The 144,179-nt window shown below is 36.0% G+C and overlaps 1 protein-coding gene across 1 annotated transcript; it reads right to left on the bottom strand.

Moving 5' to 3' along the window:
* Positions 1-31,466: 31,466 nt before the first annotated feature.
* On the bottom strand, positions 31,467-118,394 carry CHSY1 (chondroitin sulfate synthase 1). Its single transcript, XM_044665408.1, has 3 exons — positions 118,015-118,394; positions 104,493-104,988; positions 31,467-33,068 (listed from the first exon to the last, which is right to left on the bottom strand). The coding sequence occupies exons 1-3, from the start codon at positions 118,392-118,394 to the stop codon at positions 31,476-31,478; spliced, it is 2,469 nt and encodes an 822-aa protein (XP_044521343.1). The 3' UTR covers positions 31,467-31,475.
* Positions 118,395-144,179: the final 25,785 nt, after the last annotated feature.

Genomic DNA, 144,179 nt, shown 5'->3' with positions numbered 1-144,179 from the left:
GTCCCAGCAACATGTTTCATGTTCTTTCTGGGGTTTTCCATAAAATCATAGAATTTCGTAGCTAGAAGGGGACCTACAAAGCATTGGGTTCAACTTATAGCTGAATAAGATTCGATCTAATTCAATTCATTGAGTATTTACTAATTACCTATTTGTGCAAGGTACTATGCTAAGTACTGGGATTTCACAGACCAAAAAGAAAGTTTCTGCTCTCTATAAACTTCTATTCTACTGAGGGAGATATAACTTCTGAACTAATAAATAAATCCAAAGTACATGCAAAGTCATTTCAAAAGGAAAGTACTATAATAAGGAAAAAGACTTGTACAAAAATATTTATAGCCGCACTCTTTGAAGTGGCAAAAATTGGAAAATGAGGGGATGCCCTTTAATTGGGGAATGGCTGAACAAATTGTGGTATCTATGGGTGATGGAATACTATTGTGCTGAAAGGAATAAAGAACTGGAGGAATTCCATGTGAACTGGAAAGACCTCCAGGAATTGATTCAGAGTGAAAGGAGCATAACCAGGAGAACCTTATATACAGAGATGGATTACCTGTGGTATAATCAAATGTAATGGCCTTCTGTACTAGCAGCAATGCAATAATCCAGGACAATTTTGAGAGATTTATGAGAAAGAACGCTAGTCACATCCAGAGAAAGAACTGTGGAGGTAGAAACACAGAAGAAAAACAACTTGATCACATGGGTAGAAGGGGACATGACTGGGGATGTAGACTCTAAATGATTATCCTAATGCAAATATTGATAATATGAAAATAGGTCTTGATCAATGACACATGTAAAACCCAGTGGAATTGCTTGTTGGCTAAAGGAGGGGCTGGGGGGTGGAGGGGAGGGAAAGAACATGAATCATGTAACCATGGAAAAATATTCTAAATCAATTAAATGAAATAAAATTTTTCAAAAAAAAAAGGAGAGTACTAACAAGGCTGGGGAAACCAGAGAGGGATCTCAAATAAATTTCAAGCCGGATACTTGAAGGAATCTAGAAACTCTAAGGGGAAAGAGGACAGAAAGAAGTGTGTTTTAGGAATGTGTTTTTGCAAAGAAAGGAAGAGAGAAGGTAGAATATTATATATAGGGAAGAGCAGGAAAGGCAGCTTGGTGGAAACATAGTATAAGGAAGAGTAATGTGAAATAAGGAAGGGACTGGAACTAGATTGTATAGGATCTCACATGCTAAAGAGAGAAATTTGTGTTTTTTACCTGAGACATTTGGGAGGCATTAAAAACTCTTTAGTAAAGGTGGTCAGATCTGTTTCTGAGACATATTGGGGCAGAGTAGATTGAGATGAGAGAAAATGGAAGTAAGGAGACCAATTGGATTGTTACTATGGAAACCCAGGCAAGAGGTGATGAGGGTCTGAATCATGAACGTGGCTATCTCAATTGAGAAGATTTATTTCTAATAGAATTGTATCATTTCTATTTCTAAGTAATGCTCTGTATAATTTTCTAATTGGGGCTTAGTCTGCTTTTCAAGCCTTTTTCTTCATTCCTTAGTTCCTGGCAATCCAAGGAATGATCTCACATAAAAGCAGCTTTAAAATTGGGATGCTTGAGTTTGAGATTGTGAACTAGTCTCAGCCAAATCTGTCTGGCAAAGCTGCCAGGCAACGTTCTTGGGGCCCCCATTGAAATGAATTGGACAAGGTCACTCTTAACCAGGCATAACTTGATTTCTTTATCTAGATGTTGGGATCCTAGGCTCAAGTATGTGATTTTCCATCATCATGAAAGAATTAAAAAGGAATTATAAATTATTAAGGCCACTACCTCATTAGGTATTCACCAATTAGAGATATTGTGGGGAAGGTTGAATAATAAGCTTCCAAAATTGTATTTAATGACTCAAAATGCTAAATGAATTTGTCTGATCACAAAGAGAGATAGCTGAATAATAATTAATTTATTAGTTATTGCTAGCCTGATCAATAAATTAATTTTCTTACCCCGAACACAGTCTCTCATCAATTTTATTTTGTTACACAATGGATGTAGAGTAGGGACAGGAACCGAGATTTCATTTCTATAAGATACCTGGTGGTAGACACTCCTCTATCAATGCATATCAGCAGCTTTCCAGCAATTTATAATCTTAGACAGTTGCCTAGACAACTGAGAGGTTGAATGTCTTGCCCTGGGTTACATAGCCAGTATGTGTCACGGGTAGGACAGGAGTTCAAATCTTCCTGGGGCCAAGGCCAGCTCTGTAACTTCCCGACATGCTGCTTCATAGAAGCATGAAACATGGCATCTTCTGGAATATGTATGGAGAGTGGAAGTGAAACATGAAGGATGAGTCTTAAGTTTTGACCCTGACTGATAAGAAGGACATGGTGCTCTCAAAAGAAACTGGAAAGTTAAGAAGAGGGGTGGGTTTAGAGAAGAAGGGGAACAGAAGGGAATATGCATTTATGTAGGATCTACTATGTGCCAGGCCCTGTTTACTAAGTATTTGTTTATTGCCTCATTTGACAGATAATGAGTTCTGTTTGGGGCATGTAGTGTTGGAGATGATTAACAGGCTGTTAGTGGAGAAGGATGAGAGCTCAGGAGAGAGAGATAAGATCGAATAAATGACTCTCAGAAGCACCTGCATAGAGATAGATATGACAACATTTCTAAGAAGTGTTTGGTGTTCAGTCACCCAATCTCTTTACTTAAAAACCTCTTTCAAATGTTGGAGTCATCTTTCACATCAGTGTATTTATGGTTTTATTTTGGGGTTTTAGATATGTATGAGTGTGCTCTTACAACAATGAATGATATGGAAGTGTGTTTTGTATGGCAATAAAAATAAAATTAAAATAAAAACCTTCTTTCAAGCCTGTCTATTCTGATTTTAGAAAGCACTAATTGTTGAGTTTTTCTTTACACAAAGACCAAATGCCTCTCTGTATGTATTCCTCTTAGTTCTGTCCTCCAGTGGGTGAGGGTAGGCTGGAGATGGTAGCAAAATAAATGTAATTCCTCTTTTATATAACAGTGCTTCCAGAAGCCTCCTACTTCACTGAGAAGATTAACCCATCTAAAGGATGCTCTCTCAACTCCCTTATTCTAATCTTCAAAACATCTTAGTATCATCATCTTCTATATCTGATTGCAGAGGAAGGGATATCCATGCTCCCCAAATAAAATGAATTACTTTACTTGTCTCATTTTTCTCATCCCCTCTTGCCTCTTCCAACAATTTTCTACCACTGTCACCCCTCTATCTTATTTTTCTTCAATCTCTCTTTCTTCTCTCTGCTGGCTGTCTTCTTATCTGACATAAGTACTCTCCAACCATAAAAATTATTTACCTTGATCCTCTCCTTCAACTTTACCCAACTTATCTCTCTCCCTCTTAATCACTGAATTTCTTATAAAAGATATCATTAGCTCTTTGACTGCTTTCTTGGTTTGATTCAGTTTGTCAGTATTTGGTAAGAGACTGTGTTTGGACCTTCTCCACTCTGAGGCTAAAATAAGACTCAGTAAAATGGGTCTTGGTCCTTTGCTTTTGCATTTGTTCTTTTCTCATCTGCATGAAGAGATCAGAGACTATGACCATGTGAGTTTTGCCCTGGCATACAGTTTTACAGCTAGCTCAGGACCTATGCCCTGAGGAAAAAGGATTGATTTAAGTCTGTAGAGATACAAGTAATATGTAAGATAAGTTTTTGTGGGCTAACCTGGAAACTTCCCTATCATTTATATAACTCTGGGAAAATGCATTCTGAGTTTCAAACAATCCGTTTACTAGATAACTTTTGCACTCCAGTTTGTGTGTAATCTTGGTGGCTATGTATATTTAAAAATTCCCTCCCTTTATGATTTTACTCCTGTTTACTTGAGCATTTAAATGTGTATCTTGAGCACACAGCAGATAGTACATTGTTCCTTTCCCAGGGAAGCTCACTGAAGGCTTTTAATATGGTCTTTCTCCAGCATACTAACTTATTCTAGTGTTACATGCAAAGCCTCTGCTTTCTTTCAACAGGAAAGGAAGAAACTATGAGCTTGGGTGTTATTACTCATTTTGGCGGTTTCCTTTTAAATGCATATGCATACACACACCCCTGATTTATTGCTGTAAAGGTTATTTGGGCATTCTCCAAGAGAAGGAGTCTACTGATTCCACTCAATTCTTTACCCAGAAGTTGGAGGGGCTAATTAGATCAGCTCCAACATGTCCAGAATTACGGATTGCTCCCACTACATTTCACAATTACTTAGAAGAGAGGAACTAATTAGTTCTTTTAGATGCCAGACATGGAGTGGAATAAAAGATGTGTGTTTTCAGAAATGAAGGAGAACACTGTCAACAATGGATAAGGAAAGGGGGGAGGGTGGGAATATCTTTCTTCTCTCACATAGCTCTTTCAAAAGAAAAAACTCACCTGAGTCAGGCAGAGGTAAAGTCTGATATAATCACCAAGTCGCACCCTCCTGTTTTGCTGTCAGGTACTTGTCACCCACAAGCCCCCTTTCTACCCTTTCTTCAAATGCAAACACAGCATAGTCTCAAACATCCAAGCAGATCCAGATCAGGCAGGATCCAAACATACAAAAATCCAGACAATCTAGACACTGATCTCAGAATTCTTTCTATGAGGCAGAGAAGCAGTGGGGAGACATGCCCCACAGTGAGTGCTCTTCAGCAAGGTGACAACACGAGCATGCAGATGAGAGGGACTGATGAGAAAACTTGTAATTGTACCTGTAGGCAAGTGAGCTTGTAATGTAGTAAAACTATACATTGAAATTTGGATAGGTAAGTGCTAGATAAACTGGGCTACACTGTAACAACATTATGTGGTAAATCACTATAATTCATATAAATATGTGGTTCTTTGGAAAGATCAGAGGCAGCTAGATGGCTCATGGGACAGAGCATGGGACTTGAAGTCAATTCAGTTTATTTATTCAGTGCTTACAAAGTACCAGTCACCATGATAAGCACTAAGAATTCAAAGAGGTGAAATACCAGTCCCTGACCTCAAAAAGCTTATAATCCAATGAGGGAAGACATACACAAAAGGAAGCTAGACAGAGGTAGCACCAGCAATCCCTGGCAAGGGGACATAATGTTTTGTGGAATCAACACCATGCAGAGCTGTTCATAGAAAATGGAGAGTTCTGAGCCTTTTATCAAGGAAAGCTTTGGAAGAAATACCTGAATTCAAATCCTGATTCAGACACTAGCTCTGAAACTGGGTGAATCACTTAATCTCTGCTAGCTTCAGTTTCCTCATCTGCAAAAAATAAAGTAATAATAATAGCACTTAACTCACTTTTTCATTATCTGTCCCCCATGTTTAGAATATTTTTTCCTCGTCTCTTCTGTTTCTTTGCTTCCTTGGCCTTCTTCAAGACTCCATTCAAATTCTGCCTTGTCTAAGAGACTTTTCCCAAGATCCTTTCCCTCTACTGCTAGTGCCTTCCCTTTGAGATTGATTACCTTCCTTTTACATTGTTTATATCTTGTATATTTCTTGTATGTACTTAACTATTTTCATATTGTGCTCTATTAGGATGTGAGCTCAATGAAGTAATGCAATGTTTTTGGATATCTTTAAACTTTTTTTGTATCCCCTTTGCTTGGCACAGTGGCTGGCACATAATAACAGTCTGACAGGTTGGAAGCTTGGGTGTCTGGAAGGATGTAGTGCCTTTAACAGTATCAGGGAAGTAAGGAAGAAGAGACGGATAGGAGGAGAAGATAATGAGTACAGTTTTGAACATCTTGAGTTTAGATGTCTATAGGACATTCAGTTTGAGATTTCAGATTGGCAGCTGGAGATTGAAGATCAAGAGACAGGTTAGAGCTAATTAAATATATTTGAGAATTATCAACATTTTTCATTAGTTACTTGGCTGTGTTGTTTCCTATTGACTGAAGGTCCTATTTCCAGCTATCAGTTAAGGCATATTGTCATTCAGAGTTCCCAGCTGCAAGCCCTCTCTAAGAATCTAGTGATTTGCACTGATTGACATGGATTGAATGTGGTGACTATTTTCTGAGTTATAGGATTGAAGATGTTAGAACTAGAAGAGTCCACAGAGCAATTTCTTCATTTCAGACTGGGAAATTAAAGCCAAGAGAGGTTAAATAACTCTCCAGTGTCACAAAGTCACTAGTTTTCTGCTAAAAACATCACTCATAATGAAGTCAAAGTCAGTCAATGAGCATTTATTAAACTTACTATATACTAAGTGCTAAGCTCTGGAGATATAAAGAAAGGAAAACACATAGTCCCTGATCTCAACAAACTCACATCCCTAATAAGGGAAACAGAATATAACAGCACTTATGAGAATACAAGACATGGAAAATGTAAATGGGAGGTCATCTCAGAGGAAAGGCACTAGAATGGCATGGTGGGCAGAGGGGATGAGACTAGGAAAGATCTCTTGCAAATGATGGGATTTAAGCTGAGTCTTGAAGGAAACCAGGGAAGCTAAGAAGTAAAGTTGAGGGTAGAGAGCATCCCAGGTATGGAGAGAAATAAGTAGAATTCTTACATCAAAAACAATATTTCCACTAGAAATCTGGAATGTCCTCCAGGTCTTCTTCCCCTGCACTTTTGAGCCCCTATTTTTTCTTCCCTTAATATAATTGAACATTGAACTGAATTTGCTAAATGTTTACAATATATACAAGGTGTAAATGTAAGAATTAAAATTTAGTTATTATATCTATATATTAAAAATATGTGGCTGCCAGGAATCAACAATTCAGGTTGATTCCGTAATTAAATCAGACCCAAGTCAGCATCGGGTTGAGGAGTTTATTTACAATCAGGAAGGTAAAGTAGGGATAAAGAGAAGAGGGAGGTTAGAAGTCTAAATAAATGAAAGCTGTAAGCCACAAGGCCCAACAGCCAGATAGGCAGAGTTTAGAATTGGCCCAGCTAGGTAAAAAAGGTGCTAGGCAAAGAATTCAATTTTTCATTCAGCAGCCATGAATTAAGCACCTGTGCCAGGCATTGTGCATACAAGTATGCCTTGAGTGTATAAAGATAAACCAGGAATGATTTTGAGTAGTATTCTAGGATAGGGACTGGCTTGCCCAAGGCATTGTACCAGAGCAACAAGAGGTTGTGGGTTCAAAACAGAGGGACCTGACCTTGTGTAAGGATCCAGAACAGGTGCCAACTGGCAGCTGTTATTTACTACCCATTACTGGGACACAGATCCAAAGTGAATTGACAAGGAGACCTCTGCCTAGGGTAGCAGCCTAGGTCAATGAGTGGTCATGGGCTCTAGGGTATATGCTGACTAAGGAGCAATTATAGAAGCCATCAATAGCTATATGTCTCTGATCCTGGGAGTAGAGAAGGTCTCAGATCTAGCCTCTTGCCCAGTCTGATGCCTGCAGTGGAATAATCAGGATAGGAAGTAAATTGGCAGGTCTGTAGCTCTGAACCTGAGAGTTGACTCACAGTGGTTGAGTCCAGCAACAAAGGGTCTACTGGAGTTCCAACATGAGCTAATCCATAGTTATGTTGCTCAGATCCAAACCTCGGTCAGGAACTTACAGAGCTCAGCAATCAATCAATAAACATTTATTAAGGGGGCAGCTGGGTATCTCAGTGGGTTGAGAGTCAGGCCTTGAGATGGGAGGTCCTAGGTTCAATCCGGCCGCAGACACTTCCCAGCTGTGTGACCCTGGGCAAGTCACTTGACCCCCCCATTGCCCACCCTTACCACTCTTCTACATATGAGCCAATACATAGAAGTTAAGGGTTTAAAAAAAAATAAAAAAATAAACATTTATTAAGCACCTATCATGGGCCAGGCACAGATACCAAAAAAGGCAAAAGATAGTCCCTGAACTTAAGGACCTTACAGCCTAATTGGGGAGACAACATACAAACAAATCTATGCAAAGCAAGCCATATACGGATAAATAGGAGATAATTAAAAGAAGTTACTAGAATTAAGAGGGAATGGGGAAAGCTTTCCTATAGAAAGTAAAATTTTGGTGGGGACTTGATGCCAGAGAAGTCAGTAGGCAGAGGTGAGGGAAGAGCATTCTGTGTATGGTAATTAAGCCAGAGAGTGTGCTTGGAGCCAAAGATGGACTGTTTTATTTATGGAATGGCCAGGAAGTCAGCAACACTGGATCAAAGAGTATATGTTGGGGGAGTAAAGTGAAGAAAATTGGAGAGGTAGGAGAGGGATAGGTTATGAAGGGCTTTGGCTGCCAAAACATTTTGTATTTGCTACTTGAGGCAACAGGAAGTCACTAGAGTTTATTAAGTAAGGGAGAGACTTGATCAGACCTGCATTTTAGGAATATAAATTTTGTGGCTCATTTGGAATGGGGAGAGACTTAAAGTAGGCAGAGACTTACCAGTGGGCTATTGTAGTCATCTAGATATGAAGTGATGAAGGTCTGCACTAGAGAGGTGGCAGTGTCAAAGAAGAGAAGGGGGACATATTTGAGAGTTATTGCAAAGGTAAAATTGGCAAGCCCTGGATATTGGAGGGGAAGGAGGGAGGTGTGTGGTAGGAGAAAATGAAGAGTCCTGAAGAATTGGGAAGATGGTGTCACCCTCTATAGTAATAGGGAAGGTGGGGAGGACTTAAGGGGAAAGACAATGAGTTTCATTTTGGTTATGTTGAGTTTAAGATGTCTACTGGATGTCCAGATAGAGATGTCTGAAAAACAGTTGGAGATGCAAGATTTGAGGTCAGCAGAGAGATTGGGGCAGGAAAGGTAGCTCTGAGAATCATCAGCATAGAAATGATAACTAAATCCATGGGAGCTGATGAGATTCACCCAATAAAGCAGTATAGAAGGACAAGAGAAGAGATCCCAGAACAGAACTCTGAGGGACCACCTGTGGTTAGAGGGCATGAACTGGAAGAGAATCCAGTATAGTAGAAAGAACAGTGGAAGGGAGCCCCAAATCTTGGATTCAAGTCCAAGCTCTGCCACTTATTTGCTGTGTGACTGGGTAACTAGCACCTCCCTCCTAGGATTTCTATAATGATAAAATGGGATAAAATGTGTAAGGTGCTTTGTAAACCTTAGAGTTCTTTGTAAATGCTAATGATAATTATTATTGGGGAATTTAGGAGATCATTATGAATAGAGCAAAGAGTTCATGCAGGGGAATAATAGGAAGTAAAGCAGATTATGGTTAGTTTATGGAGGGCCTTGAATAACGAGTTAAGGGATTTAGACTTTCACTTATGGACAATGAGGTAACCCAACATTTTAGAACTGGCAGATGGTATTATTATTAATCAAACAATAATCAAAAAGCACTTATTAAGTGTGTCTATGATATACCAGGCACTGGACTAAATGCTGGGGATACAAAGATAAGGAAAACTAGTCCTTGTCAAGGAGCTTACATTCTGACTGGAAAGATGGAATGCACATGTATGGGTTCACCCAAAACCTATACAGATCAAATACATGATAACCCAGGCAAAGAGAGGAAGCATCTATCAATGTGAAGATGTGGCATTTTGACACAGTGTCGTGCAAGGATGGATTTTGAACTTTTGTGATTCAAATGGAACAGTGTAGGTCAGTGATAGGCAACCTTTTGAGCTTGATGCGTCAAAAATCGCCAAAAAACCGAACATAACTCAGGTGGTGTGTCACTTTGAGAAAAAAAAACATAATTTCATGATACTTAGTTTAAATAACAAAATGTATAATTGTAATATATAACTGTATTTAATAAACCAAAATAGGTAAATTAATATAGGTAGAATTGTCATCTATAGTGCACAGAGTGTCTACACTACACTACAGAAAATGTTTCATCTTTAGCATGTAGCCCCATACTTCTCTGTATGCAGCCACATGTCATCAAAAATGGTTATGCGTGGAGCATGCCATAGATTTGCCATCACCAGTGTAGTTGGATGTGGTGGGGAATTAGTTCAGTAGTGGGAGGACAATCCCCAGAGACATCAGGAATCTTTTAAAAACTAGCCTCAAGACTATTCTTCCCCAAAAGTCAATTACCTCTCAAAGAAAGAACCTTCAACTTCATCATGGGGGAAATTTTCCTTCCTTTCCGGTTTGTTCATGGCATGCCATTTGCGTCTTCTTTGATCAGTTGGCCTAGGTGTTTTGTGTAACATGTGTAAACATAAAAGCAATGCTTTCTTCCACTGGAGGAGACCAGTGACTAGTCCCTGGCTTTTGGCCAGATCTTAATCCAAGCTTTAGAATGGCCTGGCTTCCAAATCTGAATAACAGCCACTATGACTATGGATGGAACAGAAGGGAAGAGGGGTTGACTCTGGGGACAAAGGCATTTACATAGTGCCTCTGACTTAAGCCTCCAGTGGTTCAGGCAGCCAAACAATGCCTGGGAGGGAAATGTGAAACTCTCCTTGGGAACCGACATGGCACAAACCTCCCTGACCTTTCCCTCCTGCCAAAGTCTCCCAGAGAGCAGATGATCACTTATCATTCTGGAAGAACAAACCCTGTAGTGAACAGGGAGCCACTGACCTGCAGAAAGCTCGCTGCCTCCTCAGAAGCCATTTCCTTTGCAATTGGGAGCGGGAACTCCACTTTCTTATCCCCAAATACTGTAGCATCTGTAGGAGAAAGAGAGACATGTGTTTGGCCTCTGAGGCAAACCTTTTGCCAGGCAAGATAAAGTGATGCATTTCTTAAGGCGATCTCTTTTCGTCCTCTGAACACATTCCAGCATTAAAGAACAAGGTCTATACAGAATAATAAATAGGTGTTGGAACAATCACGACCTAAGTGCCAGCTCCCTCCTGCCTTTAAACCTGGCAGGGCTGGGAACTGAATTGCCTTATTTGACTATGGAATAGGCAAAGCACAAAAAGGAAGAGGGAAAGTATCCCTGAGAACACCCCATGAGCTTGTGTTTGATGTGAAAAAAAAGTCTGCGATAAGAGGAACAGTTGTGTTTTTACTGGTGAGTGCTTGGGTCTCGCTGCCAACAGAACTACCACCGGTAATAATATTTTCAAAATGTTAACATTTGAGCACCAAGCACTGAATTATGACCTCTTCTCTATTCCCCAAAGGCCAATCCTAACCCTAATGCCTCCTCATGCACCAGTTTTCACTTGACAGACTTGTCTATGGGGCAGCTAAAAGCCACAGTGGAGTGCCAGCCTGGAGTCAGGAAGATCTAAGGTCAAATGTGATTGCAGACTGACTAACTGCAACTTTGGATGAATCACTTACCCCTGTTTGCCTCCGTTTCCTTATTTGTAAAATGAACTGAAGATGGAAATAGCAGACCACTCCAGTATTTTGCCAAGAAGATGTCAAATGAAGAGTCAGACGTGACTAAAAGCATTCAGCAACAACAGGTTCTCTAGAGTGAATTTTTAATCCTAAACCATCTCTTCTACATCTTGCAGTCATATTCACCTAGCTGGTTTGTGCTCAGGAAAAGCAAACCAAAAGCTAAATCTAACCCTAGCCATATAAAATGTAAGTAGGTCAATCTTTTGTGTACATACATAAATATGTATCTGGGACAGAAACTATATGAAACAATACATTTTAGATTATTTGTTCATTGTTTTCAATTATCCATGCCACTATGTGCTTTAATGAAGGTGAATGACTAAGTTGATACCATTTCATGGTCTTGAATTACTGCTGAAAATTGACTTGAGGAAATAGTTCTTTGACTGTGCTTTACTGGATTCTTCCCAAGCCAAGAGTATCCTTTCCCATTAGGAGAGAGAACATATGGTGGAAAGAGCACTAGCTTTATTTCAGAGCACGGGGTTCAAATTCCAGCTCTGCTGCCTAGTACATTTGCTATTTAACCTTGGACAGCTAGTGGTACACTAGTGGTTAGAGCACTGGGCATCTGTTCTCAAACAGTTATTAGCAAATCACTTAGCCTGTTTGCCTTAGTTTCTTCAAGTGTAAAATGGCATTGTTGTGAGGATCAAATGATATAATAATAGCTAGCATTTATGTAGCATCTACTGTATATTAAACATTGTGCTAAATATTGTCTTTTGGTCTTCACAACAACTCTGGGAGATAAGTGCTATTATCATCTTCATTTTATAATTAAGGAAACTGATGCCCAGGTTAGATTGAAGTCAGATTTTGAGAGCCTTTAAATATCAAATATTAAAAAAAATTATCTCTGAAACAATAGAGAAGTGCTGAAGATTCTTCAGCAGAGAAGTGGCATAACTAGATCTGTGCGTAAGGAATATTGATTTGACAGCTACATAGACAATAATAAGCTCTTAATAAATGCTGGTGCCTTTTTCCCTTTTCTGAATCTCAGTTTCCTCATCTGTAAAATGGGGTGGCTAGACTAGACACCCTCTAAGGTCCCTTCTTGACTCTCACTCTACAGTCCCATGAAATGTCTGTCAGAGGACAGAGAAGACATTGAGAAGGAATCAAGAGCAGAGGTCAGGGGCTTAGAGACTTAGGTCTAGCTCCTGATATTGTCTCTCGGTACTAATGTATAGGATCACTTTGGGCAACCTTTTTTTTTTTTTTTAAATTTTTTAAACCCTTAACTTCTGTGTATTGACTTACAGGTGGAAGAGTGGTAAGGGTGGGCAATGGGGGTCAAGTGACTTGCCCAGGGTCACACAGCTGGGAAGTGGTTGAGGCCGGGTTTGAACCTAGGACCTCCCGTCTCTAGGCCTGGCTCTCAATCCACTGAGCTACCCAGCTGCCCGCAACCTTTTTTTAAAAACCCTTACCTTATGTCTTAGAATCAATATGCAGTATTGATCCTAAAGCAGAAGAGTAGTAAGGACTAGGCTCTCACTCCACTGAGCTACCCAGGTGCCCCCATTTTTTTTTTTAAATTTTTTAAACCCTTAACTTCTGTGTATTGACTTACAGGTGGAAGAGTGGTAAGGGTAGGCAATGGGGGTCAAGTGACTTGCCCAGGGTCACACAGCTGGGAAGTGGTTGAGGCCGGGTTTGAACCTAGGACCTCCCGTCTCTAGGCCTGGCTCTCAATCCACTGAGCTACCCAGCTGCCCGCAACCTTTTTTTAAAAACCCTTACCTTATGTCTTAGAATCAATATGCAGTATTGATCCTAAAGCAGAAGAGTAGTAAGGACTAGGCAATGGAGGTTAAATGACTTTCCCAGGGTCACACAGCTAGGAAGTGTCTGAGGCCAGATTTTGGGCAACCTTCTTGAACTTCACCTGACTGTTCTTCACTGAGTCTCCCACAGTGCTACTCACATCTATTTGAATGTTTCCTACTGCTATTCCCTGCTACCAATCCTGAAGGAGAAAGAATTCAAAGTTTTCCTCCCATGATTTGTAGAGGATTTGCTTTAAGTTTTAATAACACCCATGAAGTTCATAGTTGGCAACAGAGATAAGGCAGAAATCCCTCCTTACATCATTATGCTCACATCATTAACTATAACTCATTTCTTCCATTGGAGAGCATTCCTACACTCTACCAAAAGCTAACTGTGACTTGCCTATGCCAAGGTGATGAGCTAAATGAAAGGAAGTATAGGTATCACTCAGCAATTTGTTTCTGGTTCAGCATTTTGTTTAGGTGGCTAGTATTTAGGGAAGAGAGAGCAAGTCTGCACTAAGTCCTTTCTCCATTGCAGTTATTTCTTTTCTCCTCTGTTCTTATCTTGATCTCCATTCTCTGTGTGCCCCCAGCACTGAGTTTGGCCAGCATAGAACTGTAATAACTGCCTCTCAGCCAACTTGGCCAGAGGACAAGGGAAGTGGAGCTCCTTTGGGCTTTATGTTCCAACATACTTCTTCCACCCCCTGCAGAGAAACACTGGAGTGAATGAGCTAGGGATGCAATCTTAGGGTCCTTTTTCTCCAGGTTGAAAAAAAGTGTTTGAGAGGAAAAGGAAATCCTAAAATGTAAAAACCACTTTTCAATCACTTTTTCAATCTCTCTTTTAAACATACTGGCAAATACTAATTGGTGTTCTGTCACACACCAAGTATCCATTGCTTCTCACTTGAAAGCATTTTTCTCTCTAAGCTGAAGGACACTGAATACCAGGACCCATATAGATGCTCATCTATTTTCTCCTCCTGTCCTCATCTTGTCTTCTTTAGAATGAAAATTAGGGCAAAAGGAAGGTTTTTGAAGGCAAATTTCCACAGTGTGATTTGATGTCATCAGACTCTTCTATGTTAATTTATCCTTGTTTCAAAGCATCTTTGTTGGAATGGCTTTGGTACTATGGAGAAAATGGATGAACCCTACTAGTGCAAATTTGGGAGAAATATGTTCCCCTCAGATAAAGTAACCTCTGAAACCAAGAACTATGAGGTGTGTACATTAATGGTGATAATAGGATAAATAAGAAAGATTCACCTTTTAAAAGGATTTCTACCATACTAATCAGACTACCAAAGAATTATTTTATGGAGATAGAAAAAACACTATCCAAAATCATCTGGAAGAAAAGATCAAGAATATCAGGGGAATTAATGAAAACAATATGAAGAAAGGTAGTCTGGAAGTTTCTGATTTCAAACTATATTACAAAATGGTAATTATGAAAATAATCTGGTACTGGCTAAGAAATAGAGTAGTAGATCAGTGAAATAGATTAGGAATAAAATACAAAGTAATAAATGATCAAAGGAATCAGGTGTTTGATAAGCCCAAAGATCCAAGCTTTTCAGGTAAGAACTCAATATTTGAAAAACATTGCTAGAATAACTGAAAAACAGTTGAGCAGAAATTATGTATAGACTGACATTTCATATATTAAGATAAAGTCAAAATAGATAAATGATTAGACATAAAGGGAGATTTCCTAAGTAAATTAGGGGATCATAAAAAATGTGCCTGTTAGATGTATGGATAAGGGAGGAGTTTACGGGCAAACAAGAGACAGAGAGCATCACAATATGTAAAATTAACAATTTTAATTACATGAAACTAAAAGGCTTTTGCACAAGCAAAACTAATGTAGCCAAAGCCAGAAAGAAAATAGAAAACTGGAGGAAATTTTTACAGCAAGTTTTTTTCTGTTAAAAGTCTCATTTATTAAATATATAGGGAACTGAGTCAAATTTATGAAAATAAGAGTTATTCTCCAGTTGATAAGTAGTCAAAGGATATAAACAGGTGATTTTCAGAAGAAATCAAAGCGAGCAATAGTTACATAAAAAAAATACTTTAAATCACTACTGATTAGAGAAATTCAAATTAAAACAACTCTGAGACACCAACTCAAACCTATCAAATTGGCTGCCTTGATAGGAAAAGAAAATGTCAAATGCTAGAAGAGATGTGGAAAAATTGGGACACTAATGTACTGTTGGTGGAATTGTGAACTAGTCCAACCATTCTGGAGAACAACTTGGAATTATATCTGAAAGGTTATAAAACTGTGCATACTCTTTGATGCAGCAATACCACTTCTGGGTCTATATCCCAAAGAGAACAAAGAAAAAGGAAAAGGACTATTTGTATAAAAATATTGATAGCAGCTCATTTGTGGTAACAAAAAATTGGAAATCAAGGGAATGTCCATCAATCAGGGAATGACTAAACAAGTTGTGGTAAATGATTGTGATGAAACATTATTTTTTCATAAAAAATGACAAGTAGTGTAGTTTCAGAAAAACCTGGGAAAACTTATGAACTGATATAAAGTAAAGTGAACAGAACTTTATACACAGGAAGAGCTTATTGTAAGGACAATCAACTGTGAAAGACAGCTACTCTTAATCAAGATAATGACCCAAGACAGTTCCAAAGGACCCATGATGAAAAATGCTATCCACTTCAAAAGAGAGAATTGATGAATTCTGAGGGCAGATTGAAGCATACTTAAGAAAAACTCTTTTGTTTTATTTTGTTAATGTTTTCTTTTGCAACATGGCAAATATGGAAATATCTTTTACATGACTTCACAGGTTGAAGAATATAAAATCACTTGCCTTCTCAAGGAGGGGTAGGTGAGAGGGAGAGAATTGGAACTCAAAAATTTGTAAATGATTGTTTAAAAAATTACATGTGATTGGGAAACATTTAACAAAATAAACAAAAGTAATATTTTTCAAAAAAAAAAAGAAAAAGAGGCTTCTATCATTTTAGAGATTTCCCCACAGCATGGAGAATTTTACTAAGATTAACCTCTGAGAAATAAATTTACTATGGATACAAGCTTGTTTTTAGCAACTCCTATGCAATACTTCCCCATTTTCTTTTCTTTTCTTTTTTTTTATGAATGTTGCTGATTGGCTGTGTACTCTAGATGAACCCCTAAAGCTATAACAACCCAATTTGTACCATAAAAAGCCAGAGCTACAACTAGCCCAAATGACCTTCTTTAGAACACAAATAAATTTTTTTTTCCATCTGGCTACTTACTTTTTGGTCCCTGGTTCTATCTCATGGTGATCAAGATTCTCTGTGGACTCTCATGAAACCCAGATTGAGAAACTCCCACAATAGTCCTTCAATGTGCTTCAATTCAACAATAAATAATCCCCTATACAGCAAACCCTATTCTGGTTTGGAGATGGTTGGGGATTCAAAGATAAAATAAAATAAAATAAAATAAAATAAGATAAGATAAGATAAGATAAAATAAGATAAAATAAAATAAAATAAAGTAAGATAAAATAAAATAAACACAGTCCCTGGCCTCAAAGAGCTTAAATTGCTAAGGATCTAAAGGATTAAAAATTTTTTTTCCCAGCCAGAACTGATGGGCACAAAAATAACCTTTAATACAGATTTAATTTCGGAGAAATTAGCCATATGTCATACAAAATCACAGCTGGAAGAACAAGAATCCTAACAGAATCAATTATAAGGACAGCTGAGCAAATATGAGTCTGCATCAGTGTGTAAATGAATCAATTCGCCTTTTCCTACTCTGGCAAAGAAATGGACTACTGCAATGCATTCTAGCATGTCTTTTGTATGCTAATGTTGACCAGAACAGGATGGACAAAAGAAAAGGAAGGAAAAATCCTCTTTCTGCCTTCAGATTCATACACAATATTGCCAATAACAGTCACAACACTTGCATAGAAAGTTGGAGGAACTTAAGCTTATGTGCTTATTAAATTAGCATTATAGTTGTTACTGACACCTTCCAGATCCACACTCTGGATTTCTAATTGATCTCAATTGAAGAGTGAAATTATTATCCTTTAGAAAACAAGAACACCGCTTTTTCAGACATAGAAAAGTTCCTCCCTTACTTGGCAGTCTGACCCTATTCACTATCTGAATTTTAAAATTCTGGCCAGAGAAAGATGGTTTTAGAGTCAGGAAGACCTGGGTTGGATGGATAAATGAAAAAGGCTTGCCAGGTGCCAACCACTGTGTTTGTTTTGTTTTTGTTTAATTAACTTTGGGGGAAGCTTAACAAAGGAAAGTTATTTATTTTTCATTATTTATATTAATCAATTAATTAATTATGAATATTTTCCCATGGTTATATGATTTATGTTCTTTCCTATCTCTCTTCCCTCCCCACTCCTGGAGCTGACAAGCAATTTCACTGGATTATACATGTATCATTGTTCAAAACCTATTTCCATATTATTAATATTTGCAATAGAGTGGTCATTCAAAGTCCAAATCCCCAGTCATATGCCCATTGAACTGTGTGATCAATTATATGTTTTTTTTCTGCGTTTCTGCTCCCACAGTTTTTTCTCTGGATGTGGATAGCATTCTTTCTCATAAGTGCCTCAGAATTGTCCTGGGTCATTACATTGCTGCTGGTAGAAAAGTCTGTTACATTCAATTGTGCCACAGTGTGTCAGTGCCTGTGTACAATGTTCTCCTGCAACCACTATGTTGAATATTGGGATACAAATACAAAAGTAAAAACAGTCCCTGCCTTAAGGGAACTTTTCCTGTAATAGGACACAACACACACAGGGGAGCAGTGGCTAGGGACATCCCCATTCAGGAACAACAAAAGAGGTGATTTGATCAGAGTTCAATGTTCCAGAACAGGAGTGAGGATGGGGAGTGTTAAACTGTTGGTAGAGAGGTTGTGGAGGAGGTGATTTGAGAATGGGGTTCAAATCTTGCCTCTGACACAAATTGGCTATATAATCTTGGACAATTCATTTAAATTCTCAGTGCTACAAGCAACTCTCTAAAACTATAAGTTGTAGAAAAGCTTCTGGTCAGGGCAGCTAGGTGGTACAGTGGATGGAGGGTCAGTCCTGAAGTCAGGAAGACCTGGGCTCAAATCCAGCCTCAGATACTTATTAGCTGTGTGATCCTGGGTGAGCCACTTAACCCCATTTGCCTACCCTTTGCCCTTTTGTTCTAGAATTGTTACTAGTGCAGAAAGTAAGGGTTTAAAAGAAAAAGAAAAGGAAAGGAAAAGCTGCTGCTTTGCCTTGGTAGAGGAATTTCCTTATTGAGATGTCCTATAATTACAGAATCATTAAAAAAGTCCCACTTTTTTGTTGCCCATTCACATACCCTTCTAGTTCTTTGACCATCATCTGACGGGCAGTCTTGGGTTTACAAGTCCTGCTGAATTATAGCAATGCCAGTATAGTGATCATTCTCTGGAGGAACCTACAGTGCAAGACAAGGACAGAGAGAAATGCTTCTGCTGACACAATAGGGAGAGCGAACTGTCAATGACCTTCTGCACAATGTTGGGCATTCTGGGAATATCTAAATATTTGATTAAAAAGAAGTAGGGGAACAAGGGATTCATGATGAAAATGCTATCCACAGTCAAAGAAGGAACTGTTGGAGTCTGAGTTTGCCATCTTCCATTTTATTTCCTTCATGAGACTTTTATTTTGTGCCATATGTGTCTTCTATTACATGAGAAATATGGAAATATGTATAACTGGTATAACCTCTATCAGACTACTTACTGCCTTGGTGGGGTGAGAAAAGCAGAATAATAAAATGTCAGAAAACTATCAAAAAATGTTTTCTACATGAAACTGAAAAGAAATTAAAAACAAATTTTAAGAAAAGTAGAGAAATGAAGCCCAATCATCAACAAAAAGAAAAAGAACCATTTGATATCTGAGGATCATCCCAGCCAGCTCAAGGACACTTACATAATGTATACATTCTTTGTGTGTCCAAATGGCAGTGTGATTTATGAGCATATTCTTATGGAATGTGACTCTATATTGCCTCATTTCATGTACAGTCATGCAGGCACATTATAACTCCATGACCCCCATGGAGAATTCCTTACCACCCTGAATAGGACTTCATTTTGGTTAGCTCATAATGAATAATGGTCCTCTATTTGGCCTATATCCTTAATATTCTTGAATTACAGAGTTTGCTGGCTAATAGGAAATTTTTGTATTTTGGATGCCTGTTTTTTGAGTTGTACAAGAAAATTCCCCACAATCTACGTGTGACCTATCCACCGAACTATTTTTCTGTATTTTACTAGCTATAAGCAAAAGGCTAAAAGCTTTTTTTTATTTCTAAGAGCTTCCAACTTTACCATATATTCAGATACAGAATATGGCAAAAAGTCAGTAAAATAGAATAAAACACACACTGTTCAAATATAGTTCTGCTTTGAATGATTGTTTGGTATGAGATTTGTATCATGGAACATATTGGCCTCATTCCTGAATGAGAAATGTTGAAATATGCATTATTTTAAAGCTTGTTTTATTGTCTTAAGATGCAATCCAAAAATTATATTCAAGTAGGCAACTGTGCTGTGGGACGATAGAGTAAGGAGAGAATGTGTGGAAAAAGGAGATTAATATGATCTTATTGCACAAACATTTGAACGTTGCACGATTGTATTTAGTTAAAAACTGGGCTCTGGAGAGCAACATTTAACCCAATTGTCCTCCTCCCCAACTGTTAGCAATAATTTTGCTGCAACAAATTAAACATTATAAAAGATGAAACATTTTCAGTTCATTAGTACAGTCCACTGATGATGGAAAGGAATAGGAAGAAAGTGAAAAATAAAGTCTAGTCATACCAATCTTTGCCCACCAATGTAAATAAACATTTTGCAATTAAATAAAATGCTTGGAGTCAGATCTGGGTTCTAGTTCCTGGCTGTGTCATATATTAGCCATGTGCACTTGGACAACTAATCTCTCTAGCCTACTGTCTCAAATGAAAAATGAGAAGGTTGCTAATCTTTAAGGTTCTTTTCAGATTCTGGTTCTTTGCAAATGCCACTCCACCCCATTCCCTCAAGCCTTGGAATTATATAAAATACACATTTATGTATAATGTACAATATAATCAAAGTAGAAGGAAACACAGGAGATGGAGTATGCTGGACCATATTCCAATAAGAACAACCTGAGTTCAAATCCTGCCTCAGACACTAGCTATATGACCCTGGGCAAGTAAGTCACTTAACCTCTACTGGCTTCAATTTCTCACCTTTAAAATGAAGATGATATAGTACTTGCCTCACAGGGTTGTGTGGCATGGAAGGAGGAATTGAATGAAATAATATTTTCAGATTGTTTTATAGACCTATGTATATGTAGGTACTATGTAAATGCTAGCTATTATTATCTGAGAGAGGACCTTGACCTTGCTTTCTGGATACACTACCTGAAGAGGTAGAAATATTCTGCACTAGCTACCTAGGAACATCTAGAACCTCAGATTTGCCTCTAGGAACACTTTGGAGCCCAGATGCTTCCCATGTGGGGAAGGGCCAAACTCAGGCAAAATCATAAACTATATACGTAGTTTCATGTATCATATATTCAAAATCATAGGATCATATATCTAGAGCTTAAAGAGGCTTGAGGGGGAATTAGTTCAACCTCTCACTTTAAAGATAAAGAATCCAGTCTTGGTCCTTGCCTTGCTACATGCTTCCTATATGACCTTGGGCATGTCACTCAACCTCCTTAGTCTCAGTTTATTTATCTATGGAAAGATGAGATTGGATGAATGTCTCTATATGTTTAATCCTAGAATCATGTCTTAAAGAGCAATATATTCAGAGATCTGGGTTCAGTTCCTGACTCTGCTATTTCTAACAAATCACTTAAAACACTTTGCTCATCAAATTTCATCATCTGAAAAATGAGGACTTTGTTCCAGAGAGCTAATGATGCAACCAGAAGAGTGGAACACTACGGTAGCTGGTTGAGATGTGCATTTTGGACACGGCCAGTGTGTGGATTTGTTTTGTTATGCTTGGCTAAGCTTATTTGTTACAAGGCAGAGGTTTGTTTGTCCATTGAAAGCATGAAATTTGGAAGGTGACTAGTTCTAGGGAATGAAAGAAAAAGAAAGAAAAAGAAAAAAGAGGAAGGAGAAAAAGAAACGAAAGAAAAGGGAAGGAAGGGAGGAAGGAAAGATGGATAAAAGGAAGGAAGGGAAAAAGGAAGGAAGGAAAGATGGATAAAAGGGAGGAAGAAAGGAAGGATGAATAGAAGGAAGGAAGAATAGAAGGAAGGATGGAAGGAAGAAAGAATGAATGAAGGAAGGAAGGAGGGAAGGTCATTATAACATTTAAAAACTCAAATGAGAACAGAGGTTCAGAAGGAGACTGATAAGCAGGGCAGTTTTGAAAATAACATGCAGGAGGAAACAATTTCAAACTCCTTGAAGGACCAATTTTCAAGATATTTCAAAAAGGAGTTGATACTAAGCAATCAGAAAGTCATGGATAATATGAATACCAAAAAAAAAAAAAAGTTAATGGAGAAGACAGCATTAACTACCAACTCACATGCCAACTTTTTGATCTCTATAAAATCTTTATTATAATTATCTCAAATGTATTAAAAACACTGGTGAAAATATGAGGAAAGAGGTGAACTTTTGCAAAATGATTTCTGTATCAGACAGTTTGTTCACACTCAAACAATTTACCAAAAAGTGCAAAGAATAAAAGATCCCATTGCATCTGTTGATGGTTAAAGGGCATTTTACTTGTTTAGTAGGGCAAACGGTAGTCTTAAAGGTTCTTAATATAAAGTTTATATATTTTAGGGCAACACCATACAACATTCCCTAAGTGATGAAATTATGGACACTTTTGCTTTATAACCTTCTATAAATTTTTTAAGACATACAACCAGGCAATATATACTGGGGAGTTATGGTGTTTTCCTGTTGTGGAAGTTGTTTTGTACAGTCAAAGGGAAATGGACTACCTACAGATATCTTTCAAATGTTCTTGTTTCCTAATAATATTGTACTGATTTTATCAGGCCCTAGAGTACTATAGGATCCTCTCAATCAAATCCTGACTGCTCAAAAGAGACCAGTGAAACAATTCATAAAAGGAAAAAATAACAAATACGTCAAGAATGCTCAGACTATATCAGATGGTTCAATGGAAAATCCATTTAGTTAAATTCATCAATAAATTTAACTTGGGCAGTCACTGTAGGAGGATAATGAACTGGTTTTAGAGTTAAGTAGGAGGAAAAGAATGGGCTAGACTGCATTGAGAAAATTGTGCAGAACTGTCTCCTTCCCAGAACAAAACCTCATCTTTTTAGCATAGTTATTATTCTGGTAATGTCATATGGCTGTGAATTACTGAGCACCACAATCTCGAAAAATAAAAATAAAAATTATGGGTGTCTCCAAAGGCAATGGAGAGATAGATGCATGATGGAAAATATGAGCAATGATAACTTGCATACAAGAATGCATAAAAATTATTAGAGAAAATATATCATCAGGAAAGAAGATGGCCTATGATGAAACTGAAGGATAATAGGTAAAAAATTTGTGTTGCATTTTGCAAGCTATGAAAGGCAAAAGACCTAGAGAAATATGTAGCTTCTCTGTGGAGTATTTGTGGGAAGGCATAAACAAGAATCATACAGAAGAAAAAACACATATAGAAAAGTCTGTGATCTGTGCCAGGAGTGTCCTCACTGGAAAGATCACAAATCTACCAAAATATTGAAGTATATGTGAAAATACTATGCTAGGGATGAGTAGGATTTCTAAGGCTGGTGGTGACAGATAAGTAAGCTGAATGGAGGATTCCTTGCATACCCATTTCTTATAAAAATGAGCTTACTACAGTATTCATTTATTTCAAAGTATAACTTTTCACTTAAAAATCGGAATTTAATGACACATTCATCTGCTTAAGAAACAGTTTAATATTACTGCAGATCTATGCATTTGTGGAAATGTGTTAACCGAAGAACTCCAAGTGAGGATTAGGATGTACAGTATAACTATCATTTTGTGCTCAATACATGTTCCTATTACTACTCTGCAGAGGTAGTACCATGGAATGCTAATTTTTCCTCATTATTAAACACATAAAAAAGCTTTGTCTGCAAGACAGAGGTTGTCAAATAGAGCTGCCTAAATATAATCTGGTCCTGAGCATGTGGTAGTGCAAATAGCTGCTTCAAAAGCAAGCCTTAGGGAAAGTATCTTTTTTTAACCCAGATGGCATCACTTTGTACAGAAGACCCTCCTCACCCAATCTATTTTATAAATAAGATGGCGAGTGACTCCTAAGAGAAATCTCTAACAATTGGTTAACAAAGTGACATTTTCCTGCCTATTTATCTACCTTAATTTTTTGAAGGCAGTTATTGAATTCTGGATTCCAAATGAGCCTTAATATTTAAGCAATGATTTACCACCACCAAAACAAACTAAATTTGTCATTTTCTACTGTATTCAGTATATCTCCACTTTTTTCTCTTGATTTGTTTTTATTTAGCAACAAACTTTCAGCATTTTCAAACTATATTTTATTTGCTCTATCATAACATAACATTAGTCATTATAATATGATAACACAGGTCATGCCAACACCTACTTAATTATGAAATTGTCTGAACTTGGTTTCTCCTTTCAGATAAAAAAGAACACCGAGACCTGTTTCCAGTGAAAAGTGCCTGAATTTGGATCTCTTAACTATTAAGAAAACATGTTGGGGCAGTGAGGTGCCTCAGTGGATAGAGGGCCAGGCCTAGAGATAGGAAGTCTTGGGTTTAAATATGGTCTCAGACACTTTCTAGCTATGTGACCCTGGGCAAGTCACTTAACCTTAATCCTGTCTGCTCTTTTGCCCTGGAACCAATAATTAGTCTTGATCCTAAGATGGAAGGTAAGGGTTCAAAAATATGTATGCATATGAATTGGAAATATTCTGATTTCTCCTTGTATCCACTGCATAGACAACAAAGATCCTTTGAGAACAGACTAGGTTAGTATCTTCCTCTGGGTTCTTACCCTCTTGGCCATTGTCTTCACCAGCAACACAAAGATCTAAAAAGGACGCTCCTGAATCCTTGAAGGAAAAGAGAATGTCCTATAGAATGAATGAAACAAGTCCCCCAGATCATCCCCTATTGATTAGCTCTAAGTTCTTTCTCTGATTATATTTCTGCCTAATGCTTAGTAGGTAACTATATCTAATATTCAGTAGTAAATTCATCTTACAACACAGATTATGGGAAAATAAAAAGGTTACCATGTTTTCCTTCCCTTATACAGAATGGAGTTAGTTGTCATGGAAAATAATGATCAAATGAAGACAGAGTGGATCAATATGAATGGATTACAGCCTGAGGGGGAGTTAAGTTGTGACTATACGCTAGCTGACAAGGTAAGATTATTGGAGGAAGGTATTTGACTTCTCTGCTACTAATAACCACTTAAAAGTTTCCTAATACCATAGGTTTTAAATAGTTACAGGCAAAAATGGATCATTATCCACACAGAAAGAGGGAATATTCATATTGAAGAGAGAACTTCCCTTAAGTGTTGTTGTACAATGGAAAGAACACTAGATTTGGTATTAAAGTACCTGGGTTCAAAATCTGGTTATGCTATTTACTAACTGGGTCACTTTTGGCTTCCTCGTCTGTCAAATGAACTAGAAAAGGAAAGGGCAACCCACTTCAGTTATCTTTGCCAAGAAAACCCCAAAAGAAGTCATGATGTCAGACACAACTGCAAAATGACTGAACAAAAGATTAACATAACCTGAAGTGTCACTTTGCCTCTGAAAAGAACTTATATACCTACAGAAAGTCTACATGGATTTTCATACACACACACATATGCCAAGAACCAGAATCTATTCTGACATTAAAGAGAGAGTTCTTCCCTTTCTAACATCCCATCACCTATCTTCTACATCTCATTCACAATTGCTTCTTAGTATTTTCTGAACTCCAGAATGGCAATCCCTTAATGTTGATTTAACATATCTGTAATTCCATGATTCGCAATTAAACTGGACTTCAAAAGTCTTCCCTCCAATTCTTTCTCTGTGGTTCTTCACAAGATTAAGTGCTTGCAGAGTGGGACCGCAGAAGTATATGTACCTCATTCTTACATAGTCCCATCTGCCTAGAATTGCTTCTTTTCATCCACTGTATTATCAATGTATCCATTTGCTTTTCTCTTTTGCTTTATACTGACTGAAATATTGTGATAAATCAATTTGTAGAGTTCTTTTTCAAAGATCTGATGTAACTGAAATTCTCTGAATGAATTCTCATCTTTTTACTTGAAGGTATTTACCTAAATTGTCTATGGGACAGAAAATGTCTCACTAAAATGCTTTGGAATACATTGTCATATGTAATCAAGATAAATATTCAAGGATTCAATCTGACAACAGAATTACCAAATGTCAAATTATCTTGATTCCACCACTAATTTCAGGATTTAGGATAAAGGTTCTGTTGTCGACCTCAAAATAGTAATGTGTTTACTCTTATGTGAACTGACAGAAGTGGCTAATTCCTAGTTCTAGACTGACATGTTATTAAGCACACAGGGCATAATTTAGATTTTTTAATGAGCTTTTGATTTTGGCTTAAGAGGTGAACTCTTGTCAAGAAGAAAAAAATGTCAACCAAGAAAGACCCAACCATTGTTCAGAGTTAATGAATTTCTGAATCACTCTGGATTTAGCTAAAAATTATTTCCCCTAAAGTAAACTTGTATGAAGCAGCAGCTCAGTTTACAATATTCAACCAGTTTCAATACCCAAGGTTAATTAGTTATAAACAATCTACAAATGAATAAGTAGGTGATCTAAAAGAATCCCAAATTTAATTTTGATGATGAACTTTCTTACCAGAGAAATAATTCCAAGATAAATCAATTTTACTTTAATTAGATTCCAAAGTGACAAATTTTCAGTACTAAATAATATGTTCAATTTACTTATTTAAAATTAGTTAAGAAAAACAAATGATTTGTGAGAGGCAGCATGGGGTAGTGAACTTAGAAGACAAATTTTAGAGTAAGACCTGGGTATTGTCTTTGAGACAGTGTGACCCTGGGTCGGTCACTTAGCCCCTCAGTGCTCCCAGGCAACTCTCTTAACACTAAGTTACCAAGAGCTGCATTGATGTAGGAGTTTCTACACAGATAAGATCACAGATTTGGAAGGAAAAAGGGGCAATATCCATTTTAAAGGAGATGTAGCTAAAATGTTAAAACAAAAAACTATGGGGATTAAGTTAGGAAATGATGAACCTGACAATTGCAATAATTAACTTTCAATTTAATGGAATACTTTTAATACCAAATAACAGATGTTTGTTTATATTGTTTTATTGCATTAATTACATGCAACCCCTAATTTGCTTTGAATGTGTACTTTCATTTATCATACAGATAATGAAAAACCCCATCCTCCCTCACCCCCAACAAATATCAAACAATCCTTTCAAAAAATTGTTAAGCAGTTAACAGAGGGCACATAGTGAAGCACTTTTCTACTGCTAGTCATGCAAAATGATTTAATTGATTTAATCTAATTTACTACATAGCAATGTGAGGTTACGTCAATAAAAAAATATTTCAGACTAAGTAGATTTTCTTTAAGCAACATTTGTAACTCCAGCAAAAAGGAAACTTTTTTTCTGTGGGTACTAAGCAAAGCAGGGTAATTTTTTTGAGTAAAGAAAATACAATCCACTTTGTGTCATTACTTTTTACATTTTAGCATGACTTCCAAAATTTTAGCACATTACCTACTTTACCAATCTTTGATGCTAATTATCAATTTATAACAGTAAATATAGTTTAATTCCCCAGGGTCATATTTAATAAAGTTAGAGGGTGCATTACATTTCCAGTTAGGTTTAAAAAAGTATATAAGGGCATCTTAGTAGTTCTGAATGTGTATAAAAACTCAACTCAATGACAACTAGCCATTAGCAATCAGCCTTGTGAAAAGGCAGTACCAGTAAGACCCAAGACTTTGCTCCTTCAATTTTCCTTTGGATGGAATTCTTGTTTCATGAGTGACAGGATCCAAACTTCTGGGATGTTTGGAAACATTGGTTCAGTCCTTAAAAACATCCTAAGGAGAAATGGTTTTCCTGAGGGAATGGTGAAAGAATCTTAAAACCCATTTCCTTTACTGACATGCACATTTTATTCAAGGGGGACAAAAAGGGATTGGCTACATAGAGGAAAGACCAAAATTTCTCTATTATCTCATCAAGAATGCAAAAATAAGGAAAAACTGATGCATCGCACATCACATGTGAATGTGCATAGTAATATGAGGGGGAAAAAGTAGTGTGATCAGATAAATACACAGTAAAACTAGGGATAATAGTATCCAAGAAACATCTTACTAATGATGAAAATACTAGAAATATCTACTTCCTTATCTGTTATTCAGAGAGAAATAGTATTTCTGTGCATTACTACTCTGTCTTAGCCATGTGGATTGGAAGGTTTGGTGAGATGTGGTAAGAAAGTCAGGCAGGAAAAAGGTTTAAGATAGACTTTGCTTATTTATATATTTGAAAAGGATTTGTCAGCTTGGTTGATAAATGAGTGATTTGATTAAGCCAGGGAAAGAAAAAATTTCTATTATTTTGATCTAGGATTTTTTCCTAGTTTTAAAATTTTATACTGCCTCAAGGCACATTGAGTAATTTTCATCTTTTCTTCTTTTCCCAATTTTGAACTCTCTAACACCTTTCACACCCTATAAGCCATCCTTCACAGCGGTTTGCTAAGGCACAGGTCTGGAGAGAGGTATATTTCATTATCTTTTCTCCTGGACCTTAACTTTTTTTTTCAATCACTGTTCTCTAAAACACTAAGTTAAAGGAACATATTTTCCACAGATCCACTGGCTGCTTTCACAGGGAAGATTACCATACATATGTAAGATTTAGGGTGACTAAGTCTTTTTCTGGGCTTAAGTGTTGATCTTGGCCCTCTGCAAGAGAGAAAAAAAACTCAAATTACTTGAAAAGGGATCATGTCCACAGGAAATAATAGCTTAGAAATGCCTGCCTGGAATTTGCATACTACAAAGTATATGATTTCATCTTCTATTCTGTAAAAATGACACTACTACACATCCAATCACATTTCCATAGGAACACAGGAGCTTAAGAGTCAGAAAGATTAGTTATCAAATCTAATCCTCTCATTTAACAAAGAAACTGAAAAGAACAGAGGGAAAGGGACTGGCTTAAGGTCATAACCTCTTTACTCCCAATAAAGTGTTGGCCATGGCTTTGTACCACTTGTGAAACTCATACCCTGCCCAATTCCAGATAGAACATCACCTAAAACTCTTTAAAGAAATCATTGCTTTACCTTCACTAGAAGAATTATTTAACAGGGGCTAGTCAGGAAACAAAGGAAAGTGACAATATAATTGGGGATCTGAAGCTCAGAAAAGCCCTCCTTGTTCCCTTCTACAATCAGTTTTGCAGAGTTGGGAGATGCCAAGGAGCCCATTATAGTAGCTACCTGAGAAGTGGTTTAGGGCTGATTTGCTAGGTAGAGGCCTCCTAGGCTATCCTGTGGCACAGATGTTAGTAAACTGTGGTCCAGATTTGAAGGCAAAAAACCACATCACCTGCGGTCCTGGTCAGGTGCCTCTATAATTATTCTTGTCTATCCTGAGAAGCAGTAAAATTAGAAAGTACTAATTCTTGTATTTGATGAGGATAACAACTGATAACAACAGCAATTCCCTAAATGTTATCTTAATGTACTGAAACAATTTATACTTGAGATCAAAGGTATCAAATACACTGCCCCCCATCCCCAGCTGCTGAACCAGATTAAAATGTAACTGGGAAAATATTTAACAAGATACATACAAATACAATGGAATAGAGATAATATTATGTGGTTTTCTAAGTCAATATGCAGCATACAGAGGGGTTAGTGGTCCTGTTTCAATATGAGTTTGATACCACTTCAGGAGGATACGATTTCTAGAGGTCACAGGGAACAAATCTCAGGTGTATCTTTCCTAAATTAAATGAATTTTCAATCTGTGTTAAAATCTTTCCTTTAGACTCATGTGTGCAAGAGAAGTGCACATTAACTGAGTTTATATGAGGATAATTTTATCTTGTAGTTTTCACGTAAGGAAGATCAAGTTTATAGAAACCTCAAACACAAGTTATCAAGATGAATGAGTCTCAGTCCTTACCTAGACTGGCAAAGCTTAATATCACAAATTATTAATCAGTTTTAAAAAGAACAAAATATAACTGTCCTACTTTTTAAAAATCTCATTTCCTTTAAGCTCTATAACTTATTATGAAGAGGAAGGGAAGTGGGGAATTAAACTACTTTGTCAGAATGAATAACAATAAGTAGTTCTTTTTATTCATTAAAGGTTTTTTTAATCTGTTCTTTCTCCTGGAAAGGCTAAAATTTGCCATGAGAAGACTGCCAATTATATTGAATTATAGCAATTCCTATTGAAAGTACAATATCATTATCTTGGGACTTGACAGTAATTATGCTGTAAATACCTATTTTGGGAGTTTAATACTATACCACAAAAGTTTACTGAGTCCTGGCACCAAAGGTCTCACTGTGTATGTTATTTTATTATTGGATTATATATGCCAACAATATGTAATTTATCTTACAGTTCTATCCTAAAACTCTCAAGAACACAGAGTTAACTAGATAGTATAGGGAAGAGACAAAGGGGAGAGTTCATTCCATGAATAAATGCATGGATAAGTACTTATAAATTATTTTCACACAAAAACTATAGCTCAAAGAACCATTTTATCATTGGTCAGTCTTAAAATAAGTAGGCTGGTTATCCCTCCTCCTCCTCTCCAAACATAGTAACATTCTTTAGTTAAACTAGGAATAATGAGACTAAATGGTGCTAAAAAGTAAAATAAAAAAATATTGTTCACTAATTTGTTTTTTCAATCTGAGCAATCAGCTATTTACACATAGATAGGTAGGTCTCAAATGATGAATTAAAATGGCAATTCTATCACTATCTGAACTCTAGATTTCCTTTCATTAAGGCACATTCAACCTGTAATTTAAAAATAAATTTCAGTTTTCTGATTCAATCATATACAGATTCATTTGATTTGTTTTCCTTTAATGTGTGAGCACCAAAAATATCCAAAATCACTTAATTTGTAAAATGGAAAGACTACAAATTATATATGGGAAGAAAAAAAAAACTTTCCAAAAGAACTCTTTGGAGATCAGTTTACTGTAGCAAAGAAGACATACACTAACAGTGATTTTTTAAAAACTCCTAATACACACAAATATTAATGACTAACAGGCATTCAAAAACAGGACAGGAACCTATGTCATGGTTATTAAATAAATTAAAAGGTATATCAGATACAGAAAAATAAAGCCGTTTTCAAAGAATGAAATAATCATCTTCAACATAACACAAATGGGATAAAGTGAATGCAATTAGAAATACAGAACACTGTATATTTTTCCCCCAATGTCTTCATTAGGGAGGGAATTTTTTAAAAGTTTACTTACATACTTTAGATTTGCAACAATAATTCTGCTTTGCCAGACTAAATATTAACATATTGCCTTTTAGCTTTAAAGTAAAGGACCAGGAAAGGAGAAATACTAAATTCTCCTTGGAATATGATTCATATCCATTTAGGACTTAATGCCAAACAAATCACTATGAATAACCATATAACATATTGTGCTTTTCCCACTTCCCCTTCCCCAAAAGTTACATGATCACAACAAACAAAATTACAGTTTGGGTGAAATAACTTTTGAAAGTAATTTTGAAGATAATGATACAACTACTGTCATACTTCCTTGTTTTATAAACTTGAACATGTAATGGCTTTTTTTTTTTAAATAAAAATCTTTTTGAGAAAGAAAAAAGGTAGAATCTGTGCAATGTTAACAGTCACAACAGAACATTTACCAAAGGTACAGTGTTTTGTTACAATAATACTTTGCATTAATGTTCATGTTCTCTACTATAGAACCATAGCAAAGAAGTCTGGAATGAAAAGTTAAAAAAAAAAAAAAGTCTTTTGTTCATCATAGTTCTACTTCAAGTCACAATTATGCAGGATTGCTACATAATAATGTTCAACAAGATGTGTTCAAAGGCAAATATTGATCACATTTTTGTTCAAAAAGCTCAATCTCTAAGGAGTTCTTTGTAAGAAAATCACTTCTAAAATATATCCTTGTGTGGACTTCAAAAATGACCTATCATATTAAAATTTTTAAAAATAAATTAGGTAATTAAAAAAAGAGTCATCCAGCAGAGCTGGATATCAGGCTGTCCTTACTGAGCCATTATTATTGCTGCTTTTCCCATAACTTGGGTCATTTTTTTCTAGCCATAATTCAGCCAGCTGCTGCGTAGATCCATATGTTGATGCTTTAGACCCTAAGCACATTTTGTACTGTTTGGGATCAAGATTAGGATCACAAAAGACAGGATGGTGAACATGGACTACTCCAACTTCTTGGCTTCTAAAAGTCTTCAAACCAGCTTGAACCACTTTGTTGAAAAGGTCTACATCCTCAAGTCCCCAACCTTGAATAGAAACATCAAAGCCACCTACTCTAACAAGATCTCCCTTATAAATACAAGTAATGCCAAACCCATAGTTTCTCCAGAAGCCAGTTTTTTGAGTGAAGGCAAAATGGTTGTCACTGGGAACTGTCCCACTATAAACAATCTTTGGATCATACTGGCTGAAGATAATTGGAAAATATATTTGTTGGCCCAAAACCGTATTTGCTCGACATCGTTGTAGGAATTCTGTAGTAAACACCAAGTCAACATCACAGAAGAAGAGCAAAGATTCATTATTAAACTGAGAAGATCCAACTTCAAGAGCTAGAGCTCTTGAGAATTCTCCAGAAACTGGCAAAATCTGCATATCAGCTTTAGGATATTTAACACGATAATCTTTCATCAATTCTACTTGTTTTGTTTTGTCAGGATTAGAGTCAGAATTGAAAAGCAGGACAACAAGCTTGACACTTTGATTTGGAATGAGACAAGTCTTTTCAAAATTCCCCATAAATCTCACAAACATATCAAATCGTCCAGACAAAGGAATCAAGATATTTATCTTGGTATCTTTGGGTTCTTTGTTCTCATTTTTTGATCCAGGAAGCTGAAAAGGAACAAACATCTTCAGGGAATTTGAGAGAAAAGATAAGGATCCAGATTCTTGGTTAATTTTGTTGGCCAATTCTTTGGCATCCATTTCTTCATGCTCCATAAACTGGATCTTGCTGAAGGTCTGCTGCAAGTAGGCATGCCTTCTCACAGGAACAGTCATTTTTTTCCCTTTATGTTTTTTGTACAGAAGTAGAAGGTCGAGAATGTATTCAGCTCCATACATAGGATTGACTCTACGATAACCATACTGTATTTCCTTGAAATCAATAATGCGGCCCCTGGTCTTAGCATTTGCATTAATCATTTCCATTACTTGCATAACAATGTCTTCCAAAGCTTCTCTCTGAGAAGAATCCATCCCTCTTCTAGGGGGCTGACCATCAGCAGCGGAATACAAGTATTTTCCAGTAAGAAACTCCCATTCTAAAATCTCCTCGCGCTGGCGTGGCTGAAATCTCATAAAAGAAGGTGGAATTCCTAATTGGAGATCTTCCTTGTGAATCTCTGTATTACTGTATTTGCTCATTAGAACTATTTCTCTGTGGAGCTGTATGGTTCGGTGACGCAGTTCAGCTATTTTGCGGCTCAACATGTAGCTGTGAAGTCTATATTGGTAAGGAGGATTTTTGTTGGGATGTAAAGTAATAGCTCGGTGGATTTTGCTGTTGTGCAGATCTCGGATGTAACCCTTTTTGTTCTGTTCATAGTTCTCATAAAATAGCTGCTGCATCTAGTTAAAAAAAAAAACAAAATTATTATTTTGGTATTACATAATTTTCAGCAATTTTTGATCTACCTGTTAGCCCACTATAGATCCTTAAGAAATCTTTCTGAATAAATCATAATATATAAAAACATTGACTATAACTTGGTCACCTGTAAGAGATTATGGGAAATATTAATAGAGACTAATGAAGAAACAGTCATAAATAATTATTCTTGAGGCAAATGTTCACCATTACCTAAACAGATTCAAGGGGTATGCTTCTCAAACTGAAGAAGCAAAAAGTATGGTGGTATTAGTCTTCTTTCTTTCCTTATCCCCCCCCCCCAAACCGCAGAGTTAGCAAAAACTCACATCATGCCCCTGATTTTGCACAAAACTCTGGCAAAATCTCCAGGATGAGAGAGGGGAAGGTATCTGGTTATGCTTTGAAATATCTTAAAAGACCTACATCTACCTCCTCAAAAGAAACTCATATACTGCAATAGCAGCCTCTTAGACTACTCCCCCCCAAACGAACTCACATATTGCAGGTGCTGCCTCTTTGAAGTGGCAGGTGACATCTTTCACTTTCTGTAGACTTTCATGCTACAGGGATCATATTAAAGAACAAAGAGCATGGGGCCAGAATCCTCATAAAGCTTTCTTACAAAATAGACTCTAGGAAACAAACTTCAAGCCAATCCCTTCAAAGAATAAAGTCTAAATGGTTATGCTTTATTCTTTAGTAAAAGCTGAATAACAGAATAAATATATCTAAAGTCTTTGGGAAAGACTTTCAAAAGATTAAAAAATATAAAGAGCATTGTCACAAATTACTAATTTATATAAGTAAATATAACTTACATTGAAAGTTTAAAATAGATGTTCAACAGCAAAAGTCAATTTAGCCAAAAGAAGTGAGAATGAAACCTGATTATAGATTTTTTTTTTTTTGCTGTACTGTGGTTTCTATATCCCTGCGTGTTCCTCTCCCTCAAGAGAATTTCTGAGATCCAAAAACAAGTTTAAGTTTAAAGAATTCTAATTACAATGTCTGTATCTATTGTACTGGAGAACAATTTGAGGTAGGAAAAAAAAGATTGCCTCCATTTTCATGCAATTTATAGCATAGGCTGAAAATTTAATTATTGAAGCTGAATTATTTCGAGAGAAACCAGAGATAAAATTTTAGTTCTAATTGTAGCTGTCTCTTAATGCTTCAATTTTAACAATTCATTAGACCTATGGCAGCTTGATAGGATAATAGCCAAATGAAATTTAGTTCAAGTTAATTATATTAAGCAAAGAAATAGAATACTTATAATTTGACATCTATCTGCTCAAAAGTAAAATGATTAGTGCAATAACGAATACTTAAAGTATGCAGTTTTAAATCAGGTACTGAATACTATATCCTATTCCAACACAACTTTATTTAACTTTCACTTAATCACAGTAACAGAAAGCACAAAAACCACAAGATTGAACCAAAAATTTGTGGGTTTTTCTTTTTGACAAAAGTAGCCTGAGTCCCAAAGAAGGGTAAGACAAAATAACGAGAAAAGACAGATAAGGACCTGAGAAAAGCCAGGTGCAAAGCTAGAACATTTAGTTAGTGTTTCCCCTATCTTGGATAATTTATAATACTCACTTTGTGCCAACTAAATAGGGTTGGGGAGGTTAGGAGAGACAATTTTATATAAGAGGGATCCTTTAATTGTTGCTATTTCTGAAACAGAGGAAGTACTTAAATGAAACACTGGTTCAATTTAGTTACAAAATGATTTACATTGTTTCAAAGAAAAGTTTTACTTAGGATTTAACAAATTAGTGTGCTTGATAATAAATGACTGGTGGAATTTTAGGTGCTATAGCATACAATTATTTATATTTGCAAAGTGTAAAAGGGGAAACTCTCAAATCAGACTGTGTTGAAAAGAGGCCTGAATGATTATTTTGGGTGTATTGTAGCTGGAATGCTTGGCTAGGTATGTTTTGAATTTGATGGTCTCTGAAGCCCTTTCTAAGGGGCTGAGATTCTGAGATTCCAAGTTCTGGTACTGAAAGGATTGGAGAAATTTCTATCTCCTTAAATCTTTCTCACTTCTCCTTTAAATGTACAGTTGAGTGACAAGAAGTATTGGGCTTGAACAAGAGATGATGTTAAATTCTAACAGAGAAAGCAAAGATCTCAACAGAAATGAATGATAGCTCACATTTCTATAATACCTTACCAACAGTTAACAAAGTACTTTCCTTATAAAAAGAACCTTATTAAGGGAGGCAGTACACAAAAACTAAGACTAAAAAAGTCAATCAGTAAATGTCTTGCCCAGGAATGCAGACTTTTAGAAATAACATTGGAAAACAGTTCTGATTCTAATACTAACCAATGAAGAAAGTGAATAAAGGGGACCAAATAAATAGGTTTTAGGAGATTAGTCCTAATATAAAGATGATAATAATTGGGATCTAGTCAGTTTTCTAATATGAATAGCTCATACTTATATTATATTTTCATACAGTATTTTTTCATTCCACTCTAACATCTGTTGCTAACTTTCTAGATTTCCTTCCAAGCTTTCTTACCCTGGAAGATCCCTTCATCCCTAAAGTTAGTTCCTAGAAGCTGTATTTTGGCTAAATGTCCAACACAGTTCTAATCACTTCTTTATTTCTCTCCATGCTCCCCACCTAACTTCTTCATCCTGTCACCAAATGAGTAACTTTTCCATCCTTTCCTTCATTTTATATCCCTTTTTATGTTTTCCCTCATTAGAAAGTAAGCGCCTTGAGGGCAGTTTGTCTTTCTTTTTGTTTGAATTTGTAATCTCAATACTTACTGTAGTGCCTGGAATATTTTATAAGTGCCTCTTGATTGGATTTGACTTGAACAGTTCTGGTATTCCGATTATTTTCATTTTACATATGAAAAAACCACCTATATAAAGTTAGATGGCTTCTCATGTTCACAAAACCAGTGAATGACAGTATCAGGAATCTAAACCAGTCTCTTAAGTCCAAGTTCATTATTGTTTCCACTAGATCAAGCTAGCTGTTTTTTTTTTTCAGATAACTGGGTTTTCATTAAGCAATGCGAAAATACTTATAAGTCAGCATGACTAATAGAAGAAACACTGGGCTAGAAATCAAGATATTTGCATTTTTTCTTAGTCCTACATAATCCTCTCTAAATTCTTTAGTTGTAAAGAAAGTACTTCAAAAATCATGAAGTGTTACATAAATAAAAGCTACTTTTGTAAAACAGAGGTATTTAACTATTTTTCTATCTCATAAAGTTGTGTGAAGGATAAAATGACACCATATATGAAGGCATCTTGAAAAAAATTCTTAGTATTATACAAATATAAAGCAAAAGAATGATTTTTGAGCTAAAAATTCAATCTTTTACTAAATGATGAACTTAGATCTTTGAGAGAAGCATATAATCTCATTTGGAAGAGACTTCAGAAACTATCTAGTTCAACTTACAAAGGACTATCCTTCTATGACATCCTTCACTTAAAAGACTATTTATAAGAGTAGAACATAATCATAAAAATTCATATAGCTCTTTAAGGTTCGCAATATGCTTTAAATATATTATCTCATTTGATCTTCATAATCTTATGGGATAGGTACTATTGTTATACCTGTTTTACAAATTAGGAAACCAAAGCCGAGAAGTCAAGCAATTTGCCCAGGGTCCCATAAATAGTAAGTGTGACAGAACTCAGGTCTTTTGAACTCCAAGTCCAGCACTTTATCCATTATGCCAACTACTTATTTACTTGATGATAAGAGAGGTTGTTTTCTACATGCAGATCCCCTTAGTTTGAGATCAATACTATAGCTTCCTCTCTAACTTCCATGTAATGCTTTCATATTAGCTGTGTTAGTCATTATGTTATGCCTACAGACCACTAGAAATCCTGGGACTTGGACAAGTTAATCCAAGTTAGGACTTCATATTTCTCTATTAAACTTATTTGTATTAGATTTGATCCATTCTAAAGAATTGTAATTTGGGGTAAACAAAAAAGGCAGAAAGGAACAAATTACCAATTTAGAATTATTCATAAGAAGTACTTTAAATGATCATAGATTTCTACGACCAGAAAAGGAGGTGGGTCAATTATCAAGCAAAACTGAATAATAAACAGCCACCATGTTACCCTACCTAGTTATCCATGCAATACCAAGAGACCTAGAAAAAGAATCTTGGTCTAGAGTGTACTTACTTATGAATGGTTTATGAGAGGTTATGGACAGGAATCACACAGAACAGTCTGTACCATTAAAAGGAGTTAAGCACAATGATAAGGATTATAGATCCAAGGAAATCTCAAATATCCACATTACAGGGTTGTTGTTAGAGAAGGCACACTATGGGAATGTGAGTTATTTTCTCCTCTCTAAGCTGTTTAGAGTACCTCTCACACCAGTATTGCATCTGCTCCTCCCCCCACTGACCTTCACACAAATGTTCTCTACCACACTTTGCTACTCTAGTTCCTCAAATCACTTTACAACTTCATTTTTCATTCTGCCTCTTTTAAATAAAGTCCACTTTCCTAAAGCTTTCTGGATTGGATTGAGCATCATTCCAAGTCTCAATGATAGCTAAAAGGCTAAATTTGCCTTCTTGAATTAGGCTCTCTAATTTATCTTATTCTTTAACTTTACTTTGTTCATTTTTATCAATAGATTGAGGACACAAGTTTCATTACTAGCTATTATAGCTGTTACTCTTTTTTTCTCACCATTTTCTTAATCAGTTAATTACTTCCCAGCTTTACATCTCCCTTCCTAAAACCTGGCCTACAAATTAGCAGCCATGGTAAAAAAAAATACCAATGTCTCTAATGTCATATCCAGAACTTTATAAATCCTAGCAAGGATTTCTAGGTTCTTCCTGAGAGTCTCATGTGTCAATCAATAAGTATTTATTAAGTTCCTACTACATGCCAGGCTCTCTGCTAGGTACGGGGGATATAAGTACAAAGAATGAAACAATTCCTATTTGCAATGAATGAACTTACATTCTAATGGGTAAAACAAGCACATATATAAACACATGTAATATAGTTCATAAATGTAACTATTGAAAGTAGTTAAATACACAAGGGAGGTAGCATTTGAAGGGATCAGGAAAGACTTTAGGTAGAAGATAGGGTTTGAACTTCCACTCTGAAAGAAGAAATCTATTCTCTCACACAGCAGAGGTAAGGAGAGACTGCATTTCAGGTCTGGAGGATAGACAATGGAAAGGCACAGAGAGGGAGATGAAATGTCTTGTGTGAAGAACAAGAGAGAAGGCCAGTTTGACAAGCAGAGAGCTAGAGGGAAAATAACAGCCAGGTAGAAAGAGTTATAGGGCTTTAAAAGCTAACAAGGGTTTTTATTTTTTCCAAAAGGCAATAAGAAAGCACCAGAATTGGCGAGGTAAGGGAATCACATTGTCAAGTGAAGTAAAATAATTTTAGTCGTGATGAATAAAACAGATTGGGAGGGAAGGGGAGAAAGACTTGAAGCAAGGAGAGTGGAAAGCTGTTACAATAATCTAGATAAGAAATAATAAAGGTCTGAACTAGGATGGTAGCTTTCTGAGTAGAGAGAAAATGCTAAGTACAAGACCTATGAAGGTAGAAATAGTATACTTATCAAGTGACTACACACACATACATGTGTTGTATTATGTATGTATGTATGTATGTATGTGTAGTGATAGAGAGTAAAGAGAGCAGGATAATGCTGAAGTTATAAACCAGGGAGAATGGAAGAAGGATGGCCAATTCCTTTAGAAATAGGGAAGGCTGAAAGAGAGGAAAGTTTGGAAGAAAAGAAGTTCAGTTTTGGACATGAGTTTAATAAGTCTCTAGAACATACAGTTTGAACTATCCAATTAACAGCTGATGATGAAGGGCTGAAACTCAGGGTATGAGACAGGATCTAAATATGTAGATGCCTGGGTCATCTGCCTAGAGGTGATAGTTAAGCCCATGGAAATTGCTGACGTGACTCAGCTGTAGTGACCCAGAGTGAACAGCAAAGGTTGTTAACTTGGAGTCTGTATAATTACTACACATTTTTTTCAGTAACTGTAATATTTCCGTTATAAGTCATTTCCTTTAGAATCTTTGGTAATGCTATATCCCTTACACATTTAAAAACACTGTTCAGATTTCATTAGATTGCATATGAATACAAAAGAGGTCCATGACACACAAAAAGTTGAGACGCTCTGCTGCAGAAAAAGAGTCGTAGGACAGTATCTTGGAGCTCCATAGCTAGGAGAGAGAGATGGATAAGAAGCCAGCAAAGAAGACTGTGAACAGAGCAGTCAGGAGGCAGGAAGAGAACTGAGAGAGTAGTGTCACAAAAACCCAAAAAGAAAGTGTCCAGGAAGAGAAGATTTTCAGTAGTTTCAAATGTAACAAATAGGCTAGGAAGTACACAATCTGAAAAAAGATCATCCAAAAAAAAAGGTCATCTGAAACAGAAATTGAGAGCACTGGTAACTTTAAGGGAGCAATTTCAGTTACAGTGATTACTGTCCTCAAACAAAGGATCAGAAATACATAGTAATCATTAAGAATTTCACCATTATGCCTCTTTCATGTCTCCTAAAGTAGATTTAAAATTATACAATTGATATCACTTTCCATGAATAATAAACATACACATACTCATGAACAGATTTCTTGGCCATAGACACTTTCCATTTTCTTTATGCGCCAGGCATTTTGTTAAGTGCTGGAGATACAAAAAGAAGTAGATGATTCTTGCTCTCAAGGAGCTCAATCTAATGAGATAACATGAACGCCACTGTATACAAACTATCACAGGTTAAAGTGGAATGGTCAATAGAGGGAAGGCACTAGCATTAAGGGGAATTGAGAAAGGTGGTGTCCTGTAGAAGATAGGATTTTAACTGGGACTTGAAGGAAGTCAGGGAAGCCAGGAGGGACAGCATTCAAGGGATGGGAGATAGCCAGTGAAAATGTCCAGAGTGGGGAGGTTCTTGCTTGAGGAACAGCAAGTCAGTCACTGGATCACAGAGTATATGGCAGGGAGAAAGGGTGGAGGAAGAGGGAAAAGCTGTGAAGAATTTTGAATAATATGATGTGACATTTGATTCTAGAAGTGAGAGTGGACTTTATTAAGTAGAGAGATGGAGTTTTAGAAAATTCGCTTTAATAACTGACTAGAGGATAAGTCAGAGTGGGCAAGATATTGTGACAGGTAGACCAACAAACAAGACATCGCAAGAGCCCAGATGTTAGGTGATAAAGAATAATATTACAGTAGTGGCAGCATCAAAGATGAGAGTATACTTGAGATGTTAAGAAGGTAAAATTGACAGGCCTCAGCAACAGATTGGATATGGAGAGAATGAAGAGTTGAACCTGGACAACTGGAAGAAGGGAGGTACTCTCAATAGTATCAGGGAAGTCAGGATGAGTGAAGAGTCTGGGGATGGGGAATGAGTTCTGTTTTAGACATATTGAGTTTAACATGTCTATAGGACATTCAGTTTGAGATGTCCAATAAGCAGTTGGAAAGGCAAGACAGAGAGTTGGAAATGCAAGAGAGGTTAGGACTGTATGGACAAATTTGAGACTACATAGAGAATGATAATTGCATTAATAAAAGGTGATGAGATCATCAAATAAAACAACAGAGAGGGAGAAGAGAAGAGGACCCAGCATAGAGTCCTGTGGAACACTCACAGTGTTGGGGAGGGGCTGGAAGTGGGGTGACCTGAATAAAGATCCAGCAAAAGAGACTGAGGGGAGTGAGATATAAAAAATGAGACCCAGTGATGTCCTGAAAACCTAGAGAGAAAAAGAACAAAGAAGAGGGTGATCAAAGGCTGCAGAGGTCAAGATGAAGGCTGAGAAAAGACCATTAGATATGGCAATTAGGAAATGGCTAGTAACTTTGGAGAGCAGTTTGAGCTGAACAATAAGACTGGAAGCCAAATTATAGAGAAGAGTGAGAAGAATGGAAGTAGGGGCACCTACTGTAAGATGGCCTTGTCAAAGATTTCAGCCACAAAAGCAGAAGAGATATGGGATGTCTGTGGGGTTGAAGATGAAGTGAGAGGTTTCTGGGGATGGGAGAGACATGGTTATATTGTTAAGCAGTAGAGAAGCAGCCAGTACATAAAAAGAATTGCAGATAAGTGAGAGTGGGGCTGATAAATAGAGCAATCCTACTGAAGGAGATGGGATAGAAGGGAATCAAATCACTTGTAAATGGAGGAGGGGGTTGCCTTGAAGGAAAAGAGCTATATTTTCAGATTGCAGAACTTAAGGAGGAGGGGGGAATCCAAAGCAATCGAGATATTAAAGAAGAGGAGCTAGATTTGGAAATAATAGATTTAGGTTAACTAAATATATGAAAAAGTTAAGTAATTTCATGAAAAAAATCTAAGTACTCCCATTTTAAAATACCCCCATGTCCTATCAAGCTTCTGTGGACAAACTTCACATAATATTCATTCATTTTTAATATCAATTTATTTGTAAAGTACTTAGCACAATGCTTGGCTTAGTTCATAATACACAATTAAAAATCCCTCCTCTCCCCTCTTTCTCTGCGTTATTTCCTTCTTGTTTTCCTGTTACTAGGTTTCTAATATGTGGAGCTACACTACTATGATAGACAACTGCCCTCCAGGAAATTATATTGCACATAGCTAAGATTGCCACTGTTAGCTATAAAGTAGTTGAGTCATTTTTGTTCATTTTACTTCTTTTGAGGAATTAGGGTGCTTTTTGTTTCCATTACTGTTCTGACAGGAGGGGGGAAAATTCTAAATATAAATCTTAAAAGTTGCCACAGGCTTGTAATAATAGTGATAATAAACATCTTATACATTACTTTAAAATTCATAAAACTCTAAAGCAAGAATTCTAAACCTTTTTTAGATCATAGACCCCCTTTGGCAGTCTAACGAAGTATATGCATCTCTTTATCAGAATGTTTTGTTGCTTATATTTATAATAGAAGGAAATGCTCAATTTCAGTCATAGGTTACTGAAAGTAAAGATGCAGTTCTTATCTAATTTCATTGACTCCCCGAAATCCATCCACAGTGGGATTCATAGACCCTATGCTAAGAACAGTTGCTTTAAAGTAACTTTGAAATAAGTAGCAACTGTCATTAACCAACTTTATTCAATAACTTTCCCCCCCAATACTTTAAAGAAAAAATGTTATCTTCCCCATTGCCCTATGATATAAAATACCAAATTGTGAAAATACTTTCATTTTTGGCACACTTAAAACCTTGTAGGAAGTAGAAAAGAGGATTAGTTCTGGATTGTATTCACTAGATTATAGGGTATACCTAGTTTCAGCCCTATTTCCACCCTGTCATGATCAAAAAGCAAAAGTTAGGGCAGTAGCCAGCCAAGACTTTGCTTTGCAAGGGTGGGTGGGAGGGGTTGGAGGGGAGGGGTGGTGAAGTGGGAGAAAGAGAGTGAGGCGTGAAGGAGAGGAGTTTGGGGGGAAGAATCGTGTTTTTTTTTTGTTGTTGTTGTTTTTTTTTTAAATAAAAAACAACTACTTCCCAGAACATTTGTATATTTGATCATTAATTTGGGTCTAAATATCATCTTCTTAAGTTCTTTCAAAATAATTTGAAACAAGTGAATTATTAAACCAAAAAGGAAGACTTTATAGTAGAAATTTAAAGAAAAACCAGTTATAATTGATTTGTAATAATAGTACCTAGAAGTCATCAAAAGAAAAGCTGATTTTGTTAGTACTGCCTCTACTGATGACAATCACAATGACTTTATATGCAAAAGTTCAGTGTGTCTAAAGGAAGGGAAGGGAAGGGAAGAGGAGGGGAGGGAAGAGAAGGGGAGAGGAGGGGAGGGGAGAGAAGGAGAGAGGAGGGGAGGAAAGTAGAAAAAAATAAATTCTTATAATAAATGTGCAGAGTTCGGGAAGTTATTTCTTTATAAATCTTAAAGTGCTAGGAAAGAATGTTGTTAATAATTTTATTTCAGAAAAAAACCCATTTCCTACACATGAAGATATATCCCTTACTTGGTCCATTCCATTAGAAAATATTCTGAAAAATAAAAAAATAAGATTTTTAAAAACATGGAACACTGGGTTTATAATAGTAAAGTACTATTGCAGTTTTTCTCCTCCTAGTTCTGCTTGAGTATAAAAAATGTACAATAGAAAAAATTTCAAATAATAGAAATGGATATTACACAATTAATGGGATTCCATTAGAAGTTAAAAGCATGACAAATTGACTACTGTGTATTGGCTAGGAAAATTTCCCCACAAACTTGTAACAGTAATTTTACAGGTTTTTTTTTTAAGAGACTCTTTTTTAGCCTTTATTAACTTCTTTGCAAAAGTTTGAATGATCTAAAAGTAGAGTTATAAAGAATACTTTTTATTGACTAATATTTACTTTAAACCTGTTTAAGCCTTTAAAAATGTTAATGTTTCTCAATCTGTCACAGACTAGATATTCAAACTGTAGTATAATTGTTATGGGTACCACTGGCTAACCTCCAAAAATTATGAGTGAAAGCAATGTTGTGTTATATTCAAGAAAAACTCTTAGAGGGAAAAAAGGCAGCACATGGGGAAAAATTGACTTAAAAATAAGGTAATTTATATGTAATCCTGGCCAGCAGCCACTAAACATCCCCATGGGAATTACTCATTGCTCTAGGTCAGGGGTCGGCAACGTATGACTCTTTCTGCAGGAGCCATAAAGTCAATTTTTTTCCAGGCGTTGTTACAGGAACGCGCACTGTGAGCACTGTACGGCTCTCATGAAATTACATTTAAAAAAAGGTGGCGTTTATGGCTCTCAGGGCTGAAAAGGTTGCCGACCCCTGCTCTAGATTAAGTTGGGACTGTAATCATAAAGACACAGTTCAACACATTTCTTTCTTTCTTTCTTTCTTTTTTTTAAACCCTTACCTTCCATCTTGGAGTAGATACTGTGTATTGGCTCTAAGGCAGAAGAGTGGTAAGGATAGGCAATGGGGGTCAAGTGACTTGCCCAGGGTCACACAGCTGGGAAGTGTCTGAGGCCAGATTTGAACCTAGGACCTCCTGTCTCTAGGCTTGGCTCTCAATCCACTTAGCTACCCAGCTGCCCCCTAGTTCAAGACATTTCAATTTAATTCTTTTTTTTTTTCTTAAAGCATTCAAGGTACTCAGAGTACAAAGAAAATATCACACTTAAGAGGCTTACAATCTGTGTGTATATATGTATGCATGTGTATATCTCACAACAATAAAATTGCAAGTGAGGTAAGTGAAAAAAATGAGGTTCAGAAATAATGAGATTAGAGAAAGTGCCACTTGAATTCTGACTTGGTTGAAAGAATAGCAGAGAGATAGGTTTGTGTGGGTGTATAAAGAAGACAAGGTCACTCCTTGTGGAAAAGCACACATGAAACAGGAGAAGACCAGATGAAAATGAGGAATAGTCAGAAGTCTAGTTTGGACACAAAGTGGACTGCATGAGGGGAAATAGTATAAAATAGGAATGGAAAGGCAAATTGACTACAGACAAATTGTGAAGGGCCTTGAATAACAAGTTTATATTTTACTCAGCATGTAAGGCGGGAATGGCCCCCCTAATGGCTTTTGGATATTAGAGACATGATCAGAGCAGTATTAGGAAAATTACTTGGGTACTAAGTATGAAGAATGGATAGGAGAGATAAACTGGAGACAACAATAATCAGCTAGATGTCTACTACAATAATATATGTAAGTGGAAGATGGAAGTCAGAAGTAACATAGAAGTTTCAGTGGCAAGGAAAAAATAGAAGAAAAATTAATGAGAGATCAGTAGGCCTTAACAATTGAATATGTATTAGAAATAAAGAAGAGAGAAGAATCCAAAGTAACTACAAAAGGAGGAAGAAGAGAACTAGGTATATAGTTACTTAAAAACAAAAAAGGGAGAACCATTGAAGCAAATTTTTTTTTAAATCCACAAAAGAGAACAGAAGGGCAGAAGAAATCACTGACAATCAAGACAGCTTTGAAAATCACAGGCTGTTGCCTTAAGCTAGACTTCTCCATGGTGCTGGGAGAGAGTGGGGGTAGCCAGCAAAATGGTGGTTATGGGAATACCCACCAATGGAGGGTGAGCAGTACCAGCAGCAGAAATATTCAATGTTTCCTCCTGGTTTCATGTCATGGAAGAAGTCTGAAATTAATAGGAAGATTTCGGAGTATAGGAGTTCCCAGTGACTCATATAGAGATTTTGAAAGTGAATGAAAAGGTAAAGATAAGTGAGAGGAAGTGGTGCATTGATCTGTGATTCCATGAAACTTGTCTAGTTCTACTTAAGTCACCCATGTCCACCCGGATCTAGGGCAAGCAGACTACCCTTCTAAGCATGACTGAGTAATGCTAGATCATAAATGTCCAACCTCAGAAGGACTAGACCACTCCAGTGACAACATAGGTTGAAGAAGGCCAATAGATCATCTAGGCCTAGCCACAGCAGGTATCAAGCAACAACAGTGAGTGATGTACCAGACCATCTTCAACATGGGAAAAACCTAGCAGATCCCAGTATAGTGAAATGCTGCCGAGATGCAATATATCCAATTAGGGCTGCCTGTATCAAGCTGCTGTGTAGTTCAGGAACAGATCCAGATTCTCACTGCTAGTGCAAAGCAGATCACAGAAACAGCAGTCCAACAAGGACAGAAGCAGCTTAGCCAGTTCACATATGGCCAACAACCTTATGAGATCCAACAGGTCACCCTGACTGGCCCATGTTCATTTAATCAGGCTTCAGATCTGGAGACCCCTCAGGTAACCCTAGAAAGAATTGGTCTGAGCTTTGCCTAGCACAGTCAATTAACAGGGCCACACACAGACTTCATTTCTCACAGGGTGGCCTGACCTGAGAGTCCCATCTACCAGGGCTTCTTACTGGCAAGGAAAACAGTACACTATTATACTCTACAATGAGTTAGGAAATCACTATCTTAAAGATGCAATCATCTTTTTTTTCTTTTTAGTCTTTTTTAAAGGAATCAATATTTTATTATATTGAGCTGTACATTCATTCAATACTACTAAAATGAGCAATGTTCAATGATAGCATGGCTTCATTTTCTTGAGAAGTGTGTCCGCAGATTTATCTCTGTACTCTTCACCATCCCCTATTCCCAAGGTCAGTCTTCAGGGGCAGGTGAGTTGCCTACAGAAGATAACAGCTACCTTAACCATTATTTACCTCCTCCAGAGAATGCACTAATCTCATAAATCATTAGGTAGACAATTCTCTACTGTTATTATCCAGGGCTGGCTTCTCTTGGACCTTTTATGTCCCAAAGATTTGGGGAAATGAACTTTTCTTCCTTCTCTTCCCTCTATAAAAATTTCTCTCCGGAACAAGTGAATGAATAATTGTACTAATCTCCTTCACTGCAAGAACTTAAAACTATATGAATTGAAATGCAATGAATAAAGTTCTTTTATAGGCTAAAAAAAAGTTTTGTTGAACTTTAAAAGAAAAGCAAGCTGTACATAATAAAGACTTGATGTCTTAGAAGTGAGAGCACATGTATACACACACGCACATGCGCACTCACACACACACACAAACACACGCTAATGCCAATTTCATTTGGCGCTAAAGTTCAGAAAATAATAAAGTTGAAGGTTAAAAAAAGGAGATGATTCCAAAACCACGGACATGATAGACTATAAGGATCCTGTTGGGCCAAACAGAAATAGAAAAATTAGAGGGAGGGTCAGATTTTGTTGGAGAATGGAGGAAGGAAACAGGAAGAGGAAGTGTGAATGACAGTTCAGTTTTGGCCACATTATGCTTACGCACTAGTAGGCCATTCAAGTAGATACCCAGAAGGCATCTGGAATTACAAGGCTAAAACTTTTGGGAGAGACTGGAGATTAAATTACAGATGTGGAAAGTATAGAAGCAGAGCCTTACCTAGCAGAGGGTGAAGAAGACTTGACACCTGAATGCTGACATTAGGGAATTTTGATTCTTCTCTCTCCATCATTTCTCATGTGCATTCAATTAACAAAGCATTTTTGTGCACACCCAAAAGCTGTGTTTAGTAGACAAGGGTCCCTCTTTACTTTTGTTCTTTAGAATTCCTAGTTTCCTTCAACATTCAGCTCAAGCACCACCTCCTCTATTAAGTCTTTCCAGATTTCCCTAGTTGCTAGTACTTCCTCTCCCACCCCCAAATTTTCTTATATTTCTTTGTGTATGTATTTTGTGCTGACTTATCTGTGTGCATGTTGTAAGCCCGAAAAGAGGGCCTTCCTTAATGGGAGATGTTCCATTTTTTTCTTTGATTCCTTACAACTTAGTATAGGTGCCTGGCTCATAGTAATTGCTTAATGAGTGCTCGTTGACTGATTACTCATATAGCCTTAAAGGTCCCTTTTAAATCTAAAACTAGTGGTTCTCCTGTGGGACTTTTGAGCAGCTCCTCTGGACCTGCAGGTCCTCATCTGGAAAAGGAGGGAATTGGATTAGATGAGCTCAATGCCTTCTAACTCTAAACTACTATGAATCTACATGGAATAACAAAAAGGTTGTTATATATTTCATTTTATGATTATAAGCCTTTGTTCTTCCAACACCACTAGTTACTAGAATATTACAGGATTCTGTCTTCACTGGGGAAAACTACATTTGGAGCATTAATGGCTAACAATACATTCCAAAGAAGTGTTCCCACCCTGTAAAAATATAGTCTCCAACTCCACCATAAAATAAGAATGATTATGGAAAGAATGTGCAATTCATAACAGTGCATTTTAATAACTTCTGGGACAATAAATATAATGACTTTCATGAAAAGTACTTTTAAAAACCTTCAAATTTAGAACTTAAAAGCATTGTCAATGCCATAAAATAGCTTAAGTTATCTATATTCAGACACTGCAATTTTGAAATATGCTATCAAAGTAGAATACCAAAAAAAGCACTGAAGAACATAATATGGTTTGGCAAATTTTTAGTAAATTAGTAAATGATAACAAAGTTCTCTCTGAAAGAAATTATATTTGTGTGTGTGTGTGTGTGTGTGGTATGTGTATATATACGGCAGTTAGGTGGTTCAGTGAACTTAGAGCCAGGAATATAGTATATATATATATATTGTGTGTGTGTGTGTGGGGGGGGGCAGTTAGGTGGTTCAGTGAACTTAGAGCCAGGCCTTGAGATGGGAGATGCTGGGTTCAAGCCTGGCCTCTAACATTTCCTACTTGTGGGACCTTGGGTAAGTCATTTAACTCCCACTGCCTTGCTCTTCTGTCTTAGAAGCTACTTGCTTCTAAGATAGAAGGTAAAGGTTTTAAAAAAAATATGTAGCCCAGTGGTTTTATTTAGTTTCCTATGATCTGCCAAACTTGATTCTTCAGAACCTCTCATATTGCTGAATTCCAAACAAATGTTGCCTCCTTCACTAAAAATGTTTCAGGAATACAAATTTATTACATAACAAATTTGAAAGGTTACTGAATTCTCAAGTAATATGGAGTCCAGTTGTGCACAAAAAACAATGGTCTAAAATGTAATCTTTATTTTATTTATTTATTTAAAGCCCTTACCTTCCATCTCGGAGTCAATACTGTGTATTGGCTCCAAGGCAGAAGAGTGGTAAGGGCTAAGCAATGGGGGTTAAATGACTTGCCCAGGGTCACACAGCTAGGAAGTGTCTGAGGCCAAATTTGAACCTAGGACCTCCAGTCTCTAGACCTGACTCTTAATCCACTGAGCCACCCAGCTGCCCCCTAATCTTTATTTTAAAAATATCATACAGGACCTTCATTAGATGTTCTTTTTGCTTCTACATAAAATCAGAGCAAGTCAAAGAAAATAATTAGAGTTCTGATATTCTTATTAATTTCTTAACCATGTTCACAGTATATATATATATATATATATATTTTTAAGCCTACTGTCTGAGAATTTTTATTAAAGCAGAAGAGTAGTAAAAGCAAGTGAACTTAAGTGACTTGCCTAGGCTCACACAGCTAGGAAGGGTCTGAAGCCAGAATTGTTTATATTCTTGAAGCACACATTTTTCTGAATTCTTGTTAAATTTGTTTTCAGGGAAGCTAGGTAGATTAGTGGATTCAGAGCCAGGCCTAGAGATGGGAGGTCTTGGGTTCAAATATGACCTCAGATACTTACTACTCCCTGTGTGGCCTTAGGTTAGTCACTTAGCTTCCTTGGACCTCTGGGGCTCCTTATAGCTGTAGGTCTATGTTCCTTAGCACTAATATGGATGTTACTTTAGAATGATTTAGGATATAATTCAATTGTTTTATGCTATTATCACATATTTACTAAACACCTACTATATGTAAAGCAGCAGGCTAAGATAAATGGTATTAAGCTATATAAAACAAAGTCTCATCCTCAAGGAGTTTACATACTACCTGGGAAATAAGAATATATTCATTTTACAAGGTTCACATTTAGAAACTTCTGTATTAAAGTAGTACTAGAATACCAAGCATATTAATTAACTACTGTTTCTTGGATCAGGGTTTAGTCTATAAACCCTAAGGTGACAACAAAAAGTTCCTTATATATTCTCATTCTAATTTCTTCTATTCCTCTATCAATACTTCATTTTAAATCCTGATGTTACATTACTAAAAACTGAATCCCTTGATAGCTCTGCAAGATAAAATATTTCCAAAATTTAAATGTTTGCTTTAAGAAATTGCAAATGTTGATATTGATTTTATTGTATTATATCACTTAAACATGCATTTTAAATATTTTCTAAGAAATTGTCAATATCAATATTGATTTTATTGTATATATATCACTTTTAGCAAACATGTTTTCCTTTTTAAAAACCCAAAATTTTAACATCATTTATAAATAAATTTATTATATCTACAAAATAAAATTTATAGCACTTAAAGTTTCAAACTCTAAAAGGCTATTGCACAATTTATAAAAAGATAGTGTGGAACCATGGGAAGAGCACTAGACTTAAGAGGACCAAAATTTGAACTGAAAACTGGTTTACCAGTTGTGAGACCCTAGAGAAGATATCTTTTAAATGAAGGAATCAGAACAGAAGATCGCTAAGCTCCCAGCTCTAATGTTCTGATTTTAAATGTTAGCAATACCTATTTGTGATGATGTGTTACAGTACTGCCCTAATGAATAGTGCAAATGCTTAGATAAATAAAGGAAAGGTTCTAAGTCAGAAATATCTGTTAAGGGAATCACCAGGCCTAGAGACATTTTCTATGATTTGAAAAATATCCAAGAACTAAAGCAGAATAGAATAGTATAGAAGAGCTCCTAGAATCAAGAAAGTATTAGAGAGAAATTGCAAAAGTACTCTTGGTATAAAGACTACTATCCATCCCAAGGTCATGACATAGACCATGACTTAATAATGTTTCTTTTTTCTAAATCAAAGTCTCCATCTTTTGGAGTTAAAAAACTGATAACACACACACACACACACACACACACACACACACACACTCTCTCTCTCTCTCTCTCTCTCTCTCTCTCTCCCCCTCCCTCTCTCTCAAATTCTTACAATTTGGTCTTAAATTCAATACTAAGTATTGGTTCAAGGCAAAAGAATGATCAGAGCTAGGCAATTGGGGTTATGATCTGCCCAGTGTCATATAGCTAGGCCATATTTGAAACCAGGACCTCCTATTTCCAGGATTGGCTCTCTAACCAATGAGCTATCTAGCTGCCTCTCTGATATATTTATTTTGGCATAATCACTTTATAATACCATTAATCCTTGCCCAATCTAGTAGTCCTATAAAGAAAAAAACATTTAATTTTGAGAGCCTAATGATTACTAGGGCAGAATATTGTATACCATATTATATGTAGTCACTGTATTGTTTTTCCTTAATCATTTTTCTTTATTTTAAGTGAAGGTTCAAAGGAGAAGGGGAGGGGCAGGATATTTCCCCATAAACGACTGATTATAATGACAAAAGATACCAATAAAATGTATTTTAAAATTCCAAAATAATGATTGTGACTGATATCACATTTAACTTTTTAAAACGTGAGCTATCATAGTTTACTACTTAACCAAAAGGAAAGAAAGTGAAGTGTATTTTAATCTCAATAATCTGGAACTGATATTGGCTATTATATTTGACTTGAATTCTGTTTCCCTTCAGCATTGCCTTCATCTATGGTTTGTGTATATGGTTCTTTTAGTTTTCTTCATGGCTTAAAAAAATAAGATGTTTCCAACTTTAATAATAAAAATTCATTTTATTGAAGCTTCACATTATAGTTAGCTTTGTTAGTACATAATCATTTCTAAAACTGGGCTTAACAAATCTACTTGGACTCTCTAAGAGACAAGATAAAAGTTTTGACTTTCAATCAGAGAAAAAAAACAAAAAAGGCAAAAGGCTATATCTTAGGTCACAAGTTTCAAAAAAGTTACAGAAAGTGTGTTAATTAACAGTTTTAAAAAATGATTTTTTTGAAAGGTTAATTTTACTTTCTAGTACAGTAAAAACTTTCCCAACCAGTCCCTATCTTCCATTCTATGTCAATTTCAATTAAAATAATGACCCTTCTTCCTTCACCTTAGAAAGGTTGTAATGGGGGGAGGAAGGGGAAGAAGGGTAGCACTATGTGTATTGCTTTTGTATATTTTAAGTTAAGGAAGTACAGCTTATTATTTTAGTTATTTTAGAAATCTAATTTTTTTCCTCCAATTTTACATAATTTGTAATCACATAATTGATTATGAATCCTACATCAATTTTTTTTAATTTTTTTTTTATTTTAAACCCTTAATTTCTGTATATTGACTTATAGGTGGAAGAGTGGTAAGGGTAGGCAATGGGGGTCAAGTGACTTGCCCAGGGTCACACAGCTGGGAAGTGTCTGAGGCCGGATTTGAACCTAGGACCTCCAGTCTCTAGGCATGGCTCTCAATCCACTGAGCTACCCAGCTGCCCCCTCCTACATCAATTTTTAAAAAGAGAAATCTACCATTTAAAATTTTATTTTAGTTGTTTTTCATGTGCATACTATTTGACTAATATACCAAGGGAAATATGTATAATCACAGCTCATTATAACAACTTACATTCTGAATAAATTAACTTTTCCAATTTCCATGCATGTAATTAGAATCTGTTACCCTAAAAACTATGATTCCCAGCATCTCATGTTCCTTCTCATATTACATGCTGACATTAGAAGGAACTTGGGATGCTGGGAATCGTAGTTTAATTTTGTTATATAATTAGGTTTTTTTACTTCTATTTCCTTTTTATTCCTTCTACTTCAAGTGATTATTAATAAACTCTATAAAATATAATTCTTGGAGTATTGGACATTAATTTAAATCCTACACCTGTTATTAAATTACTAATCTTCCTAAAAGAAAGTAAGGTGAAGGACAGATGATAAAGGCTCAGACAAATGGAAAAAAGAAACACACCAAAATTCAGATCTTTTCATGGAAAAGAAAATGGGTGGGGTAGAGAGGTAGCACAGTGGACAGAGCTCCAGGCATGGAGTTGGGAGGCCCTGCATTCAAATTTGGACTCACTCATTTCCTAGCTGTATGACCCTAGGCAAGTCACTAAAACTCCACTGTGTAGCTCTTGCTGCCCTTCTGTCTTAGAATTGATACTAAGACAGAAGGTAAGAGTTAAAAAAATAAAAAGAAAGGAGCATAGCAACATGAAAGTGATTTCTCATTCATTACTAGGTAGGTATGTTTTTTTAAAAAATCAGTATTCAAATGCTACAAAGGAAATTTCAGTCCTTAATAAAAATTAGAGAAATCAGCAGTCCTCCCAAAGGCAAGTAAGTACTAAGTTTTTGTGTGTAAACAGTAATCCCCAAAGGAAAATTTCCCTTCTCACAGGAGCCCTGAAGGAACTAGAACACTAATTCTAAACTGAGTAAAGGGTAATTTTCTGTGGGGAGAGGAGAAATAATGGTGGGATAATAATCATTTGAAATAATTATCAGATTCAATATGTTCCGTGATGAGTGCCAGTTTTTTCTGGATATTTCTCCTTTTTGCCATTTTTATTTATACCAGAAAGGTCATGAAAAGCATTTAAATTATGATCACAGGACTTCTTGATTTTTTATAAAGGAAAATTATTTGAAAGTACTGCCACAAGTGGAGATGTGATTAAAGATAATATATTAAAAGACAGAAGTCAAAAACTACCTTAGAGCAAAGCACTGAGGTTGAATGCTAGAGTCTGAAGGAGCAGTCTATTGAAAGGCATTTAAAAGTTTTAAACATCAAAAACTGTTTTATATAAACACAAATGGATGCATAAAACAATCTCATTTTTAAAGGTCATGCAGTAGTTATAGCAGGTGTTTGTTATATAAAAAGAATAAAGAAGTGATAGAATATCAAAAAGAGGAACAAACTAAAAATAATTTGAATGAAAAAGCTCTATAGAAAAATGGATGAAAAAAGTTTACTTTTTGGTTTTCAGGGGTATAGAGGGTGTGAAATAGACACATTAAAGTTCTTTGCAAACAAAGTTGGGTTCTGTCAGTTAAAGTGGATGGTAACAATTTGTTTCTTTATTTCCTGTTAGGGAAATCTTTTTTTCATTTGCATTATGATACACAGAAGTGATATAGAGACTGCTAGAATCAATCACAATTGGTCCAACAAGTGGTATTATTAACAGTGGTTGAAATAAAAGTATATGACAGATTCTTTATTTTGTATCTGAAGTTTCTTAATAATAAGTCTTGGATAGTTCTTGGGCATCTCCAGAATGCTTAGCAACTTCCAAAGAAGTTTTATTAAAGAAGGATAGTTATTTTAGAAATTTAATTTTTTTCCTCCAATTTTATGTATTACATAGTGTCACAACTTTTTTTTTTTAAGAGCAACAATAGGTAACAAGCACTGTTTGAATGTGTTTGCAAGGGAGAGAAAGAAGAAGAGAATTTGTACTGTCCCATGTTGAACTCTAATAGTGTTCACACTACTGGGTTAAATGATGCTAAACACCTGCCACCTGCTCCAATATAAGTTTAACAGTAGCTCTAACTTCACAATTAACATAACAACTTTTTCTGATTTTTTTTGAATGAATCTTTTTTTTCCCGAAGTTTATTTTCCTAATGGTTTTACCAAACACTTATCTTTTAGATAAGCTGGTTTTGCTTGCTTATGTATTTATTCTTTTCTTTTAAAAATTATTTTACTTTTCCCAATTACATGTAAATTTTTTTTAATTTGGTTTTTGAAATTTTGAGCTTCAAATTCCTTCCCCTAAATCCTCTCTCTGATCTCCAAGATAGCAAGCAATTTGATATATATATATGCAGACAATTTATTTCAGAATTAGTAATGCAGTGAAGGAAAAACAGCCCCCAAAAGGCAAACAGACAAGAAAAAGTTTTTTAAAAGTATTGTAAGAATGGGATTTGTTCGAGGGGGATGGGACAGAAGGAGCCAGTGAAAGAGTGGCTGATGGTTGGTGACAGTTGGTGATGGTTGAGACCAGAGAGGATATGGGGTAATTCTCCAGAGGAGGAAGGAGGAGAAGGACTTCCAGCGGAGGACAGAGGGAGGGAAAAGGAGAACGTCTCAGCTCAAATCCAGTCCTGAGGGCTTCCTGAGGATCTTTCTTTGGACATTGAAACCCTGATTCCCTGGTCAAAGACATCCCATCGCATCTCACCCAGCAAGACTTCAATCATCGAGTCACCTAAGTATTTGGACTCCATTTTGGAAGCGATCTCTTAGGTTCCTTCTCCCATTACCCAACCTTGCTGAGAGACCCTTTCCAGTCTAACTTACAATTATAAAAAAGGATAGAAATAGAAATAGAAGGAGAAGAGGCGGGCGGGAGAAGCTTAGGAATGGGATCCATTAAGGTTCTCACCTAAGTGACAGACCCCATAGGAACAGCAAAGAGGGCACCCCAAAACCCTCTGCCTCTCACCTCTTTCCCCAACCCATAAACTGTGAATAATAAAAGCCATTCACTAGTCAGATAGCATTCCAGAGTGTCAGAGAGACAAGGAGGGAGAGGGAACCACAGCTTGGTCTGGCTGCCTCCATCTTGGAGCCAGACCACCCGCTGTGAAGTTGCCTGACCTTGAGGGAGGCTTTCGTGAACCCCGCCCTCATTCAGAATTGGATTGGGGTCTCCCATACCTCATCTTATAGGAAAGTCTCGCTCCCAACTCCTGTGGGCAGCATGACCATCCAGGCCACCCAGTTTTGGGGTGACACCCTCTCGAAGTCTCCAAGAATATATTTGACTGGAGGGGAGAGCTAAAAGAGTCTCACCTTATAGACTCTCTCTCTCCCTTTTAACATTTATTGATTACTGGCTCTCATTTATTATTACAGTATGCCTTGATTGGCATTCAGACTCCATCAGTTCTTTCACTGGAAATAGTATTTCCTTTGCAATTGTCTTGGATCATTGTTGCTGAGAATGGCTAAGTCATTCAGAATTTGTCATTGTACAATATTGCTGTACAATGTTCTCCTGGTTCTGCTTACTTCATTTTACAGTGTCATATAAATCTTTCCAGGTTTTTCTGAAAGCAGATTACTTGTCATTTCTAATAGCACAATAGTATTCCACCACAATAATGTACCACAATTTCTTCAGCCATTCTCCATTTGATGGGCATTCCTCAATTTCCAATTCTTTGCCACCACAAACAGATCTGCTATAAATATTTTTAGACAAAGAGGTTCTCTTCCCTTTTCTTTGATCTCTTTGGGATACAGACCTAGTAATGGCAATGATGGGTAAAAGGGTATGCACAGTTTTATCCAAATTGTTCTTTAGAATGATTGGACTACTGCATTAATATTTCATTTTTTCCACATCCCCTCCAACATCTTGTCATTTTCCTTTTGTCATATTAGCCAATTTAATAGGTGTGTGTGTGTGTGGGGATACTTCACAGGTGTTTCAATTTGCATATCTCTAATTATTGCCAAATGTTTTTAATGAAAAATGTAATTAATCCTCAGAGATGTCTTGTTCATAGGGTTTTTTTTCTTTTAGCTTTTGATTATATGGCATTGACTCTCAGTGAAATAATTAAACTTTTTTAAGATATACGCACTCTATTAAATAAAAATTAAAATTAAAACCTCACTTCAAAAAACTGGTATAGTGGAATGGATATGATTATAAATGGATATGACTCATGTTTGAATCTCAACTCTGCTATTTATTAACTGTGTGGCCTTGGGAAAGTCTTCTAACCTCGCTAGATATTGATTAAATTATTCTAGTATTTTCTTTGGACTTCTGACTTATATTACAAAAATAGCCCTTTTTAGAAGAACACATAAAATGAAATGACTATTTCCTTTGGTTATTATATTTTCCAAATAACTCTACTTTAAGAAAACCTGACTCAAAAAGAGTCCAACTCCCACAAAATAAATTAGGAGGCAATTATTCACTTTAAAAAGTATTGTTTTTGCAGGTTTCCTTTAAGAAACCATATATTATAAGTACTTAAAATAGCTGGATTTTCAAAAACCTAGTTAGCATACAGCTTTCCAGTAACATAACTATTGTGTAAAATGAGGGAACTGATACTAGTTATAATTAAAATGCTTAAAGTTAATACTTTGGATATTATATGATATTAAATATTCTCATAAAGATTTTAATATTCAATCTATTGCAAGTAGTTCAAAAGACAATAGAATAGCACAAGTAGTATATATCAGTGATGACAATCTAAGTTCAAGAAGTGACATGAGAGATAGGCCAAACCAGTTTTGTAGTAAGGTAACATATAGCCTGGGACAGGCAGAATACTCTAAAGGAACACAAAATGTTTAAAAAGGATCCAGGAGAAGACTTCCATTAAAGGACATTAGAGGATTTATAAAAGAATTCTGATAAGAATCATGGAGTGAAAAAAATAAAAAGCAAAAAATGGACCATTACACAGCAAGAGGAAATATCCATATTGCTGAGAAAACCTTCCTTAAGTGTTGTTGTATAGTGGAAAGATTTGGTATCAAAGTACCTGGGTTCAAAATCTAGTTCTGCTATTAACTACCTGGGTCATTTTAGGCAACTGATTTACTTACCTGTTTGGGTCTTGGTTTCCTCATCTCTAAAATAAAGAGGGTACATAAGATCTCAAAGGTCCCTTTTTTAGCTTTAGATCTATATTCCTATGACTAGACATATTATATGTAAAAAGTGGGGGGAAAAAAACCAGAAGGATAGCGTATATAGGAAAATAGGAACTTCTGGACCTGTGAAGTCACCTCAAAAAAGATTAGCTGAGAACCTCTAACTGGCTCTATAGCTATGATTCTATTCAGTTATCCTTTTTAGGACACAGGATTTCAAAAGCTTTGGGAGTGTGCTAGGGTTCTATATAGCATTTCATCCCTTTTATTTTTCAAATTAAAAAGCTGCCTGAGTGAGCTATCAAGGGAGTTAACTGGTAACCATCTGAATAGAAATTGCTTTAGAAGTTAGCCTGGATTTCATGATTTCATTTTAAGTAATTTTTATTTATCTTTTGTTTCCATATCACCTTAATTTTCAAATGTATCCCTTCCCTCCTTAGAAATATATTCTTATAATGAGGTATAAAAAAGAAAAGGAAAAGCACTTCAGGAAAACTAAGCAACATTACCATGAGGTTGATGGTATATGGCATGTCCTACATCAATAAAATGAATCCCCTCATCTATTCTTTGTTTAGGGACATGTTTATTCGTTGTAACTATATGGTGTTCAGTTTTCGTTGCTGCTGGTTTTTTCATTTACACTGCAATGGTAAGGGTATATAAATAATTTCCTAGTCCTGCTTACTTTACTTTAAATAAATTCATATACATTTTTAGATGCTTCTCAGTATTCCCTATTTAATACATATAATTCAGTAATATTCCATTACACACTTTGTTTAGCCATTCCCTAATCATAAGGTCTTTGTTTCCAATTCTTTGCTACTATATAAAATGATGTTCTAAATTTTGATGTGTAAGAGTTTTCTTTCTACCTTTGAACTTCTTGGGATAGATGCTTAGCAATACTGTAGGTATAAACATTTTAGTTTTATTTAAAAGTACTCCAAATCACTCTCCAGAATGGTTGAACTAACTCAAAGCTCTACCAGAGTACATGTGTCTGTTGTTCCACAAGATCCTCCAACATTTATTTCCATCTTTTTGTTATCATTGTCAGTTTTTCATTATCAGGAAAAACATTACCTTTCTCTTATTTTTAGTGATTTGGATTAATATTTCAAGGATTATTTATAATTTGCAATTCTTATTTTGAGAATTAAACAAACCACACCTACTGACTACCTATCAATGGAAGGAGGGATACCTAATTATTCCAGGGCCATGATGATGAACTTATAACATGCGTGCCAAAGATGGCACACACAGGAGTGCAGCACTCTAGCTAGCCTCTTTTCACTGTTGCAGGGGCTGAGTGCAGCTCTGCTCAGCACTCCCCCCAATATCCCACTCTAGCCTCGGGTGAGCTGAACAACAGCAGCAGCCTAGGGTGCCAAGCAGGGGAAGCAGTCACTCTCCTCAGATTGGGGATAGATTCCAGGCCCGAATCACCCTGCAAAAGGTACAAAGTCCTTTTATTCTTAGTGGACCCTTACTGGGTAACAATCCTGCTTTTGTAAGCAAAGAATTGATTGGGTCCAGGTCCTCCAGATTGCACTGACCCTAATTAAAATAACCCTCTGAGCAAATCTAGGCTGAGCCCCATTCACCAAGCCCTAAAGGGATATGATAATTAGATACCCCCTAATCCTTCAAAGGAGGATGGAGAAATGTACACTAGGCCCATAAAGAGGGATGGAACCAGCTAACACCTCCATGGGAGGATTCCCATAAAGCCATCCTATCTAACCCCACTGGTGTAAAACTGGGGAGGCAGAATACATGGGCTCATGTCTCCCATTAAATCCTTTATGCCCCCCCAGAAACAGGTGGTAGTCTTTTCCTGGGTTTTGAACTATGTGCACCCACCTACCTGGGCAGATAATCCCCTAATTTAATTAACAGTAGCTAAAGGGGTTCCCTCTGGACCCTAGACCAAGGTCTCTAAGCCTCAAAAACCTACTAAATGCATGAGGCTTCCAGTAAATTTGTATCCCCTCCATTTCTAGCAGCAGCTTTTCACTTTGAATATCCCCAGGGCCACCAGTATAAGTGCTTAGATAAAGGTTGGGTCACTGACCCTTTTCCTTTTTATATGACTCCTGCACGGTGTAGAAATTGCACTGGGAATGCAGTCTAGGAGGGGTGGTTGGGGCACTGCCTGGGGTTGGGTTCCTATAAAGTTCCAAAAGGTTCCCCATCACTGTTCTAGAGGTAAGCATAATTAAGAATCTTTATCAGGAGTCAGTGAAGCACGGAATAGAGGGGCAAAGCACTAACTGGGCACCTTAGGATTTGGGTTCAAATCCTAGGTCTACCCCTTGTTCCTTGTGTTGATTGAAGAAATTACTCCAAAGTAAAATGAGGATTGGGTTTGATGGCCTCTTCTTGCTCTAAATTTATCATAACTGATGATTTCAGGGCACTGCAATGGATCAGGTAATCAGGATGGGTGTCTAATAAATAGCAAAAAGGCTATTGATGAATAGGTAGAATGAATATTGAGAATAATGAGGAGTCTAGTTTGGCAAAAGATAGTATTCTCCAAAATGAGGGAGTAGTAGAATACTATATATACCAAGAAAGAGTAATAGATTCTTGATTATGGAGTGCTTTGAATAACAACAAGCTAAGGAAGCACTGGGGAGTCACTGCAGGTTTCTGAACAAGGAAGTCATGTGGTCAGGGAAGTTTATTTTGGCAACAGTGTAAAGGAAAGACTGCCTAAGGAGAAGACTAGAGGCAGAGATACTAGTTAAGAAGCTACTATAACAGAACAGATGAGATACAATGAAGGCCTGAAGGAGCCTACTAGAAAGGGGAACAGAAAAGTAGAGGTGAGTTTCTGGAGGGACTGGATGGGAGGTCAGGTGGAGTGAAGGAGAGGAAAGAGGAAAAGGGTTTTGAACACTGAGAAGGTGGAAGGAAAGACAGGTTTTAGGTAGAGAATGTTACTGTACATACAGTTAGACAGATACATAGGAGCAAAGGAAAATGAGTGACTGTTGCCAGGGTTAGAGGTTCTTAGGATTCATCAGCACAGGTAAAAAGTGAAATCATAAAAATGTTTGAAAAAGTTGCCAAGCCTGAAAGTATAGAATAATAATAGCAAATATTTATATAGCACTTATTGTGTGACAGACATTGAAGCAAGCACTTTACAATTATTATCTCATTTTGTATTCACAACCTAAGGAGGTGGATGCTATTTTTGTCAGCCCCATTTTATAGATGAGGAAATTGAGACAAACAGAGGTTAAGTGGTTGCCCAGGGTCACACAGCTATCAATATAGCTTATTAGATATATTGGATTTGAACTCAGGTCTTCCTGACTCTAAGCCAAAGCTCTATTCACTGTACCACCTAACTACTCCAAGACAAAGCCCTTCAGTCTATATTTAAGAAGCAGGAGTAAGAGCAATTTTCTGGTTAGCCCTAGCTCAAGGTTTAATTCGAGGTTTTGCAACTAATAAAGCTGCAATTCTTAAGGAATATCACAGCATTTATATTGTGCTTTCATTACCCAAATTCTTGGAATTTTCTCTCTGAAACAATATTATGTGAATTTAAAAATATTTATAAAGAAACAGAGTCATAAACTTCTATAGTTTGAGGCATCTGATAAGACTACTCAATAGTAACTTAATAACTATGTAAGTGGATTTTTTCATTGCTATAAAAATATGTAAATTTTATTCTATGAATATTGCAGTTCTTTGTGTGCCACTGAACTTAAGACATTTCAACTCCCTAGCAATATCTCTCCTGTGCTTCTTAGGTATCCTCTGAAGCAGCATGCTATAAGCTTTTAAAGAAATATTCCAACAAGGCAAAATATGGCAGCCACTGTCAGATACAGTCAGTGTGATGAGAATTATTTTGTTGTGCAGGGAGGTATGATTTTTTTTAAGACAATGGTATAAAAATAGAGCATTAATAAAACAGTTTTAAAAATCCAAAAATAAAGTGGCTATGCTTTGTTTCATTTTTAAATTCACTGTATGCAAATGATTTTCTCTTAGTGAAAAAAAAATTTTAATTGGTTCTGAAACTGGTAAGAACTGGTTGTCTTAGGCTTTTATAATAAGGCAATATATACAGATAGGAGTTGTGTGCATACAAATACCAGACCACAGTGAATCTTAAACACTTTAAATCCTTCATTCTTCAATAATAAACATTTATTAAGCACTCTGTGAGACACTTTACTAGGGACTTTGGGATAAAGGAGAGAGAAACTAACTAGTCCTTACCCTCAGGGAGCTTACTTTGATTCTATTGGGCAAAACCAGACACACATTTAAATAAATAAAAAACAAATACAAAACAAAATGTAGTGGCTGAGAGGCCTTAGCAACTGGGGGAAGCAGGAAAAGCAGGCCACATGTAGAAAGTGACAATTGAGCTGACTAAAGGAAGCCAGTAACTGCAAGAGATGAAAGAATAAAGAGAATACAGCCTAGGCCTGGAGAACAGTCTGTCAAAAGGCACAGGCTGGAACTAGGATGAGATGGCAAACAAAAGACATTTGTATTTCATTCAAAATTCAATAAGGAACCATTGAAGATTCCTTGAGTAGGGAGTGATCCAGCAAGAGCTGAACTGGAAATTATCTTGGCAGCTTTGTGTGAGATGCACTACAGGAGAGACTAGAAGCAGTCATACCAATGAAAAGGCTGTTACAATAGTCTAGGTGAGAGGTCTGGGGTGGAACTAGGGTGATAATTACGAAAGGAGAAAGAAGGGGAAAGATGGGCAACAGTGGATTGTAAATCAGTAAGTTTCAGCAATTGATTGGATATGACAGATAAGGGAAAGTAAGGCTGAAAATGATAATGAAATTATATACTTGGGTTAATTGAATTAAGCTATAATTTAAAATGAATTTCAAATGAAGTTTTCCCCCTTGAAAAGACTGCTTGGATTTTTATATAGGAGAACACGGAGTGTAGGAGGTGGAGGGCTGGTGACACATAAATAACTTAACCATCAGGGTCCTGTGTACTGGGTAGATTGTGCATAAGTTTGTAGGGTTTGCTACAAACATAATGTTGCAATGCCAATTTAAAAGATGGAGACTTCATTCACAGACCAGCCTTGGAGGGTCACTTTCTCTCTATGTGTAATATAGAGATGATAAAAAAGATGCCATGAATTTACTCTGAGAGTCCAATGAGACAATAGAATCAAAACCTTTCTGTAAACTAAACAAATATAGCTATAATCACCATTATTACATTTGGTTAAAGAATCAAATTAGAATGAAAGCATCAAGAAAAACATAAAGCAAGAATTTTAAGTGTAATGAAGGAGTTAATTTGAGTCATCTCTTGCAGGTATGAGGACCTTGTTACCTTCCTTACCTTAAAAAACAAAATGTTTAAGCTATGATTAAATGCATTTTTACTGACTAGATCTTTAGGAAGAATGAAGACATGAAATAGATATTTAAAGAAATTTTTTAAAAAATACATTTTAGGGAGCAGCTGGGTAGCTCAGTGGATTGAGAGCCAGGCCTAGAGACAGGAGATCCTAGGTTCAAATCCGGCCTCAGACACTTCCCAGCTGTGTGACCCTGGGCAAGTCACTTGACCCCCATTGCCTACCCTTAACACTCTTCCACCTATAAGTCAATACACAGAAGTTAAGGGTTTAAAATAAAAAAAAAATACATTTTAACTTTAAGTACATATGCATTCAGAGTGCAGATTGAAGCACAATTTCTTTCATTTTCTTTATTTTTCCTGCATTTCTTTTTTTCACAATATGGCTAATATGATAATGTTTTATGGGACTTCATATGTACAATGGGTATCATATTTCTTCCACTATCAATGGATGGGGAGAGAATGGAGAGAAAGGAATTTGGAATTGAAAATTTTAAAATGAAAAATTTTTTAAAGAAAATTCAATTATTTCTTTGATAGAAATCTTTTCTAATACATTTAAAATATGATTTGGTTGATGAAAATTCAATTATAACATTGATTTTCAGGAACATAAAAGGAAGGCATACAGGTATTTCACCTAAATAAAACAAGTTGCTATTGCTATGGCTTTCTTGGTACTGATTCCAAAGCCAGGTAGATCAAAAACAGAGAAAGAAAACTACAAACCAATTTCCCTAATGAACATTGATGCAAAAATCTTAAATTGAATACTAGCAAAAAGACTCTAGCAAATGATCAAGAGGGTTATTCATCATGATCAAGTGGGATTTATACCAGGAATGCAAGGATGGTTCAACATTAGGAAAACCATCAACATAACTGACCATATCAACAAGAAAACCAACAAAAACCACATGATTATCTCACTAGATGCTGAAAAAGCCTTTGACAAAATACAACACCATTCCTATTGAAAACACTAGAAAGTATGGGGGTAGAAGGACCTTTCCTAAAAATAATAAACAGTATATATCTAAAACCATCAACAAACATCATATGCAATGGGGATAAATTAGAAGCCTTCCCAATGAGATCAGGAGTGAAACAAGGATGCCCATTATCACCTCTATCATTTAACATTGTACTAGAAACACTAGCAGTAGCACTTAGAGAAGAAAAAGATATTGGAGGTATTAAAATAGGCAAGGAGACTAAGCTATCACTCTTTGCAGATGATATGATGGTTTACTTAAAAAATCCTAAAGAATCAACTAAAAAGCTAGTAGAAATAATAAACAACTTTAGCAAAGTTGCAGGATACAAAATAAATGCACATAAATCATCAGCATTTCTATATATTTCCAACACATCCCAGCAGCAAGAGTTAGAAAGAGAAACAACATTTAAAATCACCCTACACAATATAAAATACTTAGGAATCTATCTACCAAAACAAACACAGGAATTATATGGCTCTCTACTTAAACAAAAATTTCCTATTTCATTTCAAAAGTCTAATTCCTAAAAGGTCTATTACTCCTTATCATACAAACATATTGCCTAGTCTTTTTCACACAAAAAGGTGGCCTTTCTCCATGTCTAGACAAAACCTTGTGATCCCATTCCATCTCATATGCTCCAGCAGATTGTCTCCTCTGTTATTCCCATTCGTTGTGTAATCTTCAATCTTTCCTTTTCTACTGTCTCTTCTACTATCTACAAACAAACCTATATCTCTCTCATCCTGAAAAACCATTCATTTGATTGAGCTGACAGTCTGTTAGTTACTGACTATATCTCTCCTCTCCTTAATGGCTAACCTCAGCCAGAGTCCTGGTACAAGCCCTTATCATCAACTGCAACTGCTGTCTGGTTTGTCACTGCCTTAGGTCTCTCCCAACTCCAATCCATTCTCTAATCATTTGAGGCTATTATTATCTTTAGCATATACATTGTCCTCTATTATCTAAAAGCTCTCATAATCTGTCCTCTTTCCACCTTTCCAGACTTCCAGTTCTCTACTCTTCCCTGTACCCAGGGATCCAACAGCCCTGATTTTTTTGCAGCTCTTTCCATAAGCCACTCTATCTCCCAACTTTAGATCTTTATAATAGCTGTCTCCCATCCTTAGAATGCTCTCTCTAACCTTTACCTCCTGGATTCCACCTTCCCAAGATTATCTTCCATTTAATCCACTGCTTCTGGTAAGTACAATCTTTTGCATATTGTCTCCCCCATTAGAATATAAGCCCCTCAAGGGCAGGAGTTGTGTTTTTCTCTTTCTTTAACAGTACTTACTACATACATGTTGAGTGACTGAACTATTACCAAAACATCTGAACAATTACTAAAGTCAAACTAATTGTTTCACGAGGACAAACTATAAAAGAGTAAGCAAAATATCTTCCAGTAATTTAAAGTAAGAGGCAACATATATAGTGTAAAAAAAAAAAAAGTCTGGAACTGGTGTCAAAGGACCTGGGTCTACATACTGTTTGAATGTTCTTGAGCAAGAAACTTCCAAAATAATTCAATAAAAACAACTTTCTTTAAGTGCAATGCACTGTGTTAAGCAATATGACAATGATCTTATGTCTTCCCTTATGTCCCCTTGGTTTCTATATTTGTAAAAATGAGGTAATGCAACTGGATAATCATTGAGTTTTCTGATACCTTTAAATATATGGTCCATAAATCCAGTTGCTAGGGGAAAAAAAAGGCAATTTCGGAATCAAAGAAGCTTTTATGTAGGACACTATTGGGAGAAATAATTATAAATGCTATCCAATTTTAAAAGTGAAACAAAACTAAAATTCAACTGAACAATCTTAGAGTCAGAAAGAATACATGGTATTTTCCTTCGGCATTATAATTTGTGGTACACTAAATTCAATGTCTTGAATAGTACTTTTTTAGCCCCAAACTAAAGACAGATAAAATGTCTAGATTATGGCTCTTAAAAAACAAGGAAAAGGATAAATTAAAATATTTAGGAAGCTACATATATTTAGAATGGGGAAGGAGAAGGGAGAGTAATATGAATTGTTAGTAATATGGCTTAAATATGCCTTTTATATCTCTGAACATAAACATCCCCCAACAGATAAGTGCCCAAGTTTATGCTAATACCAAGATAAAAACCTACATAAAATAGAACTTTTGACGGAAGATGACTAGTCTTTCCTTATATAATTATTCCTAGGATTGTACTCTTGGCTTATTGAAGTTCAAACTTTCATTTCCTTTATGGCTTTAGGGAAGTCTTAAAACTGAACTTAAGAATCTAGGGAGAAAAAAATCTGATGAAAAATGCTTGCTTCATGCTGCCCAGCTGTGTGACCCTGGGCAAGTCACTTGACCTCCCTTGCCCACCCTTGCCACTCTTCCACCAAGGAGCCAATACACAGAAGTTATGGGTTTAAAAAAAAATGCTTGTTTCAATATCTTTTTTCCCTTGATAATTCCCCTTACAGTGAATTATCCAGTGTGGGAGGAGGCTGAGATGCTTTGAGATCTAAGCCCCAAGCATCTCCACCTCCTCCCACATTGGGAAATTCATAGTTTATTAGTATAGGTCTTTGTCCCAAGTGACTTTTGGGTGGTCAGAATTGGCCCCACCTGGATGCTGTGCTCTTTCCTTCAGGTTAAATGGAATGCTACACCCTGTACCCTACATACAGAGTCTTGTCTTCCTCTCTTTGCTCCTTAGTACTCTGGCACAGCACCAGCAATTCAGAGCTTTGCAGCACTGATGCACTGATGCTATGCGGTTACAGCTGGTGTCTGTCAGGCCGAGTAAGAAGGAAAAAGAATCAGGATGTAGTGAGTTTTGCTGAAAACCTATGTAAAGTACTTGGGTCTTCTACTGTAGCCTCACTTTGGTATTGTGGGAGGTAAAGGAGGAATGCTGAGAGTGCTCAGGGTCAAGAGGATATCAGTTCATGATTTTTTAAAAATGTTTTAGATTCTGGGTGTCCTAGATCAGGGAGACAGCTGAAATAGCTTTATCTTTGGAGTTTAATTTCAGTTTTGGAGAGAGAAGTTGTGGGGATAAGAGACAATGTCTAATCTTCCATCTTATTGCTCACATGATCCAGAAGTACCCTAAAAATGCTTGTTGAAGCTAAAGAATTACCCTTACTCTCACCAAAAAACAACCTGCTCTAACCTATCTAGGGGTGAGAGAAATATTACAAATAGAAAAAAAGAAAAAGAAAAATTGCCAGTGGAGTAAATAAATTTGCCCATTATTGGGAGTCCCCTAATTAATGACTTAAGTATCCTACATTTCCAAGTCTGTCTGGGAAAGCTTCTTATCTTCCCTGGAAGAATTAAGGGATTTTTTTCTCCTGTGGATATTTGAGACGCTATCCTATTCTAATTTTTTATCTTTACTTAGAGCCAGTTAAGGTAAAATTAAAAAGATTAGCAGAATTTAGAATTAAAGATCAAATAAACTCCTAGATGTAAAGGCACTAACTCTATGATCTTGAGTTGTTTACTAAGTGAAAATGCTAGCCAGACAATTGTGACATAGGTTTTGTGTATAAATTCATTTGTAAAACATGATGGAGAAAATGATATAAGATCACAAGCATTATATTCACATGCAGGAGTGGAGATTTACGGGGGGATGGGTGGGAAATGAACTTTCAGAAAGCTTAATATGAAATCTGGCTATGCAAAAGCATTATGAGAGTATTTGTTGAAGTAGGGGAAAAGCTGGAAGGAGGACAAGCAGATGTGAAATGGGATTTAGCAACAGTAGCACATCTGGTAAGAAGTTCACAATTACTAGTACATCTAGTGTTAGAGCTGACATCAATTCATATTTAGAGTTAAAAATGTTAATTTATGACAGGTACTAATTTACATAATTAAAAGGCTTTTTTTAGAAGTAGTCAGAAATAAAATGGATTATCACGGGATCATAGACATGAAACTAAAAGACACCTTAGAATGACATTAAGAATAACTTTCTTATTTTACAGAAGAGGGGAAAGTGAGGAACAGAGATGTTAAGTGACTTGTCCCAGGTCAAATAGCCAGCAACTATCTAAGGAATGATTTTATCCAACTTCTCCTGACTCCAGGTCTGGTATCCTATCAACTATGACTTGTTGCCTCTTATAATGTTCCTGATGCTTTATACTCTCTGGACTTTCAATAAAGATTCCAATCTAAATTTACTTGACAATGACAATTTCCATTCCTGAATTACTAAGAGAAATTTCCCCTAATTTACACTCAGAAAATAAACAAGCCAGCAAGCATAATAGGAAAAAACAAACTTTTGTTTTTTCCAGGCTGACCTTAGGAATACTGTCTTTAAGCAAGTAGGACAGTAAAAAAACTGAGGTTATCTCACATTAAAAATAACTGACCTGTTCAACAGACTGAGAAGAGATTTATGTATCATCAGAATATCTGAATGCCATAACTAAAACCAGAGCCTAGAAATCATATTTCGAGAAACTTTAGATTGTATGGAGTCAGAAGGCAAAGTGGAAACAGAAGAAATCTACTGGTCCTGAATAAATCTCCAAAAATAAAACTCCTCAAGAAAATTATATCCAAAGCCAGAGCTTCTAGGTTAATGAAAAAAAAAAATACTGCAAGCAGCTAGAAAGAAAAAATTCAAGTACCAAAGAGCCACAGTCAGGATCACAAAAATGATATAACAACCACTACTAGTTTGGAATATTGTACTCCAGAAAGTAAAGGATATAGGGTTAGAGTCAATAATTACTAATTCAGCAAAATTAAGCATAATCTTACAGGGGGGAAAATGGATCTTTAATTAAAAAGAAGAAGACATCCAAACATTCTTGATGGAAAGACCAGAGCTTCAAAGAAACTTGGAAGGCATAACACATAAGAGAAATATAAAATGGGAAATATGAACGGGCAGTAATAAAGGACTAAAAAAGGAAAAATTGCTTATATTCTAATATGGTTCCTTGAATCCCTTATGAACGTAATCATCATCAGGAGTTATCTCAGTCTCATTTGAATTGGCCAAAGCACACATACACACAAAGAAAATTGGATATGAAAATAATTCTAAATAGGAGAGAAAAGAGAACCAGGAGGAAGAATTAGAGGGAGGACATTACGGGAGGGATTATCCAAAGCTAAATAAACCTCTAATGATGCCCCCAAAATATTTGTAGTTCTTTTTGAGGCAGCAAAATATGAGAATCTGAGAGGAGGTCTAAAAATCTGGGAATCATTGAACAACTTATGGTATATAAATGTGAGCTACTACTATTTTACTTAAGAAATAATGAAAGGGATGGTTTCAAAGAAACCTGGGAAGACATACGGACTAATGCAGAGTGAAGTGAACAGAAGCAGTATAACAATTTATACAAAAACAACAACATGGTAAAGACAGATGTTTTGAAAGAAAGAAACAGGAATTCTGATTGGTCAACCATGATTCCAGAGAAATAATGATTGAAGGAAATATGCAACCTACCTTCTAATAGAGAGATAAAGTACTCATAGCACAGAATGAGGCACACTTTTTTTCAATATGACCAATGTGAAAATTTGTTTTGCTTGATTATATATATTTATAATGAGGGTTTTGTTTTTCCTTCATTCTGAGAGAAGGGAGAGATATGAAAGAGCAGATTTTTGTTGAATGAAAACATATCATTTTTTAAAAAAGAAAAACATTACTTCGTAGGAAAATAACTATTGCTGAATAATGGACCAAAAAGAAATGTTATGGGTGTGGAATCAATGGTGCTCTATGTGCCTTTTTTTTAAAGACCCATTTGAATACTTGAGAGAAGCCAGTCATCTTAAAAGAACAGTTTCTATGATTGAAGAAAAAACAAACACACAGGGTGTCCCAAAAATCTTAAAAAAGGAGCAACCTTTCTTCAATAAGTTATAGGAGACACGAAAGATCCAAACCTTTATTCTAGAAGCTATTTTTATTATTGGCACTATCATGAAGTTTGAGGCTTTCTTATTTTATCTTTTGGTTCAAAAAAAATTTTTTATAAAGTAATCAACATGGCAATAGCACATTATATCCTTTGAGGTTTCCTGGACAAAAAAATCTGTTACTATTCCTGCCTCTAATTCATCCTTTTTGCTTGCTATGCTGTGGGCATGACATCAAATTATAACCAATAATTTACTGTGCCTTCTAGTCACTAAATTACCACACTCTAACCACTGATGATTCAGTCAGAGCAAATGAGATGCACTACGTAGGAACAAGAATATTCATTTACCCAAGCAAGAGTTTGGCAGTTATATTAGTATAGACGATCATGCCTAGATTCTATAAACACATTCTGATAATGATAAGAAAACATAGCTCTCTAACAAAAGGTAATCAGTCAAAACAAAACAAATAAGAGAGCTAGCATACCACTTTAAGAAAAAAACTTAAAAAATTTATGTCTGTGTCAATGACAGTTCTTAAAACTAAAATCTTTATACTCTTTATCCCAGTCTTAACAAAATACCATTATTTAATTTAAAGAAAATGAAGAATTTTAGTTTTGAAGTTGATTAGAAAAATGCATTAAATCAAATTGCTAAATATTGTACTTGTACATAAGTTAAGTAATAACTACGGCAATTTTGCCAAATTCTAAAACCAGGGATTTTAGATATAAACTGTCTATAGAACAAAACAATTTAAAATTTTCAGAAACAGTATTTCTATTTTAGATAGTTCAATAAACATACAATAAATCAAAACTACTTAAAATATTTTCTGACATATTTAATTTAAAGAGTGAAAAATATACCTCTGATTTCAAAGCTTAATGCTATATGTCTTTGTTTATCCTTTTCTTACTACCTATGGCAGTCTTTAAGATACAAAAAACAAGTCCATGAAAAGAAAGATTAAGTGAAAATGACTTTATCACAAACTAGGGGACAAGATAAAAAATAATCACAAAAACTGGAGGTCCACATATCTTAGTCTTAAGAATAAGAATTAAGAAGAGGCATTAATATAGGGATCTAAAATTTAGACTGTATGAAAGGAGAACTTGATGTAATAAAAGGAAGGTAGTTTCTTATTAATTCATTCATTGATTCTAATTCAACATGACAAATTAGGTCAATCATGATGAGCAGTTTTTGCCAATTTGGTCAATTTAAAGAGAACTGAATAAATGTAAATTATTTCTGCAAAGTAGAAAAATATGCTAAGAAAATTATTCAATGAAAGAAGACAGCTGTACTACCATATACCAATATTAATGCTATAACATGAATAATTTAGTTAGTTGGTGATAATGGGTGGAGTGGAAAGAATAGACATTTTATTCCTTAATAATGATATATGTGTGTGTATGTATTTACAGACGCATAAACAATGAGATATTATTCAAAAAGAAATTGACTTACTTTAGATTTCCCAAACCTATTAATTGTTCTTAATTTTTTTAAAATTAACAGCAGGTAATGCTAAAAGATGGGTGAGGTGGGGAAGAACCCCTTTTACTACTGAAAGAAGAGGAAAGAGTTAAACCATAAAGCTTTCACATAGGAAGAATATCACTATCTGTGATACTCTAACAATTGATAGAAGTATTCAAAATATCGTTAGTTTAAATATAAAAGAAAAACAAGTTTTAGTTATATGTCAGAAATACGATCTATTCCCATTACCTATACCTGTGGTGTTAAACTAAAATAGAAATAGATCCTTGCAGCTATATATTGACTTAGAAAACAACAAATTAACATTATCTGTGTTGTACTGTATTTTTATTTAAACATTATCTGATGACATTTTAATCTAATTCCCAACTCATGAGTTTGATATCCCTGATATACCCTATCAAAGTTGGTTAAGTTTTTTTTTTTTTTTTCGTTTCTAGGAACAGTTTCCTTCTACCTCCCCAAGACTACCTATAAAACGCTGAAAGCATAACCTTGGCTATACAGACTTTTCTTCAGAAATAAGACAGTAGCAATCTCATGGAAATGTTCTATTTCCCCATAATCTCTAAATTTGACAAATTTCTTTTTAAATAATAAAGGCTACATAAATTCCCAGCTGAAATTTGTTACCAACGGCCAAAACTTCTAAATTTCTACTAGCTATGTGAATTTCAAGTAAGCCAAGAAATTTTGTGGGGGCATCAGTTTCCTTATTTATAGGATTGAATTCAACTAAATGCCCTCTGAGACACCTTCTGGTGCTTAGGTGACCTAAAATTTTGGCAAGAAATTTCATAACAGCTTACAAATTATTTTTTGTGTGTGGATGATATCTGTGGGAGAAGATAGTTTGATGGATTCATTACTGATTAAATAGCTAACTCCAAAAAAAGTGACTTTAATGGTTTGAGGCAAACTTGTGAGAAAAATTCTAATGAAATGAACTTATTTGGGGAAGAAAAGGAAAGATAAGAACAGCTCCCACAAACATGGGCAATTGTTACATTACACAATTACATGTTCCTTCAGAAAAAAATGACATAATAAGGACAGTTGCTATGATACACTGACATTCATGAAAGGAGGGATAATAAAAAAAATTGATGATGATGTTTTTTAGGTTGTGATGTAAATAGGTGGAAGAAGACAATTATGGAGAGACTGGAAGAAATGTTTAAAGAAAAATTAAGTTCTATAAGATTCCCACAGTTCTGAAAAACATGCATATCCTAGAAATTATTACAAAAGTTAGTGTCAGAAGTGTATAGATATAATTCTCAAGGAGAATTATAATACACATATAGTACTCATATATATGTGTGTGCATATACAGAATTACTCTATACCAGTGATGGGCAAACTACTGAATGTTCTATCCCACTGCACAACATTATTCCTAATCTGAGGAGTACAATGAGTAGGATACAATAGAATGAAACTTCGAGGGAGTTGCCTTAGAAGCAGACTGACAGATGAGTATTTCCTTTCCTTTGGCCCTCTCTTTAAAAAGTTTGCCCATTTCTGCTCTATACATATAGTACTCATATTCAATTAATATCAAAGATCTACAATTTCATCTTGATTTTTGGCACTGCTTTACCAGAACAAATAGCTAAAGAAAAGATAAAACTGTCTTGAGACCTCTTCTTTTCTCTCTACACTATTCCCACAGTGTAGCACCTCAGGGCACCCCTCCAACTGCCATATCAGATTTCCAGAGGATAACCAATCCCATGTTCAAAGTATTTAGAGTCCCAAGACCCAAAAACTATAGCTTCACACCCCATACAACTGTCCATCTAAACCATCTTGCCATGAGCTGTTACTATGCACATATTACTCTCCCTTCCTCTTACCCCTTAGTATATTTTTTGATCAAAATTTTCAGAAAGGTGGTAGTTTAATAAAAATACATTCTTACTGCTTATGGGGAAGAGGCACAGCACTGCTCAAGAAGATCTAGGTGTGAATCTTATTCTGCTACTTATTGCCTTTGTGACAAGTCATTTTACCTCTGTGTAAGCCTTATTTTCCCTTTATCTATATAAAAGGAGTTGGACCAAAAAATTTATATGATCTATTTCAATTTTAAACTCAATGAAAATCTTATAATCTTAATCTTAATGTAATTCTTAATGGCAGTTGAGCAATAAGTCGAGAAATTATTAATATTCTCTTTTCAGTCACTTTCTTAAGTGAAAAATTCTCAATATCCTTCAAAAGATCTTAGAGGAAAGGAATTATATGCCATAAAAAAAAAATACACAGCTGCTGAACCACTGGAAAACTACCTTTTTAAACAAAATTTGAACGAAATTTGTTTCCAAAAGAATTAACAGATTTCTCATACTCTAGAGAAATGGTTACTGAAAAAGAAGAATTATAACTAATACCAGAAGCAACACAGAGCTCCTAGAGTTAAGTAAGGGAATGATGCAGTTAAATCTGAGATTTTAGGGAAACCTTAAGTGTGATATGATCAGACCTGTGATTTTGGAAAATCATTGTGAGAATAGAATGGAGAGGGGAGATATTTGAGCCAGGAAGATCAATTAAGACACTATTAACAATGGTTAAGGTGAGGGGTGATGTGAGCCTGAACTACTGGGTAAAGTGGAAAAAGTTCATATTACTTGCTTCCTTTCATGACCGTGAGCAAATAACCTCTTTGGGTCTTGGTTTCTTCATATGTAAAACAGAAATGGGAATATAAAAGGGTACAGGAAGGTGATAGATTCAAAAAAACAGAATAAAATATAAATTTTCAGAAATAGCCAACATGAGAATTTGTTTTGCTTGACTATGCATTTGTTACAAGAGTTTTCTTTTTTTGTTTTTAACTTTGGGAAGTGAGAGAGGATAGAGATGGGGTAGCACCCTGTCTCCCCCAAAAAAGAAAGAAAAGAGAGTTATTGAAAAGCATTTTTAAAAGCATGAAGAGAATAGAAGGAAGACTAGAAAGAATCATGGACATGCAAGATAGTTTTAAAAGGTACTTAATGGGGGGGGGGGGCAGCTAGGTGGTTCAGTGGATTGAGAGCTAGGCCTAGAGATGGAGGTCCTGGGGATACTTCCTCCTTGTGTGACCCTAGCCAAGTCACTTAACTCCTATTGCCTGGCCCTTACAACTCTTCTGCCTTGGAACTAATGCATAGTATTGATATGAAGATGAAAGGTAAGGTTTTGTTTTTTTTAAGCTATGTATTGGATTTATTTTTGTTAAATAAGCTGAATATTTACAATTTCATGTAAGACCTTTTTTCAGTTCTAAATGGAAATGCCTATTCATTCAATTTGTTAAATTCAGAATAAAAATAAATAACTTTTCAGAAGATATTCCAATAGATCCTTAGGCTCAGGGTAGTCTAGAGAGGGAAGAATGAATATGGGGAAGAAGAGTCTGGGGGAAAATGAAAGATGTAGCACATTTGGAAAAAGAACAGTTCAAAGTTTTGGTACAATTTGATTGGGAGAGTCCTGCAGGGATAATTACATCCTACTGGGCAGTTGCTATAGGAAAAAAGAATTACTTGTCTCTCCCCTCCTCCATCTTGGATACTGTGAGCCTATGCTGTACATATTATAAACTGGTTTTTTTCACCCAGATCTGTGTGTGTTGATAGTTTTGACTGGCAGCAATACCTATCAATGAATCTTTGAATATTTTCATAACACATATTTAGAGAACAAGAAATTAATATTATGTAGAATGCAAGGTCCTTGAGAGGAGAGATTCTTTTCCATTTGTCTCTGCATTCCTCACTCATAACACAATTATACAATAGATACATAATGGATTGTTGTTACTATTTTCTTTTATAAGTGAAGATAAAATAATTAAAAGCAGAGTCAAGTAGACCTGGACCCAAATCTTGCCTCTGATCTATCTATCTACGTATCAGCATTGGGCAAGTCATTTATAATCCATGAGATCCTCCGGCAACTCCCTAAATTTTGTCTACTAGGTCACAAACAATTGTGATATGTATTAATAGAGTGTCCTACCTACTCTGATGAAAGGTCATTAATTTTTTTCTAAGAATGAAAAACAGGTTCTTCCTATACGTTCATCTCCTTAAAAATTAAAGATCATTATAGAAAAATATTCTGGACTATATCCAGAAAGTCACTCAACTATGCACACACTTTGATCCAGGAATATCACTTCTATGGGAAGGAAATAAGCATGTAATATAGTGTCTGCTATGTGCCAGGCACCATGCTAAGCACTTTTTAAAAAATATTATCTAATTTGATCCTTAACTCTTGGAGGTAGGTGTTATTATTATCCTCATTTTAAGTGGAAGAAGAAACATTAAGTGATTTTCTAGAGTCTCAGGCCACATTTGAACTCAAGTCTTTCTAACTCCAACACTTTACCCACAACTATTGCTTCTAACCAGATAAAACTGAGCTTATACCCCAAAGAAATCAAATATGGTTGGAGGAAAAGTCATATGCACAAAAATATTTACAGTGGCATTTTTGTTGTAGTGAAGAACTGGAAAAAAAGGAAATGCCCATCAATTGGAGATGGGTAAACAAATTATGTTGTGTAATTATAGTAGAATATTAGTGTGCCATAAGAAATGATGATGGTGATAGAGTCAAAGAAAATTAGGAAGACATTCAGGATTTGATGAAGAATGAAGTGAGCAGAATCAGGAGAACAATTCATATGATTACAGCACAGTAAAGGAAAATGATGAATACAATGACCCATTAAGACTCCAGAAGGCTAATGATGATTTATGTCTCCATCTTCTTTGAGGACATGATTAGAGTATAGATTTTTGCCTAATTATACTTATTTGTTGTAAGGAAGTGCTTTTTTTTAACATGGAAAGAAAAATGAGGGAAAAGGAAAATTGATAATTGATGCCCCACCCAAAAGAAAATCAGAATGTCAATAAAATGCCTAAAAATTACATGGAGAGAAGGAAATTCATAAAAAAATACAGACAAGCAAGGCAGTGTTAGAACTTCAGTGCTAAATTTAACATATAAAGAAACCATAAAATAGTTTGATGGTTTCATGTACAATCTTCTTTTTTTTATATTTGCATATGTAAGTGCTCATGTTTATCAAGTCCAAAATAATAAAAAGGACATTTTTAAAAAGGAAAGGGGAAAAAATTAGAGGACTTAGTATGATGTAGCAGATAGAGAATTAGTCTTGAAGCCAGGAAGAGGCAGAGTAGTTACCATGGAAGGAACTTGTAGTCATAGAACCAACTTCAAATGTTTTCTCTGGCACTTATCTGGGTGACCATAAGCCAATCTTTTTTAGCCATCTTTTCTAGCCATCAGTTTCCTCATCTGTAAAATGACAGAGTTGGCCTAGATAATTTCCAGGGTCTCTTTAAGCTCTAGATCCATCATCCCCCATATGCCTCTTATCTCTGACCTTAGGGTAAAAACTCTTTGAGCCTTTAAGTTATATATGAATTAATGATCTTCTGTATCAGTGGAAGGCATTTGCATAATAGAAAATTGCTGAAAGGAAGCCAAACTCTTTAAGTGGTCTTGGGAAGAGATGATGAAATAAATGTACCTCTCTCTTTTCAGCAGAGGTGTAGAGAATTATCACAAGCAGAAACTCTGTGTAATGCTAGACCCTACTACTGTGTGTAGGTAGATTCAGAACAGGGAATGACTGAGGCAAAAGTAGTCCTTAAATGGTCAAGGTCAGTAAGGAAAGCCATCTAGTATATTCTACTAACAGTGTCTCTTTTCTGTTCAACATTTTTATAAGATTTCAACTGAAAAAAAAAATCAACTACCCCAATACTAGATCACCATATCTAAAATTAAAGGAATCTCAAATATTAGCTGGTCCAATCTGGACATGAATAAAAATCTCTTCAGCAGTATCCTGAATCAGACTATTGCTGTTAGCGCCTACTAAGCTTAGAATCCACTAAAATCCCTTAGTCTTCATCTAACAAGGTACAGAAGCATATCTCTTCCAGCTTGTATTTAAGATATGTTTGAGATATAGCTAACTCAAGTTTAAGACTATATTATCATTATAAATTTCATCTCTAGATGCTCCTGCTTATGGATAATATGGCACTACTGACTTCAAAGGCCTAAAAACACTGCAAAACCCCCTAAAAGAAATTCATACAGTCTTGATTAATGACACATGTAAAACCCAGTGGAATTGCCTGTTGGCTACAGGAGTGGGATGGGAGGAGAAGAGGGATAGAATATGAATCATGTAACCATGGGAAAATATTCTAAATTAATTAAATAAAAATTCAAATAAAAAAAGAAATTCATAATCACTCAAGAGGTTAAATAAAATACATAGTAAAAATGAAATGGAAATAAAATCTCTATTATCCAGACTGACTATGACTTGCAGCTGGATAGTAATAATAACATTTATTTAAAGCTTTTAGGTTTGCAAAGCAAAAACATGTAATTTGATCTTTATGATCATTTTAGAGATGCAAAAACTGAGGGTGAGATGAACAACCCATACAACTACTCCTTTGGGACATATATCACAGCAGCTTGATGGCACAGTGGATAGTGTTAGATCAAGCATCAGGAAGGCCTAAATTGCCTACCACAGAAACTAACTTTGCAACCTCTTAATGGGCAAGTTTCTTAATCTTTCTCTTAGCCTCAAATTCCTCATCTGCAAAGTAAGGGATAAGAAGAGCATCTACCTCATATGGCTGTTGAGAGGATTAAATGAGGTAATATGTAAAGCGCTTTGCAAATCATCAAGCACTATATTAGTAACACTATTATACTCCTATGATGTTGTATGGCATATAATCATAGAATGCCACAAACTCCTGTAGATCACATGAAGAAAATGGAAATGTGTATAGTGGAAACAAACAGGTTGTTGTACTTATCAGATAAAGAACTGTGTGGGAGAAAATTGGGTTAGTGCTTGCCCTTCTCCAGTCCTGTGGTCTTTTTCTTTTCACTCCTCCTCTCTCCACAAGTCTATCAAAGACTGATAATAGCTCAGCAATGACATCAGCTATTTTCAGTATTCTGAGAGGTAGTTTATCTGAGGGAGGCATTGGTAGACAATAGTTAGTATGAAAAAAATCTAACAGAAAACTACATTTAATGTAGGACTACAGTACTCCAGAGAAGCAAAAAAAGGCTGCATTTTGTCCTAGTCAAGCCAAATCTGGAGTGCTGATAAAAGAAGCACAGTAATGTGGAAAGACCACAAGCAAAAAGCATCTCTGAGCTTTAGTTTTCTCATGGGGAATTACAAATGTGAAATATTCCTGTAGTTGCTACTTTTTAAAGTTATCATGAAGCTCATCAAACATATATGAAGTTCATATAAATGTCATTTGCAAACCTGCATAAGCATCAGCTATTATCATTGCGTTTAGTTTCTTTAGCTTGTCCAGAGCTTTAGTGTGTGTAAAGGAAGGTGATCAGGAGGATAAGAAGACTTGGAATCATATCATAAAGACTAGTTGGGGAAATCTGGAATAAACCGGAGAAGAGAAAAATTTGGGAGGTACATGACTTCTGTCTTCCAGTATTTCAAAGGCTGTCATGTGAAAGAGGGATCAGGCCTGCCAGGTGACAGAGATGGTCACAGAGGGAAACAAATAGGAGAAACTTTCTAACAACTATAGCTCTTCAAAAGTGATTCAGTTCAACTATAGTAAAATCTCTCTCACTAAAGATATCCATCAGATGGAAAACAAAATGACTACTTTTGTAGAGGTGAATCTTGTCCAGTTACGGGTTGGACTCTATAACTTCTGGGGATCCTTTCTAACTATAAGTTCCTAAAATACTTTAAAATTCCCCACGTCTGAAAATCTGCTATTTAAGTTTCTCTAAAACAAGGGATAATTAAATTTCCTTCAATGAAAGTAATCTTTAAGGTAATCTCTAGCAACTTTATTCTACTTTAAAGGAATAGGTCAGAAATCCAAACACAAATTTTTAGCACAATGCTTGCCTAGACTTGAATTAGGAAAAAAGAGAAAACAGTAATTTGGGCTAAACTGTTTGTATCCTGGCTAAGATGGATCTGGGTGGTCTCAACCACAAAGTTACTAATTAACTACAAAGCTAAAAAGTGATTTGCCTTACAAGCCTGTATATGTTTGTGTGAGGCAGGAGAGAGGTCAGAATGAAGAGGAAGGTTTCTATCATAGATGGTAGTGGATAACTTGCTGTGGTGATCCTTGCTGAAAAAATGGCTGTAACTACATTCTAAAACAGCCAATGAAATTTCCAATCTAATACTCTTAGTTTAGATATAAATGAAAGAGATGAATAATGTTAAAAGAGTTTGGATAAATAGTTGCCTTGTAGGTTTTAAGGATGACATGAGATATTTTTTCCACATCACTTTCTCTTAGACTTCCAAAATTCTTATTTTGCAATTTTCCACAAACCATGGCTTTGTTGGTATGGTTGTTCCTCCACAATAATGAAATGGCAATTTCTTGTAATTTTTCTTATCACCTGGCAATCACCTATCTACCTACCTTCCTTCCTTCCTTCCTTCCTTCCTTCCTTCCTTCCTTTCTTTCCCATAACTTCTGTGTATTGGCTCCTAGGTAGAAGAGTGGTAAGGATAGGCAATGGGGGTCAAGTGACTTGCCCAGGGTCACACATCTGGAAAGTGTCTGAGGTCAAATTTGAACCTAGGACCTCCTGTCTCTAGGCCTGACTCTTAATCCACTGAGCTGCCCAGCTGCCCCCGCAATCAATCTTTCTTTAAGAAGACTCTCCAAACGTGGTCTTTAGACACAGATATGTAATCCATAACAAGTTTTGCAAGTAGATTCAAAACTATAATCTAGTCAGGGAAAAAAAAAACCTTGCACAATGATTTAATAACAAGGAACCTCAAGATTCAGGTAGTACCTATAATCCAAATAACATTTAAATTTATCTTTTAAATGTTGTTGGCTTCAAAAAAATTTTAATTAACTATATATCCTTTTCAAAGTTTCCAAATGGCATACTGCTGAGTATATGCAATGGGGAGCAATAAGATTCTATTGGTAATATACATAAATTATGATTCATGTGTTTATTTTTATATGCTTTGAATTTGCTGAAATTGTTAATCATTTTGATTAGTTGGTAAATTGACTCTCTTAGGTTCTCTAAGAAATCTATATCATGCTTATTTTCCTCTATTTCTTTTTCTTGTCTTATTGCTAGAGCCAGCATTTCTGGCACTGTACTAAAATGAAATTGTGATAATGGACATCCCTTCTTGCTTTATTCTGTGTAAATGGAATTAGCTCGAGCCCATTAATAGTCAAAAATCTACTCAACCTAGGCGTGCTAATGATGTCACCCTAACCTCCCTTAGTGGGGAGGGGAGACGAGTTACCCACACAGGACAATAAGTAACAAATCAAGAATAAGGGACTGCCCTTTGGGCAGTCCAAATCAATGTAGAAACTGCCATTTGTCCATTTGAATTAGAGGTGGACCACAGGAAGTAATGAAAGACACTATCTCTTTAAGTAAGTTAGGGAACTTCCTGTGGGGGGAGTTGCTGTCTCGAACTGGGAGCAGAAGCATCTCCTGAGACCAAAGACAGCTTACACTCTGTATTGTCACGTGGGTAAGTTAGGCTGGCTTCCTTGGCCTAGCTGGGCCATTTCTAAACTCTGCCTATCTGGCTGTTAGGCCTTGCGGCGGCTTGCAGCTTCATTTATTTAGCCTTTTAACCTTCTCTCTCCATCCAGGCCTTTGGCCTGGACTAGCCTCTCCTTTTCTCTTTATTCCTACTTTTTACCTACCAGATTGTAAATAAACTCTTCAACCCGATGCTGACTTGGGTCTGATTTAATTACGGAATCAACCTGAATTGTTGATTCCTGGCGGCCACACATTTTAATATATATCTATAAATACTAAATCTTCCTTTTTAAAATTCCTGATCTTATTGGAAAAGTCTTTAGTTTATCAACCTTACAGAGAATTCCAGCTCTTACTTTTAGATAGGTAACATATAATGAGTAAAGAACTATTTATTTTGTTTTATTAAACAGGAATGGTTATAGAATTTCCACACTATCTACTTTTCCTTTCCCTTTATAAAGAGGGTAGTGAGAAATGAAGAACTAAGCATCAGGGCTCTATGTTGGGTGTAATCTTCTATTTTCCTGCCTCTCTTCTCTTTCTCTCACCCAGAGCCATAAAACTAATCCCTTCATTAATCTCCCCTGCCTACTCCTTGGACTTCCCTGGGTCTGGTATGTTCTCTACATCTTTTGTGGAGTTGTGGTGGTATAACTTGACTGTGCATATTCTTAGTCAGCTTGCTTTCTGCACCCTCTCCTGACTTTAGGCTATATAGTGGTCTCTTCTCTAAATAACATTTGTGACTGGCATTCATAAATTGAGAAAATATCAAATTTCAGCTAGTAATTAATGAAATTCAAGTTGTAATTTTTTCACCTTTCAAATTCACAAATTTTCACCCTAAATCTATTCATGAATCCCTTTGGGATCCCAGGTTAAGAATTCCTGTTCTTGTCACAAACATTCTGGAAAACAACTTGAAGCTCTTCCCGAAGGACTAAAAATTGTGCATACCCTTTGACTCAGCAATATCATTACTAGTCTGTATCCCAAAGAGATAAAAGAAAAAAGGAAAGGAATTATATGCACAAAAATATTTATAGCAGCTCTTTTTGTAATGGTGAAAAAATTGGAAATTGAAGGGATGCCCACCAACCGGGGGAATGGCTAAACAAGTTGTAGTATATGATTATGATAGAATACTATTATGCTATAAGAAATGATAAGGGTGATAGTTTCAGAAAAACCTGAAAAGACTAATATGAACTGATACAAAGTGAAGTAAACAGAATCGGGAGAACACTGTAAAATACAGCAATATTTTAATGATGATTGATTCATCTACTCTCTAATCAATAAAATGATCCAAGACAATTCCAAAGGACTCAAAATGAAAAAGGCTATCCACCTCCAGTTAGAGAAATAATGAACTCTGGGTACAGATTGAAGCATACTTTTTTAAAACTTATTTTATTTTTCTTGTTTTTTTTTACTACATTGCTAAAATAGAAATATCTTTTGCATGAATTTATATGTATAATTGTTATCATACTGCTTGTTTTTTCAATGGTTGGGGGAAAGATTAGAGGAGAGAATTTGGAACTCAAAATTATTAAAATAAAATATAATTATATAAACAAGTAATAGAATTCTTGTTCTATATGAAGTCTTTCCTGATTGCCCTGGCTGCAGTGCTCTCCATTCCTCAAATATCTCATATTCATTTTTTTGTGTGTGCATACACATTTATATAAATATAGAACATTTTTCCTTCCTTATTAGAATGTAAGTTCCTCGAGAACAGGAATTTTCATTTTTTGTTGTTGTATCCACAGCACTTATCATTTGGCAAATGCTTGTTGATTGTTTGAAGGGTTTATTTTAATGTATATATTTTCATAAATATAACATATGATCTCCCTCTTGAAGCTCTAATGTTCAATTATGACTATGGCATTACTGTTAATGCCCACTACTCCTTTCTTTCTAAAGTTCTATTTTGGTATTATGAGTTAAAGAAAATAATGTATAGCTATATGCCTTTGGAAGAATAAGACTTTTCTATTTCAGGAAATGACAATTCACAACCAAGAAATTGTGAATAAAAACTGCTACTTTAAGATTGGGGATATATATATATATATGTATATATATATATATACACACACCTTATATAAGGAGGTATCTTCAAGTTATTCCTGCTCTATCTTATGCTCTAAACCAGTGATGAGCGCTTGGGCCAGATGCAGCCCCCTGAAATGTTCTATCCCACTGGGTGACACTATTCCTAATCTGACAAATACAATGAGTAGGATACAATACAATGAAACTTTGAAAGAGTTGCCTTAGAAACAGACTGACAGATGAGCATTTCCTTTCCTTTGGCCCCCTCTTTAAAAAGTTTGCCCATCACTGCTCTAAAGTGTTAGGGGTGAGACTCAGTTAAAAATGTGTAATATCTGATATGCATCATATCAGAATCATATCATATCAGAATACCTCTGAGGAATGGCATGCATCCCCAATACTGACTCTTCCAGTGGGAAACCTGGACCATTGGGTGAAAGCTATTGGGGAGAAAGATTGATCTGGGTTTAATTAACATAAAAAAAGAACTTTTGAACACTACTCTATAATGGAATGAGTTGCTTTGGAAAACAGTATTAAAGCAGCACCACTAGAAGAAGTAATGCCAAATTGCCAACCATCACAGATGGTGTAATAAAGCTTCCTTTCCTGGGAAAGAGGACTGACTAGATGCACATTTCTATGACTTCAAGAATAAACATGATCATTTATTTTTCTATTTTTTAAAAATATTTTTCCATGTTTATATGATTCATTTTCTTTCCCTCCCCTCTCCCAGAGCCGACAAGCAAATCCATTGGGTTATACAAATGTTATCACTTTTTACCTATTTCCATATTAAACATGATCATTTACCTTTTTTTTTGAGGTGGTGTGAGGGAGAAGATTTTATAAGTATAATTATTTATTACATTGTATCGTAGAACTCCTAGTCATTCAATATTACAGAAACAGATATCACAGATATCACAATATTACAGAAATAGATATTTCAGTTGGAAGAGAACTCAGAGATCATTTAGTTCAACTAGACTGAGCATTTAAGTTGTCTATCACATTATGCAACACAAAATAACAAGTACTTGATATATCATGACATAAACATAAGATGGCAGCTAGGTAGCAGAGTGGATAGTGATGAAAGATGTGAAAATCCAAGTTCAAATTCTACCAACATTCTATTAGCTCTGTGATTCTGAGCTAGTCACTTAACAACCTTCATCTTCTGTTTCCTCATCTATAAAATAAAGAAAAATAATGGCAGCTACTGACAGTGTTAGGAGGATAAAATGAGATAAAGTATATAGTGTTTAAAAACCATAAAGCATTATATGCTATTTATTATTATTATTAAAACATATCAGGCTTGTTCCCAACCATTAGCATTCATATTATAAAGTTCTTAAGTCCACAGATATCTCCCCACTCTCCGTTCTAGGAGTCCATGTATAACCACTGGGGTTAATGAATTTGGACAAAAAATTGCATCTTTATTTTAATATAATTGATTTCTTTTGTAATCCTATGTACTTTACTTTATGCATTTAAAAACATTATTCTGAGACAGCTGAGTAACACAGTTAATAAAGCACCAGGCTTGGAATCTAGAGAACCTGTGATCAAATCTGGCCTCAGATACTTTCTAAGCTGTGTGACCCTAGGCAAGTCACTTAATCCCAACCAGTGATGGGCAAACTATTCCCCAAGGGCCAGATCCAGGCTGTAGTTTTTCCCTCACTGCCTTAAGCAATTCCCTAATCACTATACCCCCACATCCAGATGTAGTGATTAGGGAATTGCTTAAGGCAGTGAGGGGAAAACTACAGCCTGGATCTGGCCCTCGGGGAATAGTTTGCCCATCACTGGTAGCCTTTGCTGCTCTTCTGTCTTAGAATTGATATTAAAGCACAAAGGTTTAAAAAAAATTATCCTGAGAACAGGCCCATAGGTTTCACCAGACTGTCAAAAGTGTCCATGACACAAAAAAGTTAAGAACCCCTGCTTTAATGAGATTCTACCATATAATTCTATTCTGGATCCAAGATTCTCTTTAAGAACCATGTTCAGTTCACAGCAACCTGAACTTCATTTACTTAATTCTTGGCAGAAGCAGACAGAACCCCTTCCATTCAGTCTGCTCAAAGACAAATAAATCGAATCTAGCAAGGACTGTTTGGAATCAGACAAAAAATTCATAACAATATGAGTTCTTTCAAAATATTTTAGATCTTCACTTGAGATCACTCATTTTTACTTGGATTGTTTTAGTATCAGTGTATTTCACATTTTTACTTGTCTTCCTTGTGAGCTGTTTGTCTAGTTTTAGCCTTAATGGTAATGGAAAAAAATTTTTTAAGTGTTGTGCACTAAGAGACCAGATGCCTAAGGCACACTTTAGTATATTCATAATGTACAAGAAAGTCAAATCACAAAACTCAGCTAAGAAGTCAATTTTAAGATTTTTCCATACCCTAATTATAGTCAAGCACAAACATGTTCAGTTTATAGTATTATTAAAACATAAGATAGGAAGGGGAGAAGGGTATGGAGAGGGGGAAAGAGAGGGTAAGACAAGAGAGTGAAAAAAGTGAAAAAGAACAACTATTGCAGTAAATAAACTATTCTGATTCTGTTGAACCTTACTCGTTTCCTAAAAGAAGCATTCTTTTTTTTTTTTTTTTTTAAATCCTTACCTTCCATCTTGGAGTCAATACTGTGTATTGGCTCCTAGGCAGAAGAGTGGTAAGGGTAGGCAAAGGGGGTCAAGTGACTTGCCCAGGGTCACACAGCTGAGAAGTGTCTGAGGCCAGATTTGAACCTAGGACCTCCCGTCTCTAGGCCTGGTTCTCAATCCACTGAGCCACCCAGCTGCCCCCTAAAAGATGTATTCTTGAATTAGGAGTACAGACAGGTATCTGAAGATATTCTAGTATGATCTGCAATGACTACAAATGCTTAACAGGAATAGCCTAAAAACACAGTGCTATACAAGATGTGAGCAATCACAATGCAACTGGAAAATTCTTGTCTGTGAGGTCTAGACAGGAGCTATTTTCTGCCATTCCCAGAGAAAACTGGGAAAAATGAGACAAATCATCGTTTCCAAGGGGAATTGCTGGCTAAAAAGTGATTTATTTGCAAGTCCTCATGACTGAATCCAGAATATGAGGTATTTGGATAGAGAACAGGCTGAGGTGCATTTGCTGGACCTTTGGGCATAGGATGTTGCCAGTGAGGGGGTTCTATAAATGCATACCTGCAGCTTCTTTGACTCTTAGGTTCTAGAGAATTGCTTAAGGCACTGAAAAATTATATGGTTAGCCCAAAGTCACACAGTATATGTTAGAGGCCAAACCTGAAATCAGATCTTCCTGACTGACTATTGCCTTTCTTATATTAATCAAAATATTTAATTATACAACTTATTCCTTCTGTAACCAACACACATATGCGCCCACATGCACATGATACTTTTGCCAAGAAAGGGATTGCCTTTTACTTCCTTATCATCAAAAACTATGATATTTATACATCTTACTCAACTGCATTATCTTTTTTAAAATAGAAAAACTAATTTTCCTCTACAAAGTACATTATTTAACTTTTTCAAATTTTTACTCTTCATACTGTCTACATTTAGATTATTAAAATGAGTGTAAAAAGAGAAGAATTTTTGTTTTGTTTAGATTTGTGATTTTAATGGATTTTTAATTTATTTTTTACTGAAATATTCTGTTTTTCTGTCACCTACATTTCCAAATATATCCTTTTCACCTAATTGCCTTTCTCTAAAAGTCACTTTGTACAACACATAATAAAAGCGGAAAGAAAAAAACAAGCTGTTGGGCAAAACTAAACAACACATCAACTGAATCTGACAATGTATGGAATGTCCCACCTGCATAGGCCTGAACACTGCAAGAAGTGGGGAGTTCATTTTCTCTTCTTTTCTCTGGGGTCAAGATTTCACAGAAACTTTATTTTCATTGTTATTCTTTCCATTTACATTGTTGCAGTCACTGTGTATATTGTTTCTAGCTTCTGGTTACTTCAGTCTGCATCAATTAACTCATTAGGTCCTTCCTATGTTAAGAGGGCAAGTCTTACCTTCTTAATGTTAAACATAAAAAAGGCTTTGGTCCAAAGAATATCTCCTGTAAAACAACCTTACAAAAATTCATTTGTGTAATCAAGTACTGAAGGAGAAAAACAATACTAATTTGGTTTATTTTATGGCTTGTATATTACACAGATGGACTGAAACCTTAATTTGTTTCAAGTGATAACTCTGAGTATGGGAGGAAAGAGATATATATATGGAAAAGTTGGCATAAAAACAAAAGATATTAACAAGTTTTTAAAAATAATTTAAAAATACTCAGGTAAAAGAACAAAGGACAAACATAATATGAAAGTAATTTTTCTCTCTCTCTCTTTTTTTTAAACCCTTGTACTTCGGTGTATTGTCTCATAGGTGGAAGAGTGGTAAGGGTGGGCAATGGGGGTCAAGTGACTTGCCCAGGGTCACACAGCTGGGAAGTATCTGAGGCCAAATTTGAACCTAGGACCTCCTGTCTCTAGGCCTGACTCTCACTCCACTGAGCTACCCAGCTGCCCCTATGAAAATAATTTTAAAAGTAAGCAGATCACACTAGAATGTCTTCAGGCACCTGTGTACATCCCCAATTTAGAATACTGCTTTAGAAAATGAGGAAAGTTCAACAGATTCAGGCAGTTTACTTAGTAAAATAAGATTAGTGTGTTTAGTTTTGGTCTCAGCTGATCATTTTTAATATAATGATAATGTAGTTTGATTTAAATTTTTTAAAATTTAATTCTTGGGGCAGCTGGGTGACTCAGTGGATTGAGAGTCAGGCCCAGAGATAGGAAGTCCTGGGTTCAAATCTGGATTCAGACACTTCTCAGCTGTATGACCCTGGGCAAGTCACTTACCCCCCACTGCCTATCCCTTACCACTTCTGCCTTAGAATCAATACTAAGTATTAGTTCCAAGGCAGGAAAACAAAAGGGCTATTTGGGGTTAAGTGACTTGCCCAGGGTCATATAGCAAGGAAGTATCTGAGGCCACATTTGAATCCAGGATCTCCCATCTCCAGGCCTGGCTCTCCATCCATTAAGTCATTATCTAGCTGCCTCTGTAATTTGATTTTTAACCTTACAGGTATAACCTTAACGTCATAGGAACAATTTAGTTCTCTCAGGTTTGATTTTATAGAAAAAAAAACTATTGCTTCATGAATTATTTAAGGGTATGGCTGTAAAGGAAGGGCTACCTTGGCTCTGGTGAATCTCAGTGAATCTAGAAAGTTAACAAGCACATAATTCAAGAAGATAGTGTCTACATACAAATCTTCAAAAGTGGCTTCCCAGGCAAACAGGAAAATCAACAGGAATAGCATACAAGCCTTAAATGGAAAAATCAATTTAAAAAATATACACATGAAGCCCAAGAAATTTTTTGAAGTTTCAAAAACAAAAATATTCATAACAACTATGTTCTAGGCACTATCCTAAGTGCTTTACAATTATAGATGAGGTAACTGAGGTAAACAGAGGTTAATTGACTTGCCCAGGGTCACACAGTTATTAAGTGTTTGAGGATAGATATGAACTCAGATCATCCTGAATACATTGCCCAAATCTCTTAGTCACTGAATCACCCAATTACTGACAGTATATGCAGATGATTGTTGCTAGCTAGCACTATATAAATGTGGTGTGCTAGTAGTAGTGGTACTGGTATGGGTAGTAGTAGTGAGTAATAGCAACCACCTCTTAGAGTTATTGTGAGGGTCAAAGGAGATAATATTTATGAAAAGGGCTTAGCATACTTCCCAGTACATAGTAGATACTATGTAAATGCTAGTTGTTATTATTATCATCATCATTATTATACTATAAGAGCATCATTTAGTCACAGAATCAATTTATCATGTGGTAGGTTACTAATATGCATTCCTGGAATATTGTCGGAAATAAAGTAAATCTCTAGGGCTTGAACATTTTCAGGGGGCCACAGTTTGCCCATCACTGGACTAAATGATCTCTAAAGTTCTTCTTAATTCTAAAGTTCAATGAGTCTTTGTGCAACAAAAGCATTATTATGTCCATTAAAAATAAAATATAAATTATTTTTATATTTTTATTGCCTATCTTCCTTTCAAAACAGCTAAATCAAGACCTGACAATATTAAAAATACTAAACTATTACAATATCTACTTATGGCTACTATACAGATTTGAATGCAGTCTGTGACTCTAAAAATGAGCTATCTTTTAAAGGGAAAAAAACTGCATATACACTAGAAAAACACTAATTTTAGGACACATCCAAGTTTTATACAGTGGGTGAGGGCATAGAGAGAAATATGGGCAAATGTGAACTAACATGGCAAAGAGAACATTGAAAAGATTTAAAATAGACATTTCACAAACATTGCAGATAAGTAGTCTCATATAAAGGAACAAAGCTTCTTAATAATAATAAATCCATTGCTCTTTTTTCAATCCGTAAAGACAAAGCACACCACATTTAACAATAAAAATTAGATTAATATTCAGGCTTTATCTTTAAAACCTGTGTCTTTTTGAGAAACAGCATTTGCCATGCATATGTGTTTAAAGGAAAATTGTTATTTACAATACTCAACTATGGAAGGGAAGAATTTATAAAATATAAAAGTTACAGAAAATAAGTTACAAACAAATTTTTTTTTGCTTTTTTTTCCTTCAAGGGTCTACTGAGAGAAAACAGAAACAAAATACTACAGGATTAACTAGGATGACGTTAGCAATAAAGTTAGCATTAAATTGCTAACTGAACATTGAAAGATTCTTTTTAGCCAAGGACAAATTTTGCTCCAGTGGTGCTGTTACAAACTTCTTACAGCAATAACATGGTGCATTATAAGCTTGCTTACACGATAAACTCTTTAAAAGGGTCAGGATTCTGTAGCCCTCTAAGACAAAGAACTTTCTGTCTTACATTTCCTAGAAGTCAGTTAGCTAAAACTCACATACTGCATAGTATCTATTTACAGTTTTAGAAGATCTAACCCTTCGAAACCCACACCAACCAGGTTAAGTTAATGATCAGCTTGATATAATACCAGGAGATACAATCACCACTTTTTCATTCAATTTAATTGACATTTTAATGTTTTATCTGCTTGTTTCTTTATTTCTGTTGTAGTAGATCTAGAATTATTACTCGAAAAAGTTTTTTAATTCAGTGACAGATTTGTAACCAAGATGTTAATAAACAAAATCTTTGGAATTACAGAGACAAAAAGAGATACACTGAATATCATTTGACTTTACCATCTGTTTCTATCTTTAAGGTTATCATTCATCATTTGCTATAAAAATTACACCCTTTCCTCTCTTCTCCCTTAAAAAAAGTCTAGGGCCTCTTGCTCATCCTACTCATTTCACTAGCTAATAATTCTGAAAGTCATGTAATATTCTTGAACCTCTGTTTCCTCTAATAGAAAACAAAAATACTTCTGTAATCTATTTCACAAAGCTGTTGTGCAAAAAGCCCTTAGTAAGCTCTAAAACACTGCAAAAGATAAACTATTATTCTAGTCTGTGAATTCCCACGGGGACAATTCTCGCCTATACTTGTCTTTCTCCCATCTCATCATTATGTGTAGCTCTCCACATGAATAGGTGCTTCACATTGGACAAATCAAATACAAGTCCTTTGATGTTGATTGACCTCATTCTGAGAAATACACAAAAAATACCAAACTTACTAAATAGTTGGTCTCCCCAACATAGTACAATCAACATATATCTTCCAACTCTTTTATACTTGTTCATAACTGTTAACACTGCATTTTCCACACAATAACTCAAATATTAATTATCTCACAACTTTGGTTTCTGGATGGTACCCTTATACCAAAACAATCTGTGTAACAGGAAGAAATGTTTGCAAAACAAGACAATACAAATCAATGTAATACATCATTAACTCCCCTACCAAAAACAAACGAAACCAAAAATAAAAAAAAAAAACCCTCAAAAACAATTTTGCTTCCTGTCATCTATGATGCAGAAACTGAACTTCCACCAGTTTAGGCCAATTTTATCCTCACTTTTCATTTTTCATTTCCATCACTACCACCATCAATAGAAATTCTTTTTTTAACTGGGCCAATTGACTCCCTTTCTTATTCACTCTTGCCTTGCTCTTCCTTCAAATATTCCTGGTCTGAAATATTGTCAAATATTCAGAGCATTAAAAACACTGAAACAGGCTACTTTAGGTTATAATTTCCTTTCCACTCTTGAATATTATCAAGAAAAGAAAATTATCATGGAAAGAAGGGGACTAAGATCAGATGATCGCTTCCTTACAAATCGGCTTCAAATTATATTCCAGGAAGCCTTAAATAAAAATACTGAGTTCAAATTGCTCTACATTCCCTCCTAATTATACTTTCTTTGCCACAGTTTGTGTTTTTCTTTATAATAAAAGTATTTTTTTCATGTGAGCTTTTGAAGGTAGAAATCTGGTTTCTTTTTATCTTCCAATACCTGATGAAAGGCAGTAGTTTGACATAGCAGATAGATGCCTAGCTAGGGAGCCAGAATGAGCTCCAATAAGTGTTACTCTGGGTAAGCCCCTTCACCTCTCAATGCCAAGGGCAACTTTCTAAGACTGTAAATTGCAGAAAAAAGTGCCCACCTTTCACTAGTAGGAGTATCCTACACCAAAATCACTGGTCTAGTCCACATTCCTAGGGGTAATGCTAATACTGTACTCTAGGCAGGGGACAACTTCAGATCAAGTAACAGAAATTCAAGTTACCTCATTGTAAGCAAAAACAAAAGGTTCTGAAGTTTAAGTTCTTTAGAAGATGATGGAACACCAAAATGATGACTTTAATGACCTCTTTCATTTGGAAAACATGTCACATTTTTTCCAGTCACTAAAGAAATCATACTGATCTGTATCATCTTAGAATCAAAGAAATCCTTCTTCCAATCCATAATGCCACAGGTTAAATGAAACTAAGTCAAATATTCATAGTTCTAAACTTTTAAAAAAAACTCTTAATAATATTATATGAATGTTAACATTTGTATTGTCAACTTCTACCAAATTTCAATTCTTCAAATACCTATCACTTAACATTCAGATTCTTAATTCTCAGCCTCTCAAAATTATAAAAATGTCTGAATATTTAAGACAAATTGACAAAATTTTTGTCAACTTCAGTACTAATTGTTCAAAACATGTTTTAAACTACAAACCTATTTATAAAAATGCTTCAAATAGTAAAGTATTAAGAGATCCAATCCATCCATAGTTCTTCTATTTGTGGGAAATGTTTAATGAACCAAGCTGATCTCATATCTCAATACTTACTGAACTTGGTCTGTTAAGATTACTAAAGTTTATTTTCTTCTATTATTTCTTCTAAAATTCAAGAGGAGATTCCTAAGGATTCTTCCTCAAATTATCACAATGTCTTATATCACCTTGAGATATCTGTTTATATTATTTATGAGCAGATTAATAAATAATTCTAAACTAAGGTTTTGTTACCAACATTTATTTTCAATAAAACCTCCACTTGCCAGTTAAAACCAGGAATGAAAGTTTTGAATATCTATGATTTTTACAAAGCTCTGGGAATGTCTTCTTTAAACACCAAGTTTTTAAAGGAAAGGGGAAAAAAAACTATTTTAGCAAGTCAGATAAAAGGCAACAGAGAAATGGAGATTTGGGAATTGTCTGTAGTGACAGATTGCTGGAAAAAGAAAAGATTGCCAGGTAGAATTTCAGGGATTACCTTAAGGGGCTGGGAAGAAGTCAAAAAAGGCAGAAAAAAAGACAAGAAACATTAGAGAGATATGAAGAAAATCAGAAAAATGGGGCATCTGAAATCAATGGAGGAGACATAAAGGAGTGGATGATCAATAATATCAAATTCTACATATTGTCAAGGAAGATGAAGAAAGGAAAAAGGCTACTAAGTCTGCTTGACATGACTGATATTTGTTTTGGTTCTAGGTTTCAGTAGTATTTGTATGAGCAGGAGCTGAGTTGCAAGATGCTGAGGAGAAAGTAAATGGTAAAAGAATAGAAGCATCAGGTATTATCGATATGACTGACAGCTTTTTAAGAAAACTGGGCATCTAAAAGGGGGAGAGATAGTTTGGGTAAGGTTGGCATTTTCAAGACTGAGGAGAACCAGGCATTTTATAAGTAGGTGGAAAGATGACTATCAGAAGAAAGGGAGAAGGATTCAAAATAAATGAGAGACATGGTAGGGGATAACTAGAGCAATGTGCTGGAAATAGCGGAAAAGGATGGGATTCAAGAGCAAGAGTAAAGGAATTTGTCTAATTAGAGATTAGGGATGCCTCTTTGTAATCCAGGGGTAAAGAGCAAAGAGCATGATGATACTTGAGAAGTTTTAAAGACTGCAAAAGGAGAGTTGCAGAAACTCATTTCACATGGCCTAGATCTAAAGCAGGACACTTCTGTGAAGGAATGTACACAGTAAGAAACTTGATAAAAAAGGGAAGAGTTTCTGATAATTGCCATGGTTAATGAGATACAAATTTCAAGAATAATTATTGTTAGAGAGCAGTGAAGACCCAAATGAATGCATATGACCATAAATTTGTAGTGGGCAAAATCCCCAATTTTTAATTTTTTTTTCCCCCAAGTTCATTCAACAGTTTCATAAAAGGAGAAGAAAAGTCAAATGTTTGGAATTACTAATGGATGAGGATTAGTATGTCTAGATTAACAGAAGACTAAAAAGATGAGGAATTCTATGTTAGAGACTGATAAACTTCTGAAATTCAGTAATGTACTTTTCTGGGAAATGCTGTGATTTAAGCTATAATTATGTCATTAGGATTAAGAAGACAGTCACAGAAGATGAGGAGGTAGAAGAACAGATCGAGAGGCTAAAAGGACTGTGAACATGAATCTAAGAAAAGCATCTAAGGAGTGAACAGTTCAATTCAACACTTATTATTAAAAGTATCTACTATAGTCTAGACACTATGATTGGCAATGTGGATATAAAAACCTCCTTAAGAAATTCACATTCTGGAGCACAATATATACATAAATGAATTCATTTTCATGGCTCACACTAGTCCTAGAGCACTATCTCTGATATTAAGGTTGAGTGGCTTGCCCAGAGACACAGAACCAGTAAGGTATCAGAGGTGGGATTTGAACCTATTGTCTTCCTGACCCCAAAGTCAGTTCTCTATCTACTAACTCCATGAAACCCCATATACAAAATATATACAAAATAAACACTGTAATTATGGAGAGCTGGGGAAAAGGAAATTAAAAAGACATGAACTTATGAAGGAGATAGCATTTAACCATAATCGTTAAAGGAGCTAGGGATTTCAAGAGGATAAAGTGGAAAAATGTTAAAAGAATTGGGAGAGAAGAGTCAGTTTATCCAAGGCATGAGGGTGGGAGGTGGAATATTATGTACTGGATACAGTAAGTAAGCCAGTTATCAGTTATCAGTAGGCCAGTTTGCCTAGAATGCAGAATGCTATTGAAATTTGTTTGCTAAATTCCACGAGATAGCTGGAATATTGATGAAGAGGTCAGTAGATAAGAACAACAAAGACAGAGAAAAGGTTTAGAATAAATGAGGACTTCAGAAGAGGCAAGGACATAGAGGGATGTTAAGTAGAAGAATGTTCTAGAAATAACCCCTTCTACTGACCTTGGGAATTAGGGAAAATGGGAAATGGAGTGAGGCCTAACTATAAAAAGGTTCTGGAGCATATGGTTACCCAAGAGAAATTCAAATTTCATTTTAACGGTGAGAAGAAATGGTCTAAGAACACAAGAGAGTTTGATAATAGAATATCATAGAAGCTCCAAAGGGCACCAGCAGGTCTGACTGCAACAATCCCTCTCTGTATCTCAAGTGGGTTGCTTCTCATTTGCTCTGGATTTGGAAAATGATAATCAAACTCATTATAATTTTATGTACAGTATGAATAAATAGTTTCTGAGTAAGGGCCTGAGGGAGTTGCCTTATAATTAAAAGTGAGTTTCAGTACATAGACTGCTAAACCTAGGTTGACTAATCAGAGGTCCTTTTTGACTCTTTCCTTCCTGGCCCCCAGCTTTGTCCTAGGATAGAGGTCTTAACAATCATCTATAATCAACTCCACAGAGAACGTTAAAAAATTTTTTAAAATTCCAGTTTACTTAAGTCAGAACACAACCTGTTTCATAAAATATTCCAACAATATCAAAAGCACAGGGTTTTTTACATTATACTTTATTTTAAGTTTTGTTTTTGTTCCTTCTCCTGTGGTATTCTCTGCCATAAGAGCAGAGGTCGGCGACATATGGCTTTTGAGGGCCAGATATGGCTCTTTCTGCAGGAGCCATAAAGTCAATTTTTTTTCAGGTGCTGTTACAGGTGTGTGTACTGTGAGCTCTGTACAGCTCTCACAAAATTACATTTTAAAAAATGTGGCGTTTATGGCTCTCACAGCCAAAAAGGTTGCTGACCCCTGCATAAGAGCATCCCTGATCTCACACTCCTCTGAACTAGTATCTTTACGTCCATGACACATAGATTAGCACTTAATTGCTATCCAGTTTTCTCATGTGTATGTGCTTTACTTCCTCAACTAAACTGTAAAATTCCAGAAGGTAAGAGCCACATTTTATACTGTCTTTTCCTAAAGAATCTGTCACAGAAGGAGGGCACACAGAACAGTTTCAACAGATGTTTCTTCTCTGACTAACTAACTGGGAACTCATTCAATCCACTGTGCCTATCTCCAAGTATCATTTCAAGGTAGCTTTAAAAAATGCTGTCTTTTACACACAAAATGACCTTGATTATCTTCCAAAATATAGGGGGAGTGAAGTTCACTAAAAGAGAACAAGAAAAAAATCATATACTCTTCTACTAACTGAAAGTGGGTTCTTTATATTGGCTTTATATAAAACAAAATGCTATGACTACAGATCTTACATTAGTTTTTCCTCAAATTGGGGAGCTCTAAAAAAGACAATTTTATCTTGAAAATAATTAAGATTTTTAGCAAGGCTTTAAGAGAACTCCAGCTAATAAATCTAATTTCACATGTAAATTTACATAGAAAATCAGTGTTAGGGGGCAGCTGGGTGGCTCAGTGGATTGAGAACCAGGCCTAGAGATGGGAGGTCCTGGTTCTCCCTCTGACACTGTCTGTCTGGCCTCAGACACTTTCTAGCTATGTGACCCTGGGCAAGTCACTTAACCCTCAATGCCTAAACGCTTACCACTCTTTTGCCTTGGAACCAATACACAGTATTAATTCTAAGTTGGAAGATAAGAGTTTAAAGGGAAATCCATCTTAGAATCAATACAGTCTATTAATTCCTAGGCAAGAAGGGCTAGGCAATAGGGATTAAGTGATTTACCGGGGGTGGGGATGGAGGTGGGAGGTGGTGTAATACTAGAAAATAAGTGTCTGAGGCAAGATTTGAATCCAGGACCTCCTATCTCTAAGCCTGGCTCTTAAGCTACTGAGCCACTTAATTACCCCCTAGATGTGTTATTAAAAGATTTTTAAACATCTCAGGAAAAAATGACAGTCCATTAAAAAAAAAAGTTCTGTCACAAAAAGAAGTGTTTAAAAGGTCACTTAGTTATAGGTCACCTGATGTAATGCAGATTAAAATGTGTGCATCACAGAGGAGCTGGAAGAAAGTAAATATTCTCTCTTCACTGTCTTTAACCTTACTTTTGCCTAAGCCCTTGCCAGAAAAGTTTCCATGTATGGAACTGACTGACACCATGTGGGACTCATACACACAGTGCTCAAGGGTGGACATCTACTACTGGATTATTTAGTTTGGTTAAACACATTGAGGTCTGAGGGAAACTGAGACCCAGACATTAAGCAACTTGCTTACGTTCTGATACCTAGCAAGTGTCGAAAGGCAGGAAATGAATAGGCCTTCTTGATTCTAAACACTGAAATGTCCTCAATACCTACTTTCTTTTTCCCTTCTTCCCAGACTCTACCTTCAAATGAATACAATACATGAGATCTTTACTGGAGAAACATTACAAATATTAACACAAATTGCTTAGAATTTAATTTACTTTACCTGTCCAATGTTACTTGATTTTACACAATTTATTTCACCTATATAAAAATAATCATCAGGTCATTACTTGGTAAAGAATAAATCCTATGGTCTTCACAAATGAGCCAAAAAAGAGCTTCAGAACTAAATTAAGGAGCTAGGTAGAAGAGCTGTCTTTTTCCTAAAAATTATCTATGAAGAATTAACTCTTCTTAATTTCTGGCAAACACAATGACTAATCCTAACTAAGTCTTAAAGTCTAGTACTTATTACACCAGAGATTTTCAAAGTCTGATATAACTGTTACAACAGTTAACAGGTATAATTTCTTAACATATAACCCTAAAATGTTGTCATGTTATTTTTCCTTTCTCAACTCTTTCATACTACTCTATCAGAATTTCTCCTATATACTTATTTTTATCTATTTGTGTTATGCATTTATTTGTCTTATCCCATTAGATTTTATACCCTGAAGGTAAAGCCTGAATCTTATTTCATCTCTACCTCCATTACTAGTATACTGTTTGTAGTAATACATATCCAGTATTTAATAAATGTTTTGTATTTTAGATGAAATATTGTATATTATTTTCAATATTATTTACAATATATATTGTAAATTAGTTCATCTATTATTTCATCAAAACTCAATCAAACTAGTACAAATATTTTAACATTCATAAAATTAAATACAAATTTTCACATAAGATTCTATTCATCCTGTACAATGACTAGAGGAAGAAATCTTTAGTAAAAAGACCATTTGATTAGGATTCAGGGAATTAACACTCATATTTCCTTTCCCCTCATTCACTTCTGACCCTTTGCCATCTGGCTCCCAACCTCAACTTAATAGAAACTGCTCTCTCTAAAGTTACTAATGATTGGGGCAGAGAATTGTTTCATGTCCCATAGAGAAGTAGAAGGGAGCTAAGTCAATTGTACAAAAAACCAAGCCATTCCCCAATTGATAAACAGGAAAGGGACAGGAATAGGCAATTTTCAGATAGATCAAAATTATCAATAAGCATATGAAAAAGTGTTCTAAATCTCTTATAATTAAAAAAATGCAAATCAAAACAACTTTGAGGTACCACCTCACACCTAACAAATTGGCTAAAATGACAGCAAAGGAAAGTAATAAATGTTGGAGGGAATGTGGCAAAATTGGGACACTAATGCATTGCTGGTGGAGTTGTGAATTGATCCAACCATTCCGGATGGCAATTTGGAACTGTGCCCAAAGGGCTTTAAAAGACTGCCTGCCCTTTGATCCAGCCAAACCACTGCTGGGTTTGTACCCCAAAGAGATAATAGGGAAAAATACATGTACACAAATATTTATAGTTACGCTCTTTGTGGTGGCAAAAAAACTGGAAAATGAGGGGGTGTCCATCAACTGGGGAATGGCTGAACAAACTGTGGTATCTGATGGTGATGGAATACTATTGTGCTGAAAGGAATAATGAACTGGAGGAATTCCATGTGAACTGGAATGACCTCCAGGAATTGATGCAAAGTGAAAGGAGCAGAACCAGGAGAACATTATACACAGAGACAGATACACTGTGGCACAATCAAACTTAATGGACTTCTCTACTAGCAGCAATGCAATGATCCAAGACAATTCCAGAAAAAAGAACTGTGGGAGTAGAAATGCAGAAGAAAAACATGGTTGATCATGTGGTTCAATAGGGATATGATTGGGGATGTTGACTTTAAACGATCACTCTATTGCTAATATTAATAATATGGAAATAGGTTTTGAACAATGAAAAAAAAAATGACTTCTATATGCCCACCTCCAGAGAAAGAACTGATAAATAGAAATAAATAAGACATAGTTCCACGTATACATATATCTCTTTTTTTTCAAATGATACCTTCTCTTAATGAAGGGAGGGGAGGAAGTTAATTGGGTTTTTAAGGGAGTAGCAAATAAATTTAAATTTAAAAAATATCTCACCTTGAAAAAAATAAAAATAAAAATAAAAATAAAGTTACCAATGAATTCTCAATGCCAAAACTAATAGTCACTCTCAATCCTTATCCTTCTAGACCTGTAGGATGTGACAGTACTGACCATTCTCCTTCTGTATACTTTCATGTCTCTGGGTTTTCATGAGAACATGTGTTCCTAGTTCTACCTGTCTAACCACTCCTTAGTTTCCTTTGCTGTTCATATTCCACATTCCACCCTCAACTGTAGATGTACCCTAAGGCTCTTTCCTGGGTACTGTTTTTCTATACTTTCTCAGTGAAATTTATCAGCTTCTATGATGTGGTTATCATATTCATGCTGATGACTCCTAGATGTAAATATACCTAGGTCTAACCTCTCCCCAAATTCTGTTTTCACATTACCAACTACTAGAGATCTCATACTCACCAGATCCACAACATCTCACTCATCCTTCTCATCTATCGGTGGTCAAATCTTATAATTTCTAATACTACAAAATTTCTTGCACAAATATTGCCTTCTCCCCATTCACACAGCCACTTCCTTATTCAGGCCCTTATCACCTTCATTTGGACTGTTAATAATAGTCTAAATGGTTTCCTAATTGGTCTTCTGGACTCCAGTGTCTCCACCTTCCAATCCATTCCCTCTTCAGCTGCCATGGTGATTTTCCTTAAGCACAGATCTGACCCTATCACTCCCCTACTCAAACTCCAGTGGTTCTCTATTACTTACAGGGATAAATACAAATGCCTGTTGGTATTTAAAGCCCTATACAATCTGGCCAACCAAGCTATTCAGTCTTATATATTATTCCACTTCATTCACCCTATTTACAATCCAGTGATACTGCCTTCTCTCCTCATTCATGTTATTCTGTGCCTTTTGCATTATCTGTCCCAGATACTCAGAATACTCTTCCTCTTCACTTCTGCTTTCTAGTTTCCCTGGCTTCCTTCAAGTCTAAATTCAAATGCTACCTTCTCCATGAAACTTTCTAGATCTCTGCAGCCCTTGTACCTCATCCACACACCAAATGATCTTGCATATATGTATATGTTGCTCCCCTAGCTAAATTGTAAGTTACTTCAGGACAAGCACTATTTCACTTTTTTCACTGCATCATTGCAGCACAGTGTTTGACACATAGTACGTACTTATTAATAAATGCTTATTGATTGATTTAACAAATATTTGAGCACCCAGTAGGTAAAGGCCACTGCAAAAGACAAAATCCTTGTCCTTAGGAAGCATATAAAATATGTAGCTAAGAGAGCAGCATTGTGTAAAATAGGTTTTGGCCAATCTTTAACTATAGAGCTGACAGGGTAGAAGGCAATTTTTTTCTGATATTAGAGAGGGGGAAAAAACTATAATGTAACATCCTCCACTGATAACAAAGGCTTGAATAACACACCTCAGCTTAAATAACTCTTTAAATAACAACTCTGATTATCTAACCTTACTCTATAGCTTTCTTCTAGATACCCATCAACTGACAAAAGATGCCAAGAAAGTATTTGTGAAAATATTTCCTTAGACGTTCCATTTCATACCACGAAGTCAAGGTTTGTCTATGTACTCTATCTAGTTACCTTAGTGCTGGGGAGTCAAACTCAAACTTAGTATCCTGCTACTTACTATTGACCATACCACCAACTTCCAGTTATCCAAGAAGCAACAATGGCATCAACTTGTCAAGCCAAACTCAAGGAAAATTCAATTCTTCTGCCAATTTTCAATCACAATTCTCTTGGGTCTTCTTACTTTCATCTGATAAAGTAACCTCAGTGTACATCAGGTCTAAGAGGAACAATAATATTGAACCTTCTAGGTTTCCAGAGGTGACAGACAATCACAGTCAATTCTCAGGACATTAGGTACCTACTTAAGAATGAGAATCTCTTGGCATCTGAGAATTGGGGTACCCAAGAGACCTCGAGTAGTCTTGGCACCAACTCTTTTGTTATTTTGTTAAGAATCCGGAAAGCATAAAGTCTCTCCCCAGTAGTCTGGCATTCATCTAAAAGAAAGTATTAATTACACTAGCCTTTAAAGTGTACATCAAAACAAACAGATATGGTAGATACTACAAAGGAGTACATTTATAATACCCCTACAAGGGAGAATTCTTAACCAAACAATAGTGTTAAAGGTGGTTACAAAAGATAAAATAAATAATTTTAATAATGGAAAAATTAAAAGCTTTTTGCATCAGAAAAACTAATTAAATAGAACAAGAAAGGAAGCAAGAGATTGGAAAAAATATTTTTATCCAACTCTAACTAGGGTCTGATGTTCAAGATAAATAGGTTTTATGTAATTAGAATTTTGTACCCTGGACTTCATTTCCCAGAATCCTACTTTAATCCTCACATTGCATCCTTATGTTTTGTATTTACTTTCCTCTACTTCAAATGATTATTAATTTTATAAAATATAATACTTGGAGTTATTGGATATTAATTTTTAATCTTACAGTATAAGAATAGGTCATTTTCCTTCATTATTAAGAAAGTTAATTTGTCAAAGGATATGAGTAAGCAATTGTCACAAGAATTTGAATTTTGTTTGAATATTAATAATCACATGAAAGAATGCTCCAAATTAACTAATAAAAAGAGAAATGGCAATTAAATAATCCAGAAATTTCACTTCACATTGAGACAAATGAGTCAAAAGCAACAATTTATTCAGTGTTGGAGGGGTTGTGGAAAAATCAGTCACAGTAATGATTTGCTGAAAAAAACTAAGAATTCGTTCAATCATTCTGTAAAAGTAATTTGGAAGTCATCTAAGAAAGTGACCAAAATACCCATATTTTAAAATTCAAAGATTTCTTTGCTGAGCATAGATCCTAAAGAGGTCAATGACAAAAAGAAAGTCTCTTTAGGAACCAAAATATTCATAGCAGCACATTTTTGTAGTAACAAAGAGTTAGAAACAAAGTACACGCTCATTAATTGGAAACATGAATAATGAAATATGCTGTAAGAAACAAGAAAAACAATGAACATACAGAAGCATGGGAAGACATATATAAACAGATGCAAAGTGAAGTAAAAAAGAACCAGGAAAACAATATGCACTATGACAACATCAATGTAAATGAGAAAGAATAGCAACAATACAAACAAATGCTGAGAAATTATGATAAAAAGAAACTCCTCATTTCAACAACATGAAGGAGTATGTGAAAAAGGTCACAATTTCAATATGCCAATTAGTTTTGTTAAACTATTTTCCCTATTTTAAAATTCTGTGTTATTAAGGGGCTCTCTTGGAAGGGGAGGAAAGACAGATATATTAGGAAATAAAGTTGATGTAAAAAATGAAAGATAAATAAAAATTAGTTTAACATTTTTAATAAGAAAAACTTTAGAGGGGGCAGCTGGGTAGCTCAGTGGAGTGAGAGTCAGGCCTAGAGACAGGAGGTCCTAAGTTCAAACCCGGCCTCAGCCACTTCCCAGCTGTGTGACCCTGGGTAAGTCACTTGACCCCCATTGCCCACCCTTACCAATCTTCCACCTATGAGACAATACACCAAAGTACAAGGGTTTTTAAAAAAAAAAAAAAAGAAAGAAAAACTTTAGAATATTATATATCCTAGACTCTTATTCATATGGTTAAGCATGTAAAACACTTCTATTTTAAAAAGAAGTCAGAAATATAGGATCCATGAGACAGCTGCTTACAACTGCATAAAATCCTCAAAACAGCTGTGTTTTCTCATTGACTCTTCGCCATCTTTTATCTTTGAAAAATAATATCCTTTACATATATTTAGCTTAATGCCAATGCAATTTAAGGGGGAAGAGATCAAAGTGTGCACTCTGATCAAGTCTTGTCTTTAGTATATAACTTTGTGATTTTATAACTTGAAATTAAAACAAAAGCTATTCCCTAGAGCACTGAAAATGTGCACATCTCTAAAATTTGAACCAGAAGAAACTCTGATTAGAAGAATTTTAAATGCATGCATTGGCAAGAATAAAATGCTTCTTTGATCAACTACTTTGGTAAATTTATCTCAAATGAAAATCAACTGTTTGCTACATATTATGTATCCTTAATTATGTAATTTCCTCTCCTTGCATATATTACTATATGGGAGAAAAGTCATCATAATTTTTAAAAGTTTATTTCAGTTCAGCTTCTTTTTGAACAGATGAGGAACGCATTAGAAAACAAAGGACCTACTTCATTAATGGCAAATAATTTTCAACTGCTACTGCTGTAGAAATTATTTTTCTATATCAAACCTATTACTGTTGGATCAAAAATTGCTACATCATGTCATTCTCCTGATTAAAAGCTTTCAATGATTCTCCATTGCCTACCAAGTAAAATCCAAATTTCTTAGTCTTACAGTCAGTCCCTCCACAGTCTGACTTTGACTTTCCCCAAACTTATCCTAATCAATGATCCTTCAAACAACTCATTTTCCAAACTATCTGGATAGTTCCTATTTCTGTGTCCTCTCCTATGTCTAGAATTAATTTTAATTTCTTCTAAGCACCCTCAACCCTCCCCATCTCCACAAAAGAATCATTCCTACTCTGCAAGGCCCAAATAAAAAAAACATTGAAGCTTTGTTTCCATATCTTAGCCTCCCATACTGAAAGGAATTGCATCTTCCTCAGACCTTATTCCCCTCTTGTTTATCCCTCTCCTATATTCTTACTTCCCATTTTCTATTATCTTTATACATATTCATTCTTCCTTATTGTACTAGAAGGCCTTTGAAGATAGGAAATAGGGCTTTTATCTTTGTATTCCTCTACCCTACAGTGTAAAAAGTGAAATTTGGGAAATGTATCAAACTACATTTCCCGTGGTCCAACGGGTTTCCGTTTCCGGTTTTTGGGCTTGGGAAGGCTTACGTCTTGACGCAGGGAAGGGTTTAAATCTCCTGGGTTAGGAGGAAGTGATCTCTTTTGCCAGTAGGGCTTGGCCAGCAGATTTGGGAGGTAGAGACAGGAAACAAAATGGAGGCGGCAGTTTTGAATGCTTACAAGCGCGTGGTCTAATGATTTTATCTATCAGCATGGCTTTAATTAAAATACTAATTTATATATTTATGGCAGCCTTTATCATTTTTCATATTTATAACAGGAATGTCACATATAGAAATATAATTTTTAAAATGTTTATTTAAAATCCGGCCTCAGACACTTCCCAGCTGTGTGACCCTGGGCAAGTCACTTGACCCCCATTGCCTACCCTTACCAATCTTCCACCTATAAGTCAATACACAGAAGTTAAGGGTTTAAAATTAAAAAAAAAATGTTTATTTAATTGAAATTATGATGATTTCTTGATATATTCATGACTTTAAACAAGCCATGTAACTTATTTGGAGCTCAATTTTTCTTTATGTGAAATACAACGATTTGACTACATAAGTTTGAAGACCCCTTCCAAATGTCTCATGTTCCATTGTTTATCAGCTATAGGTTAAAACCAATTACAATAGATCAATTTTCTTTTCAGAATTATTTTGCATAACACTAAGCAACAATATTATAAATTGAAGATATTATTTGTGGAAGGAAAAGAGAGGATCCTTCACACTAAATGTAAGAAGTAATCAAGTGATATTTGTTAGGGGGTAAAGTGAAACTTTTTAAATATCAATATCAAGACTACAGATAACTTCATGAATTTTCCAAACTGGTTCAATACTAAAAGACAAAAATATTTACAAATCATTAAATAATTTTGTTCTTACCTCATAAGACCAGACACATTGTACTCCTGCAAATCTCCGTACACATCGACCCACTTCTACATCTTCATGAGTTGTATACATTTCTCTCAAGCATTCTCCAATGTGTGGTACCATTCTTCGAAGCACCTCTCGGCTCATGATCACACCAGGACCTCCCATGCAGAAGTTCTCACCAGGCTCAAGAGCCAATTTTCCCATCTCTTCTGTTGTGCCCAGTCCTGTCTGCCCAAGAAAGAGGGGTTCACTGCTATTCAAACTCCTTAGAAAATTCTCAAGGCGATCTCCTTTGATGTAAACATCATCATCAGCTCTCATAAACCATTCATACTTGTCCAAGTAGTGGTCGTGCATGTACTTGAGCATCATAAAGGACTTCTTCTGGGGTGGATAGGAGTCATCCACACCCTGTAGTGGCACTATAGGAATTGGTATGGATGTGTCTGAACCCTCACTAGAGAAGAATTCAACTTTCCCAGGAATTGTCTTGGACCATGTTCTAGAATTAAAATAAAGTCCGGTTAGAGATCAAATTAGTAAAAAAAAAAAAATTCATTTTCAATACTCTTTCACGCTTCATGTTTACAGAGTTTTAGCTATCTGCTCATTCTGAAAATATGTGCTTTTCATAAGAATGAAAAGTAAATTGCTTTCTCCCTCTATTATTTCTAACTGAAAGCTTACTGATGCCAAAGATCAAATCCTGTTAGAAAGCATGCCATGGGGTAAAGGGTGGAGTATCAAAATGTTCCCTTCATACTTGAATTTCACTGAATGACTATAATTAAAAATCAGATTTACAAGGCACCAAGGACCATTACTCATAGATACAGGTACCCAGAAGCAACACTGCATATGGAGACAGAGAAGCAATAGAATTCTCTTTTTGAGTCTCCTATCTCCACTGAGTAAAGGGTCTGAATTTCCATGTCTGTGAATCACTTGTTCTCTCTATTCAAAATGTATGCAGCTTTGAAAATTGATTCATATACATTATCTCATTTGTACTTCACAATAATCTTTTTTTTTTTTTTAAACCCTTGTACTTCGGTGTATTGTCTCATAGGTGGAAGATTGGTAAGGGTGGGCAATGGGGGTCAAGTGACTTGCCCAGGGTCACACAGCTGGGAAGTGGCTGAGCCCGGGTTTGAACCTAGGACCTCCTGTCTCTAGGCCTGACTCTCACTCCACTAAGCTACCCAGCTGCCCCCCACAATAATCTTTTTAAGGTGGGCAAGGTAAGTATTCTCCCCAATTTTAAAATAACAAGATCAGAAATTAAGTGATTTGCCCAAGGTCACAAACAATGGCAACCAAAACCAGACACAATGTAGTAAGGAGTACTCAGCTGGAGTTGAAGGGAATGACTGAATCTGAGTTCTGTCACTTACTATGAGATCCTGGTCAAGTCACTTAATATTGCTTTTTCTTGGTTTCTTCATCAATAAAAGAATTTGAGTCAGATAAGATGATCTCTCAGATCCCTTCTAGTTCTCAATCTAAGGTCCTATGAATCTACTAGCTCTTCTCATTTCCAATACAATTCTCATCCTCTATTATACCTTGATTAATCCTCACTGCTGGCTAGTAATATAAAAAATAAGACTTTAAAAGATCATAGAGAAGGTAGCAATAAAAAAAACTATCAGTTTACTATCTTATTCATCAACTCCAGGACTATAGCAAATAACTAATTTGGAATACAGACAACAACTTCAAACTTTTGCACCTTTGGGGTTTGGGGGGGTTTGGGGGGGTGTATTTTAGCTATTCCTTTTTAGGTAACAAGAAAAAAGTATGATAACTGTATTTCTATTCTTTGCAACTAGGAGTAGTCTGAGAAAAATAAGTTCCTTGAGGTCAGGAACTATACCATTTTCCATTCTTACATTCCCAGTACCTAGCACTATTATCTCACACATAATAGATATTAAGTTACTATTAGTTGAATTGAATTTAAAGGGGTTTCTAAAACTTCTCGAAAAAAAAGATCTTTTGATACTAAGATGCCTCTTTAGCTCAAAGCAAGTATAATTTTGATCTGGAACAAAATTAAAACTTCTATAGGTTTATTTTTAAACCATTTTGTCCATTTCTGAAGACTTATGAGAATTATTCTAAACAGTAAAATGCAAAAAAAAAAAAGAAGTAAAATCCATTATGACCCCTTGACAGTAACAAAACATTCTAAACATCCAGCAAAACTGATTATCATTGTTTTGTTTCAAAGGGTAAGTTTTAATTCTAACACTCCTTGGGCAGCAGCCTTAGAAGACATTTCTAAGGTATTCTATACTAAGATGTGTTCTTCAAGATTAGTGATTCAGAAAAAAACAACAGGATATTTAGCTGAACAAACTATACACTCTGTATATCAAAATAAAGAAAACAAAAGGGAAAAAAGTATAAAGTATGAGAAGACAAATTCTGCTATTTCAAAAACTTCCATTACTGGAAATAAATTTATTTAAAAGGCAAGAACAAATATGCAATCCAATTTTTAATAAGGTTACATAAATCCACTAAAATCTTATACTACAAAATTTGAGCTAAGATATCCATTTTCTGCTGAAAACAAACCAGTATTCTTTTCTCACTCTGCTGACCATCTTATCTACTGATCCTTTTGCCTGTCCATCCACGTAGTCTCTAATCTACTGCTATACATAACATTAAATTTTCATTCAACTAACATTTATCAAGGGTCTCTACTATGCAAGGGATTATGCTTATAAGGAGGAACAATTTTCCTACTTACAATTTTTTTTTTTTATCTTCACGATTCAGGGCCCTACAACACATTTACAATCAGTCTTCCTTACCTACTAATAATATGGTGGGATTCATGGTGAATGTTAACAGATTTTCAGATTTTCATGTCACTGTTTGTACTTGGTCACTCTTTAAGCCTAACTGGGCAACAAAGAAGCTGTGTCAATGCCTACAATTCACAAGTTGGGCTTACTCCATGGGGAATCGTTAAATTTAAGAACAGGTATAGTATAGTAAAATATTTACTTTTTTAAAAAATTCCATTTCATGTTCAGGGAAGTATGCTGATCTAAAAACTATTTTAAGGAATAAGGTAAATGATGGTAGAGGGAAGGGAAAAATACTAATCCAATTGAATTACAAATGTTTCAATTTTCCACTTAAGTCCTTCTAGCAAAATGTCCTAAAATGTAAAATAACAATTATACTGTCACATTTTCAATTGTTTTTGGAATTTTTACTTTACATTTAATCTTCAAATGAAAGCAACTGCTTTGACATTACATTGCAAACATCTACTTTCCATTCTAATGCTCTCGTAAGACCTGGAAAATACAAATCAATGCAAATTATGCCTTGATTTTAGTTATTTTATGCATAATGTTTTCTTTGGCTATGGAACAAACTAGTAGCTATGACACTTTTGAAGTGATTTTGAGTTTAGTGTTAGAGGGGTCAATAGTGTTTAGAACTAGAAAAAAAGATTTTAAAGAGGATAAAAAATCGGAACAGATGGCATCACAAAAGACATACTAAAAGAGAAGAGGTTTTTCTGATGTTAAAACACACAGAATATGGTATTCTAAGTATGAATAGGTTGCCTGGGTTTTTTTTAGTACTTACTGGAAACAAGAAACTATGATGACTGAGCAAAGTATAATATTGTCAAATATGGAAGTTAACTCTGACTAACCAACAATTCTTCAAAGACCACATGACTGATTAAACTAGTTGCATATGTAAGGCAAGGGTTTTTGCTGTATTTTTTTTTTATCTTAAATATGTTTAAAATTTTTCTTTTTCTTTGATTCTCCAAGGAAAGATTAAAGAAGATGGCAACCAAACTCATTAATAAATTCCCTCTTCAACTTGCCAATTCTTCCAAATCTTCCCTTTTTCTTTTGATGGCACCATTAACATTCCAATTATTCAGGTCTGAAATCTCAGATTTATTTTTGACTCGGATCACCTTCTTCTCTCCTTTTGCCAAGTCCTCTGATTCTATACCTCTACAACACTGCTTACATCTCTTCCTTAAATCTACTCACACCACCACCATCCTAGTTCAGAATCCCATCACTCACCTGGCCAGGACTATTCTAAAAGCCTCCAGATTGGTCTCCTTGACTAATTTCTCTCCTCTTCAATTTATCTTTTACACAGCTGCCAAAATAAATATTCCTACCTACACAAGGGGGCCAACCATGTCAATTCCCTACTCAAAAAACTTTAGTGGAGAGATAAACTAAGTGGCTCAGTGGAGATCCCGGGTTCAAATCTAACCCCAGACACTTCCTACCTTACACAAGTCACTCAACCCCCATTACCTAGCCTTTACCACTCTTCTGCCTAGGAACCAATATACAATAATGATTCTAAGACAAAAGGTAAGGGTTTACAAACAAAAAATACCCAAACCAAAGTTTAGTGGCTACCAACTGCCTATAAAACAACCTAGCATTTAAATAATCTCCACCATCTGACTCCCACCTAATTCTGTGGCCCTATCACATTACTCCTGTCCCTTTCTCATTTCCATGCATTTATTTGCCCAGATCTTTTTACACCCCCTTGCCTACCTAAATCCTTCTATTCCTCATATGTTTGAAATGTTCCAAGGTCTGGGAAAAGTTAGTCCCTTTATTTTGGGTCTACTGGTCCATTCAGCAATACTCCCTATACATATCCTGCACCCCATCAACTAAGAAAAAGAGGGAGTAGATATTTAGTGGTGCAAGTAGAAGGGATAAGGGAGAATAGTGATGAAGTTTCTTGATTCTCAATGCCTTATTATAAACTTTTCTGTTATAAAACTTTTTGTTCATGATACTTTTGGAAAACAAATTCTGAGAATCTCTGCAATTAAAGTTGTAAAAGAAAAAAAAAGGCTATGAGGATGTTACCAAAAATGTATATTTAAATTACGATAGAACTAGTAGATTTTTGAGGTTAATTATAAAATGTTATTGCTAAAATAATAGGGATCTTTTTATACTTCCTCTTCTTCAAGTCTTAGATCAAGGAATGTTTTTTCCCTACGAGATAGAGTACATTTTTATAATTTAGATTTTATTTTCCCTTCTCTGAAAAGTGAAGTCCATTCATTGATTGTTATTTATGTATTTTAAAATAATAATAATTTTTAAAACCCAGTCATGTGGCATGCACTAATTTCTATAAATAAAATCCAAGAAAATCCTAATCGTTTCTGCTTGGACCCATACACATCTGTAAAGCTTGTTAAATAATAAATGAGATTCTACCAATAATTTTGTGATTCCCAGGAGCATTTAATAACTTGAGGTTACTATACCCACAAAACATAAAGGAACCAAGGTCCCTACCAGGGAAACATATACTAACATAACATAGACAAAAAATAATTTCTTCCTCTGATAGTCAATCAAAAAGAGAAAACATCTATCCCAAATTATTTTTTCAACTTTTTTTTCCAGAAATGTGAAAAGAATGGTGAAGAGGGATAATTAAGTTTGTGAAAATACTACCAATTTTGTTTATGGCCCCAGAAATAACATGTCACATTGATAAGGTAATGATAATATCTATAGTTCTGTAGAACTTTGCTTTAAATACATCAGTTCTCATTCTCATCAAATGTCTAGCTCATCTCCTTTTCTGACCATGCATTTATTAGAAATTTTTTATCATGAGTAAAATGAATTTCATAAATTCACTGTTGGTAATGTAATACCCTATCTATATTCAATGTTTGTTTCTTTCCACTGCCCTTCGCAACAGACACTGAGGGTGGATAGAATGAGCTAAGCCCAGAAATTAATGGGAGAAAGAAGAGGCTGGATTCCACTTGTTTAAGTGTATAGGGTCCTAAGATGAATACTGACACAAAATCTGATATTTTTAATACACATTCTTCCAGTGATGCTATATGGTTCTAAACCATGGGAAATCACAATGCCTGAGGAATCAAAATTTTGAAGGAAGGTACTATAAGTATTATGAAATTTATTTTATCGATGAGGAAACTGAGGATCAGAGCGGTCAAGTAAATTTTACCTATGGTTGCAAAGTTACAATGTGTCCAAAGTACAAACCAAACTGGGTCTCTGACATCAACTTCATCACTTTCAACTATATTATGATGTCCCTCCTTAATAGTTTATGTGATGTCTTGCTTTGAACTAAAACCATATTTGCATTTGTTTGAAAAGAAATGTTTTTTCTCTATTTAGACTAATAGTCCAACAAATTATGCAAATGAGAAATTAGGCTACTTTTCTCTCCAAAACAAGCCCCTCATCATTTTAATAACATCAATATTCTTCTATAAAATGGTATATAGCTAAGAATCATGGAATATCATAATCTCTAAAGAATTCAAAATTGTTGGTTGCCCAAGAGACAACGTAGTGCTATATAGTAGTAGACATAAGCAGATTAATGATTATGAATTGCATGAAAAATGCTGGGTAAAAATATCACCAAAAGATATTTGATCATAAAAGGAAAGAGGCCATGCTTTCATTACTATACAGCAAGGGCATGGGATAATGGAGGGATTTACCATATAAAGTTAAAAAAAAAGGTAGAGAAAGGTTCTGGGCATATTGTGTAGATTCCTGTGGCTATTTTATATGTCTATGAGATTATGTATGAGAATTACACAGGTTAAAGAAAAAGTTCAACCAATTTCAATTTTTTAAAAGACACGAATAGAAAAGAGCAGGTAGTTAAGAAAGCCACAATAAATTAATTTCATTTCCTTTAGAAGGGATTATTAGATTGATATATTAGGGAAATGCTATATATATAGATCCAGTTCAGTAATAATTTAACAAAATAGCTATGAAAGTCTCATGCCAGCTTTGGGGAGAAGATGTGGGATAGATGCACCAAAATGGATTGAAAGTCACAGGGTAATCAATAAGACTTCAACTGGAAAGGCTCTCCTATAGTATCCCCCAAATCTATGCTTAGTTCTATGCTACTGAACATTTTTATCAGGGAGTAGGATAAAGGCATAGATGTATATTTATTTTGCAAACTACACAAAGCTGTTAAGCATAGCCTTAGTTTTCTCATCTACAAAATTAGGACAATAATATGTGCACTATACTCAAAGAATTACTGTAAGGTAAATGAGTTGGTAAACTGTAAAATACCATATAAATATGAGCTAATATTATTACCTTCTCAAGTCCTGTTAATTCTATTCTCATGTCTTAAATTCATACCCTTTTCTACTGATAAAAACCATCCTACCTTTCAGGGACCTCAATTCCTCTTACCTGGACTTCTGCAAAGCCTAACTTGATTCCCTGAATCCTTTCCCTCACCTCTCTTCTCAAGCCTCTATTCAGCTATCAAACTGACATTGCTAAAGCACATGCTGGAAAATGTCACTTCCTTGCTCTAAAAGGTATGACTCACATTAGGGTGGTCAGTCTTAACACACACACACACACACACACACACACACACACACACATATTTTTTTTGGTTTCATGAACTCCTGGTGAAACCTATGGACCTCTTTTCAGAAGGTTTCTAAGTGTATAAAATATGCTGAAATGCATTTATCAAAATATTAAAAACAACCAAGTTGGGGGCAGCTGGGTAGCTCAGTGGATTGAGAGTCAGGCCTAGAGATGGGAGGTCCTAGGTTCAAATCTGGCCTCAGACACTTCCCAGCTGTGTGACTCTGGGCAGGTCACTTGACACCCCCATTGCCCACCCTTACCACTCTTCCACCTAGGAGCCAACACAGAGAAGTTAAGGGTTTAGAAAAAAAAAAAAAAAAACAACCAAGTTCAGGAACACCAGATTAAGAACCCCTTGCACTAGAATAAAATATAAATTTCTCCATCTAGTATTTAAAATAATTTATAACTTGATTCTAACCTACCTTTCCAGGTTTACTGCATGTCATTCTTTCAGGCGTTCACTGGTCCAAACATGCCCACCAGCTGCTATTCTATGTATACCACATTTCAACCCTTTCTTTATGCCTTTGCATGAATTATCCTCTGTTCTTAGAATACTGTCCTTTTTCACCTCCATCTCTTAAATTATCTCCATTTATTTCTGCAGATCTTTTCAAAGTTTAAATCAAGTGCTCCTTTCGTAACACTGCCTAACATCTCATCCACCCTATAAAATCACTTTATAGTTAACCTTGCATATATTTTGTACTTATTTCTCTGTGTACAGATTATTTTCCAACAAAGATGAATAAGCTCCTTGAGGGCAATAACTGTATGGTTTTTGTATTTGTAAAGTGATGTCTTATCAAGTCTGGACACTTAAATGCTTGTTGAGCTTAAACTCTAGGAAAAAATGTTAAAAAGCAGATCAGGGAAAAGAGTCTAACAGTTTTCCCTTTTTTCCTCCTGCCATTCTCTAAATAATCCATGGCTGGATGGCTAAGAAGCGGAGTATACAAATATTTGGATTGAAGTTTTCAAAAACTTTTTTCCTTTTTCCTTTAACATCATATCCCAGCTTATAAAATTCATTTTCTGATGCTTTTTGTCTTTTTATATCTAATTTTCATATCCTTTTAAAATCTATTGTGGGGTATAATATCAGCTATTGGTCTAAACCTAATCTCTGCCAAACTGCTTTTCTAGTTTTCTCATTCTTGTGGGTAAAAAATAACCTTATCTACATAATTTGCACTTGAATTAATCCAGACTGCACTGTTTCTGATGGTCATTTTCAGTTGGTAAAGCAAGTAACAGACCAATAAAGATTTCTGACCACCTTCTAAACTAGAAAAATCACTGTGGCCAAGTCATGTAGTTCAAGACATGATAAATCTAAGATCCAGAGAAACTACCTAGAAAATACATATCCTTCAAATATAAAAGGAAAATACAGTAGACTCTTGGCCTTTTTGGACCTTCTTGGGATGAGTCATTCCAAATGATCAAGTTTTCTGAATATAGTGGATACTTTATTCAAGCAGGAGTTTCTTTTCTTTTTTTTTTTTTATAGTTTGGATAATCTTATAAAAATATATTATACACTTCCTTGTGAGCATAATGAATTTAATCTTTTCTTGATGACTCAAGGTCCATCCTTGCAAATACATGTTATTATAAACAGCTCTCATTCATTCAGAAGCTTATTTATCTCATTTGAGTTTCTGGAACGATAAATTATTTTGTTCAGGAATGGTGGAACTATTTTATTCTGATTTTATAAATAAGAAAACTGAGTTTTGGAGAGTTTAAATGTTTTCTCCAAACAGCAACAGAAGTAGGAGAAAAGCTGAAGGAGATTTCAGGGCTTTTTCTACTATATTAAAATAGCCTCCCAAAGGTTATACAATATAGCAGTACAGAAAGGTCCTCAGTGGGCAGATAGTTACTGGCCCCAGGCTACTATATTCAAATTCTTAAATTTACTCTTTATAGTTTTCTGTTAACTTTACTTGCTGACAGTTATTGATTACTTTTCAGTGTACCTGCCCATACAGCTTCCCCTTCTAATTTACTTCTTCTGACTTGAAAACCAGGTAATCAAACTTCTTAGAAGTATGTATAAAGCATGAATATGAGAGCCTTTGGGGGCCTCCCCAAGTGTCAGAAGAAAAATTTTTACAGTATTGACTTTGTGGGATTTATTTTGGCTGCTCTAGTCTTTGTTATTTTTGCATCCTTGGTATAAAAAAAATCCACATTGAATTTGTTGTCAGAGAATCCCAACTCTGCTACTCCTTACTTATGTGAATGAAAAAAATACAACACTTCTCAGGGCCCTAGTTTCTTCATCAATAAAATGAAGGGACTGAACATGATGATCTCTAGTTATCCTATAACTCTATACCCTAAGTTACCATTATATTAGATGATTTCAAGGGTGTTACTGTAAATAGTAACCATATGCAGTAAGAGTATTGTTGTTTATACAGTAACTTAGTCTAATAGTTTTTAAGTATATCTAGATCCACTAATGGAGCACCATCTTGGCAAAGTCAAAAGGCTTAAGCCTAAATTTACACAATGACTCTTACTTCATTCAAGAACTGAACACTTACTTTCATCTTTAAAATGGTCAAATCTAACTCTTAAGATATATGTATTTAAAAAAACAAAACACTCTAATATTCAAAGTCCTTCATAATCTAGGTCTTTTCCTCTACTCCTTTTCAATCTTCTTACACCTTACTCCCCTCAACACATCTTCCATCAAGTGACACTGGCCTCTTTTCTGTTCTATGAACAAGATACTCCATATCTGAACTTCATTTTCTCTGGCTATCTCCCCATGCCTGCAAATGCTCTCCCATCTCATCTCCAGGCTTCCTTACAAGTACCGACTAAAATTCCTCCCTCTATAAGGAACATTTTCCCAACTTCTTTAGTACCTTCTTCCTGTTTGCTCCCAATTATCCCATATATAGTTTGGCTGAACATATTTATTTGTTGTTTCCTCATTAGATTTCAAATTCTTTGAAAGCTGGCACTGTCTTTTGTATTCTCAATTTGTAATCTCAATGCTTAGAACAATAGTGGAATATAGAAGACACTTAATAAATGTTTATTTGACTAACTTGCTGACTGACTAGTCTATAACCAACAAATCCAAGTCAAGCCAATTCTCTCCTGGGTTAAAAATTACCTGGTGAATAGCAACTTGGAGTCAGTCAAAACTATCTTTAGATTAGAGGAATGTTAGGCTGCCTGGTGCCAAAGCCCAACCAGTAGGGAGAGCTCACCTCATAAGTCTTCTGAGTCCTTATTGCCTCCAGAAGAACAGAATACAAGGCAAGCCCCAAGGGGGAGGGAGGGAATGTGTTGTTTTGTTTTAAAGGAACTAAGGAAAGTGAGTGGCAAGGGAAGGAAGGAAAGGGTAGTGGTATCACAAAGAAGAGAGCAAAAAAGAGGTTAAAGGCCAAATTATTGTTGTTTCTACCTTTCTCAAAATATTCCAAGAGTATTCAACAGAGAAGCATAGAAGACAGAGAATTAGGGTCAACATTAATACCCCAAAATAAAGCGCATTAGAAGTGAAAAGACAAAAACAGGAATATGTGAAGTATGACAGACCAGGCAGTTGGGAAAAATATTAATCATACTGGTCAGGCTTCAAAATAACTATGGATTTGTTGAATCACACAATTGATAACCTAACCACAGGACAGTTACTCTAGATATAAGCTATATTCAAAAAGCTGATGCTAAAAATAAGTGAATTTATATAATGGTTTCCATTTGAAAATACAATATTTTTGCAACCACAATGAATTTATGTTCATGTGCCTCTTATACGTATGCAAATCATCTCACATGTATTATCTCATTTGATATTCACAAAACTCCTGGGAAGCAGTTAGGGCAGGCATTATAAGTCTCATTTTGTAAATGAAGAAGCTAAATTGTCCTAGTGGGCCTGTAGTCAGAAAAACTTCAAATTTTGCCTCAAATAATACTTACAAAGTGTGTGACTCTGGACAAGTCACTTAATCTGTCTGCCTCAATTTTCTCGGCTATAAAATAGGGATAATAATAGCACCTACCTCTCAAGGTTGTTGCTTAAGGATCAAACAAGATATCTGTAAAGCACTTAGCACATTTGTGACACATAGCCCATGCTTAATAAATACTTCTTTCTTTCCTTCCTTCTTTTCTTCCAGCATAGGAATTAAATGACCTGCCCACCACCATAGGATTATTGTTAGAGGCAGGACTTGAATAATAGGCCTTCCTGGTTCTAAGTCTAGCAATTAAGTCATGCTACTTCTAAAGAGTGAGTGAAAATCTTTTATTCATTTTATGATGAAGATGCTCCAAGAAAATTTAAGTAACTCATATATGGTAACGAGGAATAGCTTTACTACAGAATACAGCAGTTCTGATGCCCAAACCAGTCTACTAACCCCTAAATTCTACTCCATGTTTCTTTGGCTTATCAGTCAGTAACTCTGCATATTAAATCTGAACTTTGAGTGTAACATAATGGAAACTTTAAGATCAAATACATAACATATCAGTAAAATCAGACCAGCAATGATGGTAAATTCTCACTATCACTGCAGTTTCTTATTTAACTCTTTCCCTTCTGGCATATTTAATCCCAGACTCCTTTTCAATCTTCACTACTAATTTCCAAAAAAAGAGGAAACTGAGGCTTACAATGAGTCAGATGTGACCTAAGGTCCAAAGTAGTCATTTACAATAAGAGATAAATGCTAATTCAGTACTCTCATGGTCTGAAAATTGAATTTTCCCATATATTTACACTATGGTGGTGCATGTAAGGAAACCAACTTTCCTAACATGATTTTTGTTTTGAAATCTCTCACATATAACCAATACAACTTTTAAAAGTCTAAAATTCAGGAAAACATCTTTTCCCACTATCTAATTCAAGACAAAATTAGCTTAGTCTCAGGCATAATTTAACAAAGTCTGCCATTATTCCAGAAAATCTTTTCATAAAGCCTATTTAGCTATTACCTAGTGCTCATCCTGAACATGAACTCATTTATTTTTCTAACTCATACTAATTACTGCAGTAGTCAATAACTTTACTAATTTTTAATTTAAATTCTTAAGTTCACAGATATTATACCATTCCACACACACCGAGCATTTTATCACAAAAACAAAAATGGCATAAAAATTTTAAATGCCTGAATATAAATTGAAAACTATCATTTTAAAAAACTGTATTTTGGTCATTAAAATTATAGCATCCTCCAAAATAAAGACACCTAAGATTCCTATCCTATTATAAAAACTACAAGAGATCTCTCCTTATTCTCATATTTATGGGAGTTCAATTACAATGACCAAAAATAGTCTTGATTTGTTAGGATAGTTCTCTTTTGACTGTTAAATGCCAGAAAGCTATAAGTGCTTCAAAAAAGAGGAGTTTTTTTGGACAAATTCAGTTTGGAGTGGCAGAATTCCTTGCAGGCATTTCTCAATTTTTTAAGAATCAAATGCTCATTCCAAGAGGTCCTCAAAGTCTAAATCACGGGTTTTTAACATTGAGTGTGTTACCCACGCCTTCTCAGAAAAATGCATTAAAAAATGGCTTAAGAAAATGCTAAGGTTTGTGAAAATAAATATGTAATTTCCCCCCCATTCAAGTCCCCTCTGAAGATCTATCCAAGGATTCGATGGGTCCACGGACACCAGGTTAAGAACTCCTGGCCTAAATAAAAAATGCATGTGCCTTTGTGTGCCTGTGGAAATCTAGAGAGGGTATCTATCCAGATAAGCACAGTTGGAATCCCTCTAGCTTTGTCAAGAGAGGGTTACAGCTGTCAGGAAATTGGATAGTGGATCTATACTGTGTATCAGCCAAAGACACCCCCCCCCCCGACAAAAATACACCACCCAAATACAAGAAAATGGCCAACGCGCTCCTTTCAGGTTTAAACAGGTCCCATCTGCCAGATAGCAGCAGAATCGGAGGCCATTCCCTGCCTTCCCCAACCATCCAGAGGTTAGGGAAGTGCCAGGAGCCGCTAGGAGAGAAGATGAAATCAGATGCCCCGAGGACGTGCCCAGGATGCGGAGACGACGCGGGCAACACTCACTTATAGGCGGCCACGGCTCTGTTTTCTAGATACTTCTGGGCTGTCATGACTCCCACGAAAAGAAAGTTCTTGGCCCGGGGGAGGTCGTCAGGGTGGCCGCCGGCGGCCAGGTCCGGAGGCCAAAGCATCGAGCTCCGGGAATCCTCGCGCGCCCCTCCGAAGAGCGATTGCTCAGGGGGCTGCTGCTGCTGCGGTGGCGGCGGCTCCTGCTGCTGCTGTTGCTGCTGCTGCAGACGGCAGCCCTCCGGGCTGGCTTTGCGCCGGTGACCCGCTTTCTTCAGCTCCGAAGCACGGGGCAGGATCAGCCTTGAAGCCAGGATGAAGCCCAGGATGAGCCCTAGCAATACACTGAGCCAGGAGCGGCGGCTTCTTCCAGCCATTCCCCAACTGCCCGCCGGCTGCACAGCCTCCCTCGCCCCCTGAAAAACAGCCACCTCCCCCGAGGACAGCCTCCTCCAAGCCGGCCCGACCCCTGCGTTGCGCTGCTGGACGCTGCGCTCCGCGGCTACGGTCAGGGGCTTGCCCGCTGCAGTCTCTTGTCCGCTCTCTTCACCGGCCAGCGGGAGAGAGCTGGCCCGTCTTGGCGCCCGGGTCTGGGGAGGCCACCCAGTCTATCCTAGCGGCCCCGGGCCGGGGACAGGCAGCGCGGCCGCGCTTGCGGCCGGCCCCGCAGACCCATGGCTCCTTGGGGTCCTCCTAATCCGCCCGCAGGCCCCCGGCTCGCCCCGCGAGCACCGGCGCTTTGTTCTGCCCGCGCCCCCCCTCCCACCCCCGCCGCGGTCCTGCGCCTTTAAGAAGGGACCATGCCCGGCGCGCGGCTGCGGCGGCGCTGGAGGAGGAGGAAGAAGAGGAGACGGCAAAGGGACCAGAGAGCGGCACTGAGGGCTCCCGTTCAGCGTCTCGGGGCCGGAGTGGCAGCGCGTTCAGCAACGGGGATCTCCCCTGCCTGCCTCTTCCCTGCCCCTCGGACTGACTGGGCTCAGCTAGACTAATGCTACCCCTGCCCTCGTAGTCGCCCGCGGCGCCGCCGCTGCTGCTGCACATCCTCCGGCTCAGCTCGCCATTGCAACAGGAGCCCCTCACGTCACGCACAGCGCGTTATGAAGCGGCCGCGGCGGCAGTGGTCCCGTGGCCTCGCTCGGGATCCGTCCTCGCGGCCCCATTGGCGCAAAAGTGAATGGGGGGCGGTTCACGTGGCCAAAGTTTGGCCAAAAATAAAAAAATAAAAGGAGACGGGAGAGAAAAAGAACCCTCCCTTGCCGAGTCCCCTCCTCCTTCTTCCTCCTCCCTCCTGCCCCCTCCTTTCTCCTCCCCACCCTAACGTCCCCCCATCCCGGCGCGCGAAGCTCAGGTCCCCGGCTCCGCTGCACCCGGGGCAGGGAGAGCAGGATCGCAACCCCCGGGGCAGGGGGTGGGGGGTGGCTAACGGTCCCGGAGCTGGAGGCGAGGCTGGGAGGGATTCAGCACCCGGAGCAGTGCCTGAGCCGCACCCTCCCCTCGGTTCAGCCCCAGAGCCCGTTATCCTCCTGGCCAGAGAGCGAAACGAGCCCAGCCGGGCCGCAGCGGCTCATCCAGGGCGTGCCGCCGCCGCCGCCGCCGGTGCCCCTCCGCGCCACACCCGCTCCTAGTCTAACCACTGCGGCCTCGCCTCCCTAGAAACCTGACGTGGAAAAGGAAAGGGAGGGGTCTGGCCCCCTTCCCCGCCGAGGTGGGGGGGGAGGGAATAGGGGGAGAGCCTGGCCACGCTGGGCCCCACACCATACACACACCCCCGCCTCTTCCCTCAGCCCCACCGACTGGGGAGCTGCCCACGTCTGCACTGGTCGGTTTCGGGGCTACGTCAGCTCTGCCTGGACTGCTGCTACCTGCGGGGCAGAACCGCCCCATGTCGACCCGGAGGCCCCAGGAGAAGAACTTCTGCCACCCTGAGGGAGCCGGGGACATGAAGTAGGGGCAGGCTGCAAGGGTCGCTTGCTTTGGCTAGAGGCGGAAAAGTGGAAATGGGTCTTTGTGCTAAAGTCTTATGCATAGTTTTCCACCCCCCCCCCCTTTTAAACGTCCCTTTCCAAAAACCCCTGGATCCTCTATCAGTGTCAGGGCCTTGGAATCTACTGGCAGCTTGCACCTGCTTGCTTGGGGTAGGGATTCCTCAGACGATTCTTTTTTTACACACCCCCCAAAATTTCAAAATTGCCCTCTCACCCTAATGTTCTTTCTGATTAAGACTGGTCCTAAGGCAAAATGGTGGGGAGAAGAAAAAATTCTTTATCACAGTTAAATCTTCTCAGGCAGCCAATTTGATAAACTATGGGTTTTCTTATCACTTATCGCCATTTAGATCAAATATGTAGTCAGATTAAAACATCCTTCTTAACCTATTTTTCTCTTCCCAAATCCCTATCAAAATCTTTATATAAGGGGGCAGCTGAGTAGTTCAGTGGATTGAGAGCCAGGCCTAGAGATGGGAGGTCCTAGGTTCAAATCTGGCCTCAGACACTTCCCAGCTGTGTGACCCTGGGCATGTCACTTGACACCCCCCCCCCCATTGCCTACCCTTACCACTCTTCTGCCTTGGAGCCAATACACAGTATTGACTCCAAAACTGAAGGTAAGGGTTAAAAAAACAAATCTTTCTATAAAGAAACAAACTACAAAGACTAATAAGCTTTATTTGTATGCCTTCTCAAAAGTTTGTTTTTTAGAGGTTGTTTTTTTGTTTTGTTTTAATGCTTTGAGGAAGAAAAGCTAAGAATGTATCTACTGATAAGATTTCTGGAGATTGCTAGTCTGGGCCAAGCACCCTAGGGACAGGGTGGAGCTTTTCTGACACCTGTCAAATCATACCATATACCTATCTACAGTACCATCTGTCCTCTGTAAAATCACAAGCTGCTATACCCTCCACTCTTGACAAGGCAACTTATCTCAAAATTCAGACTACCTTTGTTCAGATATGTAAATCTGTATTTTGTTCTGTGTTAATAAACTTTGTCATTGTCCCTTTCCATTTCAAAGGCCCTTAATTTAATGTCCAATTCATTCTCTCAAGCATTTATTCAGTGACAAGGGCACAGTATTAAAACAGACCTGCTTCCAAAGAGCTTACAGCTGATGTTATTGATGATGGAACTACACTGTGATAGGGACTGGAAACTTTGATTTCATTGGTGTAAGGCACTCAGGTGAAGAAACTCTTGCCAAAGCAGGTCAGCTTTCTTTCTCTGCAATTTATAATCTAAAAGAGTTATTAGAGCACTGAAAAGGTCACACAGCCCAGTATGTGTCTGAAGCAAAAGTTGGAACCCAGATCTTCCTGGTGTTAATGCTGTCTATTCACTAAACATGCTTTGAACTCTCTTAATCACAATGTGGAAATAGTTTCAGAGTTGGTAGGAACCTTAGAGGTAATTTAGTCCAACCTCCTCATTTTTCAGATGAGGAAACTGAAACCCATATAAGCTAATGACCCTACTTGACTGCTCTACTACATTGCAGTATGGAAATAGATAGGATGATGGACTTGGAATGAGAAGAGGCTTGAGCTTGTATTTTACCTCTGACATTTACCACCTCCTGGAACTGTGGTTCAGTTGTGTCTGATTCTTCATTACCCCATTGGGGGTTTTCTTGGCAAAGCACTGGAGTGATTTGCCATTTTCTCCTCCAATTAATTTTACAGATGAGGAAACTGTGTTTATATGACTTGCTCAGGGTCACACAGCTAGTAACTAAGACTGGATTTAAATTCAGGTCTTCCTAACTCAAGGCCTACTCTATCCACTGTACTACTTAGCTGTCCACCCCCAGGACTATAAGTACCCAATTTAGCCTCTCAGCCTCAGTTTTTTCATTTGTAAAATGGAGATATTGTCTTATATACCTCATGAGGCTGTTATCAGGCTCAAATAATGTATATAAAGGGCTTTGTAAACTTTAATTTTTACATAAATGTCCTTAACTATTAGCCCACTTACAAACAGTACTCTGGATTGCCAAAAAGATGGACTTTGGAAGAGAAAATGCCTCTATTTAATTTTAAAATTACATATTCAGAAAAAAAAACCTAAGAAGATACACAGAGCTATACTTAACTGCCAGCATATAAGGATTCTCAAGTGAAAATACTCCTGGGGTGCATAATAATATTTCTAAGACTAAGACAGAGGCCTTTCATTAAATCATTTGGGGAATAAAAGGCAAAAAGTCAATAGTATCCCTTGAGCCTTTTTTAGTGACCCTAAGCTATCAGTGACTTAAGCAAAGAAGATCTTTGAATCTCTTATATTTTGTCCGTAATTAAAGGTATCAAGACATGTATGATATAAAAAGATATTTTAAGAGGCAGCTTAGGTGGCTCAGTGGATAGAATTTTAGGCTTGGAAGATCTGTGTGACCCTGGGCAAGTCAATTTACCCCCAATCACCCTTACCACTCTTCTGCCTTAGAAACAATACTTGTAGTAATTCTAAGGCCAAAGCTAAGGGTTAAAAAAAATACTATTTAAGGTGTTCATTGGCTACACCTGCTCTTGGCTGCAGTAGGGTCACTCTTGCTTATTCAGAATTACTGCTTTCCATTGCTATTTGTGACATATGTCAAAAAATAGTTCATTACCCAGGATCTCACAGATTTCCCCCTCTCTTAGTGGTGATCCACAAAAAATAATGTACTAGTTGTATAATGAATGTGGTATTATAAAAGTGGTCTTCAAAAGCATATAGAACATATAACCATGAATGAAAGACTAATTCCAACAAAAGGATTTTCAGGAAGACCATAAGCCACAAATGTAGAGTAAATCATTAGAACCCTCAAACTTAGTGATAAGTTCATAATTCACAATGTTAGCCAATTTTATATAACATAAATTTGACTAGATCTGGATGAATTCAACATACTACCAAAAGACAAACATGTTCTGCTCTGTTCTGAGTAAGATAGTAAGAAAATGAGACATTTTCAGGTATATGTGCATTTGTTTTGCTTGGCTATTTAATATTTTAAAAGGCCTGCATTCTGGGAAGAAGAATTGTAAAGGGGACCAGGAGGAGTGATAGTGATACAGAAAAAAGACAAGAAATAAACATTGAAGAATACAGTACAGATAACATAAAGAAGTTTCATAAGGAATATAAACAAGGACATGTTTGTGCTATAGTGTTAAATTTAATATATACTTCAAAAAGAGGCTTTAGTAGTGATTCATTTCATATAATCTTGGTTCTTTGAATATGGAAATGTTTATGTTTGTCAAGTTCATAATTAAATCATTAAAAACAAAAATTCAGCCAGTCAGTCAACAAGCATTTATTAAGTGCTTCCCTGGGCACCAGGCACTATGCTGTGTGAAGTATACAAAGAAAGACCCCATCTCTAAAAACAAAACAAAACAAAACAAAACCTTCTGTTCTAATGAGAGAAACAACATAACTACAAATATATAAAGAACAGAATATATGGAAGGTAAGAGATGAGAAAAGAAGAGAAGAGCTACAGAAGATGGTATTGAAGCTGAGTCTTGAAGAAAGCCAGGGAAAATAAGATGAAAGTGCCAAGGAAGAACATTTTGGGCTTGGGGGGGGGGGCTGGTAAGGGGAGGAGAGAGGCAATGTAAAGGCACAGAGATGGAAGAAGGAATGTGAAGATCCACAAATAAGGCTAGTAAAGCTGAATCATAAAATTTATGGAGGGGAGTAAGGGAGTAAGATAAGAAGGGTCTGGGTTATGAAGAGCTTTAAATACCAAAATGAGTTTCTATTTGATACCAGAGATAATAGTCATTGCAGTTCATTGAGCAGGGGGATAAAATGGTCAGATCTGTACTTTAGAAAAACTACTTTGGCATCAAAAATAACTTTGGAGTAGGGAGACACTTGAGGCAGAGAGACTAGTTAGTAGGCTATTGCTTTAATCTGGTCCATAGTTAAAGGGTCCTCAACTTAAGATGGGTAAGTGTATGAGTGTAACAAAAGTTTTATTTTGGAAAGATATTGTGAAAGTAGAAATTACAAGATCTGGCAATGGAATGGATATGTAAAAGAGAGTGAAGAGTTGAGAGTGACACCAAGGTTTCTAGCCTGAGTGACTGGGAAAATGATGGTATCCAGTTAAATGAATAATAAGGAAGTTCAGGGAAGGGGAGGATTTGAAAGAAAGATTAAAAAAAAAGTTCTTTTATGATCTGTTTGATAAGTTTGAGATGTCTAGAGGACATACAGTTTGAGAACTCCTAAAGNAGGAAGGAAGGAAGGAAGGAAAGAAGGAAGGAAGGAAGGAAGGAAGGAAGGAAGGAAGGAAGGAAGGAAAGAAGGAAGGAAGGAAGGAAGGAAGGAAGGAAGGAAGGAAGGAAGGAAAGAAGGAAGGAAGGAAGGAAGGAAGGAAGGAAGGAAGGAAGGAAGGAAAGAAGGAAGGAAGGAAGGAAGGAAGGAAGGAAGGAAGGAAGGAAGGAAAGAAGGAAGGAAGGAAGGAAGGAAGGAAGGAAGGAAGGAAGGAAGGAAAGAAGGAAGGAAGGAAGGAAGGAAGGAAGGAAGGAAGGAAGGAAGGAAAGAAGGAAGGAAGGAAGGAAGGAAGGAAGGAAGGAAGGAAGGAAGGAAAGAAGGAAGGAAGGAAGGAAGGAAGGAAGGAAGGAAGGAAGGAAGGAAAGAAGGAAGGAAGGAAGGAAGGAAGGAAGGAAGGAAGGAAGGAAGGAAGGAAGGAAGGAAGGGAGAGAAAGGAAAAGGAAATGAGTATTAAGTTCCTACTATGTGCCACGCACTGTATTAAGCTCTTTACAAAATGTTATCTCATTTAAACCTTACTACAACACTGAGAAGCAGGTTCTATTATTGTCCTCATTTTATGCTCAAAAGAGAAACTAGGGCTACACATGACTATCTGAGAATTATCTGAATAGAGATGATAATTGAAATGATTTCAGGAGAATCTTTAAGAAGGTAAACCAACTTTAAGCATAATTCTTTAAAGACAAAACAGTTATTAATCACTTTACTTATTTTTGGAAGTAAAAAAAAGTGAGCGAACAGAGCTTTATTCAATGTGCTAAGAAAAGACTGCACTGGGAAATCTAATTTCTCAACTTAACTGGACCAATGTGTTGTTCTGCTTTTCCATGACAATAACTGAATTTCATTTCTTCACCCTTAAAAAAGGATTATGCTAATGTTAATCAGACATTCTTGCAAGGGTACCACAGAATTGCAAGGCAGTATTGAATTATAAAGTGAATACAACTGTTTTACTAATACTTTCTTATATAGCTGATATGGTACACTGGATTGGAAACTGGATTTTAGTTATGGCTCAACTATAGCCAGTTATATATACAACTAGGAGTAAGTCATTTAAACTTTCTAGGCCTCAGTTTCTTTACCTGTAAAGTGAGAGATCTGGACCAGATGATCTCCAAAGTCACTTTCAATGCTCAAATTCTATGATCTTTGTGTTGGCTTTTAAAAGTATGTTCTTAAAATTCTGTGTCAAATAATTTCCATTTTCATAAGTGATTCAATGCTTATTCATTAAAGCCCTTTTTTATATTATAAATTTTCCTGTTTAATAAACCCCAGTGTGTATATCCAAAGGGTTTTTAAACTGCACATACCCTTTGATCCAACAATACCACTACTAGGTCTATATCTCAGAGATTAAAAAAAAAAAAAGATGGGGACAGGGGAGACCTCTTTTGGCGGTGGCAAAGAATTGGAAATTGAGAGGATTCCCATCAATCGGGGAATGGCTGAACAAGTTGTGATATTATTATTATTGAATACTTCTGTGCTATAAGAAATGACAAGCAGGGGGGCAGCTGGGTAGCTCAGTGGATTGAGAGCCAGGCCTAGAGATGGGAGGTCCTAGGTTCAAATCTGGCCTCAGACACTTCCCAGCTGTGTGACCCTGGGCAAGTCACTTGACCCCCATTGCCTAGCCTTTACCACTCTTCTGCCTTGGAGCCAATACACAGTATTGACTCCAAGATGGAAGGTAAGGGTTTAAAAAAAAAAAGAAATGACAAGCAGGAGAATTTCCAAAAAACCTAGAAAGACATACATGAACTGATGCAAAATGAAGTGATAAGAACCATAACACTGTATACAATAACAATGATACAATATGAACAATTATGAAAAACTTAGCTATTCTCAGTAATACAATGATCCAAGATAACCCCCAAAGACTCATGAAAAAAAAATACCATCTTCATCCAGGGAAAGAAATGATGAAGTTTGAATGGAGACCAAAACATATGCTATTTCACTTTATTTCTTCATTATGGGTTGTTTTTGGTTTGCATTCTTCATAAAATGACTAATATGGAAAAATATTTTACATGATTATACATGTAAAATTTATATCAAATTCTTACCACCTCAGGGATGGGGAAGAGGAGAGAGAGAAATTGAAACTCAAAATTAAAAAAAAAAAGCAGTTAAACCTTTCACAAAGTATGTCCAATCTACCATTTCAGGATTATTATACATTATTTCCTTTCACATACTCTATAGGTATAGTCAAATCTAGCTAGTTTTCTTGCTGTTCCTGATGTAACATTCCATCTCCCATCTATATGCCTTTGAACAGGCTCTCCCACATATCTAGAATTCCCTCCTCTCTCATGGCCATCTCTTAGAATCTCTATGACCTTCTATGTTATGCCTTTCTTGATTCTTCCAGCTACTAATTAACGCATTTTCCATCAAATTACTTTGTATTTTGTATGTATATATGTGTGTCCATATATATATGTGGAAGAGGGAAGTGTGTGTGTATGTTGTCTTCCCCTATAGAATGACAGAATATAAGCTCTTTGCAGGCAGACAGTTTCATTTTTATCTTTATATCTTCAGTACATAGCACAGTGCCTAACACATAATAAATGCTTCAAAAATGCTTGTTGATTGACTAAGTTCCATCATAATTTATACTTTCTCAAACTCTTGATTTTTTATCTCAATAACACAGAATTCCAGGCAATATACATTGTATTTCTTATAATTTACAGTCATCTTTTTTGAAATGCTTTTCCAGCAACTAATTAAGGATACCTAGAGACCCTACAGACAGAGATTCCTATAATTTTCTTAGTGCTCTTATAAATGTCCCTTTTAAGGCAAAGGAAAGAGACTTAATAACCTACCTTTAAGAAGATTTTGTTAGTCTTCTACTATGAAGATGCATAATGATTGTCATATATAAATTTTCCATCACCATAGTTAAGATTTATGTAACATTTTAAGGTTTGTGAACTACTTATTTTAGTGGTTTTCAAACCATTATTTTTTCTTGTTTATAGAAGAGGAAAGTGAGGCTGAGAAAAGCTAGATGATTTTCCCAGAGTCACACAGTTAATAAATGCATGAGGTAGGATCTGAATTCAGTTCTTCATGATTCCAAATCTAATAGTCTAGTCATTCTGCCAAATGTCCTTTCTCCTAATTATAATATTTTAGGACTCTTTTTTTTTGCTATTAAAGTATGAAAAGCAACATCACAATTAGCTGATTAATTTCCCTATTTCCCATTTTTCCAGTAATTGTGCCCAATATCCTAAAAAGTATGAAAGAAATAATACTTTATATGTTTAACAAATGACCTGGAATTTAGATATATGTGAACAAAATATTTTTATAATAAGTATCTATATCTGAACGAAGTATCCAATTCCACTACAAAAAATAACAGGTCTTTTACCTAAAAAATACAGTAATTCTAAGAATTAAAATATCAGAAACCTACAAAATTACAAATCATGTGGGTGAGGAAGCATTTTCAAGCAATTGCTTATAAGGCAGATTTTTTTTAATGGCATTTCACGAAATGAAATGGCTTTCATTCAACAATAAGAATAAAACCATGCTGAAATTCTTTTTCGAATTCAATACAGATGGCCAAAATACTAGTCATAGTACATGTTCCTCAAACAGAAATATTCTACAAAGATGCAGAATCAAAGCTATGAAAAAAAAAAAGGAGCTGAGGGTCACTTTCATTGTTTGGTGGAAATAACATCAGGATGGAAGTTAATGGACTGAACCTCAGTTCCACCACTAACTTTAGGCAAATCTCGTAACCTTTCAATAAGGTTTTACTCACCTATAAAATAAAGGAGATATTATTTCCTAATAATGGTAAGAATAAAATGAGATAAATGATATAAAAACCTTTGGGAAAGTAAGACATTATACAAAGGAATGAGGCTTTTTGCCTAGCACCTAATCCTCATATTTATTTTTAATGGCAATTTAAACTATCCATCTGCTATATTTGTTGAAGATGTGTGTGATGGCAAAACCAGGAGTCAGAAGACTAAATCACTTGCCATAATCTTGGTTAAGTCACCTGACTTCTCAACCTCCATTTCCTCATCTACAAAAGGGGGTTAAAAATACCTATTAATACTGCTTACTCACAGATATATGAACATGCATATACCAACATATATACTGTATTAAAACAAAACAAAATAAAAACTAGGGGGCACCTGGGTAGCTCAGTGGATTAAGAGCCAAGCCTAGAGATAGGAGGTCCTAGGTTCAAATCTGGCCTCAGACACTTCCTAACTTCCTAGCGTGACCCTGGACAAGTCATTTATCCCCCAGTGCCTAGCCCTTACTGTTCTTCTGCCTTGGAACCAATACATAGTATTGATTCTAAGAGAGAAAGTAACAGTTTTAAGAAAAAATAAGCTAGACCTATATGATTCTATCTACTCCCAATGAGAAAAGTCCCTTTACCAATGCAGATCAACAACAACAACATTATTACTAAGAAAAGCAATATTAAAAGTCATTAGTTTAAAAATCAAACTTCAGTTTTAGGAGTGAATATACTTATCTACCTGTTAGTTTCCATAGTAAATATAGTGTAATCAGGGTCAGAAATTTATAACATTTCTAATTATGTTTCCTTATTATTTTAAGAAGTGAATGTTTAGCTCCTTTTTTTAAAGGATCAAGTTATATGTGACTTATTATGTCTATATTATAGTTGATAAGTCTTAGGAAAGTGCCTGGAACTCAGAGAGGTAATATGATTTACTCATGACACACAGTTAATAAATGTCAGAAGCAAGATCTGAATCCAACCTTGCTGGTTCTAGTTCAGGTATATAGAGCCGAATTGCTTCTCTGACCTTTAATCAAGGTCAAACACACAACTTAGTTGAAGGTAAAATTGCCTTAAGGAAGATGCTATGAGAGAAAAGGTGAGTGAGGAGAGGGAAAGGTAAGGAGATTAGGGAGGAAAATAGATACATGGTGGGTGGAGGGGGGAAGGTTAAGAGACAGAGAAAGAGATGACAGAGAGAGGAGGAGACAGAGAATTGGAATTATGTGGTATTCGTTGAATAGGTCCTGATTTTCCTAACTAGGACAAAGTTGGCTGCTGTTATGTAGACTATGCTGAGAAACTGCTTGTGTGTTCTTTGGGAAATAATCTTAAAGCAAAAGGCATGGGACAAGACATTTCCTGTCTCTAATTTAACCCTCATATAGTGAAATAGCTTTCTTTTCCCATCTTCTATGCAGAGATAGCATTTATCTTTAAAACATTCCCAGATTCTCTAGAGTGTTGATATAGGCAAAGGAGTTAGTCAAATAGTTATATTAATGCCTTTTTGTTCAAAATATAGTTTTTTTGGGTCAATGTGCTTTTGAAAAAACATGAGCTCCTAAACTTTAACTAGCTCTTTTTTCCATTCCTAATAAAAGATAAAATTGCTGCAAAGAGAAAAAAAATCAAACTACATATGCAAATTTTATATTTGCACTACAAAGGAAAGAACCATAAATTTAATTGTTTAAAATATGAAAGTAAAACTGCCAAGATAAGTGGCCACTAAAATGTACGTGTTCCAGTGTACTCTGAATAAATCCAAGACCATTCATTTAAACCTCTTATTATTATGCTCTTATTAATATATCTATAAATGTGTTCACAAATATTTTTATAACACATTTCATAGTTTTTCATGGATTTCTTAAAGTCCTTTTATATTAGACCAGTATTTTAAGTACCTATAGTAACTTAAAAACAGTAGATAATCCTATGTCTTCACAATTACTAACTCTAAGATGATACTTATAAAAATCATAGATATATAAAATTTTAGAGTTGGACTGTAGAGCATTTCATTCGATCCATTCACTTTACAGGGGGGGAAAATGATAACTGGAGAAGTGAAATAACATAATTAGTTACCAAAGAGCCAGGCCTAAAATCAAGAATTTTTTATATTCTAAGTTAAGTACTCCCCAGATATTTTCTGTTAATACCCACTTTCCTTCCTCCCTATGGCATCCATCACCCTGCAATTGATCAAGACCTAAAAATGCATTAGGTTGAAAGTTCCTTGCAAGTCCCCTTGCAGAGACTGTCTTTTGCCTATCTTTGATTCCCTCAGTGCTTAGCACAATGTCTGGCACATATTACATGCTAATAAATGTTACTGACTTTTTGATTTCTAAAATTCATTAAAATAAAATTCAGTAGTTACTTATACAATTTACTTTGTAAGGCATTAAAATTTTCCCTTGACCATGAGGATAGACTTATCCTATCTTCCTCTTTATGAAAAAGTGTTCTTTTTTTTTTTTCAAATGCTTCCTAGTCTCTTCTCTTTATTCCTCTCTATCCCTTATTTATGAATTCCCCAGCATTCTGCTGTATGATTTTGAGTCAATCACTTTATTCCCTTATAAAATGAAGATAATACTAGAACAACTTACCTAACAGGATTGCTGTCAGGATCAAAAGCAATAATGTATATGAAAATGATGTAACCATAATGCTGTACTTAAGGTATATTATCATTATTATGTACCAAATAGCCTCTCCCAGCTAGAGGTAGAGGGTGCATTTTTTGTAGTCTGGATTCTCCTTCTGAAACACCAAAAGCTCTTTGTGCCTAAGAAGAGTTGTGTTGATTTTTCCCTCACATTTTGATTCTGGTTACCTTTGGGAAACTTTTTGCTAATTAAAATGTTTCTGTAGATAAAAGGCTTTTAATCTTTTGGTGTATATTTTGGATCCCTTTTAACAGTTTGGCAAAACCAATGAACTCTTCTCAGAGTATTTTAAAAATACATTGAATTAAAAAGGAAACCAATCATATTGAGGTACAGTTATCAAAAATAGTAAGTATCTCAAATTCATAGGCTATTTGAAATCTAGGGGATCCATGGACCCCAAGTTAAGGACTATTGATTAGCCCTGGGCAAGTCACTTAACCTTGTTTGACTAACCCTTCTTTCTGTGTTGGAGTTGCTATTAAGACAAAAGGTATGGGTTAAAAAAAAAAAAAAGGAACCATTGCTTTAGATGATTTTTTTTTTTTTGCCATATTATCCTGGTAATCCAATGATGCTGCATCTTTTCTGACTTTCTCTCTCTCTCTCTTTCTCTTTCTTTTTTCCTTTTGCTAGATGAAACAAACGAGATCAATTTTTCAGAAAATGTACAGGAGACATTTGATATTTAAAATAGAGCTGAGCAGAAGCTATGAAACTTTAGGACAATGGCGCCCTCTTTTGGGAAGATGGTGATCATGAGGAACAAATACCTAATGGAACCAAAGAGAGTCCACCAATGTATTTTAAATATTGTGCTCTTTCTATCAACAATCCTTTGAGTTGGAAAAACTCATATTTACCAAGTTCCAAACAAATTGGTAATTAGCAACTCATTTTAATTCTTATTTTCTTCTAACAAAATAATTCATTAATAAATTTCTTTTTTTTTTGTATTAATAAAGGGAAGATATATAACACATGAATTCAACTAAATTACAACTAGCCATAATGGGTTGTCTGGGCCAAGTAAATAATTTTATCAAGATTATCAGATTTCTGTTAGCATTTATGCTTGAAAATATCTTGCAGTATGACAAATAATTGATGAATTGCAGCTCCTAGTATAAGGTTCATTTAATTGACTGATAAACTAGGACTCTTACCAAAAGGCAATCTGCAGTCTTCAAAGGTGAGTAGGGAGATCCCCTTTCCTCTGCTTAGCCCATCTATAAACAATCTTGTTTTGGGGTTATTTGTGTCTTGTTTCCTTTGGTACAGGGCTTTATAAGATCTTAAAAGTCAATTAGTATCTCCCTCTCACTCCCTTTCTGGGGCACCAGAGCAATCATAGTGACAAAAACAACAGCAGAGGCAGCAGACCCAGAGCAGAGAAGGAAAGAATTGCCCACAGAAAGAGAATTTACTGGATTTAGCTCTACTTAGTAGAGATGAAATGCAAAAGACTGTAGGATCAGTTCTGTTGCAAATGTCCCCTGTGAGGTTTGCCTTTCAATTGACAGTAATAATCCTATAATTATTTTTGCTTTTATTTTTAAATTAAGTTCATTTTATTTTCCAATTATCAAGTCTTTAGTTTCTCCCTTCCCAACCATCCTCCTGGGGAAAAGAAAAGAAAAACATACCCCTGTGATAAATATATATATATATAGCCAACAAAATTAATTCCCATATTAATCATATCCAAACACATGTGTCTTATCTGTATATTTAATCCATTCCTTCTGTTGGGAGGTAGGTAGAATTTTTTTTATCTCTGGTCTTCTGGAATCATGTTTGATCAATTTAGTCTTCCAAAACTGTTCATTTTTAAAATGCTGCTATCTTTTTCTGTTGCTCTCCTGATTATGCTTGATTTATTCCACATGTTTGTACATGAGTTCCTAAGTTTTTCTAAAAACTATCCTTTTCATCATTTCTTAAAATAGTATACCAGTACATTAATATACCAAAATTAGTCCAACCTTCCCTTAATTGCTGGACACTCTTTTAGTTTCCAATTCTTTGCCAAAACAAAAAGAGGTGTTACAAATGTTTTTGCACATGTAGGACCTTTCCCTCTTTAAACTCTTTCAGATATAAACCTAATAGTAGTAGTAGTAGTAGTAGTATTTCAAAGTTTAGTGATTTTGGAGGAATTACAGATTGCTTTCCAGAATAGTTGTACCAATTCACAGTTCTATCAACAGTGCATCAGTGTGTGTATTTTCTCATAGCCTCTCCTGGCATTTGTCACTTCCTCTTTTTGTCAATATTTTCAATATGATGGAAGGTAGATGGAACTTTGAAGTTACTTTAATTTGCATTTCCATAATTATTAATGACTTGGAACATGTTTTTATATGACTAATGGTAGTTTAGATTTATTTCCTTGAGAATTTCCATTTCATACCTTGTGATCATTTATCATTTGGAGAATGGCTCTTAATTTGGTAGATTTAAATAATTTCCTTGCACATTTCATAAATAAGACTTTTAATCAAGGAAACCTGCTGCTCACACCACCACTCCTTCAGTTGTTTCCCTTCTAATCTCATATGCATTGGGTTGACTTATGCAAAAACTTCAAAATTCAATATAATCAAAATTGTCCACTTTTTCTCTATATTCCTCTTAGTTACTTGTTTGGTCATGAACTCTTTCCCTATCCATAAGTCCAAAAGGCAACTTCTTCCTTGTTTTTCTAATTTGATTAAATTGTGACCTTTTATATCTAGGCCATATTTCCATTTGGAGCTTATCTTGATATAGTGTGAGGTGCTGTTCTAATTTTTTTTTTTTAGCCAGACTACTATCTAACTTTTCCCAGATTTTGTCAAATAATGAGATATTCTGTGATAATTTATTGTTTTGGGTTCCCTTTCTGTGTGGGATCAGAACTGTTTATCCATATCTGAATCATGTTTGTATCCTGGGTATCTTTAAAAAACAAACTCCCTACCCCTCTACCCCCAAATCAGGAGCCCTTAAACTAGAACCAAATATAAAAGTATTCCTCAGGAATCAGAGGTGGGGATAGAGTTGGATAGCTGTGGAGCCTAGTTCTTCATTGACAAGACTGGCAACCTCAGAGAGATAAACCCAGGACAAATCAAGATGACCCGTCACCTTGTCCTATCTGGCCATAATGCTAGGCTATCAAAAAGTATAGCCCAGTTTTCTAATGATATTCTCAAATGAACACCTTCATGCTATAATCACACATAGACCTATAGTGCCCATCTAAAGCCAATTTAACATTGTATATGTTATCTGGGGCAATAGAAAAACCAGTTAAGTTTATACTTTTCAATGCATGCAATCATTTTATTCATTGACCATGTAAATAATGGTCCTAGAGGATTCTAGAGCAAACCACCACCTTGCTTCTTAGAGGTCCTGGTAATTGTGAGGTTTCTTCTCTGTTCAGCCAGAGACCATGTGTCTCCCTCAATAGTGGTCATCTGGCAAATCTCCATCAATCAGCATTAACCCTCAAGTAAACAAAGGCTTCTTGAGTTTCAAGTGTGGTCCTAAATATAACCCAGGAGCCGGCTAATAGGGTCATTGTTGGGTTTCTAATAATTTCAGCTGTGTGTGTGTGTGTGTGCATTGCTTTTTTAACCTTTATTTTCCATCTTAGAATAAATACTATATATTGGTTCTAAAGTAGAAGAATGGTAAGGGCTAGGCAATGTGACTTGCCCAGGGTCACACAGCTAGGAAGTATCTAAGGCTAGATTTGAACCCAGAATCTCCTGTATCTTCAGATCTGGAATTCTATGCACTGAGCCATCTAGCTGTCCCCTAGCTATATGTGTTCTTAATGGAAGTTGATATGGGACTTCCTCCTCATGGGTGGCCATCAATGCTGCACATCTGTGTGAGAGGCAGGTTAGGGGTTGGTGTCCCTCCTATTCTCACCAACCCCATTTTACCCCTCACATAGGGCACTGAAGAGACTCTCATACTAATGGTCTTTAAGATGGGTTGTAATAATAATTTGATTGGTAGGTCATTACATAATCTATTGATAAAGCTATTTATAATCTTTTTCAATGGGGGACTGTCCCATCAGAGGGTCTATATGAGCTTATCAGTTGTTTAAGAACACATGTTGTCTACGTCATCATACCACAAAGTGCTTATGTTATTACTGAAAAACAGTTAACTCAAAATAACCCAATTACTAAATAGAAGCTTAAAACAGAATCAGTTATGCTAAATTGACAAACTTATTGTTAATATCTTGTAAAAGTGATAGAACATTCTCATTACAAACTATTATTTTGACCATATATTTCTTTTTAAAGGTAGATGGAAGATGAATAGGATAGGAAAGGTAAGTTAACTTCAGCTTCAGTACATAGTAACCAACTAAAGATTTATATTTCATTGAGGTCAAGGTTTAACTCCTCTTTAAAATTTTAAGCTTCAGGAAGCTTTCATTTTTATCTATTGATTTCCCCGACCCTCATTATGCCTATTTTGCGATTGATTGTCTTTCATCTTTCCAAGGTTAAGGTAGTGTTAGATAGTATAATAACTGTAGCCAACAGTGTAATGTGCTTGAAATGGTCAAGCACTATGAAAACAACACTTGTAAAGTGAAAAAAGGAAGCATTACAAGAAGGATTTCACTATTTGTTCTAGCCACTTGTTCCTCCAGCTATGGAATTCAGCAAAGAATGTAGAAATCCTTCATCTAAACAGTGTTGAAACATGTTGCTAATGGAGAAAGGTAATTATAATTAAAGAACACCCCCACAGTATTTCAACACATTATTCATGAATTGGTAGAACATTTAAAGGAAACTTCAGTATTTAGAAGGTGAACTGTTCTTCCAATGGAACATTGGGTAACCATGAATGAGTCATCCTTTTACACACTGCAGTAAACTAGGAAAATTTTCCAGTTCTTTAAGAAACTCATAAGCTTCAAGTTTATTGCATCCTGATTCACTAATAGCCCTATCAAAAATTACTATAGCCACAAAAACCTGTCATTAGGCTTATGACGGTCATATAGATGTGCCACAGAAGGTCATTTGGTGAGTAATATTTAAATGCTGTAACTTTAAATGACATTAAGTGTTAGACATTTCAAAAATTAAACCACAGTCTAGAATAATAAGGTAAACTTCAAATCTAAAAAAATAAATCAAGGGAAATTGAAAATTGAAATAATCAAAGAATAAACATTTTTTAAGCATTTGCTTTGAGGCATTTTGCTAAACATTGAGAATACAAAAGCGGAAAGAGTTCCTGCCTTCAAGGAGTTTATATCTAATGGGAGAGATACTACAAACAAATATATACCAGGACATACAGAGCTGATGGGAAGAAGGTAGCCTTAGAGGGAAGGCACTGATAGCAAGGGGGAACAGGAAAGGCCTCCTTTAGAAGGTGACACTAGCTAAATCATTTAGGAAGCCAGGGATTCAAGAGACAAAAATGAAGCAGCAGAGTATTCTAGGCAGAGAGAGCAGCCAGTGCAAAGGCACAGAGCTGTAGAGCCATGTGTGAGGAGCATTACATAGGTCAGTATTACTAGACTTTAGAATACATAAAGGGAGAGTAATTTGGAGGAAGTGTGGGGAAAATGGGAAGAGAAAGGACGTAAAAATGACAAACAGAAGAGTTCATATGGATTCTTTTGGCAGGATGGAGTCATTAGAAGTTACTAGGAAGACTGTAGTCAGATCTTCGCTTTAGTCAGTCAGGAAAGAGTTTAGCATTATGTATTTGTAAAGAGTTTAGAAATTAATTCTGCATTCAGTGTATTTAAAAATCATTACATCATTTCTGACAGTTATACACCCAGTAATTTGCTCAGTGAATTGAGTTTAATGATTGAAGCTATTTAAATAAACATTCACATAATAGTAAAAAATATTTCTAAGGCTATTTATGGTATATAAGATATTTCATGGTATCTGTACTATGTCTACTGATTATGTGTATATTCTCAAAGAGTGTATGATAACTCTAATTCCACTTATAAACAAGTTCCACAGATGTTTTAACTTCTCTTCCTCTCAAGATTATTAAAAGAAAAGGTAGCACAAGAAAGACAGATGAACTTCTTGATATAATTTGTTATTACTTGGATTTGGATATACTTTGGGTCTAATTATATCCTCAGCTATTATAACTATTTATAAACTAATATAGAACAAGTATTGGTCTGGTCTTCTGGCATCACTACTATAATATATGCCATTGCATTCATAGGAATTAATTTTGATAAATTGTACTGGTCATACATTTTGAGAGACTTCCATCTGAAGGTCAAAAAAAATTTTGTTTGCATTATTCTTGGAAAGTGAAGCTATTATTTCTCTGATAATTCCCCTAAGTTTTTTTCATATCAGAAGATTCCCCAACAACAAAGTTTGACAGTCAATCTGAATTCACTAAGTAACTCAGGAAGACTAATTATATAAATTGGTCTCAAAGATAACCAATTCTCTTGCTTTTTTACCCAATATTTTTCGATAATGATTTATATAGGTACATAATTTATTCTGTTGTCATACCACTAAAGCCTTGGATCTTCTTACGGTATAGATTCTTAGTTATTAGAAAAGACACAAGCCAAGTGTTATAGATTAGTAGATGAATTATTATTTATATCACCATTATTATTTTTCACATTGATATCTTGTAGGTAGCTATTGAAAATGTGTCATATCTTTCTATAACTTTCCCTTATCCCTGATTAATTTAATTTAAACTAAAATATTTTAAATTTTAACTGATACTTACAAAATGAATGATATAGAAATATATTTTGTGTAATAATACATTATAAACCAGATTGAATTGCCTGCCAGCACCAGAAGGGGGAAGGGAAAGGAGGAAGGGAAATAAATTCAGTCATATAATTCAGGAAAACTTGTGTTGAAGTTTGTTATTACATGTAATTAGTAAAAAATATGCATATATAATTTTTAAAAATTAAATTTTAACTGATAGGAAGAATCAAATATTAGTAAGATAGCTAGGTGATTCAGTGGAAATCTTGGGTTCAACTCTGGCCCCATATAGTTCCTAGCTTTGTGACCCTGAGCAAGTCACTTAACCCCAATTTTCTAGCCCTTACCACTCTTCTGTCTTGGAACCAATACTTAGTATTGATTTTTTAAAAAGAATCAAATATTAGGTATTAAAATATTATCATTATTACTATGTTAAATTCCATATATTCACTCAAGAATAATGTTAACAGAGAGGATACAGTTTTAGAATAAAAGGTAGTGCTGAAGTCACATTGCTTATTAAAGTCCCTTTCTCTTCAGAGAACCAGGTAGATTTTCCCTTTACTTTAAAAAACAAAAACTGTAAACTCATTTTGACCAGAACTGTAAGTTAACAGTCAGCGTAGCTGTTCTTCAGTAGATCTCAAGGACAAGTCTAAAATCTATACTTATCATAGCTACATGCATCTCTTTAAGGCCACACCTGAATTTATTTTTTAGTCAAAATATAGGAATATGTCTGTACTTGCATCTGCATCTTGACTCATAGCATTCATGCTGTTAGTGAAGGAACTATAAATAATGAATTATTAACTGTGTAGAAGAATAAAGTTCATGTTTCACATTCTTGTGCCTCCTTCTATCAATTGTTCAAAGCACAGAGTTCCATTAGGATTGATACTTGGGCCTACTTTCCTTAGTTACTGATCCCATTATTCATCTATACTTCACCTAATACTAGGGCTTGCCTTTGTGTTTCCCTCTTGTCATACTTCATTGCCTCAGGACTAAGCTCTCCCTTACTTCCTACCTAAAGGATAACAAACTAAATTGATAACACAAGGAAATAATCTACCAAAGTAAGACCATTAGAGTTTCTTCAAATCCTTCCTCTAGGAATTAATTTTACTTGATGTACATTTATTATAAGGGTTTTATTATGAGATTTTATTTTATTGGGGTGAGAGTGGACATTATTAGAAAGTGAGAGGGAGAGAGAATAAATATTTTTAAATTAATAATGAGGCATAAAACATTAAAAAAAAAAAAAAAGAACCTTCCCTCCAGTTCCTAGACTATACATGTGGATTTTATGGATCAAATGAGATACGTGTAAAGTTCTTAGCGCAATTCCTTCCTGGCAGATAATAACTGTAAAGCCTTTAGTACAGAGACAGTTACATAGTAAGCACTATATAAATACATATCCATATATATTTATGTAAGTATATTTATTATATATTCTCTTCTGCTCTCTTCCCTTCCCTTCCTTCTCACATTTTAAAAAAGACATTGATAAGCTAATGATTCTCAAGAGGAGAATAATCAGGAAAGTGTAGGGCATTGAGTCCATATCATATGAAAATCAGTTGAAGGAACTGGGCATGTTTTGACTGGGAAAAGAACACTCAGATTTGGAGGAATGATGATATATGTTTTCAAGAATTTGAAGGGCTTCCATGGGGAACAGAGATTAGATTAGTTTTGCTTAGACCCAGAGAGAAGAACCAGGAGTGATGGGTGAAAGTTGAAAAGAAGTAAATTTAGGTTTTATGTCAGTAAACATTTCCTAGCAATTAGAGCTGTCTAAAAATTAAATGAGCTGCCATGAAAGTTGGTAGATTCTTCCTCCTTGAAACTTCCTTAGATGATGGATTGTTGGGTATGTTATGGTAGGGATTCCTTTTGTGTATGGAGTGGTCTTGATAGCTGCTAAAGTTCTTTCCAATTCTCAAATTCTATGATTCTGTATTTCTTGTGTAGATGGTTACAATGACCTCTTTTGATTTACTATGAATCTCATTAGGGAAGCTCTACTGTGTTCTGAGCCTTGATAAAATCAGCACAATGCCATGTATAAACAGGAGTTTCTGGAGAACCCCATCATCTAGAACAGTAATGGCGAAGCTATGGCACACATGCAAAAGATGGCATGCAAAGCATTCTCTGTGAGCACGCTTGTCACCCTCCTCCCCCTACTACTCCAACCTTGGAGGGCAGTTACTAGAAAAGCAGAGGGACTTGGACAGAGCTGCTCCCTTCCACCTCTCCACTGTGCCTGATGATATTTTTTCACATCACACTGCCCCTCTGTCCAGCAGCCCGATGGGAGCTGTTATGTGAATCTTAGGAAGGAATTAATTGGAGAGTGTTGAATGATCCTAATAGAACACCTAGATATATTAGTGATCCCAAAAGGTCAACCCAAATACAGCTGATATTAAAAGAGAATATGTAGAATCTGCTCACTCCAATCCCAAGATAACAAAACAGTAACCCAGGGCTAACAGCTTGACTAAGGAATTAGCTGATTAGGGTACACAGCTGACCCTTGTCCCAACTGAAGCTGTAATGAGTTGATGATGGTGACTAAATTTCTTAGACCTTAGATATTTGGTCTGTCAGGATTAATTGATTAATTTGACTTGTTCTGACTGCAGATTTGATCTTAACTGATGGTTAAAGGAATATCGGAAATAAAACCCCTTTCCTGGATGAACAGGATCCTGCTAGCTGAAACCTCCCTTGGATCTTTGAGAATTCACAGGCAAGTGGCTTCTTGGAAAGATGGTTTAATTGTTGAAAGTTTAGGGAAAGTAGAAATTGGTAAGATAGAAAGTGGGAATTGGGATTTCCTGAGTAATCTAAGTTGTACAGCTTGATGTTGAATCTTCAAATGATAATTGTTGATTAAGGATCTTGGTTGGCTGACAGTCTGGCTAAGGCCTGCTTGACCTCAGCCCTAAGTCAAGGCTTGACCCTGCTGATGATAGAGTTCTTCGCGGATCTTCTTGTTGATAATAAACAGAGAACTGAGGTTGATGGGATACAATTGAAAACAGTCTGTAAGCTAGAGTTGGTTGCTGAGTAAAGAGAGTATAAACTATGCCTAAATCCTTCTCCACCCTTGCCCAAATATCTTCAACAGAGACAAAGTATCTCAAACTGAGATCAGGATATCTAAAACTGAGACCAAGATCTGTTCAGATCTGTTCCTTTTATAGACAAATCTCAACTGCCCTGGCTTATGCCAGGCTCACGACAAACTCATGCCACCTCAGTCCATTCTGCATTCTAAGCAAGTAACTGTCTATCACTCTTGACCCAACATGGCTGCCATTATAGTTCCTTACAGAGCACACAGTGAGGTGAGCAGCAGAGCTAGAGGGGAGCAGAGCATTTGGGCCACTCTCCTCCCCCTCTCTATATTCTCTGAGGACATTCCTCAGTTCACCCATCCCTCTGCCTAGTAGCCCAATGGGAGCACTTTCTCCCTCCCCTGTGTGGGGTAAGGGGTGGGGGTGGGGGTGGGACACAGGACATAATCTCTAAAAAGTTTGCCATCACTGATCTAGAAAATCCCTCTTCAATTTGAACTACACAGTGGATATCTTCAATAATAGCAAAAATCCTTTGGTAAGAATGTGGTTCCTTGTTTTATGCCTCTCTGGGAATTGTAAGAGGGTGGTATAGGGGATAGGACTAGATGGTGAGGATAGGGCCAGTTTCAGAAGATTAACTGTGGTTTGGGAAGACCAACAGAACCCAGCCAGGCAGACCCTGGTCTGAGACTACACACACAGACCAGTCAGTAACAGTTGTATTTATTATGACAGGGAAAGGCCAAATGGAAATTTGGATGACACTGACATTAATGTCAACTACCTAAACCCTACCCCCACCCCAGACCTAAATGTCCTGTTGCCAGGAGTCTTCACAGAGTTTGAGCTACACTAATTCTCACCTCACAGACCTAAAGATCCCAGTCCCTAATCTAGATAAGTCTGCACTAAACCAACCCCCCTTAGATGGTGTTGAAGGTAGTGGTCTGTGGCAGTTTAGCAGGGCCCAGGGAGAGGTCCTGTATTCAAAAGAAGCCAGACCTGATCTTACAAATAGATGCCAGATAGATAACAGCAGGGCAGCAGGCAGGATAGGAAATCAGGGTGGTATAGGGTAGTATCAGCCACTAAGGAAAAGTAGCCAGTCTCTCCAGGTCAAACCAGAGAAAGACAGCCCAAAGCTCAGTTATCTGTCTGACCCCTACTTTTACATTTTAGAATTCTCTCCCCGTTGTTCTCATGCCTCTGCAAACTTGCTCTAACCCTCTCTTCCTTATAACAGTACTAATGATCAGTGGGTCATTAAGTAAAATGATCTCTATTTTATATGTTTCAAGGGATTTTGTAGGATTTTATCACATGCATGAAAGACACTTTATTGACAGAAAGACTTCAGGTAGCATTTTGATCTACCAAATAAAATGCTTTTTAAAAATAGTCAACAAACAGTAAGAATGGCATCTTGAATTCTCTGCAAATTTCATTTAATTATTAAAAAGAGTAGAAGTTGTCTGCTGAAGAATATTGTTTGCAAAATCCTCTTGTTTTTTCCTCACATTTTTACTAAGTATGCTGTCAGTGAATATGCAGATTATTCTGAAGAATTTTTTAGAGATATTATGAACTTGTGAATTATGTTGCTTGTTAGCTTGTTGTGAGTTGTGTCGCAAATTATGTTGCTTATTTTAAATATTTCCCAGATATTTTTCTCAGGATCTCCTAAAATATCAGTAATAATAAGCATAGTATATTAGATATAGTAATTCTATTGCCATTGATATCAATCAAGCATTTATTAATTGCCTACTGTTTTTGAGATACAATACTGTGAAATGCACTAGGAATATAAAGACAAACTTAAAATTGCCCCTGCTTTCCAGAATTTTACAGTTCTGAAATGAGAGGCAATGGGAGGCAGAGAGATAATTTGGGGTGTAGGGGGGCCAGCTAAGGGATCAGGAAAGACTTCATGTAAAAGGTGCCACTTGCAGCTGGGTAGCTCAGTGGATTGAGAGCCAGGCCTAGAGACAGGAGGTCCTAGGTTCAAATCTGGCCTCAGACACTTACCAGTTGTGTGACCCTGGGCAAGTCACTTGACCCCCATTGCCTAGCCCTTACCACTCTTCTGCCTTGGAGCCAATACACAGTATTGACTCCAAGACGGAAAGTAAGGGTTTAAAAAAAAAAAAAGAAGTTAAGCAGCAAAGGTAAAAAAGAGTATGTATTCTGGACAGTACAGAGGCAGGGAAACAGGAGGAGAGTCATGTATGAGGAACTATAAGAAGATCAGTTTGGCTGGAGTATGGCTTAGTATGCACAAAAAGAAGTAATGTGTAATAAAGCTGGAACGGTAGCATGGAGCCAAGTCATGAAGTGTTATAATGCCAAACAAAGAAATTTATATTTGATGTTTAAAGTAACAAGGAGCCTTTTGAATTTATTAAGTATGAGTGATATAGTCAGACTTATACTCTAGGAAAATCACTTTGACAGCTATGTGGAGGATGTATTGGAATGAGGAGACCTGAAATAGGAAGAAAAATTAGGAGTCTATTGCAATAGTTTAGGTGAGAAGTAATGAGGGTGAAAATCTGAGTTAGGGTAGTACCATGTGAGAAGAGAAAAGAATTAATTAAATTAAAAATTAAATTAATTAAATTAAAATTAATTAAATTAAAAATTAAAATTAAAAAAGGGGGGGCAGATTTTGAGGCAAATACAATGACTTTTAATTTGAACATGTTAATTATGAGATGCCTGCAGGGCATTTTTTTTTTTCAATTTTTAAATGTCTAGTAGGCAGTTTGTGATGCAATTGGAACTTAGTAGAGAAACTAGGGATGAACAGACCAGAGTGTTGTCAGCATAAAGATCATAATTAAATCCATGTTTGCTAATGGGGTCCCATACCAGAATTTATTTACTTGTTGCTAATCAGTGGGCACCTATTTTATTTCCATATTGTTGCTATTTTTAAAATTGCTATGAATATTTTGGTATATGAAGTCTATTGTTGGGTTTTTTATACACTTGGGTTTTACACATGGTAGGAATCACTGTTCAGAGGATATGAAGAGGTTAGTGACTTTTATAACATAATTCCAAACTGTTTACAGAATGATTGTTCACAACAGTGAATTAGTGTACCTGTCTTTCTCAAACCCCTCTGATACTATTTTTATACCTTTCGTCCTCCTACAAGTTTGATGGATATGAAGTGAAACCTCAGAGTTGTTTTAATAGGCACTGATCTGGAGACACTGCCATAAGACAATTTGCAATTCTTTAAAAATTAATTTTATTGTTACCTTTTTTTACCACCAGAATTTCACCCAATATTTATTTTCCCCCTTTTAAAGAGGCTTCATATAACAAATATTTTGAAAAAATAAGAAGCAAAAATTATTAAAACTGATTAATATATCAAAAAATCTTAAAACATGTGCAATGTACCAAATCTTTCCTCTTCCCAACTCTTCAAAATTTTAGGGTCCAGGTATCCTTTTATATGGCTTCTCTGGTGCCACATTTGTTCTTTGTAATTCTGCAACATTTATTTT

The sequence above is a fragment of the Gracilinanus agilis genome, chromosome 2, assembly GCF_016433145.1.
Source record: "Gracilinanus agilis isolate LMUSP501 chromosome 2, AgileGrace, whole genome shotgun sequence".
NCBI lineage: Eukaryota > Metazoa > Chordata > Mammalia > Didelphimorphia > Didelphidae > Gracilinanus > Gracilinanus agilis.
Note: the sequence above shows the minus strand (reverse complement) of the source record. Positions and strands in the feature narration are given on the sequence as shown.

Coding starts and splice junctions, on each gene's coding strand:
- CHSY1 (XM_044665408.1), bottom strand. CDS start 118,394: ATGGCTGGAAGAAGCCGCCGCTCCTGGCTCAGTGTATTGCTAGGGCTC. Junction 104,989..118,014: donor AGAGCCGTGGCCGCCTATAA/GTGAGTGTTGCC, acceptor TTTTAATTCTAG/AACATGGTCCAAGACAATTC. Junction 33,069..104,492: donor AATGTGTCTGGTCTTATGAG/GTAAGAACAAAA, acceptor TTTTTTAACTAG/ATGCAGCAGCTATTTTATGA.